This window comes from Tursiops truncatus, chromosome 14 (assembly GCF_011762595.2).
Source record: "Tursiops truncatus isolate mTurTru1 chromosome 14, mTurTru1.mat.Y, whole genome shotgun sequence".
NCBI classification, from domain to species: Eukaryota; Metazoa; Chordata; class Mammalia; order Artiodactyla; family Delphinidae; genus Tursiops; species Tursiops truncatus.
Genome location: NC_047047.1, coordinates 81007250 through 81129145, shown reverse-complemented (window position 1 = coordinate 81129145; position 121896 = coordinate 81007250). Strand labels below are relative to the sequence as shown.

Genomic DNA, 121896 nt, shown 5'->3' with positions numbered 1-121896 from the left:
ATTCTGAGATTTTAATCTTTCCCAGAAATCACTGAAAATACCATCCACGGAGAAGGATGCACTAAAGTTTCCTCCTTGACTCCAGAGAAAATGAATTCTTAGAGATTTGTTTTTTGTTTTTGTTTTTAAAACACTCACATGTTAATTTCTGGGGTTTCCCTCTCTTCCGAACAGCACGGATCATAAACTCACGCCGTGGTGCTAGATAGTAAGTCCAGGCGGTTAGGAAGGAGGTAAGGTGAGGTGGGCGTATCCTGCAGTGGAGAGTTTCCTTGGCAACCAAGGGCAAGCTCACGCCCACGTCAGCAGGAAGATCATTCCTCTGCCCAGGTGTGTGTTCCAAAACCTATGTGAACCTGTTGCGTCACTTTCCACAGGTCAGTTCTGTCTCTCGGTGGTTCCCCTTGAGACCCTGTTCCCTGTCACTGTCCGGGGATGGGGCGGAGGTGGAGAGACTCGAGGCGGCGGTGTCCGGGTGCCGAGTGCTTCGCCTACCCCGCTTCTCTCGGTCGTCCGCTCTGCTCCGTCATGGGGTTGGGGACCCCGTCCGATGCTCCCCAGAATCCCGCCGGGACCCAGCCCAGCCGCTCGGGGCTCGGGGATCTTGGCCAAGTCGCGAAGGGCTGGATCCCCCTGCCTCTCGCGTGGCACAGCGGCCGCAGGGGCCCGGCGGGCGCCCCCTGCCCGGCGGCGGCTGGAGGCGGGCGGCCCGGTATGCAAATGTCCAGCGGGGCGGCCGCCTCCGGCTCGGATAAAAGCTCGGGGCGGGGCGTCGCGCAGAAGCCGCTGCTTCTCCGGAGCCGGCCGTGCGCTCCGGCCCGGCGCCAGTCCGCCCCCAGCCCGCGAGGCCCGCGGGCTCCCGGTAAGGACGCGCGGCGGGTCGGGGGCCCGAGGCGGCGTGGGGAGAGGTCGCGCGTCGCAACCGGGGGCCCAGCTCGAGCCGCCCGCGTCGCTTTGGTCCCCGCTTTGCCTCGGCCCAGGGGCGCCGTCCAGGGCCGAGCCTTCTCCGTGGGAACCGGGGAACCGGCGTCTCTGCTGCGCCCTCCTAGGGGCCGGGCAGGTGGCATCCCCCCAGGTTCTGCGCAGGGCCAGTTTGTCCCCAGGCCATCAGCGGTCAAGTGTGAAAGGAGCTGCGTTCGGCGTGCGCAGTGTTGGGAGGGGCTAAGATTGTCTTGGAGGGGGTGAGACGGGGGCCAACAAGAAGAGCTTGCACGATGGGTCTCTGGCTATTATCCTGGTTTGTTCGTAGCCACCCGGAGACGTTTTGGGAGGCGATGGAAGGGAGAAACAGGCCGAGGGGAGAAAGGTGTGGGTGTGTACACGTTTGAATGAGCAGAGCTAATCGACTTTAGACGCTGGACAGAAACTCCCAGCCGGACCCAGCGCGTTACCCACCTCTGAAGAGTAGACACCTAGTCCTGTGGAAAAACGACTCTAATAGCCCCCTTACCTTCCCTCTCCCCTCCTTATTTTATAAAGAAAGGGGTTCTTCTGAAGTCCTTGTGAAGCTAGCTCCAATCTCAAGGTTGGTCAGTTAAGATCTGGGTTTGCCCAGCCTGCCCATTGTGGAAGCGCCTCCTTGTCTGGTTCCTGCCTCACCACCCCTTTAACCCCCCAATCCTACATCCCTGGAGATGCAGCGTGGAAGGGAGAGAAATAGTCCAGAAGGTGCCCAAGTCCAGCTTAGTGGCCCCCATTTTATGATGCCAGGAATGGGTTTTTCGCTGAAGTAGGAGGGACAGGAATCACACTCCCCCTCCTTCTCTCCTCAAAACCAGTCAGAACCACCCTGGGAAGGAGTGTCTTTGGCAGTCTTTACAAAGACCTGAGGGCTTTCCAAGTGGAGATAAGCTTTGGGCAGATGGCTGTCCTTGGAACTGTAGAATCTGAACTGGAAGGTCAAAGGGGGGAACGAAGGGGAAATGGGAAGAGTGGAGAGGATTAATTCAGAGGGAAGGGAGTGGTGAACAGGTAGAGGTATTTGACATTTCTCTCCTGTTTCTGTTTGTGTATGTTGCTGTGGTTCTGGTCAGTAACTGGATAAAAGAAGACTGGAAACATGTCCGAATTTTGGTTAATTTCTGCCCCTGGAGATAAGGAAAATTTACAAGCGCTGGAGAGGATGAATACAGTAACCTCCAAGTCAAACCTGTCTTATAACAGCAAATTCACGATTCCTGATTTTAAGGTAAAATACCCCAGGAGGAGGAAGGAGGTGACGGGCTGGGGTGGTGTGGGTGTCTTCTGGAAAGCCAAGGAGAAAACAACAGGACAATGGCACCAATGCTGAGGATCAGCCTGGCTGTGAAGCTGTACGGGGGGACTGGTCTGGATGGGACTTCACGAATAGCCCCAAATTAACTGTGATGCTTATGGACTTAGAGCTACAGGACAGAATGAGAGGGAGACAAGGGTGCGGCTAGCAGTGTCTTCAAAAAGTGGAAAGAGTGTCTTAAACACACTTGGGTCCTCATTGAGTTCTCAGATTCTTCCTGTTTTATCTTCAACATCTAAGAAGACCAACAATATACTTTAAATGTGCAGGCTTGGAGAGGTTCAACCTTTTTTTAAATTTTTGGCTGCAGCGAGCGGGGGCTACTCTTCATTGCGGTGCACGGGCTTCTCATTGCGGTGGCTTCTCTTGTTGCGGAGCACGGGCTGTAGGTGCGTGGGCTTCAGTAGTTGCGGCGCGTGGGCTCAGTAGTTGTGGCTTGAGGGCTTAGTTGCTCTGCGGCATGTGGGATCTTTGCAGACCAGGGATCGAACCCGTGTCTCCTGCACTGGCAGGCAGATAGATGCTTAACCACTGCGCCATCCCAGGAGAGGTTCATCGTTTTTTTTTAAATTAATTAATTAATTAATTTTTGGCTGCGTTGGGTCTTTGTTGCTGCACGCGGGCTTTCTTTAGTTGCGGCGAGTGGGGGCTACTCTTCATTGCAGTGCTCGGGCTTCTCATTGCAGTGGCTTCTCTTGTTGCAGAGCACAGGCTCTAGGCACACGGGCTTCAGTAGTTGTGGCTCACGGGCTCTAGAGCGCAGGCTCAGCAGTTGTGGTACATGGGCTTACTTGCTCCGTGGCATGTGGGATCTTCCTGGACCACGGCTAGAAGCAGTGTCCCCTGCATTGGCAGGTGGATTCTTAACCACTGCGCCACCAGGGAAGCCTAAGAGGTTCATCCTTGATTGTGTTGTTGAACTGGGAGCAGGGCAGGCAATCCAGCATCCCTCTGGTTCTGGTGGAGAGAGAAGGAAGGAGACTTAGTGACAACTGGGCAGATGGCAGAAAGAGATTTTATTTTATTTATTTACTTTTAAAATATTTATGTGGCTGCGCCGGATCTTAGTTGCAGCACGTGGGATCTTTAGTTGCAGCATGCGAACTCATAGTTGTGACATGCAGACTCTTAGCTGTGGCATGTGGGCTCTAGTTCCCTGACCAGGGATCGAACCCAGGCCCACTGCATTGGGAATGCGGAGTCTTAGCCACTGGAGCACCAGGGCAGTCCCAGAAAGAGATTTTAAAATGAAACAAACATGGAAGAGGAGGAAGATAAAGTGCAATCTTCTTACTTCCAAAAGAGTGGACTTCTGGCCACGCTTCCTCCTAGGGGAAGACGCCTAAGGCAGTCTCTCTGCCCTACAACTACGTCATGGATTCTGGAGGGATGGTGCTAAACGCCCAGAGGTGGCTAAACTGCCGCGTAATCCTTTTTCAAACCTCAGTTTGCCCCTCTGGGCTTTTCTGCATAGTTGTTAATGAGCTCCTACATTTGTTAGTGTTTACGGAGCAGTATGCTGGGGGCCAGGCTCTTTAAGCGCATCTTCCTGAATCTTCACAACTCCCACTTTATAGATCAGGATGGGCTGAGAAAGGAGACCGGGGTTGTGGAGCTGGTAAGTGGCAACACTGGGTTCTGAACCCACATCTTGCTGATTTTTCAAGCCTGCCATTGTTTGTCCAGGGTCAGATACTGTGAAGGTTAGTAAATTAAGCATCTTCTCATTGCTTACTACGTGGGAAGCGCTGTGCCAGGCCCGAGGGTACAAAGATGAAAAAAAGACATGACTTCTGCCAAAAGTTGCTTAAAATTAAGTTGTCTGAAAAGAAACAACACTTACTAGGAATATCCAGACTTCATAGTTCCCTGATTACTTTGCAGCATCTGACGGGTGATTGATGATGTGATAACAGACTTTTTCCTTCTGGTTCTGTGAGTAGACCTTTAAATACAGTTTTGGACACAGTAATAATTTCCACAAGAAACAGCTCGTCCTAAGTAATCTGTAAGGAAAAGGACTTTCATGGAGGGAGCGGGAGGAAAGGGTGCCCTTGCCCCAGAAAGATCATTGTTAGTAACAGCACAGAGGACCAGAGATAGGGATCGGCTGGACTGCCTTGGAGAAGAAAGGCTTTCAGAAATGATAACTTCCTTGACGTGCTTTCTGTCTCATTGCTTCCTTGGCTGTGGTGATTAATCCCCGGAAGAGCAGACTGCCATTCTTAGAGGAAAATAAGCTGAGGGTAGACCACGACACATAGTCACTCCTTTCTGTGGCAGAAATGACAGTTTATCCTGTTGGCCAAAAAAATAATGATAGTAATAATAATCATCATCCCAAATCCACTGGTTTCCCTTGAGAGCTCTTCTCAGTTTCCAGTTTCACCATTGACCAAGGACAACTGAGTCAAGACAGAAGAATTCCCTGTGCTATAGTTGAAACCCCGTGCCCCCCACCAGCTACAAAGCCTGAGCATCTAACTTCTCTCCCATCTTTCTAGGTGGGGACCTTGGATTCCCTTGTTGGCCTCTCTGATGAGTTGGGGAAAGTCGATATCTTTGCTGAAAGGTAAAATATTTCTTATTTACTACATACAAGTGAGAATTTGACATTGTTGTCAGAGGACACAGTGCTCTTGCTTTGCTGAGGCCATACTTGCCTAAACCCGGTCCTGGAAGTCACAGGAAGGGACAGGGCAGGTCTCCGTGAGGGGGCCAGGTCCAGAGCTGCACGTGGGGTCCCTTGCGTAGTTTTGTTTGCTGAGGCAGAGTTTTTTTAGGGGGCTGCCTTCAAAAGGAAGAGGGCTACGGCATAAGATACTAAAACACTTAGAAAAACAGTTGGTGCAGTTTTCCCCACAAGGCTTTTTAAGTTTTTTGTTTGGTTTTGTTTTTGTAGGAACATATGCACATAGTAAAAAAATTCAAGTACAAAGGAAAGCAAGTTATCCAGTGAAAATTGTTTTCTTCTCACCTATTTTTCAGTTTCCTGTCCCCTCATTTTTCCTCTTTCAAGGCAATGTTATTATAATTTTTAGGAGAGCCTTCCAGAGACAGCCTGTACATGTACAAATAAATATGAACATATTCTTAGAAATAATTTTATACAAATGATAGCATATATTCTGCACCTTGCTTTTTCCCCTTAATCACATTTCTTAGAGATAGTTTCATGTCAGTCCATAATAGCATTTAAAATTTTTTTTTATTTTATTTTTAATTTTTTAATCTTTTAAAAAAAACATTTAATTTATTTGGCTGCATTGGGTCTTCATTGCTGCATGCGGGCTTTCTCTAGTTGCGACGAGTGGGGGCTACTCTTTGTTGCCGTGCGTGGGCTTCTCATTGTGGTGGCTTCTCTTGTTGCAGAGCATGGGCTCTAGGCACGCGGGCTTCAGTAGTTGTGGCTCGTGGGCTGTAGAGCGCAGGCTCGGTAGTTGTAGCGCACGGACTTAGTTGCTCTGCGGCATATGGGATCTTCCCGGACCAGGGCTTGAACCCGTGTCCCCTGCATTGGCAGACAGATTCTTAACCACTGCGCCACCAGGGAGCCCGTGCATTTTTTTTAAACTGGCTGCATTACCTTGAATAAATGTTACCTAATTTATTTGAATATTCTTATTGATGGACATTTAAGTTTTCTAGTCTTTTGCTATTACAAACGATGCTGTAATGACTGTCCTTTTTTGTACTTCTTTGTGCCCATGTAGGAGTGGGATAATTAAAAGTTGAAATGCTGCATCAAGGAGTATTTGCGTGTAAACATCTACAGATATGTCCATATTGCCCCGCCATGAAGTTGTTCCTATGTGTACTCCCACCAAAAGTGTATGAGGATATTTTAGTCTTCAACTCATTTATTTAAAAAAATTATTACAAATCTGGTACATAAACATTGGGAAATATTTATAGATCATAGAAAAGCATAAAAAAGAAAATACAAATCATACGATACAAATCACTTGTAAATATGCCATCCGGAGATAACTGGATATGCTATATTTGTTTTATTTGCAGTATGTACGTCTAGCTTTTTCTATACATACGTATTATTTATGCATACATATGTTAATAAAGGTGACTTCATGTTACACATACTTTTTTTAAATAAATTTATTTATTTATTTTTGGCCACGTTGGGGCTTTGTTGCTGCGCACGGGCTTCCTCTAGTTGCGATGAGCAGGGGCTACTCTTAATTGTGGTGCGCGGGCTTGTCATTGCAGCGGAACACGGGCTCTAGGCGCGCAGGCTCAGTAGTTGTGGTGCACGGGCTTAGTTGCTCCACGGCATGTGGGATCTTCCCGGACCAGGGTTAGAACCCACGTCCCCTGCATTGGCAGGCGGATTCTCAAACACTGTGCCACCAGGGAAGTCCCCATGTTACACATATTTTGTAACTTGCTTTTCCCTTCATATCTTGTTCTTTGGATCTCACCGTTACCTCGTCCACTGTAATGTTATACCATATGGATTTGCCATAATTTACCTTTTAGGTAGATTTTAAATAATAATACTTCCTTGTCTTGGTGAAGATGAAACTTGTTTAACAAGTGTTTTCACTTGGTTTTAAGAAAAATACAGGTGAGATAGGTGAGGAAGGAGTCTTCAGGGGCCAAGGCATACACCTACCAATCTGCATGACCAGGGGAGACCAGAGTTTGCCTGACCCTAAATAGAGGGTTTCCTATTTGCAGGGCCTGTGGACATGTGCTTTTTACCTTCTCAGTGGAATGGTGATGTGCATGCTACTGCCTTCTCTGATGGATTTTTACGGAAATTGTATAGTGAGGAGTTCTAGTGATCATACTTTGAGGTTTCTAATCTGCAGCTTGGTGCCATGGGCTAGAAATTACGTTTTCTGTGTTCCAGTTGCTGTTCAGCCACCCATCGCCTAAGAATAAAAAGAATCCTTTGTTAGTAACGTTTTGCTCTATGTGGGATGTTGCACTAACCACACCAAGGCAAATCCTAATCACCAAGCAGTTTGTAGCTCACAGTCCTCGAGAAAGAAAACTAACCTTCACCTTTCTCATCTATGAAATGGGACAGTAGTGATCATCTCTGTGCTTCAGGGAACAATGAAGGGGAGTGAAATCATGTTGAATCAAGAATGAGCAAATCCCAGGAAGTGTTCTATGAAAAACTAACATCCAAGAAAAAGTGGCTTGATCCCTAAGTATCAGCTCCCTTCTTAGGCTGCTCTGCCCCCTGGGGAGGTGGGTCTAGCAGATACCGTGGAGGCCAGCCCACTGTCCTGGGCTGGAGATGCCTTTCCTCGGCAGCCCGGACACACCACAGGACGAGGCTACTACGCGGTGAGGTGCAGCAGTGTTGGCTTCAGGGAAGTGAATTGTTAAAAAAAAAAAGTGTGAATTGCTCTCAGGCCTGCTGCAGAAATGACAGCTAGTCAGCATTTTTATTTTTCTAGACCTTCCTTTGCTACCAATTTTCTTCCCTGGTGCAAGTCCTTAACCTCTTTCTTATTCACCAAAGCCCCCTCTACCTCTAATAAAATCCTGTGATCTTGGATTATTATCGCTCCCACTTTCCTTTTTTGTTTCTTTGTTTTTTTCACTAAGCGTTTGTGTTTTGTCCCGTAGCTATCGGTTGCACAAGTTACTCGTGTTTAAGAAAATGCGTGAGTAAGCCAAATTAAGGCTGTAATTGTGAAACAGATAACACCCGAATGAATTAAAGAGTTTTTTGGTTTTTTTTAAACAGGATGAGGTATGGAAGAATGAAAATCACTGTGCATTGTTTTATTATTTCCCTGTGGGTGTATATTCCCAAGAGCCTTCCTCTCAGGGGGAGAAGAAAAGCGGTGTGGTCTGGACACCCTGAAATTCTTATTTCTAGCATTTATCTAGTCTAGGGGTCAGATAACTTTTGTTTGGGGGTTAATGCTGGAGCTTGGGGTAAAATAATGGGATACACTCATAAAATACAGAGATCAGCTTCAGTTAAAACGACGCAGGTGTTATTGGATAAATAAACCCTAGCTGGGTATGTAACCCGGGCAGCATCAACCTGTCAGCACTGCTACTGGCCAGGAGAACAGAGAAGGATCAGCAGTTTTCAAGGTGTATTGTTTCCACATCCTTTTATTATTTATTTACTCGGTGCGCTAGAGTGTTTTTCCACGGAGCTGGAAGGCAGCTTTTGCTTACTGGAGCCTTCCTTTTGTTTTTGATTTATCCCCCCATGCTGTCTTTGGTAATTTACTCTGTATTTGCACTGTAATGAATGAACTTTTGAGAAACCAAATGATTTTACCTTTAAAAGATCCCTCCCTCCCTTTTTTTTTTCTCTTCTACGTTTGAGTCCTTCCCAGTATCTTAGCCTGTTTCGCAGTGCTGGTTAAAATATTACATTTCACTGGTGCTTCGGCTGTCAGAGGCACCTCATGAGTTTCTCTGGTACTTTGGTGACCGTCAGCTGCCCCGAGTGCATTACCTGGCTTGCGGAATGGCTGGTGGCTTTTCTTCAGCCACGTGGCTCCGTGAAGTTGACTGAGGGTTGGCTGATCAAAGATTCCATATCCGAGGGTGGCTGTCTGCTTAGTGATGCAAGTCTCAGGAAGTCGGTTCTTCTAAGGGCATTCTAAAGAGAAGCAAAAATATAATTAAAAAAAAATGACCCAAGCTTCTCTTCTCTGTCACTGCAAGAACATCAGGATGAGATTACCTGCATTGACGCAGTTTAGATTCACTGGAGAAATGTCAGTCGAATGCCTGTTTATGCTGTTGTGCTGTGAGTCCTCAGGGCTGCTTGGTAGTCCCACCGTGTGTGCGCTGACCTCCTGCTCTCTGGAATGACTAACTTTCCCGATGCCCCACTCGCCCCTGTTATCGCCTGCTAATCCTGTTCAGCTCCCCCAGACTCTCCTCTCACCCACACCCCCTGCCTGCAGACTTGCTGATTGACCCTCTCCTAGGACAACTGAGTGCACCCGCTTCTTCATAACACCCTCCATGGTGGCCTTGTACATTTTCTTGTGGGATCGTTTGATGACTGTCTGTCTTCCCAGCTAGACTGTAAGCTCCAGAAGACCAGCTGAATGAGTGAACGGAAGAAAGAATCCTGGAATATTCGAGCTGAACGGGTCCTTAGAGATCTAATCGAACTCCTTCATGTTCCAGATGAGGAAACATGCCCAGAGAGAAGTTCCTAGAAAGAGCTGGGTGGGCTGGGGGCAGTGGAGGGGGAATAGACCCTTGAACCAGATTCACTAATCCACCCATGTGTCCATCTGTGCCTACCCTTCCTCTCAGTGGCTCCCACCAGCGCCAACAGGAAGCTTAATAGTATTTTTTAATACAGACCTTGAAAGGTGTCTTACTTGTGTTTTATTCATTGCTCAGATAATTATTGTTGACACTTTAAAAAGGTAATATATTTACACATTAAAAAAAAATCAAATGGTATAAAAAGGTACAAAAAGAAAATTGAAAGTTCCACTTTCACCCCAGTCGCTCTCCCCATAGGTGGCCATTATTAGGATTTTGTGTGGTTCCTTCCCTGGTGAAAAAAGACAAAATGAAACACACACACACATGCACACGCACACGAACATTCACGATCCAACCCAATATTTACAAATTTTATTTCGAGATATCTACTTAGCACAAACAGATTTGCAAAGATCCTATTCATGATTCATTTCGGATTGCACTGAAATTAGTGGAGATTAACAGTCGTAAAACTTTGAGTGTTTCCATGAGCACAGTTCATCTTTCAATTGACTTAGTTCTTTTTCTTTGTTCCTCTGGTAGAGCTTTAATGGTCTATTCAGAAGGTCCTGCAAAATATCTTATTTTTTCCCCAAGTGTTACAGGTTTTATTTTGTTGCTATTGTAAATGAGATCTTTTCTTTAAATGCTTATTGTTTGTAAATAGGGATTTTTCACATTAACTTAATGACGTGACAACTTATGGAATTTCCTTGTTGTTTCTAATGATTTTTCAGCTTATTTTCTAAGGTTTTTAGGCATGTGATCATATTGTCTGTAAGTGACAGTTTTCCCTGCTTTTCTCTCATTTTGTTTTCTTGCTTAATTGCAGAGGGTAGTAGCCCAGAAAAATGTTTAATTCGTCAGTGATGGTAGTGGACATCGTATTCTCGTTCCTGCCTTTAATCTGGATAATTTTAGTGGCTCCATTAAATATCATTGAGCTCTTGTTTTTAAATATGCTATTATCATGCTAAGGAAGTATCTGTTTCTGTTTTACTAAGAGTTTATCTGGAATAAGTATTGTAATTTTTTTTCAAATTCCTTTTGTGGCATATAATGAATTGGTCCTATGTTTCTTTTTTTTCCCTTGACCTTAATATGGTATATTTATTAATAGATATCATAATTATTGAATCATCCTTGCATTCCAAGGAGAAACCCTACTTGGGATGTTGACCTCTGTTTGCTAATGTTGTAAGATTTTGCATCAGTAATCATGAATGACAATAATACTAACATCATAATGTTATCATAACATAGTGATAGTTAACATCTATTGAATGCCTACTCTGTGACAGCCCAGAGCTTTCAATAACTGGTGAAGCTAAAGTTGGAGGCCAGGGAGTCTGGCTGCAGAGTCCTCATGCTTTTTTTTCTTTGTGAATCTCATTCCTTTATTCTAGCTTAAGCTTTGTCTCCTGAAATGTAACCCTTTGTTTTTTTTTTTTAACATCTTTATTGGGTATCATTGCTTTACAATGGTGTGTTAGTTTCTGCCAGAGTCCTCATTCTTAACCACAGTATTAAAATTGGTCTATTGTGTGACAGCACACAATTAAAAAGCCATATTAGCGTAAGAAAAGTGGTGGCTTTGTAAGAAGAATTCCGGAAGTTTCCTTCTTTCTCCATTCTCTCTACACTGTTCAAAATGACATCAACTGACCACATGGGACTTCTAAGCACTTGAGATGTGGCTAGTTTGAATCGAGATGTGTGAAGTTTAAAATACCCATCAGATTTTGAAGAACCTGTATGTACAAAAAAAAAAGGATGTAGAATATCTCAATATATTTTTATGTTGGTTACCTGTTAAGATAATAATATTTGGGATATTGAGTTACTTACATAAAATATATGATTAAAATTAATTTAGTCGTTTTACTTTTTAAAATGAGGCTACTAGAAATTTTTATATTATACGTCTGGTTCAATTCTGTTTCTATTGCACAGCACTGGGCTAGAGCTCTGACAGTGCCTCTCAAACACACACGAGTCCCCTGGGGGTCTTGACAAAATGCAGAGTCTGACTCAGTGTGTCTGGGCTGAGCCTGGGATTCTGCATTTTCCCAGGCTCCCAGTGATACTGGGGCTGCGGCAGACCGCCCTTGGCATGGCATGGTCAAACAGGGGCTCTCAAAGTGTGTGAGTCAAGTCATCTGGAAGATTTGGTAAGACAGGTTCCTGGGCCCCCTCCAGAATTTCTGATGCAGCAGGTCTGACGTGAGGCTTGGGAACCTACATTTCTGCGAGTTCTCAGGCGATGCTGATACCGCTCCTTGTCCTGGCACCGTGATTGAGAACAGCTGCGTTATTTTATTTTAGTTTTTTCTTTTTAACATCTTAATTGGAGTATAATTGCTTTACAGTGGTGTGTTAGTTTCTGCTGTATAACAAAGTGAATCAGCCATATGCATACATACATCCCCATATCCCCTCCCTCTCGCGTCTCCCTCCCACCCTCCCTATCCCACCCCTCTAGGTGGTCACAGAGCACTGAGCTGAGAACAGCTGCTTTAGATGGTACTGGGATGATCCGTTTCTGGAAAGTTTAAAATATGTCATTGTGACATATTGGGGCTTCCTGCTGAATTTCCAGTATTCTCTCCGTTTTCTCTTTGGGAGAAGAGGTGTATGGATTTTGGTAAATTTCATTTTCCTAGAAAATAATCTATTACCATCAACTTTTCCAAGTTATTTGCATTGAGTTCGATATTGTTGTGAGTTTTATAATTGTCTCTGCTAATTTCTCATTTTGTGTGTGTGTGTGTGTGTGTGTGTGTGTGTGTGTGTGTTTGATTAGGCTACCCAGCAGTTTTACCTATATCACTCTTTAAGAGAAGCAGCCTTTTTTCTCAATATTTAAAAATCAATGTTACCCTTTTCTGATTTCTAATTTTCACATTTCTGCATTTATCTTAGTTTCCTTCCTCTTGTTTTGCTTGGGTTTATTTTCCTGCTCTTTTCTGTGAAACATAACTGAGTTACATGCTGCGTTCATTTATGTTCTTTTTTGTTTCATTCTGTAATGTTTAAGGCGATGGATTTTTCTCGGCATATTATGTAACTTTTGGAATTTTCATTATCATTTTTTTCTAGATGTTCTGCAAGTTTTTAAATGCTTTTTAAAATTTCTGGACTGTTGAGTTTTTTTGTTTCTGTTTTCGTTTTTCACTTCTAATTCCATTGCTTTGTCGTTAGAGAATAAAATAAGTGCTATTTCTACCTTTGGGAATTTGAAGTTTTCTTTGCTGCTTTTTCTAAGTGTTGCATGGGTGCCTGAGATGGGTGTGGTCTCTTGTTTTCATTGTATAGAGTTGATATATGTCTGTTGGACCCACAGTATCGATGATTTCCATATCTGCTGGGTCCATTTTCTAACCTTGATGCACTTTGCTGCTCTTACTGCTGGATCATAAAGGTCTGTGACAGTTATGACTCCACTGAGGGTTGCCCCTTGATGTTCTCTAGAGCCTCTTATATTGTTCCCTGTCTTGAGTCCACACCACCTGCCGGTTGTCACCTCCCTGTTTTGCTAGGGGCCATTCTTTGATTACCCGTTGTATACCAGGCACTGTATTAGGCGCCTTCCATTTCTCTATTTCCTCATGAGATCTTCACCACAGTCCCAGGAACTGGGTGAATATCCCCACGTTCTAGATGAGAACATTGATGTTCTCAGAGTTAAGTCACTGTGCAGGATCATTGCTGACGTGTGTCAGGCCTTCACTGGTCCCCCTGCTTCTCTCCCTTCCTGGCAGGTGGCGGGGTTAACTTCTTTCCCACCTGCCCTGCCTTTCATCCCCTCCTTCAAAGCCTGCTGGGATAATCTCTGCTTTGACAGCCCCCAACCAGCTCCCGCGGAAGTCCCACCTGCAGGGAAGGAGGGGGTGTTGATTTCTGTGCAGGAGGCCACGGGCCAGCGCCAGCCTCAGGCAACATTGTGAAACTCACAGAGTGATTCTTTGGAGGTTAAATTTAGTATCAGGCCCCTCCTTTTCATTTATTTATTTTCTTAATTTTTTGGCTTCGTCAGGTTTTGTGCCGGCCCGCAGGCTTCTCTCTAGCTGTGGTGTGCGGGTTTTCTCTTCTCTAGTTGAGGCGCACGAGCTCAGTAGTTGTGGTGCGCAGGCTTAGTTGCCTTGCGGCATGTGGGATCTTAGCTCCCTGACCAGGGGTCAAACCCGCGTCCCCTGAATTGGAAGGCCTATTCTCTACCACTGGACCGCCAGGGAAGTACCCCCTTCCATTTTAGACCTGGATCAGCTCCTGGGAGCCACGGCTCCACTGTTCTCCAGACCTCAGCCCAGTCCTGTCCACAAATCACTCTTCACGCCTTACATAGATGGCAGCCACTTAGACTTATTTTCAGAGGCTTAAGGGGCAGCTTTAAATGGTTCTTTTTTGGCACTGGCTTTATGTCCGAAGTTAATATCATTCTCAACCGACAGCTTATATGTTTCCATTCTCCTCTTATGTGGTCTTTCCCACCTCAGTCAAAGGCTCCCGGGGCCCAGGCACCGAGCAAACGGTCTGGGCCCCTCCTTCCTGACCCTCCACTTGAGACCCCAGTGAGGACCGAGCCCGGCGGCCTCCGCCTGCCAAACCTGTCCCGTTTCCGTCCACTCCCCTGCCTTCAACCAAACCACCTTCTTCTCATTCTGTATTTTTGCACCAAACTCCTGACCCAGGCCCGCCACCTGCCACCTCACCTTCGAAGGGGGGGCCCCCTGTCGTCATCCCATGTCAGTTGGAATGTCACCCCCTCCAGAGGCCTTCTGTGGGCTACCAGCCAGCCGAGCCCCTCTAGGTCACCCTATTTTAATTCTCTGCCTTCCACACACCACTGTGTAACACTCTCCTTGTTTGTCTTTGTGTGTCTCTTGTAGAATATATGCCCCAAGGAAACAGGGACGGTATTTCTGTGCGCGGCTCCTGGCTCAGAGTGTGTGCTGAATTAATATCTACCGGGTACACGTCCATCTCACAGTAGTGGGCCTCCTCTTCTAGCACCTGTACCATCTCCTGGGGAACGTAAAAGATTTACAGGTCCTGGGGCACCACCTCCAGGGATGCTGATTGGGTCCGGTTGGGGTAGGGCCTGGGAACCTGCATTTTAAAGGGGCCGCTGGGTGATCCTGAGGCAGGTGGGCTTCTGACTTTGAGGACCGGTGTTCGTAATGGCGCTTACACAGCTATTTAGCCCACTGGATCCTAACGTACTTCTAGGAAGTATGTCTTAAGGCCAGGGATTCTAAATTTATATTTAAAAACTTACAACAAAGTTTTTTGTTTTTGTGTGTGTGTGGTTTTTTTTTTTGTTTGTTTGTGAACAGGTAATATGTTCACATGCATCAAAGATAAAAACAATATAAAAGGCTCTACGTGAGAAGTTTCCCTTATGCTCTCCCCGTCCAGCTCCCTCCTCAGCCCCCACTTAGGAAGCTGCTTGTATGAATTGCTTGGATACATTTCTAGTCCTTCTTTATGCAAATACAGGCAAATTCCAGCATAGATTTTTATTTCTCCCCTTTTCAAATACAAAGTAGTAATCCACATGTTTAGCATCTTGCTTCTTTTTCACTTAACAGTATATCCTGGGAGATTTTTCCCGTCAGTACATAGAGAGCCTTCTCGGTTTTAAGCTACCTTGACTTCCACATGGGGGAGGTATCATAGTTTATTAACTAGCCCTAGAAGTGGACGCTTGCCTTATTTACTTTTATGGGGAAGGGGGTCATTACCAACAGTGCTGTAGGGTGTAATCTTGCTCCAGCATCATTCCCTTGCACATATAATTGTGCAGGTGTATCTGCAGGATGAATTCTCAGAAGCAAATTGTTGGATCCCCGGGTCACTGCTGTGGCCTCTCCCGTCGCGGAGCACAGGCACCGGACGCGCAGGCTCAGCGGCCATGGCTCACGGGTCCAGCCGCTCCGCCGCATGTGGGATCCTCCCTGACCAGGGCATGAACCCGTGTCCCCTGCATCGGCAGGCGGACTCTCAACCACTGCGCCACCAGGGAAGCCCTGCCTTTGTAATTTTAATGGATGTTGTCAGATTTCTCTGACCATTTTGCATTTCCACAAGCAATGAAATTAAGGGGTCCCCATTTTCCTACAATCTTTCTAATCAAGTATGCTGTCAAATTTGGGGGTTTTTATGAACCTGATAGGTAAGAAATGGTACCTCAGTGTAGTGTAGGCTTTTTTTTAAAAAATGGCTTTATTTAGACGTAAATGATGTACAACAAATGGCAAATTCTTAAAGTGTACATTTCGAATAATGAGTTTTGACATATATACATCAGTGAAACCATCACCAGTCAAGATAGAGCACATCTGTTACCCCCGAAAGCTCCTTGTGTCACCTCCTCAACAATGATCTGCTTTCTGTCACTGTACGAGTGTGCGCGTGCTTTAGAACTCTTTTTTAATATATATATAAATTTAATATATATATAAATTTATGTATTTATTTATTTTTGGCTGCGTTGGGTCTTTGTGGCTGCTTGCGGGCTTTCTCTAAGTTGTGTTGAGTGGGGGCTTCTCTTCATTGCGGTTCGCAGGCTTCTCATTGAGGTGGCTTCTCTTGTTGCGGGGCACGGGCTCTAGGCGTGTGGACTTCAGTAGTTGTGGCATGCGGGTTCAGTAGTTGTGGCTCGCGGGCTCTAGAGCGCTGGCCCAGTAGTTGTGCACGGGCTTAGTTGCTCTGCGGCATGTGTGATCTTCCCGGACCAGGGTTCGAACCCGTGTCCCCTGCATTGGCAGGCAGATTCTTAACCACTGCACCACCAGGGAAGTCCTAGTACTTTTATATAAATGGAATGATATAGTATGTACTCTATTTTTTTGGTTTGGTTTTTCCATTCTGTATCATTATTTGAGGTTTATCGATGTTGTAGTGTGTATATTAATTGTCTTTTTTTTTTTTTCTTTAACTGCCGAGTAGTATTCCATTTTATGGGTAAGCCACAATTTATTCACCCATTGGAGGACATTTAGATGGTTTCCAGTTTTGCACTATTTAAGTTGTTATGAATATCCATGTACCATTTCTGTATTGACATAGTTTTCATTTCTCTTGGGTAAATACCTATTCCTTGAGGCAGCTAGGCTCCTGGTACCCAAAGTGTGATTGCATACCTCCCCTTTGACCCTCAAACCTTTGCATTGCTTCCTGACCCTGTGGGATGGTAGTGGCTTAGATGAGGGCCAGATTAGGACCCTCTAAAGCATGGTGTCCCAGGGCGTGGCCCCCTTGCCATGGACTAAGCTTGATATTACAGCTGCATTGAGTACTACTATTTTGTAGACATAAGGGATACTGATTTTTTTTAAAAGAAATGCCCATTCTTTGAAAAGTTCACGTTCTGGGAGATGAGGCAGCAGAGTAAAGCAAACGTCTGGATCCTGTCGGTGGCACGTGAGTGAAGCAGGGAAGGCTGGGGACCGTGGTGGCTCTGAGGACCACTGGGCTGATTTCTTGCTTCGCACCCTAAGGCGCTTATCCACTAGCCAGCCGGGGTTTGCTGAGCGTCTGTGTGTTTTCTAGGAGGCACTATATGTTTGCTTGAGCTGATGACAGCTCAATTAATACATTTTCAGAGATCTGTTTGTTTAGTGGTGACCAGATGAGGAAACCAGCACTTTAGCAGCGTGATAATTTATATGATGGAGGGAGGGTCCTGGTGTAAGCCCCCTGAGGGCAACAACTGTGGTCTGTTTGTTCACCGCTGTTTCCCATAACATTGCCTGGTGCATAGCGGATACAGTATGTTCTTGCTGAGTGCGGGAGGCAACAATTTTTGTTTTTAAATGGTAGTTCCTTTTTTTTTTAAATTGGGGTACAGTTGATTTGCAATGTTGTGTTAGTTTCAGGTGTGCAGCAGAGGAAGCAACGTGTTGTGGGTGGAGGTGTTCTCCAACGCTCTCTTGTACAATATTTGTTAGGGTTGACTTGCCTTGAGGAGGGGGCGCTTGGGCTGTTATAAAGGGTGAGTAGCATCCAGGTAGCTTCAGAAGACTGGCCTGGGAAGAGCAAAGGAGGGGAAGAGGGTGGAGAAAGAGGAGGCCGACAGGGAGGGGTGTTCCTTGTAAACTCTGCTAAGGAGTTGGAACGTCAATATTTGAACTTCTTGAGTTGAAGCAATGCGATGGCATGCTAAGATGTGTATTTTTAGAGATCCCTCTGGCTGCCATGGGAGGGAGGGGCAGGAGGAGGCCAGATTGGGAGAGGCAAGGAAAGCACAGCGGAGGCTGTTGAAGGAAACCTGGACGAAGTTGGCATGACTGCCTAGGACAGCGACCCAGGGCAGGGCTTGGACAGATTTCTGGTAATTGTAAAATGTAGTGGTGGTGGGAAAAAAGGGGGTAGAGCCATGGAACTCTGGGGGAGGTGGCGACATCCAGCATAAATGACCAAACCAGTCCTTGACATTCTCCACGCTGGGCCTCCACCCTTGGAGCCAAGAAAAAGGCCGAGACATTCTTTTATAAAATTGAGATATAATTCCACACTGCAGCATTCCTCCCCTTAATGTAGAAACTTCACTCGTCTCTAGTATATTTACAGAGTAGCCCAGCCATTGCCACTACCTAATTCCAGAACGTCGCCATCATCCCCAAAGGGTGATTGGAACCCATTGCCGTCCCCTCCCAAGGAGCGTCAAGCTGTCCTAGAGGCCTAGTTTTTGTCCTGGTCAGCTCCCCAGGAGCTGTTGACCTCAGGCAAGTCCCCACCTCGCCTTGGTCCCTGAAGGCCCTTCCAGCTGTGACCCCATATGATGATTCTGGGTGGGCAAATTATGTTATGGTCATACTTCCATGGCTCTAAAGTAATGTTAAAGATATTTTAATGGCCGGGGTGGGGGGCTTGTTTCGTTTTATTTTTTAATGGTAATAAAACACAGATGATTCTACTATAATTAACACCCTAATTAGCATCTTAGCATAGATCCTTGTCTTCATTTTTGGTTACCTCCTAAAGTTGCACTTCCGAAAGTGAAATTACAGGTTCAAAGGATGTAGAAATATCTAAAGTTGCTTGTACGCGTTGCTAAATTGTTTTCCAACGAGGTTGCGAGAACGTGCTGTTTCATCAGACCCTCATTGATTCAGTGCCTTTAAAAAACGTCGTTCACGTCCCTGGCAAAATGAAAATGACGTATGATTGTGTGAATGTGGATTTCTTGGGTCACCAGCACGAGCAAGTACACTTTCGGGTGTTCCTGAGTCACCTGTCGTCCCATTTTGTGATCTGCCATTTCTGACCTTGACCCCTCCATCCCCTGGGAAGGCTGCGGGTGGTACCAGTCTGGTGGCACCCTTCACCTGTGAGCCCTGGGGCCCCTGCTGTTGGGCGTGGTGACCGGGCTGCTTGGTGGGTTGACTTTTGGCAAACTCTCCAGAACGTAGACAAATGTGTGCTGATGCTCAGGGTCTAACTGCCCGGTTACTCCTAAAAGAACCCAGAGCATTTCAGTATCACTTCAGAACAAGTAGCCTTCCTCTCCTCCACGTTCCACTAGGGGGCAAATTTTCTCTGGGGGTAGGTTGGCTTTTTTTTTTTTTTTTATTTTGGTGGTGGCATGTGGGATCTTAGTTCCCCAACCGGGGATCGAACCCGTGCCCCCTGCAGTGGAAGCGCAGAGTCCTAACCACTGGAGCGCCAGGGAAGTCCCGGCAGGTTGGCTTTTTGGAGAGGACCGAGAATTTCTATGCTGTGTTGTGGGCAAGTTGAGCTGCACAAAGCCAACCTGGCCAGAACCCGATCTGTTCTGCATGACGGTGGCAGGGGGCGGGGTGACTGAACTGAGTGGCATTCCTCCAAAGGTGGAAATATTTGTCTATTTCTGAAACCGAGTTTCTGAGAATCAAGGGCAGAATTCAAAGTAAGCTGTAAGTGGGGCCAGAATCCCCAGAGCAGGGACCTCCCAGAGACCTCACTGGATCTTGTTTTTCTAAAAAGAAAGTCACTGAATTGCTCTCCTCACATTTTCCTGATGACTTTGCTGCGGGACATGTCCCTTGGCCGAGGAGGAAGCAGAGAGACAAAGGAGCGGGTGAGGTGCCTAGGGGCTCCTGAGTCACCAGAGGAGCCGTGGGGAGCAGGCTGCCTACCTGTGTGGAAGCCTCTGGACCTCACTGCTCAGGGCCGCCGTGTGGCTGCAGAGGGAGACTGGGCCTGTGGTGGCACCTTTACCTTGACTCTGAGGCCAGTTAGCGCTGAGGGAGGGGCTTGGGGTTTGGGTCCCCCATAGCGGGGCACGTCAATCCCAGGTGCGCTGCCAGCAGCTGGTGTGGAGGATGGAGACTGACTTTAGAGGCAGGGGTACAGGACTGGTACTAGCTGATGCTGCGGCCACCAGCAAAGGGCCAGGGGCGGGGGGAGTTTCTTGGCCTCCCTGAATCTGTTTCCTCAGCTCCTGGGGGCTTCTCCTCTGTCCTGAGGATTGAGATGTATCTGTGCCAAGGGCCCTTCTGAGGACCGAGGGCAGCTCGCTAGATGGAGCCGCTGTTACCCTTGCTTAAGACCCTATGGAAACTCCCTCTTCCCTGCCTGTCACCTGTTGGCCCTCTCCCCCAGGCTTGGGGTCCTTTCAGAAAACCAGACCCACCTTAGTCTGCTCTGCCTGAATTACCCAGAAAACCCAGGGGAGGGGGGATGCCCTCTTTCATGTCCCATACACTTGCACTCAGGACCTCGGAACCTGACAGCCGTGCTCTCTTTATGAGAGAACTGGGTATAGGAGACCCAGCCCTTCCCACAGAGCAGGGCGAGAGGCGGGTGGGTACAGATCGCCCAGCCGAGGCGGAGCGCCCTGATGAAAGCGTGGCCCCCGGGGATGCTTTGCTGCGCACGGTTTGGCGTGGAGACACCATTTAGGAAGCACCTCCTCTGTGCTTGAGCCCTGGGGCAGGGGGACTCAGGTGAGTGGGGATCAGCCCACCTCCACCTAGTGCGGGGCAGGCTTTCTGCCCCGGCTACTCCTTCCCCCGACAGACCTGGGCCTGGAAAAGCCCTGAGGCCCTGCACGCCAGCCAGCCAGATGAGATTGCAGGAGGAGAGGCGGTAGACAGACAGATCTCAGAAACACCTGCCTAGCTGTGCTCTTAGCTCTTGAGCCCTCATATACCCCAAGGCGCAGCAGGGATTCTGGGCCCCCTTGGAGCCCAGGGTGCAGAAATCAGCAGTGCTCAAGGTGCCCCAGAAGATTAGTAGAAAGGGAGGACAGGGTGTTTCTGTCACATACTTGGCCACAGGCATCTCCGTCTTTCCTGACTCTTATCCCTGCCATTCCAGGTCTCTGGATTCTGCCTGCTTAGCTCCTGAAGGCCTCCTCCCTTCTCCGTTCCCTACCTGCCCCGCCTCCCGCCTGGGTGATGCCTCCCCCCCACCCCCATCTTACTCATTCTCCCCGTGGGGGCTCCCCAGATGACTGCCACGGTATCAGCAGTTAATTTGAAAGAAATCTTAATGGGCTGTGCCCAGGTAGATGCTTTTGACTTATTCCTTTATTAGCTTCTTGCTTTGTGTATTTGCAGGACCATTATTGGTCTTTTTATTATTAATACATAATCATGCTGTTTTTTTTAAGTCCAAATTCCACCTCTACAGCCCCTCTCCCCCAAGGACACCATTTCCGCAATTTATTGTGAACCTTTATAGACTTTTCTGTACATAATACAAGTTTGAGTGTTTATGTCTTTTGCTTTTTACAAAAATGTGGTCATAACTATAGATACTGTTTATTATTTGCTTTTTTTCCTTTTATTCTGTGATGTACAACCTTTCATGGCAGTCTGAGATACCTCCCTCATTGCTTTTTGTTTGTTAGTTTGTTTTTAGTTTTTTGGCCATGCGGCGTGGCATGCGGGATCTCAGTTCCCCAATCAGGGATCACACCCGCTCCCCCTGCAGTGGAAGTGCTGAGTCTTAATCAATGGACCGCCAGGGAAGTCCCTCTGCCTCATTGTTTTTTAGAGATTCCTTGGTGATCCGTTATATCAGCTGGGTCCCCTATTAATAACATTGAGATGACTTCCTGTCTTCTGCAATTACAGACCATGACACAGCCCACATCCTTGTGTAGACGTTTTTTTGCGCAGGAGCCAGCGTATCAGAAGGGCCAATTCCTAGAAGTAGAATTGCTGGGCAAAAATATCTGTGTGTTAAAAACGTTTGATCGATATTCTGAAAATACTCTCTTGTAAATCTGTTCATTTGACACGCTGTGTCAACGGGGCATGGGTATTCCCATTTCCTAGAGTACTTGCCAGTGCTGAAATTATAAATCTTTTTACTGTGCCCATCTGGTAAGTGAAAAATGCTTTATCCCAGCAAGTGAGGTTAAGCTTTTATCCTGATGTTTACGGGTGACTTTTTGTTGTTCTGCCAAGCATTTTACCAGGCCTCCTCACCATCAGTGTTGGCTGGTGATTTTGAGCCCTTTTCAGTGCTTGTTGGCCATTTGTATATCTCCTTTGGAGAAATGTCTGTTCAAGCCCTAGGCCCATTTTTGTTTGTTTTTTTTTGTTTGTTTGTTTGTTTGTTTGTTTTTGCGGTACGCCGGCCTCTCACTCCTGTGGCCTCTCCCGTTGTGGAGCACAGGCTCCTGACGCGCAGGCTCAGCGGCCATGGATCACGGGCCCAGCCGCTCCGCAGCATGTGGGATCTTCCCAGACCGGGGCACGAACCCGTGTCCCCTGCATCGGCAGGCGGACTCTCAACCACTGCGCCACCAGGGAAGCCCCCCTAGGCCCATTTTTGAATGAAGTTGTGTGTTTTTATGTTGTGATTTTTAGGGATTCTCTATATATTCTGAATATTAATCCCTTATCAGATGGTTTGCAATTTTTTTTCTCTCATGCTGTGAGATGCCTTTTTATCCTGTTGATAATGTTTTTGATGCACTGTTTAAAATTTTTCAAGTCCAACTTGTATTTTTTTTTCTTTTTTTGCCTGTGCTTTTGGTGTCATATTGAAGAAATCATTTCCTAGTCCAATATCATTAAGTTTTTGCCTTGTGATTTACTCCAAGCATTTTATGGTTTCAGGTCTTATATTTAGGTCTTTGATCCATTTTGAGTTAATTTTTATATATGGTGTTAGGTAAGGGGTTAAATTAACTTCATTCTTTTACAGTTTTCCCAGCACTGTTTGTTGAAATAATTGTCCTTTCCTCATTGAATGCTGTTGGCCCCTTTGTGAAAAATCATTTGATCATATATGTGAGAGTTTATTTCTGGGGTCTCTATTCTATTCCATTGGTCTATATGTATGTCTATGCTAGTACCACACTGTTTTGATTACTGTAGATTTGTAGTAAGTTTTGAAATCAAGAAATATAAGTCTTTCAGCTTTATCTTTATTTCTTCAAATATTCTCTCTGCTCCTTTCTCTTCTTTTTCTGGGACTACCACAATGCATATGTTGATCTACTTGATGGTGTCCCACAGGTTCCTTAGGTTCTGTTCACTTTTCTTCTATCTTTTTATTTCTGTTCCTCAGACTCAATAATTTCCAATGTCCTGTCCTCAATTCACCGAGTCTTTCTTCTTCCTGCTCAAATCTGCCTTTGAATTCCTCCAGTGAATTTTTTATTTCAGTTATTGTACTTTCCAGCTCCAGAATTTCTTTTAGGTTTCTCCTTAGGTTTTCTATCTCTTTATTGATATTTCCAGTTTGCTCATACTTTGTTTTCTTAACTTTCTCTGCATCTTCTTTTAGTTCTTTGAGCATCTTTAAGACAATTGTTTTAAAGTCTTTGTCTAGTAGATCTGCCATCAGATCTTTTTCAGGGATAGTTTATGTTGATATATGTCTTTCCTTTGAATGGGCCCTATTTTCCTGTTTCTTTGTATGTTTTGTGATTTCTTTTGTTGTTGTTGAGCCCTGGACATTTGAATCTAATAATGTGGTAACTCTGGAAATCAGATCCTCCACCTTCCCCAGGATTTGCTGGGTTTTGTTGTTTTTGCTTATTATTAAAAAAAAAAAATTATTGTTGTAGTTTGTCTCTGTGCCAAGGACCAGCCTGAGGCGTAAACTTAAAGTCCCCTTAAGTCTTTTCTGAGGCTTTCCCTGGACATGCACAGCCATTTTCTGATTTCCCCCATGTGCACAGTTGTTTTTGAATGTCCTAGTCTTAATGTCCGGCTCCCAAAAATGGGAAAAAAAGAGAAAAGAAGGGAGGAAAAATGGGCACTGGCCCTTTAAATCCCTTGGGAGTCACTACAGCTAGAGGGAGGGGGTTTCGCAACAATGTGGGGAGGTGGCAGCAATGGCTGCCCACCTCTTCGTCTGTGCCTCTGTGATCAGAAGTAGCAGTCAGAGCAGATTCTCCACTGTTTGGAGGACAGGGTCCTTTGCCCACCCTGGCTCCTGCAAACTGTATCAGCTGCTCCAGGAACACAGGGCTGCCTGCCATGGCTGGGGGTGGGGAGGGATGGCTGCTACTGTGCTAAGAGCTGAAACTGACCCAGATTGACTACAGTTTTATGGTTCAAGCTTCCACCCGACAGTTGCAAGCCTTCAATAGGCTCCAGAGCTCCAAAACAGTCACAGAACAGCAGACAGACTCTGCCAGTGCCACTGTTGTCTAGGTGGCAGACAGGCTCCTGGCGCTTCTGACTCCACCGTCGTCCTGGAATTCTCTCCCACTTATCACCGTCTTAACCATTCTTAAAATAGTTCGGTGGCATTAAGTACCTTCACATTGTTGCGCAACCGTCACTGCCATTCATTTTCAGAACTCTTTCATCTTGCAAAACTGAAACTCTGCTAACCCATTTTACACTACACTAACTCCTTATTCCCTCCTCCTCCCAGCTCCTGGAAACCATCATTTTACTTAAGGTTTCTATGAATTTGACTCTAGGTACCTCATTTAAGTGTAATTATACAGTGTTTCTTTTTTTATTTCACTTAACATAATGACCTCAAGGTTCATCCATGTTGTATCAGGCAGCAGAATTTCCTTCCTTTTTAAGGCTGCATCATTATTCCACTATATGGGTAATACCACATTTTGTTTATCGATTCATCCACCAACGGGCACTTGGATTGCTTCAGTCTTTTGGCTCTTGTAAATAATGCTGCTATGTTTATTTATTTTTATTCATTATTATTTATTTAATTATTATATTATTATTTATTTCATTTCTTTTGTTTTCTACTTACAAAAGTAACATTATGTCTTAATTCAAGCATGACATTACAGAAGTACATAGAAAGGGAAAAGTGCTGTTCTTGTACCCACAAAGGTAACCAGTGTTAACAGTTTGGTGTCTTTTCTTTCAGGATTCTCGTTTAGGTGTATACTGACATATAATTTTTTAAAGTGGGATTATAGGGCTTCCCTGGTGGCACAGTGGTTGAGAGTCCGCCTGCCGATGCAGGGGACACAGGTTCGTGACCCGGTCCGGGAGGATCCCGCATGCCGCGGGGCAGCTGGGCCCATGGGCCATGGCTGCTGAGCCTGCGCGTCTGGAGCCTGTGCTCCGCAACGGGAGAGGCCACAGCAGTGAGAGGCCCGCGTACCACAAGAAAAAAAAAAAAAAAAAAAAAGATGGTATCTGTTGGACTTCCCTGGCGGTCCAGTGGTTAAGACTCTGCACTTCCAATGCAGGGGGCACAGGTTCGATCCCTGGTAGGGAAACTAAGATCCCACATGCTGTGTGGCCAAAAAAAAACAAAGATAGTATCTTGTAAAAAAAAATTTTTTCTTTTCTTTGTTTTACCAGTTTTTAAAAATTGAATGTTATTTTACAATGTTGTGTTAGTTTCAGGTGTACAGCAAAGTGATTCAGTTTTATATATATACATATATGTATATTCTTTTTCAGATTCTTTTCCATTATAGGTTAATGTAATGGTGATTATAAGTTATTCAATAAGATATTGAATATAGTTCCCTGTGTTTTACAGTAGGTCCATGTTGTTTATCTATTTTATGTATAGTAGTAAGTGTATATTAATCCCAAATTCCTAATTTATCTCCCCCCCGCCCCGTTGTCCCCTTTGGTAACCGTAAGTTCATTTTCTATGTCTGAGAGTCGGTTTCTGTTTTGTAAATAAGTTCATTTGTATCATTTTTTTAGATTTCACATATAAGTCTTTCTCTCTCTGACTTACTTCACTTAATATGATAATCTCTAGGTCCATCCATGTTGCTGCAAAAGGCATTATTTCATTCTTTTTCATGGCTGAGTAATATTCCATTGTATATATGTACCACGTCTTCTTTATTCACTCATCTGTCGATGGACATTTGGGTTTGTTTCCATGTTTTGGCTATTATACACAGTGCTGCTATGAACATTGGGGTGAATGTATCTTTTCTAACTAGAGTTTTCTCTGGATATATGCCCAGGAGTGGGATTGCTAGATCATATGGTAACTCTATTTTTAGTTTTTTAAGGAACCTCCATACTGTTCTGCACAGTGGCTCTATCAATTTACATTCCCACCAACAGTGTGGGAGGGTTCCTTTTTCTCCACACCCTCTCCAGCATTTATTATTTGTAGACTTTTTCATGATGGTCATTCTGACCAGTGTGAGGTGATACCTCATTGTAGTTTTGATTTGCAATTTTCAAATAATTAGTGATATTGAGCATGTTTTCATGTGCCTGTTGGCCATCAAAACATTTTTTTTTATAAGGTAAAATGTACATACAGTGAAATGTGTACATCTTGTATGAACAGGTTGATGAATTTTGTTGGGTGCCTCAGTGTAACCAAACCCCAATCAAGGTTGCACACCATCTGCGATTTGCCTTTTTAATTAAAAATATGATTTCTGTATCTTCCCTTGTGGGTTAGTATAAGCTTTTGTGTTAGAGGAGGGAGCCAGAGTTTAGTTTAGACAAGCACTGAAGAGCATGGCTTTGGAGTCGTGTAGCTCTGGGCTCAACTTCTGCTCTGACACTTATAACTCACTGTAGGGGGACTTTTAGCTCTTTAAGTCTTAATTTTTTCATCTTCAGAGTGGGGATGTTACCTAGCTCAAAAGAGCGTCTCAAGAATTGAGTCCCCAAAACACCTAAGAGCCCTTACAAATCGATGTTTTTTTTAAAAAAAAAAAGATGAGAAACCAGTGAAAGATGTGAACACTCTATTACCAGAAGAAGACAGCCATCGGTAGAGTCTAATAAACCTATCAGAAGATGTCCAGCCTCATGGATGATCAAACAGATGCAAGTCGGAGCACCAGTGAGATAGAACTTTTCAGCTCTCAGATTGGCAGGGATTAAAAAGATCCGTAATCCATCACTTTAGGAGGCAGGCAGTCTCACCCACTGTTGGTGGGAGGGTACATTGGCTCTGTATACTTGGCGGATAATTTGGCCTTATCTGTTAGAACTGCAAGTGCTCACACCCTGTATTCCAGTAGTTACTCCTCTGCAATTTATCCTACATACGTGCCTGCACAAATGGGCAAAATATATGTTTTGCTGCAAAATCATTCAAAACGTAAACAGCCCAAATGTTCAATCGGGAGAATTAGTTATGATACAACCTTGTAATGAAATGCTATGCAGTCAATGAAAGGAATGAGGAAGCTCTACCGTGACGTGTAAAGGTTTTCACAATGAACTGTAAAGTGAAAAAAGTAAATTTAAAACAGCATCTAGACTCTTAGATTCCTTTCAATGAGAAAAATGTTCTGATTTTGTCATACCACAATTCACGGGTGACTGTAGTTAATGATCACAGTAAGTCAGGGAATTTTTGTTACGTGCGACAAGCAAGTTTTCCAGCAATTAAGCTTCGTCAGACCGTGCTATTCTGAGATGTTCCGCGGTGGTGTACACACCTAGGGGCAGGTGCGCCTCCATGCGTGTTATAGTTAAACATTTCTTGGAGGCTAGAATTGGGAACAGCAAAGAGTCATTAACAGAATGACGAGGGAGTTCTGCTTTTAGGTCGATTAGGAAGGAAGCATGTGTGTTATTTAGGTGCTATGACATTCGTTTATTCATTCAGCAAACATTTCCTGAACAGCTGCTGTGCTTCAGGCATTGCCATTAGGGCTGCAGTTACTACTTCCTTCATGTAAAGAAATTACTCAGAGGATATGGTAATAAGAGACAGCAATCTGCATGTGTCGCTATAATAATGGTAAAGAGGAGCCCTTGACAGCATTAGAAAGAAACTCTCTGAGAGCAGGGGCTGCTCTGTGCATAGCATCTAGGTTCACAGCGCTCTAATCAGTGCTTGGCACACAGTTGACTAATGTCTGGAATTTGCTAAATGAATGAGTGAATGAGCGAATGAATTTATAGGGTCAGGGTTCTAACAAATAACAGAAGACATGCTCCAATTAGGATGATCTGAGAAAGGTCTATTCATAAAGGAGCGTGTAGTTGTATGAGGGCTGTTGAGAAGCACAAGCAATGGTACAGGAACCCAGGTAGATGCAGAGAGGTTGCCACACCCCTAGGCTATAGGAGATGAGGGGAGATAGGTTACTGGAACTGGGAGGGAACCAGATTTGTACCCCCTACCCCTGCCCTCACCGTCTCCTATCGAATCTACTGGGGAGCCAGAGGGCAGAGAGCCCAGACGCCTCCGTCAGGCTGCCGAGAGCTCATCTGAAGGTACCTACCACAAGCTCCCGGGGGCCTGGTTCTTGACATGCATTGCACCAAACTCTGTGAGATGAGGAACATCACCCGCATTTTGCCAAGGAAGCAGAATGAGATTAGCTAGGTAACTTGCCCCGTTGTCATTAGTAAGATGCAGAACTGCTATCCTCAGAAATGCCAACACATTTGTGGAGATTTGAGCCCAGGTGGCCTAGAGCCTTGGGGTCCACAGACAAACTGGGTAGTTGGGAGGCAAATTACTCCTCTGGACCACAGTCTCCCATCTGTAAAATGGGATGATAATCATCACAAAAATTCTCGAATTTTTGTGATGATTCGATAACAGTGATAGAGGACTTGGTAAACAAAAGAGGACCTCAACTTAATATAAACTGTGGAAGTGTTAAGTATTTGGAAATATGCCAGAATTCAAAGCACGTGTTTGCTTTTGGGTGGGAGAGTGTGGTTGTTCATTTTTTAAAAAAATTAATTAAATAATTAATTATATTTATTCTTGGCTGCATTGGGTCTTTGTTGCTGTGCGCGGGCTTTCTCTAGTTGCGGCGAGCGGGGGCCACTGTTCATTGCAGTGCTCGGGCTTCTCATTGCGGTGACTTCTCTTGTTGCGGAGCATGGGCTCTAGGCACGCGGGCTTCAGTAGTTGTGGCACGTGGGCTCAGTAGTTGTGGCTCGCAGGCTCTAGAGCACAGGCTCAGTAGTTGTAGCGCATGGGCTCAGTAATTGTGGCGCATGGGCTCAGTTGCTCCGCGGCATGTGGGATCTTCCTGGACCAGGGCTCGAACCCGTGCCCCTGCATTGGCAGGCAGATTCCCAACCACTGCACCACCGGGAAAGCCCCTTCATTTTTTGTTAATTACTTTATACTTGTATTTTTCAGTTTATGGTCACGAACATACATAAGTTAGATGCGAAAACAAGTTGCTCTCCCTGCCTACTCTGTCATTTTTTCCTTCCCTCTCTCCGTCTTTCCCTCTCTCCCTCTCTTTCTTTAATCTGGGGCCTTTCAGTGCCCTCTGCCTCAGTTTTCTGTGTCGGGCCCTAGGCCCTTGGGCTCCACTCTGAGTGGCCACGTGGCCAGTGTCTGCATCAGCAGAAAACCGTGTTCTCCATTTGGAATTCAGTGACCTCATCCTCCTGCCTGCAAACACCTGCTCCCTCCTGGGAGCCAGGAGAATGAGTAGAGAGGGCCTGAGGCAAAGATGTAGATCATCAGAGCTTTTAGACTTTGATCCTGGTTGGCCTGCTGCCAGCTGGACTTCTAACTGATGGGCCTCCAGGAGTGGACACTCTTTGCCACCGGACACTCCTGCCTGATTAGTTCTATTAATATTTATAACAGTCCTGCAAAATGGGTATCATCCCATTTTACAGAGAAGAGAACTGAGGCTCAGAGAGATTAAATAAATTTGGCCAGAGTCATACCTTTGGCAGAGCCACAGTGAACTTGAGCCCTTCTGCCTCCAAGTCTCATACTTTCCTTTCCTTTCTCGTACTTTCTGGAGCCTTCAGTATGTTTTCTGAAGACTTAGAAAGTTTTAATTTTCTAATTATAAAAGCAATACTGCATTGGAATAGAAAATATGTAAAGTAGGAAGAGCATTTTCACATAGCTGCAGCCGTACTGTGTGTTTAAGTCTGTATCTTGTTTTCTTTCCACGTAACATTATAATGCACGCCTTGCTCCACGGTATTAGAAATCCCTTGTAAACCTATTTTCAGTGGCTGCTAATGACCCCTCAGCTGGGTATACCGTCCTTCACTTAAACAATCCGCTATTGTCAGACCTTCCAGTGGCTCCCAGTTTTTTGCTGTCAGCAACGTTACTGCGAAGAACATCTTTCTATTCAGAAAGCTTTTTCTGTTTGTCCTGTTTCCTCAAGATAGTTTCCCAGAAGTGGAAACACTGGTTTAAATACTGGTTAGCATTTTACGTCTCTTCATGCATGTTGCTGGGTTGTTCTCCCAAAGGGTGACTCTGGTCCTTTTCCTGCCAGCAGAGTGTGAGAGTATTCTGAGGGCAGTTCCCTGCTCTAACTGGCTTTTTGTTCTTTCCCCAAAGCCTCATAAAGAGAATGGCCCAGAGTGTGGTGGAAGTGATGGAGGATGCAAAGGGGAAGGTCCAGGAGAACCTCCTGGCCAATGGAGGTAGGTTCCTGAAGTGCGTTTATGACGGTGCTTTCCCAGCCCATTCTGGTCCATCAGTGGCCTCAGATATGACCACACAGTAGCGGCTGAAATGATGCAGGTACCACGGAGGCTCTAGACTGACACATCGGCACCGCTGTTTGGAAGACGTGCCCCTTTACAAGCTTATAATCCTGCTGTCTCATTTCTAAAGCATCTGGCATTTCTTACCTGTAGCTGAACTCCTCAGTGAAATTTGAAATGAAAATGGGTTCAATGAGGTTTAATGGTTGGTTGGCTCACCCACCTTGTCTATCAGCCCCCACTTTATCCCGCATGGAATATTCCGTCCCCACCCCCCAACCCATTTATCCCTTTCCCCAAATGAGGCTGAAAAATGCCTCCATTGCTGGGAATGCCTCAGACTGAATTCTTTAGTTGTGCCCAGTAGGCGGAGGAGAGATGGACCAAAAACACTTTGGGTAGCATGTTTGCCTTTGGCGTTCTGTCTCCCCTATGCAAACAGGATAAATCTTTAGATTCCAAGGATGTTTTGGTCCATGAATTAGTGTACAAACAATTTGAGTGCACTTAAAACGTGCAAGACAAAAGCTTTGAGGCTTTGGAAACCTTAGAATTAGGTGTTTCAGCATCTGTAGAGATAATTAGACCTATGACTCTATGCATAAGTATACTGAAAATGAGAACATATATTCTATATTTAATATTTATTTATATCATTTATTACATATAAATTAAAGTCTTTTCCCTTCGGCGAACATTTCTTTTTTGTGGCCGCCGTGTGGCATGTGGGGTCTTAACTCCCTGACCAGAGATCGAACTCGTGCCCCCTGCAGTGGAAGCGTGGAGTCCTAACCACTGAACCGCCGGGGAATTCCCTCCTGGGAACATTCGAAAGCTTTTTCTTTGCTTGTTTTAACTGATACATGGAAATGTTCGTACTCCCAAATCTGAACTTAGTTTTGTATGTTAATGCAGTCTAATAACTCCACCTTATTACGTTGCAGGTTTGAAGGAGAAAATGAAATGTTTAAAGAGTAGGTTGTGCGTTGTTTGTTGTGTGTGTGCTCAGTGTGCCACCTGCATGTCCCCCGGAAGGTGGAATCTCAGTCTGGTTGTAGGGATACAGTGATCAGGTGACGATGGATTTCTCAAGTGACAATCTCGTAGCGTGGTCACGATATCCATATAACACAGATAGCAACTGTTTTTTCCCTCCCCGCTCTTCCTTGCATCGCCCTTCCCTCGAGGGAGGCAAGGCATGCAGCACTGCATGCCTCCTGGCGTGGTGAATGCCTTGACCCTGGAGTTCAAGATCAACTTGGGCATCTTTTGGCTTGCGGTTCGCTTCTTGCCGTGATGGCTGTCCCTAGCGTCCTCCTGCCTGTTCTTGGGGGCTGGCTCATACAGGGAGCCCTCTTCTCTCAGGCCCCTCCTGGGAGAGTCCCTGTGCTTAAACAGGCCATTTCTGGTTTCCCTGTTCGAAGGTGTCATTTGCTTTGGTTTTTCTCCAGCCTGCTCAGACTGGTGGAATTGAAGCCAGCAGATCCTCTTAGGACAAATACAAATCTTTACAGATTAGAAGTCACCAAAATGCCTTCCCAAATGCAATCTGATAGTTACACTGAGATTTCTTGCCGAGGCTAATCAAAAAAAATTATTTTGTTCAATTGATGAACTGGTCTTACTTCCCAGCAGGTAACTCATAGGGCCCTAGACTGAAGCGCGACTTAGGGCCTAGAGCTACTTTTCTACATAAAAACCTGGTCCTGAGGATTCTAGGATTTGAGCTCACATTACGATAATGATCAAAATGCTTACATTCTATTCAAAATCCACGTCAATTAAAATTAGATGTTATTGTTACATCGTATCCATTCCCAGTCCAAATGGCACGACTCTAAGAGCCGCTGCTTCTCCTCTCAGGAGGTGGGAATTCAGCTTCATTTGTTCGTATGTGTTGCATTATCTCTAGGCCGCCTGGGAGTTGGGTGCCCACAACTTCCAGCTGGTCCCGTACCCCAGCCCTGTGCAAACAAAGGTCAAGGACGCTAGGGCAGAGCTCATGGCCGGCTGCTGAACATTGCTCATGCACGTGTAGTAAAGACTCTGAAAAGTACTGCAGTCAAGAGACCTTTGAGACAGCTTGTCTCAGGCTTTCCTGATATTATCTGGATGGGGAAGTATTTTTCTTCTGCAGAGCACCCAGGGAACTAGTGATTGAGAGAATTCACTGGAGAAACTCAGTGTTGCCCCCAGCAGGTGGGATTTTAATCTGATGTCCCTGAGGGTACACCCAAGTCTTCTGGGCTGTGTTTGCTGGAGGGCCAGCAGTACTGGCCTTGGGACAGTCAGGCTTGGTCCTTTGTGACCTTGGCAGGTCACCTCCCTGGGTCTTGGTTTTCTCACCTGTCAATGGACTTAATCTCTTTACGGCTCTTTGCTCTGCCCGGGCACCCTTTGTTTTTGTTGGTTCTCTGCCTCTCGCTGTACTTGGAGCGTGGAATGATTGCAGCAGAGGCTGAGCGCGCAGAGTCAGAACCATCTGAAGGCCCGTCTGGCTGCCCGGGCAGCAGACCGCCGCCTGTGTGGTCACAGGTCCTTCTTTCTGCCGCTGCCGGGAAGGCCTTGTTTTGGTTCTTAGATGACATCATTGTTGCTCAAGGGCAGCCGCCTGTGTACAGCGTGTTTTGATTCAAAGTGAGCCTGCCCGGGCCGTGGTCTGACCTCACAGGCCCTTGATCCAAGGCCCATACTGCTCCCTCGAGACCAGGCTTCCGGACTTCAGCTGGGGAGAGGGGAGGGGACGGGAGCCTGTCATTTCCGGGGCAGGCGGAGCGGAGGCTGAGGTCCTGGCAGCACAGGAGGGCCCAGGGCTGCCGCTTTCTAAGGCTGAGGGCGTCCTCAGGCAGAGGGGGCAAGGCCCTTGGATGCGTGAGCTGGGGCTGCGGGGAGGGGGCAGTGTTTGGAGCCGGGGCTGCGGGGAGGGGGCGGTGTCTGGAGCTGGAGCTGCGGGGAGGGGGCGGTGTCTGGAGCTGGAGCTGCGGGGAGGGGGCGGTGTCTGGAGCTGGAGCTGCGGGGAGGGGGCGGTGTCTGGAACTGGTGCTTTCCACCTGGAAGAGGAGGTGAAGAACTCACAGTCACGAACCAGAGGTTTCTGGAGGCTTCTGTCGGGAGACCTTCACCGTCTCCTCGTCTCACTTATCAGACACGCGTGCCTGGCCGTCGAGTACCAGGCAGTGTGCTGGGTGCCGGGCATCCAGCGATGACTGTCCTCCAGGAGCTCGCGGCCTGGGGACCAGACCCACAGTGCCTGACGTGCTGTGATGGAAACCCAGTACTTAGGAGCCTCCACGAGGACGGGGGCTGAGTCCTAAAGGAGTCACAGGCATTCTAGTAGAAAAGAGGGACGCGTTCTCTTTGGTTTGAGCGCCGTAAAAGCCTGGAGTTTGTGAAAATGCATGGACACGAGACCTTGTCTGAAATGTACCTCTTCTAAGCAACCTGGATAGTGTTAGTACAACAATCAGGGTTAATAGGCAGATTCTCATACGAAGCGCTTGCTCCCTGCTGGGCACTGTCACAGGCTCTGGGGACACAGAGATGATCACCTGCCCTCAAGGAGGCTGAAAGAGCAAGGGAAGCAAGGGTGATCGTGCAGCGTCGTTAGTGTGATGAGGCAGGCATCCTGGGCTCAGGCCAGCAGGGGGAGGGAGGGCCGGGCAGGCTTGCAGGAGTTGGTCTCCAGCCTGACGTTTAGGACAAGAGCAGCAGTGAGAGAGAGAGTGAGGAGTCGGGGGTGGCTTAGCTTGGGTGGTGGTGTGCCCAGGGGTCTGGGGTGGGCAGAGGCAGGAGTCTCTAGAGCACATACCTGCCTGGCACCTGCCTAGGGCGGGCTGTTCCCTGGCCTGTGTGGTGGGCGATGGCTCCCACCGGGCAGCATGTGACCGCATGGGAGGTGTGTGACCGTTGTGCTTGCCCAGGGCCTGGCCCACAGTAGGGTCCAGTAGCAGGATCGGGTGACTGCTGGCACACGAGGAGTCCTTTGCGACCGTCAGTTCTGCCTCTGACTGCGCCCCTGCCATCATGCAGACCTCAATGCAGCTCCTCCGAGGCCTGGATCCTTCCTACACAGTCATTTCCCTGCCCTAGTGTAGCAATCTCCAAATCCATGTTAATAACCAAATTAATACCAAAATCTGCATTAGCTCGGGCTGCCGTATCAAAATACTGCAGACCAGAGGCTTAATCCACAGATGTTTATGTCTCACAGCTCTGGAGGCTGGAAATTCAAGATCAAGGTGATGGCGGATGTGTTCCTGGTGAGAACCTGCTCCCTTCCCTGTATGTTCACACGGCCCTTGGACGTTACACGACTTACTCTGTGCCAGAGTTTCCTCATCTCTGAAATGGAGATAATAATAATATTGAACAGGGTTGAAGGGTAAATGAACTGAAGTAACTTATGCGTCCCGGCCACAGTAAAGCACCAGCCAGCGTCAGCTACTGGAATGGTCACCACCTGCGTCGTCATCCTGCTGACCTCCCTCCCACAGCCCACTTCCCTCCTCCAAGCCCCACTTCATTTCCATCTGCCGTGCGGGAACTTAACTGACCCGAATATCCGACTTAGCTCGTCCCAAGCGGAGCCCGTCTCCTCTCGCCTCTGCTCCATCCCAGGCTGCCGCCTCCCTGCTGCCTGGCCGAGTGAGCATCCCCTCCTTTCACCTAGTCACCCAACTTGGAAACCCAGGTGTACCCCGAGCCTCCTTCGTGCCCCAGGGGTAATTGTCCCTGCGTGCCGTTGTTGGCCCCCTGCGTCTACTCCCCGGGCATGGGCCCCTCTTAGCTTTCCCTTCTGTCTCCCTCACAGCCCCAGAGAAGGCTCCTCAGAGCACCAATGTCCTCCCCCTGGCTATGTCCTGACCTCTTGGTGACCTTTCCGCAGTGCTGTTGAGGTTGGAGTGACGCGTGTCCCACTCCTGGCATGTGCGAGGGGCTCAGGAGGTGGGCCTGGTGTCTGTATCGCCACAGGAGAAGGTGCAGATGTGACTTTCCTGACCCTGCCTGGCCTTCTTGTTCCCCCTCCATCCAGACGCCCCGCTCCATCAGCGTGACCCAGGGAGTCCTCACGCCCCCCGTGTGACGCTCACCAGTCCTCCTTCACCGGCCACGTGGCAAACTCTGTCCCATTCCGTCCCTGCGTGAATACGGGGTTCCCACGAAGCCCTTGGAGTGCCCCCCAGGACAGGAGGCAGGTGTGGGCTCTCCCCCTCCTGCCTCAGCCCCTGCCAGCCGTGTGTACACTGCTCACTGTGGTGTCGTGTTTGACTCATGTCCCGAGCAAACAGGGAGCACCTTGAAGGCGAGGGGTCTACGGTCTGCTGTCCCCAGCACAGTAGTGAGCTGGCCTTCAGTCGCGGTGACTGAATGTTGAGGGAGCGGTGACCAGTCCCTTTTCACCTGCGTGAAGGGCCGGCGTCCACATAACCTGGGGTGAGAACCCAGGTTAGCAAGGCCCATCTTGCTGGGGTTCATGGAATTCTGGGGGCCCCCGTGGCGCATCCTACACTGAAGGGGTAATGGACCGGGGTGTAGCCTGCAGCTGGCCCCCGGGTCGCATCCTTTCAATGTGCCTAGAGCTCACCTGAGGAGAGAGGGCCCTCGGGAGGTGTGCGGACACCCCTTCGCGCACCCACTTCTCAGGTCAGGAGGCTGAGGTGCAAAGAGGTTTGGTTACTAACACGCCCCAGGGCCCCCAGGCGCCGCTGCCTGACTTCCCAGCCCCTTCTTGCACCCGCGGCCGGTTAGAGACCATCACAGACACCCTGAGCACACAGGTTTAGGCTTGCTTTCGGAGAAGGTAAGAGAGAAAAGAAAATTTGAAAAAACACTGATTCGTTCCACTCACTATGCACTTTTATATAAAGAACATACCCTGACAAATGTACATCTGTACCAGGTGGTAAAAACCACCTTCACTAACTCCAGTATTTCGCTAATGTTGAAAATGCCTTTGTTGAAATAGACGCGTGTGAGGACCTGGCCCATGTCTAGCGCTGGCAGGGAGATGGTCATCTGCTGGGCAGGTGGCACCCATGGTGGCTGTGGGGTCTTGGGGGTTGGCTTGGGGCTCTCTGGGGTACCTTTGGGGTACCTCGAACTGACAACTCAGCTGGGAGTGTGGTCGAACCAACTGGAAAAGGCAGGGGATTCATCTGGTGCCGCAGAACATCTCCGACTTCGTGGCCACCCCCTGGGAGAGCAGGGCCTCCCACGCGCGGGGCTCTGGGGCAGCGTCTGAGTTGGAGCTTGGGCGCAGGAGCGCACCTCTACAGCATCCTGAGGGTGGGGCTACCCGTGGTCCTGGCTGATGCTTGGCCTGGCCCTCTGCTCCCGTGGGGAGCGTCTGCTCTCCCGGAGCGGGAGGGCGCCCTGAGTCTGTCCTTCCGTTTCTCTCATCGCTTCCTCGGTCTCAGTGGGGATGCTTGGCCTGCCTGCGTCTCAGGAGAGACGGGGAGTCCACTGTCCGGTGCAATGTGTTTCTGTTCTTCCAGCGGACTTAACGTCCTTTGTGACCCACTTCGAATGGGACATGGCCAAGTATCCTGCGAAGCAGCCGCTGGTGAGCATAGCAGACACTCTGGCAAAGGTAAGGGAAGGGCCTTCTCTTGGGGGACGTCACACTGCTGTGACCGGCGTCACTGACCATCTGGGGTGAAGCTACACGGCGTTTGCACCCTAGCGAAGCGAGGAGGGACGTTCCGGAGGCGGGAGGCTGGGTGGGCCCTCGCCCTGCCCAGTGGCCCTGGGTGGGGTCCCTTTCCGTCTGGCTCCCGCCAGCCCTGACTGGGCCCTGAGCTGTGGCCTTCCGTGCGCTGGGCAAGGTCAGACACCTTTGGGTTTCAGGGCAGCCCTGGAAACGGCTTGGTGACCACCTGTCCTCCCTACACCTCTTCCAAATCTGCCACTGGGCAGGGTGGCTTCGTCTTACAGGACACTGCCCTCGACGGGTGCTCTGAGCCCCTGGTGTTCTGACCCCAGACCCCGGCGCCTGTTCACTGCGCTCCCCTTTGAAAGGTGCTGATGGAGAAGTCAGTCCCACCCTGACTCTCCCGACCCCGACGGCCGTTGTTCACTTAACAAAAACCATCTGCTTCCGTGGAGAGTTTGGCTTAAGAGCCCTGACTCCTGGGAGGCATCTCCCGGGGTCCCACCCCTGGTGACAGTGGGGAGGCCGGTGGGTGCTGCCCCCATGATTGCACTGTCTCGATGAGCGGGGGGCCTCCAGCTTCTGCTGCGTTAATAAGAGCACCAAGGCGGAGCCCTCTGGGGACATCGCGGGTGTCTTGCAGCGTGTTGACTCCCGTTGATCTCCCTGAGGGTGGGCGCTGATGAAGCTTCTGAGGTTTAGCCTGATGGTTTATGGCCACTGTCCCTCCCCTCCCTCTAAGATGCACAGAGCCCCTAATATGTCATGTCTCCTGTGGCTGGGTGGCTGGGGAGCATCTCAGCCAGACCGGGAACAAAGCCTTCCTGTTGTCTCAGGGTGACAGAGGCGCCCAGGTGTGTCTGGGCGGCTCAGGTGAAGGCGATGTGCTGCTGGGACCCACCCCCTTGCAGTCCTGTGCATCTCCTGCTGGCGGGCTGGCGCCCGGCCTGTGTCTCTGGGAGCACGGGTGGGATCAGAAGGCTCTGGAATCTGGGTGCAGCTCATCGGGCCCCCTTTATATCAGAGGTCCCAGCCCCTCCTGGGGCGATTGGGCAATGATTCTGGAAGGCCCTTCGAGGAGGGGCTCCCAGAGCACCTGTGCCAGGTGTGGCATCCAGGAGGGTGTTGTGCACCTCCACCCCCAAGCTGGAAGCACACAGTAGTTTGTGGGACTGGCCGCTCCCCGCCCTGCTCTGGTGAGGCCAGACCGAGCTAGGCAGCATGGCCAGGGCTGTGCCAAACGTCCACTGGGGACAGCGCTCGCCGGCATGGCTGTCCCGGGGACGCAGGCAGTGAGGAGGGTTCCCAGAGTGCATCGGGGCATCAGCTGAGCGGGGGAGCAGAGCAGTTGTAGAGGACAGGACCTGGCTTCTCTCTAGTCCGGGGGACCCAAAGAGTGACTTTGGCAGGAAAGCAGGGTGGAGAGAAGGGCACTGGTTTGGAAAGCGCTCCCTGTGTGCCTGGAGCCATGCCGGGCTTTTACTTCCCACGTCACCCCTATGGGGTAGGTGTCGCCTTCCTCTGCTTTCAGATGGGGAAGCTGGCTGAGAGGTGGCGTGGCATCCCCCAGGACCTGCAGGTGTCGAAGTATTGCCCTGGGATGGGGATGCAGGCATCGGTTGGGCCGTATACCTTGCCCTGGGCTGGCTCCACTGCCAGGAATCAGCTTTCTGAGGCCGGCCAGACAGAGGCTGCGGGCATCGTCTCCCTCACCCCATCCCGCCCCAGGAGCACTCGAGCGCTGCCCTTAGCACGGCTCAGGCCTCTCCCCCGCATCGCGAGATCTAAATCTGTTAACTAGAGACGTCCTAGTCAGAGGAACTCCCTTCTCTGAAAGCGCCCAGTGTCTTCTAGGTGTCCGAACGGGTCTCCCCACCTGGGAGGCGCCCTGTGCTGACACTCTCAGGGCTGGGCCCCCGACCCTCCCAACAGCTGGAAACTGAGCCCACCTGCCTCCCCTAATGAAGGGGAGCGAGGATGGGGACCCAGCCCCTGGCTGTGTCCGTCTCCACGGGCTGGGTCATGGTGTAGTTCCAAAAAGGCTCCCAAATCTCACCGGCATAACATAGCAAACAGTTTCTATGCCTACCGCACACATGTCCACGGTGCTCGACGGGGACCTGCTCCCTCCAAACCGCTCGGGCAGCGGCCGCTGGCGTCTCCACCACCTGAAGCATCTCTGGGTGCTGTGCAGGGAGGTTCAGGGGGTCTCAAGGCTCTGCCTGGCGCACCTGCCCCTCGGTGGTGGGAAGTGCACGCCAGCCACATGCCAGAAGGGGCAGGACTGTGGGAGCGCTTGGCTCTGGACATGTTCTCGAAGCACCGCCTTGTGCCGGCCGCTCTGCCCAGAATCGCAGAGATCACCCAGACCCAGCCTGCCCTTGAGGGGCTCAGTCTATTGAAGAAAGGGCTCACCTTTCTGGATGACCTGCTCTGAGGACTGTAGCAGCTCATGGTAATTCCATGGCACTGAGCTCAGAGAGGTTCAGGAGCTGACACCATGTCACACAGCCAGAGCTGGAACTGGCATTCAAATTCGGGCCTGATGGGTTCCCAAGTCTTAGTTCGTCTCATTGTTTTGCGGGTTTCTAAACACTGCAGTTTTTCTGAAACTCTGTAGTTTTTCTTTGGCTTGTGGTAAAATCAGAAGAATAAAGACGATGCAGGATTTTTTGTTTGATTTTTTTTCCTTTAAAAAAGATACAAATGTATAAATCTTATTTTAAAAACCAAGATCTGTGGCTCGTAGCCATGTCAATTTCCTGGTTACGCTATTGTACTCTTGTTATGTGAGATGTTAGCAGTGGGTGAGACGGGTACATGGGACCTCTTTCCTGTGAATCGATAATCATTGCAATTTCCTGTGAATCGATAATCATTTCAAAGTAAAAAGGTTCTAAAAAGTGTAAAAAAAAATTATAAATCTTATTTTAAAAATCAAACAATCAAAATCGAAACATGAAAGCCCCCCCCCACATCACCCACACGTCCCCTCCCCTCCAACTGCCACTCCCTTTAATCTCCCTAAAGGTAACCAATGTTTACAAGTTTAAAGTGGATCCTCTCATCTATATTAAAAGTATATACATTTCAACTCAAAATGGCATATCCTACAGATTGCCTCCTTTTTCTGTGTAGTGATTCCCGAGACATTCCCGTAGCAGCAGTGGTGTGCTGCTCTGTTGTGTGTGTTGGTGCGATGTAATGTCCCCTCGCAGCCGAGGGCGGGCCACCAGGGAAGCGTCCCTGAATGTGTTTCCTCCGGGTGGGACCAGCCCTCAGGCACCGTGTCGCTGGCACAGTATTCCGTGGTGTGGGAGCCGTGCTTTGTCGGGCCCGTTCTGTGTTCGTGGACCCTGCTGTTAAAGCGGGAGCCAGAAAATCCCCACAGTTCCCACGGGCAAGAGGGGTTCGCCGCTGTCGCTGAGCCGCGGGCTTCAGCGACCTCGAGATACTGATTTGCAGTGATCGTCGTAACAGCTGCTGAGTTTTGAGCACTTCCGTTGAACTGGGCGTGGTGAGCATTTTTCTTTCACTGCTGTGGAAGAGTTATCACCCCGGCTGAGCAGGTGGGGCACCTGAGGCCAGGCATCTGGAGAGCTGAGCCTCATTTCCCTGCCCACCGCAGGAGGGGATCCCGGACGTGCTCCCGAAACTTCCAGAACAGGGGGATATCCCTAACGTCAGGCTGGTGACCTGCCTCCAAACTGAAAAGAGCCTTCCTACCTACACAGAACAGGAAGGGGCTGCCGTGGGGCACAGCTGAGCCTGGAGACCTGGGTGCTGGTCGGGGCTGGGCTACAGCGGGTCCCCCGAGAAGCCGGAATGGGGGTCAGCCCGAGCTGACCTCTAGCAGAGCCTGAGAGCACATGGAGTTGGGGCCCTGGGGGCCCTGAGAGCACGAGATGGGCTTGAAATCGGGACAAGACTCAGCTTGCTGAGTGAGCCTAGAAAAGCCATTAATCCCTTCCCTGCCTCCCGGGGTGAGCTCACTGTAGGGTCAAATGCTGGAAGGTCTGGGAGAGCAGAGGGGAGAAAAACGCAAGCCATCCCGGCAAACGGGCGGGGTGCAGCGTTTGCCTTAAGTACGCCAGGAGCAATTTGCGGCAATTGTGAAAAGTTCAGCCAACTCTTTAAACTCTTTAAACTCTTGCTTTTCCAAATAGCAACTGGCACAGATTGAGACGGACCTGAAGTCCCGCACGGCCGCCTACAACGCTCTGAAGACAAATCTGGAGAACCTGGAGAAGAAATCCACGTGAGTCTTCGGGGTCCCACGCTCCTTGCAGCCTCAGGGCCTGGCCAGGGCAGCGTCTAAGCCGGGCTCCTGCACGGGCCTTTCAGATCACTGGGTGAGCTGGGTGTCTGTGTCTGAGAGAGACAGCCAGCCAGCCAGATGGACAGACAGACACGGAGACACTCCTGCCTCTTCAGGAGTTACGTGCTGGGCAGGGAGGGCCAACAGTAACAGTGGTTGATTGAACATACACGGAGTGAAGGAGGGGAGGGTGAAGAGGGTCCGACAGTCTCCATCTCCCTCTGATGTTTCTCTTTTTCTTCTTCGGATCCATGTTTATTAAGTACCCACCATACTCAGGCCTTATGCTAGGCCCTAAAGATACAAAGCAGAATAAAATATCATTTCTGCACTTGGAGAGCTCACAGTTATTCACTCAACAAATATTTATGGAAAGTCTGCTTTGCGCAAGGGGTGCAGGTGTAAGATAAGGTCTTATAGATAAGACCGGACAGATAAGGTCTGATAGCGTAAGGAGTCCGGGACCCTAAGGGCCTTATCAGTGATGGCTGGTCGGCATGGGGAAGGGGGCGTGTGGATTCCAGGCGGGGCAGTCTGGAGAGCCCTGTGGGACGGCTTTTTACCTAAAGCTTCTGCCTTGACTAAGGGCTCGCGAACTCTTTCCTCGGGAAGCAACGTGCGCTTGGGTATTTAACCTCATGGCCTACGTGCTGATGCTACAGACCGTCCCAGTAGTTGTGTTCTGGCCCATTGGCTGATACAATAGCCTTGGTCCCTGTGCTAAAAATACCATGACCTTGATGAGACAGGTTCCACTGGACACACGTACAAAGCTATTTCAGGTGAATGTCCCCTGGCTGCTGGACCTGTAAGGTGTGTAAAGTGAAACGGAGCCCTCTTCTGGGCCTGTCTCTGCCCGGAGTGGCCCAGGTGGTGGCGTGAGCCGACCGCTGTGTTCCATTTGGGTAACATAAGCTGCCTGGCGCCAGCGATCCCCTCCCAACAGCCGGTGGCTTGCGCCGGGGCAGCGCAGCTGACCGAGGTGTTGGATTCAGCTCGGGTGACTGGTGATAGGACCTGGGGTCCCGCCAGGCACAGCAGTTCTGGGCGCCCAGACACACAGCCGGGGGACACTTAGCCCGGGCCCCCCCCCTCCCCAGGAAGCATCCTGAACCTTCCTGTCCCCTGCTGCCCCTGCTGTCCCAACACCTGCGTGTCGTGGGAGGGCTGGGGGTCTGGGCATCCCACAGGCCCAGGGATGCCTCTGTGTGCTTTTCTGCTGATCACAACCCCTTTGTCCCACGTGGATTCAGGGGAAACCTCTTCACTCGGACACTGAGCGATATTGTGAGCAAAGAAGACTTTGTGTTGGATTCTGAGTATCTGATCACACTTCTGGTCATTGTTCCCAAGTAAGTGGACCAGGAAGGTGAGTGGTTTGGGGTCTCCATCTGGGTTGGTGATCACAGAAGGACACTCGTCCTGCCCAACAGAGGTGAAGCGGGAGTCCCCAAGGTTAGATCCTAGAGCCCTAAATGGCAGCTGTGGGGTGGTCAGGGGAGCAGGTGACAGTGCTTGTGGCGGTAATAGTGACAGAAGCGGTCATTTCTCGGGCATCTGCTGTGTGCCCGATGCCACACGCAGGAGCTCGTTTCCCTCACAACACGCCTGGGGTCAGGCGGGGGCTGTTACTGTTCCCTTGTCCTGCTGCCGGAGAGGTCAGCTGGTTTGCCCACGCTCACACAGGACCAGGATCAGAGCCCCCAGCAGGAATCTCCTGAGTCCTTCTCACGGCCGCTCCATGGTGCCTGGGGCCTCATGGGGAGGCTAAGCCCCAGATGGGGCTGGGGACAGGGGTCCCACACGGCAGTGCCTCAGGGGATGTTTGGGGCTCTGTCTGGCCCCTGGCCCTGCTCCTCTCAGGCCCTCAGGGAAAGGGGCATGCAGCTTCCTGGACTCTTAAGACACTCCACAGTCTTTTCTGCAAAAAATCACTGAACGATTCTGTACTCTCACAGACCAAGCTATGTACAATGGCAAAAAACCTACGAATCCCTCTCGGACATGGTGGTCCCACGGTCGACGAAGTAAGTGAGACCTCAGCTTGGCCCCAGGGCCTGGGGTGTGGGGGGGGCGTGTGTGGGTGCTCCGGGGCACCTAGCCACCAAACATGCCCCAAGAGCACAAGTGCCTTCAGCCCTCCACACTTGTGCCTTCACAGCCACACACTCAGCCACATGCCAGACTCCCTCCCTCTTTCAGCATCCCGCTTCCTTGCCCCCTCCTCCGGGAAGCCCTCCCTGACTACATTCCGGCCCTCGGGGCATGCAGGGCCTGCACTGTGCTCTGCTCTGCATTCTCAGCTTGGCCTGGATTCTTCCCCACCTGAGGGTCAATCAAGAGCCTGGCTGTGATGGCCACAGAGCCCGAGCAGGGGAGAAAAAGAGTCTCGACGTGTGGCCTGCTGGGGTCAGAGCAGGAGCGGCCAGTGAGGGCTGGAAAAGTGACAGCAGAAGGGATAGAGGAACATATTTGAACCATGAATACCACACAGCTGGGAAAATCAACAGTTTAGCGTTACGGGCATGAGCAAGGATAAATCTCGCTCTGTGGTGTTAAGCGGAAAGCAAGTTGCAGAAGGGGACACACAGCACGAAGCCATTTATTTAAAATCTAAAAATGGACAAAACTAAACTGTATGTGACTTGGGTAATGCAGGTGCACGGAATTGTGGGTGTTTGAGGATGAGAAACGCCAAACTGAGCACAGCGGTGACCTAGGGGTGGGATTAGAATGAGGTTGGGGAGGGCATGTGGGGCTTCTATTGTACGAAAATGGTTTTATGTCCTAAGCTGGGCGGGGAATACGTGGGTGTGTATTCTCTGTGCCTTTTCCCATGCCTGAAATAGCTTGCACTTTAAATGGTTTCTCCATGAGTCTTGGGCAGCCCTGCCCACTCCCATCCCAGCCCAGAGGCCTCTGGCCTGGGGCGCCTGCTGGCTCTCCCAGGGTCACAAACTCACGGGAGAGAGCAGTCAGGAGCTAAACTGAAGGGTGCAGGGCTAGGACAGTCACAGCCTGAGGTCACCGGGGGAGGCTGGAGGAGGAGGGCGTACAGGCCGGCAGAGGAGCTGGCCCTCGACGCTGGCCTGCTTGGCAGGAGCGTTCACTGCTCTCCAATGCTGGCTCTCCATGGCCAAGTGCTGGGAACTCTGCCAGGAGAGGCTGCTTCAGGAGGTGGCTTGACTTCTCAGACCAGAACCCCCAGGCCCTCCATTGTCGGGGGGCACCTGAGAGTCTGCTGAGCTTACTCTGGAAAGGTTTCTGGAACCTGGGTCAGCCCCTATGGGTGTGGGCTCGGAGAAGCAGCAAAGGTGACCCAAGACCCTGCTTGGGCCCTAGGGCTCCCATGGTCAGGTCATCTGGCCAGCGGGACTCAAAGACACTCAGACCACGGGCCCCAGTGACCCCCACATTGAGGACAGCGACCGCAGTGGTCCTGCATCAGGGTGTGCCAGGGAGACCGTGTCTAATTAGAACATTGTGCCATTGGGCGTGGAATGCCCATGTGGGATGGTTTCCACCATCTGGAACCTTTTCCTCTGCTTCGTTACAACCACAGCGCGTGAGAGCTGGCGTGCCCCGCTCGGCGCAGTAGGTGACTAAGACCTGCGTGCAGCTTGTTCTCGGCCAGTTCATGACCTGGGGCCCACCCCAGATCCGAGCAGGTCTCCGGCGTTTGGGTCGCCCCTGGAGCCCTAGCCTGGAGGGTGAGAGAAGGAGAGGAGACGCCGGGAAGGCGCCGGCAGCTGACACCGCGCAGCCAGGAGTTAGGCGCTAGGAAGGGACGCCCTCGCTTTCTCCACCCTCGCTGCCGCCAGGGCCACCAGGCTCCCCCTGCAGCGACACCCCCCGCCGGGGAGAGGACAGGCTCCTTCCGGCCCAGCTCCGGGGCCTGGTGGTGAGTCCAGGGAACAAACGCTTCTCTCCCACAGGTTGATAGCTGAGGACAACGAGTGTGGCCTCTTCACCGTGACTCTGTTTCGAAAAGTGATTGACGATTTCAAAACCAAAGCCAAAGAGAATAAGTAAGGGCTGGCCTCGGTGGGTTTCTCCGGGTTTGGTTTGTCTCCACTGGAGGGGGCGGGGGGGGGTCTCTGCTCTGACTGGAAGCTTCTGAGCGGAAGCCTCTCCTTTGCTTGTTTTAAGGTTCACTGTCCGTGAATTTTACTATGATGAAAAAGAAATTAAAAGGGAAAGGGAAGAGATGACCAGACTGCTGTCGGATAGGAAGCAACAATACGTGAGTCTATGATACAGGCCCCGAAGATTTTCTTGAAGGCGTTGGCTGGTGCCCGCGCAGCGCACCCAAGGCCTGGAGCAGAAGGGCCCCGCCTAAGTCCCAACACCCACGCCAACATCCCTACTTGCCCGGTGCACACTCCTGGGGCTGCCAGACAGGGTCTGGGGGAGGGTGACAAGTATTGGTAACCTGGAGGTGACACGTGAGCCGTGAGCCCTGCTGTAGGAGATCTCACCGAGCCCGGCACTGCCCTCCGGGAAGGAACTCTTAGCTCCATTCTGCAGAGGAGGAAGTGAGGCTCTGAGAGGTGAACGGGCACTGGCCCTGGGAGAGGACCCCACCTGGCCGCCTGGGGTCGAGCGAGGCTATCAGGGCTCCGGGCAGGAGCGCCTGTGCTGAGAGTGGCAGGGCCGCCGCCTTGGAGAGTGCAGGTAGCTGCCACCCGAAGCCCTGGTCCGTGTGACGTCCAGGCGTGCTGTGACATCCCCATCACCGGCACCTGTATTTACCTCCCCAAGGCTTTTAGCAAAGAGTGGGTGCTTATCCTAGAGACTTCCAACCACAGCCACTCAGAACCTTCTCATGTGTGAGGGCAGCTGAGCTCAAGAGAGAGAAGAACAGATTTTCATTTTTGAAACGTGAATGGTGTAGCCTTGAGAAAGTCGCTCTGTAGAATGGGCACCTTCGGGACTCAGCATCCTTCAGCTCAGAGCGGGGCTGAGCCGGGGGGCATGTGTTCAGGTCCCCTGCCCTACAGTCCCCCCAGGGAGGGTTCTCAGAGAAACTTCCAGTTCAGCCTCTAGAGTAGAGAGGAAGGGAGGGGTGAGGAAAGTTGGTGTGTAAACACGAAGCTGTGAGTGTGTGTTTGGGTGAAGAGCCAGTGCCTCCCGTGGGGCTGTGCCTGTGCCCCGGGCCGCCTCCTGCCTCGGGCTGGGGGATTCTGTGCATCCCGCCTGACCTCTCTGGGTCCGTGGCCTTTGCACAGGGACTGCAGACACCTGGTCCCATCAGGAGTGAGAACCAGCCACGGGGCCCCGGAAATGGGGTCCCCAGAGCCCCACTGGATGGACCCATCCCCCTCTGAGGAGGAAATGGGAGCTGATCGTATAAAACCCTTCTGTCCCCGAGGAGAAAGGCACGCGCGCACACACGCACGCATACGTGTGTGGACACGTGTGTGCGCGCCGAGGGAACACACACTTCTTAGAGCCGTAGTCTGTCGGGCTTGGGCCAAGGCTCCCGGGCCCTTCCTGAGACTAAGGACTGAGCTGGAGCCCTAAGCCCCTGGCCTCGGACCCGACTCACCAGGCAGGAAAGATGCTCACCAGCAAGAGCTGAGATCCGAAGGGTTTCCTCCTCCACCTGAGCTCGCCCGGAACCCTAATATCCCGGGAAGGTTCCAGCCTTCTCTTTAGCTGAGCCCTTTCCCCGCTTGCTTTAGTCCTGGCCCGAGCCCCCCGCGGTGTCTCTGGAGGGAGCTAGGCGGTGGCACCTTTCACAGGTGGCCAGGGCGAGTCTTTGGCACCCACCTCCGCGCTGGCACAGACCCCCGGGTGATACACCCGAGCCCAGCGCCTGCGCCTCTGTCTCAGGTTGCTCACTGGCGTTTTTTCGTGTGGTGTAGACTTCCGCTCCCTGCTCCCCCCGGGAGCCCTGCCCGGTCTCCGTGGAGGGGAAGCGGAGCTCCGAAGGACAAACTAACTTGGAAACTTGAAGTTGCCTGCGAGGCTCTTGCCGGGCGCCAGCGAGCAGGGGTCAGCTGGGGTCAGCCCGACCCCGGCTTCTTAAGAATCTCTTTCCCCCTTTAGGCTTTTTGGAGGTGCGTAGGACCAGCATCCTGCGTCCGTCCTTTTGTTACCTAGGTCCTGGGTGTCAGTTCCCTTTGAGAGCACAGGGTGGGATTTTCCCGCTCTTTGCACCTGTCTGCAGAGGAGGTTGATAAAGGGTCGAATGCGTGCTAACAGCACGCCTGACCAGTTTTCTGCATGTAACGTGCTTAAGTGCATCCTGACGGCCAAGGAGGCTACTGTGCGCTGGACTTGGGAGAGACACCCTGACTCAGCCCAGACAGCCCGGAAGGCGGAGCTGGTCGCACAGACGGTCCAGGGAGGGGCAGCTCCTGGCCGAGGCCAGGCCGGGGGAGGGGCTGTGGGCTCTGCCCCTGGAATATGGAAGCCGAGGACTTGAACACCCCCCGCCCTGGAGGGGGAGTGCCAATGGCACCGGCACACCTCCAGTCCAACCAGCACGCAAGTGCCGAGGGTGGGCCGGCATGCCTGAGCCCACCTTCAGGTGCTTTTCAGGCCGTGAGAATGATTTCTGTTTGTTTGTGATGCATGTTTGCTGAAAGATTAATAAATCATTTCTGTGCCTTTAGCAAACTTCCTGTGTTGCTCTTAAAAAGGGATCATCCACCTTCCCGGACCACCAGGTTAAGGTAACCCCGCTAGGGAACCCTGATAGGCCCGCTGCGGGGCAGAACGACAGAGAGAGAGAGAGTGAGGGCGAGGGTGAGGTAAGCATCTCCCCGGGAGCCCTGGGGTTCCCCGGCTCGCATGTCCTTGCCCGCGCAGGCATCTTTGGAGAAAGCAAATCCTTGCGTTTCCTGTTATCTACTATGGCTTTTGAGGTCTTAAATTCAGGGATTCCAGAATCATGCCTTCCTCCTAATCTGCAGGGTCTCTTGAGAGCTGCCCCTCCCGCTCCCCCTCCCCCTCCCCCAGCAATGATTGGTGCTTGCTGGCCAGGGTGCCTTTGTCCTGGCTGGCGGTGGCTGGAGCTGGTGATGGGGCAGGTCCCGGCTGGGGGATGGTGGTCGGGCAGCTCAGCTCTCTTCCCCTGGGTGCCCGCCCCTGACCCACCCCTGACCTTTGTGGGCATCCGAGGAGGACCAGCCATGCCAGCATTAGCGACAGTGGCTGTGGCCACGTGCAGTGGGGCTGTGAGGAACCCCCTGGAAGTGGCGGCTGGTGGATGGTGCCGGGACTTGGAGTGGAGCCTTCGAGAAGGGGGGCTCCTCGGCGGCGCAGTGTCAGCCAGAAGCCTGCTGGCTGCCTTCTGAACGCCCCGAGGTCAGGGGCTGTCCGCCCCCCGCAGCCCGGTGGGTGATGGCCCCATGCGTGTGCTGGCTGGCAGGCCCACTGAGCTGCCCCAGCGCCAGGTGCCCTGGAGAACGTGGGCCTGGGCCTCACCCTGGCCTCGTCGGACCGCCTCGCTGCTCCTGCTGGCCCCTGGGCGTTTCTTCTCAGCTCGGGGCTTGCTCTGTCGAAACCCACGTCCTTTGTTGGCCGGGCGTTGGGTGGACTGGCCGGGAGGGGTCACCGCACTCCTGTCCCTGCAGGGCCCGCTGCTGCGATGGCTCAAGGTGAACTTCAGCGAAGCCTTTATTGCCTGGATCCACATCAAGGCCCTGAGAGTGTTTGTGGAGTCTGTGCTCAGGTGCGTGGACGAGACGCCCGCCCTGGGCTGTCCTGCGGTGGGCGGGCGGGCGTAGCCAGCTCCGGGGCCACCTGGGCTCTGCCACCCCTCTTCTGGCCCCTCCAGCCTCCTCTGGGACGCGCCCTGGCTTTCCTACACTCTTCCTCTGCAACTCCTGGCTCTTGGCAACAGGCTTAGGGTTTCCTCCGTCAAATAACCCTTCCCTCAGTCCTGAGGGCCCCTGCTGTCCGGTGCTCTGGCCCTTTCCTGCCGGTCATGGGGTTAGTGTCCTGCTGCGCCCACCCCCTCTGTGCAGCCCACCAGGGGCCAGGGGCTCCTGGAAGAAACACCAGCACCGACCGTCTCCATCCTTGAGCTTTGAGGCCTAACCCTCAAGGCCGCACAAAAAGTAAAACCCAAACCAAACCGAACCAACAACAGCTAAACTTACTTTACCTTTTTTTTTTTTAAACAAATGCAAACTAGGTTCACTGTTTTGTAGAAACTATAGGTAATCCCAAAGAGTGAAAGCAGCAAGAGGAAACACTGCTAACATGCTGGTGTACCAGCATCCTTCAGAGTTTTGGGGTTTGTTTCTTTAAATTTGCAGACATGCATAACTTCTTTTAACTTTTTATTTTATATTGGACTATAGCCGATTAACAGTGTTGTGATGATAGTTTCAGGTGCACAGCACAGGGACTCAGCCATACATATGCATGTATCCATTCTCCCCCAAACTCCCCTCCCAGCCAGGCTGCCACATAGCATCGAGCAGAGTTCCCTGTGCTCTACAGTAGGTCCCTGTTGGTTATCCCTTTAAGATATAGCAGTGTGGACATGTCAATCCCAAACTCCCTAACTGTCCGTTCCTCCCACCCTTCACCCCTGGTAACCACAAATTCATCCTCTAAGTCTGTGAGTCTGTTTCTGTTTTGTAAATAGGTTCATTTGTATCATTTCTTTTTAGATTCCGCAGATACGCATTATTTTTACAAAATTTTTACAAAACTGGGATCAAACAGGAAATATCTGTTGAAGCCTGCTTTCTCCTATGTTTGAACATATCCCGTGTCCTAAACTATGGGGGGGTCTCGGCAGCACTGCTCACGGCCGCTGCCCCCTTCTCCCAAAGCTTGGCCTGCTCTGGCCTGCAGGCTCCAGGGCCCCTCGGCCCCTCTGGGGTGGTGTTGCTGGGCCCCTTCCGCCAGGCTGACTGCCCTGCTCTCTCTTTCCTGCCCAGGCTTCCTAGGTCTCTGCTGCCGTGCACTTCCCGACCGGCTTCACTGGATTCCTGACTCATCTTCCCTCCCCGTCCCTTCCTCCTGATCTCCGTTTCTACCGGTGGCCTCAGGTCCTTCCTCAACCTTCAGGGCCCGCTTGGACACCTCCGCTGCCTCATCCTCACGTCCCCCCGCACCTCCCTGCACCTCACGCACCCCTGACAGCGCTCCATCGTGCCTTTGCTTTCTCTCCCGCCCAGCTGTTACTTGGGCCCCTGCGTTCAGTGCATCCTCCACGTGGCTGCCACTGTGGTTCTGTCCAAATACAGACCGGCTCTGATGGTGGTTCCTCATCCTCTGAACCATCTCAGACCCCTGTAATGGCAAGGATCGTGGCGCTGGGCTGAAGGGACACTCGAGATGACCCGGAGTGTTCCAGCCATCGACAGTGTAGACGGGCCCCAGTCTGTCCCTGCTCACCTTGAAACTCAGGGCTTCTTAGGCCCAGTGTGGCAAAGCCTGTCCATCCTTACAGGATGCCCGTTTTGCTCAAGTGAGAGGTCGAGAGGGAGGCCCCTAATATCTTGTTTAAGCTCAGTCAACTGAGTATATGCAAGAATAATTCCTTCCAAAACTATCAATGTATGACATTTTCAAAAACTGTACTTTTTATTTCTCCTGAATAGTTGTAATACATGAACACTGTAAAAAAAAAAATTCAAGTTCAGAAATATGTACTGTGGAAAGTATGTAAGTTCCTCGCAGCCCCACTGCCCATAGATCATCCCAGGTAATGGTTTCAAGACTCTTCTCATCCCCCAAATGTCATCACTTATACTTAACGTTCTGCAACTTGCTTTTTTCATCTGCTTTGCATTATAGTCTTATCAGTATGCATAGAGATACTCGCTCCTCCTTAATGGCTTTTTCATATTCCATCGTATGGAGAGAGCGTAAGCTAAGAAAATAGATGTTAAACCAACAAGTTGATTAGAGCAGATGGGTAAAGTTCGCCTGTTTCTTGACCCTCGGACCCCGCATAGGTCTTCTCCCCCGGTTCGCACTTGTTGCTGTGTCTTTCCTCAGAGCTGGTTCTGCCCTTTTTCCCTACCCTGAGAGCTGGAGGGGAGGGCTGGGGTGACTTGGCCTCACTGCCTGTCACCCAGCGCAGAGTCAGACAAAGAGGAGGTGCCCCACGTTTGTGGCCTGAATCAAATCAAAGAGAAGCGGACCAGTCCTCAGCTGAGGAAGTGCTGGTTCATTCTCAGGGTGAAGTGAATCGGGCTTAAATCACCCAAGGTGAGAATGGAAACGGGCCCTGGGTGAGTGGTGGGGCCATGGCGAGACTGGAGAAGCCGGTAGCTGGGTCATTAGTCTGGATCTTGGGAGAAGCTCTAGTGGGGAATGGATATTAGGGAGCACCAGTGACGATTGATGTGTGTGGATGGGTTCACCCACAGAGAGTCGCTTAGGGGAATGTACCAGCATTTAAGGAGTGGAAGCAAAGAAGCCTGTGTGATGTCAGAGGCCGGAGGAGGGAGAGATGGGTGAGTCAGGGATCAGAAGGGTAAGGCTTTAGCTGCCTCTGGGATGGGGCCGCTGGGAGGCCATTGGTGTGGGCAGCTCGAGTGTAGTGGCTGAACGCTTGGGTGACGTAGGACACTGGGTGCTCTCGGATGTGGGGCGAGAGCGGGAGGGAGTTGAGGGAATTTTTATTTTAAACAGGGCACGATGGTGCCATGTTTGTTTGTTTTATTTCTGGACATGTAGAATTTTTTTATTTTTTAACATCTTTATTGGAGTATAATTGCTTTACAATGGTGTGTTAGTTTCTGCTGTATAACAAACTGAATCAGTTACACATATACATATGTCCCATATCTCTTCCCTCTTGCATCTCCCTCCCTCCCACCCTCCCTACCCCACCCCTCTAGGTGGTCAGAAAGCACCGAGCTGATCTCCCTGTGCTATGCGGCTGCTTCCCACTAGCTATCTGTTTTACATTTGGTAGTGTATATATGTCCATGCTACTCTCTCACTTCGTCCCAGCCTACCCTTCCACCACCCGGTGTCCTCAGATCCATTCTCTACATCTGTGTCTTTATTCCTGTCCTGCCCCGAGGTTCTTCATAACCACTTTTTTTTTTTTTTAGATTCCATATATATGTGTTAGCATACGGTATTAGTTTTTCTCTTTCTGACTTACTTCACTCTGTAGGACAGACTCTAGGTCCACCCACCTCACTACAAATAACTCAAATTTCGTTTCTATGGCTGAGTAATACCCCATTGTATATATGTGCCACATCTTCCTTATCCGTTCATCTGTCGATGGACACTTGTTGCCTCCATGTCCTGGCTGTTGTAAATAGAGCTGCAGTCGTGCCATGTTAAAGGGGAGGGTGGCGGCTGCAGTATTCTCAGCACGGAGGGTGCAGGTGGAGGGCTCACCGCCAGGGGGCCCGGAGTAGAAGGAGGCTCCTCTACTGAGGCATCCAGGAGGGGGCAGCAGGGGGGCGGCCTGGAGGAGGCAGGAGCGGAGAGCTGACCTGCCGATCCTGGAAAGCAGGTTCTGAGCAGGATGGGGTGGTGTTCACTAAACTGACCTGGAGGGAGGGCTGGCAGGAACAGGTCTGGAAGGATCTGGAAGAATGTGCAAACCCTGAAACCAAGAGGGGAGTGGGCTGAGAAAGGGGTGCAGGGCGTGGAGGCTGGATGAGGGGCGAGGAGCATTCGTTCAGCCAGTGCTGATGGGGTGCCTGTTATCCGCCGTGCACTGGGGAGCCGTGAGTGAACAAGACGGATGCGGACCGCTGCCTGCAAGGAGCTCACAGGCTGGTCAGGGGAGGAGAGCTCAAAAGACGGGGTCCTTGTTCAGGAGGGTAATCTTCCAGAGCAGCCTGCTGATGAATCGGTGGGATGACCGGATTGGAGGGTGGTAGAGGCAGGTTCTGTGTCCCGGCAGCAGAGTGATGGTCTAGCAGCTGCACCTGGGAGCTGGAGTGCCATCTCCTGGCATACATGTTGCCTGGGCTGTAAGATTGGTGACCGTCGCCCTTTGAGAAGGCTGCAGACTTCCCTGTAGTAAGCGGGTAGAGCTGCGCTGGTGAGGTCGAGGGTGTGGGGTGGGTATCCAGGGCACTGGGAGCTCGGGGAGGAAGTTCAGGAGGGAAGGCAGGGCGAGGGTTACTGCACGTCCGGGTAATAGGGGCTCTCCAGAAGCACTACAACCCGGTCCTCAGCGTCATCTGGGTGACCGGAGCTTTGGTGACAAGGAACAAAGGAATGAGGGCGGTCCGCTGGGCCACCCTCTCACCCACGATCTAGCGCAGGTGTCCCCGCCATCCCTGCCAGCGTCTGCCGGCCTCCGTGGCCCTCACCTCTCGGGTTTGGCGGGGCCCCGCTCAGCCAGTGTTCTAAGGCAACGGGACTAGGTGCGTCTTATGCTTGGTTACAGTGAAGCAATTAACAAATGGCCCTTTCACGTATTTACTTCACCTTTCTGCAGATCCACCAGGAGACCTCAGGACTTGAGTGGACACTTTGCACCGTTAGCAGCCAGAAATGAGGACGGGAGAGCCAGGGGCTAGTTTATGGGCATTGACTGAGAAATTAAAACTAAGTAATACTAACAGGTCAGGCAGTAAAAGGGCATCTTAAGGCCAGCTTTCACATGCTGGGCTCCGGCATGAAGCAGCACAGGTGATAAGTATCGAACATCCAAGCCTTTGCTCACTGGTAGTATAGACATGTATTTTAAAAACATTGAGACTCACAAAATGCATGTTTCCTGTTTATGTAGTACTCAGTGTAAATATTTCAAGTGTTTTGAGATACCACCACACGAAGAGCTGCCAGCAGGTGGTTTCAGAGGTACTCATGCACACAAAGTCCATTTAAAGTCCTTTCTGTCCACCCAAAACTCAGCAAAAGGAATTCACAATCTCGATAAACCAGATTTGCGTGTGTGTGCGTGTGCTTTTTTCAGTGGAGAAAAGTATGTCAGCTAAGCTAGGTTTTAGACGAAGGCTTTGGAGTCAGAATATTTAGTCAAACAGCCTCCATTCAGCTTGACCCCTCACCACCTGATGATTACACACACCCCAGAGACCCCGTGGCTCTATAGTCAAAAAACTGTCACCATCAGAAGTGGGTGAGCATATTCTAGAGATCTTTCCACACACAAGGATCTAGCAATTAGTCTCACTTCTGACCGCAGACATTGCACTCGAGTTTTCTTTTCCTGAGCTATGCTGCCTCGTTTTTCATTCTTACTACAGTGTCAGGTTCATTTTACCCGTATCTGCAGTAACTCCTCTGCACTTTGAACAGGTATGGATTGCCAGTGAACTTCCAGGCGGTTCTCCTCCAGCCGCATAAGAAGTCATCCACCAAACGTTTAAGAGAGGTTCTGAACTCCGTCTTCAGACATCTGGATGAAGTTGGAGCCGCAAGTATATTGGATGTAGGTATATTTTTATCCAGAAAGAGCTGCCTTTCTACAGTAAGGTCAGCCTCTCCACATGGGAGGTACTTTCCAAAAGTGGTACCTGCCAGACTGTTAGGAAAATCTACACTTCACAAATGTGAAAGTTTAACAAGAGGCTGTGTGTGTGTTTGGGGTAGGGGGCGGACGGTGGGGCAGAAAATACAGTCAATGCCTAGAGAGCTTTCCTCAAACAGGAAAGTAAAACAAGAAACGAATTCATGCACTTAGAATGTGACCATGTCTTTTGCAGGCATCCGTGGAGATCCCTGGATTGCAACTCAGCAACCAAGACTACTTTCCTTACGTCTATTTCCACATCGACCTTGGTCTTCTTGACTAGAAAGATGAGCCGGCACCGCTAAACTTGCATATTTGTGCAAATTACCACAGACACTTCTTTCCTTTAGCCAGAGAAGAGTTTAAGTATCCTACAGAATTTAAATTTTTAGAGAAATATTGCTCACAAAAATTAGTTACAGTTGTATTTATTTTTTTTAAGTTACAATAAAGGAATGTTCTCAATCCTTTGAATTGTCTCTTCATTTACATTCTAACAGATTCAAAGCTTCACTTTTCTGAATGTTTTACATAAATGGGGACTTCCTATAAACTGCTAACCTGCCGCTTATTTCACGTCTTAAGGGACATTTTGTGAGGGTTTAATAATAGCGTATTAAAAACCGTGGGCTAACTGTATACCCTAGTAGTCGCTGGTGATGGCCCAAAGACAAAACAGTGGGGGTGGAATGCAGTTCTCACTTGACAAACCATTGTTTTTCATCCTTCTATATAAGCTCGCTTTACGTTTCACACTTACAGTTGAAACTCAGCCTTGCAGGACACATGTAAAATCTGTGTGGTGGCAGGCATCCAGACGGTGTCATGTGAACCACAGGTTTACAGGGAGGAGAGACATCAAGGTCATCCCTTCATAGTACTAATTTACTGAATTTAGGATGTGGACACTAATTTCATACATTTATTGGCATTGTCCAAAATAGTTTTATTCTTTAATGGAAAAAAGCAATTAATATTCAAAGGAAAGGATCACATTAAAAAACCTGGTATGTAAGAAACAGCCTCCAAGAACATTCAAGCAGCAGTCAGAGGGAGGGAAAAACGCTTAAACAGCCCATCAGTTTTCTTCAAAATATTATTTGACAGAAACAACCCAATTCACCGGCTGTGACAATTCACAGAATTTTTCACTGTTTTCTTGAGACGCAGAAGTTCACTGTTGCAGTGTTTTCAAATGACCAATCAGTGTTACTTCTTGGTTAAAAAGGCCACTGGTAGATCCATCTGATTGGAAAGAATGTTCCTTCACTGCTGGAAAATCCGCTCCCAAGAAAAGAAAACTCGAGTCTGTGCGGCACCTCTCATAACTCATCTTTCTCCAGGTCGTCGAGCTCCACGTCACTCAGGTCAATGTCGTCCTCCACGGGAAGCTGTAAAACGGAAAGCCACCATCAGGCCCTGCAGGGTCTACACGGAACCACAGACAGGGCGACCTGGAAGTCTGGCATCTCAGTTTACAGAGCACTGAACTTCCAGAGGGGCTCTGGTCACAAGTTTCTCCCCAGTCCAGCTCCTGCTTTTAAGTTTGCCTATTATTATATAGATAGAAAACTAACAGCTATTTAACTGGTCCTTTGGAGGGGGGTGGGCAGAAGTGTACCGGAATAAATGCTAATTTCAAAGCTACAATTTTGTACTTCTCTCAAAGTTAATGAATTCTAGCTTAAATGTTCACTTTACAGGTAACAGTCAGGAAAGCAACCTCGCTGAAATTGATCTCGGTGTCTCTGTCGCGAATATCCTATGCCACGTAGCACCGTGTAATACGGAGGATGGGATGAAGGGTCTTGCGACAAAGAACACCCCGAAAGGCCCGTGAGGGTGATTCTTCAGGTTATGCTCACGGCAAGGCTTAGGTGTGATGCAAAGGTCTGGTTTACAAGTAGCAAAGATGCACAGGGATCGGGAAAGTAAGGGGCTGGACCGAAGCCCCGACAGCGAGTCCTGCTCACACACAGCTCGGCCCCGGGACTCACCTCGCCGTCCTTGCCGTCCCAGGGCTCTCTGGTGCTGATGGCAGGGAAGACCCCACCTCCCACGGGGGCTGTAGATCCACGCCCAAAAGACAGCTCCCTTAGGGGAAAGTGAGCAGAGCACGGGGTTAACGACGGACTGCTGGTGCGGATGGAGAAACAACTTTTCAAAAGTAACGATTTCCCTACTCCCTGCTATGTCCGCACAGAGGCATTTCTCACCTCCCTCCCCGGAAAAGCACTTCATGAACAGTATTATCTTTTCAATCAGGGACAACAATGTAACCAGATGACAATATAATGACATTCCTGACTAAGGCCTTGGCAGTAGGTAAAGCCAGGTACTACCAATAATTAAAACAAAATAGCAAACATATCTTGCTAAAATACAACTTAAGTGTGTAAAAACGATCAAAGTTGACCCAGAACATGGTCTAGACCAACACTAACACTTGATTAACAAAATTCCACACTAACTTTAGAAAGGCTTTTTGAAAGATGGTACCTTAAAACTGAAATCCTTTTCTCAGATTTCTAACAGGAAGCAGAACCCACAGGCCCCCTCAATGATCTATAGGTGATGGTGGCAATTTTCACACATGTCAAGCTTTCAGACAGAAGAGTTGTACCACGAAACAGTGTGTTAGGTTTTGACTTTGGCAGGTATCGATAAACATTTCCCTGGAAGGATGTAGAGGCGATCACCAGACGGTGAGCAAGGCTGCTTTATAAAAGGCGCCCCCTTGGGCTTCCCTGGTGGCGCAGTGGTTGAGAGTCCGCCTGCTGATGCAGTGGACGCGGGTTCGTGCCCCGGTCCGGGAAGATCCCACATGCCGCGGAGCGGCTGGGCCCGTGAGCCATGGCCACTGAGCCTGCGTGTCTGGAGCCTGTGCTCTGCAACGGGAGAGGCCACAACAGTGAGAGGCCCGCGTATCGCAAAAAAAAAAAAAAAAAAAAAAAAAAAAAAAGGCGCCTCCAGATATCCTCAGTGAAGGGTGCTTAGAATTAGGAGTTCGGGATTAACATTTACACACCACTATATATAAAACAGATAAACAACAAGGTCCTACTGTAGAGCACAGGGAACTATACGCAATACCTTGTAATAACCTATAATGGAAAAAGAAATGGAAAAATACATATATAGATAAATATATGCATAACTGAATCACTTTGCTGTACACTTGAAACTAACACATTTGTAAATTAATTATACTTCGATTAAAAAAAAAGAATATGGGTAAAAGAAAAACAAACAGGACGTCAAGTTTCCTGTATGTGTCCGACAATAGTTACTGTGCACGGTAGGAAAACTGGGTAATTTTACCCGTCGCTTCTGGCTACTTCGCACACTTGACAACGTGTGTCAGCGGTTCCGGAATTGAGGGCAATTTTTGCCCCCAGCGGACATCCGGCAAATGTCTGAAGACATTTCTGATTGTCACAACTCAAAAATCACTGAGTGTGAGTGTGTGTGTGTGTGTGTGTGTGTGTGTGTGTGTACACTGCTGGCATCCGGGGGTAGAGGCCAGGGATGCTACTAAACATCCTATAATGCACAAGACAAACAACTACCCGGCCCAGAATGTTGAGAGTGCCCACGTTGAGCAACCTTGGTGTACACATGCCAGTTACATTCAGAAAACAGGATTATAAATATGTAAAAGCCCACTTTACCACCATTCCATGAACTGTGCTGTATGGGTAGGACAGAGGTATTCAGCGCAATAAGTCAGACCTGTGTCACACGCAGGCTACTACATCCGCCAGAATGGCTCAATTTACTAGGGAAAGGCACAGGACAATCCAGGCTCTGGTTTATGTGGGAAACACAAACCCGTGTATATAATAAAAAGTCAGCAGTTCTGCTTCTTACTAGTTGTGTCCTTAATCAGGTTATTTATTATCTCCCGACATCAGCCTCTAGGTTCCTACTTAATAATGTCAGCGGCAAAAGCAAACAGACTAGAGGAAAGATGTCAAACCTTCAAAAAGGAACAAAACCTTGAGGGCAGAGAGTTCAATCATCATTTAAAAAATAACAAAAAAGGTTTTTTAATTGCTCAATTACGCACTTGCCCTCTGGCTCCATCTTCCTTTTAGGCTAAATGCTAACAGATCTCTCTTCTAACTAAGAAAGCCTGGAGAAGCATGGCCACTGCCTTCAAACTGAATGGCCACGAACGCATATACCGGCTTGGCCAGAAAGTTCGCTTGACATCTTACAGAAAAACGTGAACGAACTTTCTGGCCAAGCCAATATATGACTCAGGCCCTTTTTCACTTCTGGGGGCGTAAAGTACAATTATATACTTGCCTTTTCTGGCTGCTACTCCAATAGAATACAACATGACTTTTTTTTTTGGCCACACCATGCAGCGTGCAGGATCTCAGTTCCCCAACCAGGGACTGAACCCAGGCCATAGTGACAGCCCGGAATCTCAACCACTAGGCCACCAGGGAACTCCCATAACATGACATTCTTAAGGAAAGATGCAGAAACCACTAATGTCACCTTGGGTTGACCACAGTGTTCAATTGCTGCCCCTACATTTATAAATTGTTAGTTTAGCTTCACTGTTACCATTAACTTCTATGGGCTGTTTGACGACCTGCATATACGCACTGATGGTTTTTGTCCTTGGTTTTCCAATAGCCACGCAGAACGTGGCAGGTGTGTGGTTTTTCAAGTACGTACGCTGGTGCCTCTCGCCACCAAGCAGATGTATCCGCCAGCTCTCTGCCAGGCCCCACCCCGGCCAGCTGGAAGCAGTCTCCTCACTAGTGACATGCTCCGTACAAGTTCAGTCTCCTTAGAAAAGAAGACTCACATGTGGCTAGAAACAAGCATACTGCCACGTTTTGTTTCCTTCCTATTCATTACCGCAGACTTTTCTCCACTGGTAATCTGAGGTTTTCTGTTAACTCCAAGACACAAAGTTTGAGAACCAGTGACCTGTATGATCTCAAGCAAAAGTAACTGTCTCAAGTTTACAACATGCTGTTGTTCCTGGAAGCATTTACCTCCTCTGTACTTTACGTGAGTCCAGAGGCTTAGTCTCAAGGTTACTTACTACTCTCCTATACTCAGAGCTCTAAGGTTTTCTAGATTGGAATTCGCTGTTGAAAAAGGATGAAGCACACTTACGAGTAGTCTTCCTGCCAATGTCCCTGAGGGTAGGGATGCCTTTCCTAACTGAAACTGTTCCAGAGACAAGAAGTCAATCGTTCATTCATAAATATTTACAAGAGCTTATTACCAGCCAGGCTCTACAGTGGCGACTAGGGGTAAGTTTTGTGTAAAAGATTCAAACTCTGTGGACCTCACAGTTAATAGGGAAGAGGCATTAATCAAATCACCACAAATCTAAGAAAAGTATGGGTTAACATTCTGTATTTGCCTAAATGAAGACTAAGTCAGTTTTAGGATGAGCTGAACAACAGGGCAGCTTAGCGAGCTCTGTAAGTTGGTTTTGAGTCTGAGAACCTATCATATTGTTTGCACGTTTTGGAGTCACTTCAGTTAGTGCACTCATTTTCAAATAACTACATTCTAAATCCAATGCCCAGGGGTGGAAACTCTATCACCTGAAGCCAGGGGTACAAAGCAGCCTAGAGCGGGAGTGGGTGAGACGGGACTGCTTGTAGCCCATATGAGACCTTTATGAGAATGAGGACAAGCCCAATGCCAAGTGCACAGAATGGCGAGGTGGCCCGAGAGGAGGAATGTGCTAGTATGACTCACTAAGTAGAAGACTTCCACCGCACAGGAAGACGCCTCCAAAGCTCTAATTTATAAACGCTAATTCTCTGAAATGTGAAACACAAAACTATTCCATTTATTGCCTGGTCTCTATACATCTAGTTTGGAACCAACTACCACAATAGAACCGAACAAAGAGACAAAACAAAGACAACTCAAAGAAGCAAGGACTTACCTGAGAAACTCATTAATGCCTTGCTCACTGAACGATCCCTTCAGAAGAGCAAATTTCATCTTGCGTGCGTTAATAGCCGCCATGGCGGGGTACCCAAACCCTCCGATCCCCAGCGCATTCTCAAGCTCAGGCTGGGCTCCGGCTTCCGTCCACAGCCACCTAGAAAAGCAGGTTGGTTTTAGGGCAAAGATCCCCTTTGAGTTAGTCAGAACCTGACTAACAATTAAAGAGCAAAAGATTACACATCTTTTGAATGAAATAGGTGAAAAAATAAATGAAAAATTCAAGATTAGTTTTTAAAATAATGTGTTCTAGATGTGCTCTGAAGTAACTACAGTTCCTCTCCTATGTTCCCTAGACCCTAACCCCGGAAGTCCCCCAAACGGACTGGTCTATCTCTAGGACTGTTTTTCCCCTCAGTCCCCAAAATACTGTCCAACAAACCTGATGAATTTTCTCTGTCACCTGAAATCCTACCAACATCGTTTGGGTTATTAAGCACGTTCTTCAGCAGCGTAACAACTTCTTTTTAAAAGTTAAGGATATGCCATTGTTTAATACATACAAACATGCTCAACCACATCTCTGCCCTTGGGGCTTCCCGGGCTGTCCGGTCCCTGGTCGGGGTAACATCCCGCATGCCCCACAGAGAGGCCACAAGAAAAAAAAGGAGAAAACGCTAAAAAAAAACCTCTTCCCTCCACTCATACAAGGGAGAAGAATAAGGAACTTGGGCACGCAGCCTTCTGCAGGCACACAGTAAACACCTGCTGGACTAACGGAGGCGGTGTGAGGCCACTGTGAGAGGGACAGCAGGGACACGTGGTGCCTGGGACAGCAGTGGATAAGGACGACATGGAGCAAAAAGATTATTAATACAATGGAAACAGAGACAAGCTTTGTTTTAAACATTTGCCTGCGTCCGGCCCTCACTCAGAAGAGGGTACACACCTCTGCTTCTGCTTTCTTTATCTAGCCTTCGAGGCTCTGCTAGAATTGAACTCTGTCACTAATGGCGTTTTTCCCTGCTAGCCTAGAACCAACCGCCATCAGAACACGATTCCTCTAAGAAAAAGTGCGCTGGGGTACAAATAAGTGTGTTATAAATAAGAGGCCTGCATGACTTCATTTCCTCCTAGGTGGTCAGTGTTTTTATATCCTAAATAGAAAAACATGCCAAAGTGAGCCCAGGAGCAGAGCCTACAGAAAACACAGAGGGAGCCGCTTTCGCGCAGCGCTGCACTCTTCCACCCGGACGACACTGAGACAGTTCGATAACTTACCCCCATATTTTCTTTTTGTATTTGTCTGCCAACTTCAGAAGAACTTCCAAGTAAGAATTTCTGCCTGCAGCTCCTGATGTAAATGGACAAAAAAATTTTAAGGTAAAAATAAAGGAATGGGTAAAATTAATCTGTCAATTAAGCGTTCTCAGAGCGAGGAACACAGCACAACGAATGGAAAGCGGCGCGCCATACCCGTGTCTAGAATATGCGGCAGCACAGCCACGACACAGAGCTGGTACTCCTCGCACGCCTTCCTGGCGATGTCCTCGCTGAGGATCTGCGGGGCGCAGAAGACAGGGTGTTGGAAGGCCACGTGACACAAAGCCCAGAGGTAAGCTGGCGTGAGCACCGTCACTCTCGTTACGCGCAAAGCAACTCAAGAGCTAGATAAGCCTCTTCCCAAGTAACACTTCTGTGTGCGTTACAGAAACACCACGAGACGTTCTGTGAAGACTTCTGCTTTTATCCCTCAGCCATCTATCCGCGGTGGTGCTGAGGCATTTGTATACACACACGGATGGTCAGAATACCTGCGCGTAGCCTGGCTACGACATTTAGTCGTTTGGACAGATAAAAAAGACACATTTACACGTATCATACATTCACATGAATTTGAGGCTCTCTGTGCCTGTGTCCCCATATTTAAAATGGAGATTAAAAACAGTATCTACCTCTAAGTGTTCAGAGGAGAATTAAATGAGAAAAGTCCACACAGACGCACCAGAACCGTGCTTGTCACATGGTCAGGTGCTCAATGGATGTTAGCTATTGTTTTGAGAGCGATACATGAAAGAATGGATTCGTTCTATCTTTAAGACGCTAAGGTACACTTCTGCTCACAGTGCGATTATTTTGGCACTAAAACTTATGAAGGGCAGCCATTTTCAGACAAGTTTTCCCCATCTGAAAGTACAAAAACACTCTAAAGAGAGAATTTTAAAAGAGAAGAGAAAGAGCTTACTGGAAAAGACAGCAAGCTATTACTGCTTTAATATCCTCTATCATCAGCCCGGAAAAGCTTCCCTTACTACAAGTGATTGAAGAGGTTTAATCACCTCAAGGAGCTCAGGAGGCGGAGCGTTATCAGAAAACAAATCAAGGGCCCGGGAAACGATGTCGGATCTCGTCCGTCCCCCATCATAATCCACAGGAGACTCGCCTTTCTGAAATATCTTGATTGTAGGAAATCCCCTAATCTATTAAAAAATATCAGAGTACAAATCAAATTACCATTTCATAAGAAATAAGATCTTTATGGTTTCTAAAACTACCTTATAGGTAATTTAATGTAACAAAAATATTCCCTAGCCTGCATCGATGTGTAAGGGACAGCACACAGAGGTCTGTTAATCAGGGGGTTTTAACAGTCTCACTGCCAGGCTTAGCCGAATCTTATTCAAACCCTGGATATATACTTAACACAGTCTATGTGCTCTAGAACAAATAAACCAATTTCAAAAGCTGTACGAATAACCCGCGAAAGCTCGGGCTCACATTAAACACATAGGCAGTGCGATACTGAAAACAAAACAAACAAAACTAAAAAGCCCCCAACAGTCTTGAGTGCCAGATTCACTTGTTACAACAGTAAAACGATTTAATTTCGTCATTACAAAACGGCTAGCCTCCCCCCTCCCACGTCCTAGAAAGCCCAGGAGTACTAGATGGTGTAGCAGGTGAAAACACAGGGCACCTCACAAAGACATCAGCCTCGGAAGCACACGCACCTCGTATCGGCTGGCTAGAACCTGGTTAACGGTGGCGTCCACAGCTGCGAGCTTCACTTTTCCTTTCGTTTGCTCTTTTACCTCTGTAGCTGCCGCAGCCCATTCTGGCTCTAGACTGTAGAAAAATACCTGCGCTTTAACAGTGTATTTTAACTGTAAGCACAAATACTTTAACTGGTGTGTGCATTTCTGCCCAATCCGGTTAAATCACACTTGGGAAACACTCTGTGTGTAGCTTTACGAAAGGCACGATGCCCCCTTCACATTCACTTCCTGGTCCTTCGTCCACCACGCCCCCCAACTCTGGATGCCGGCTCCCTGTTAATCACTGAAAATATGACGAGAGGAAACACTCGGCCCTAATGCCGATGTTTAACATTCATTCAGAGCCGGAGCTTTTGGGGAGGAGATCCTGGAGGTTACCTATGACCTGGTTCAGCTCTTTCAAAGTGAGCCACGTGGACAGACTAAAAAGCACCTGACTTAAAAAAGCACCTGGTACAAAGCACTTACTTTTTGCAGTGTCCACACCAAGGAGCATAGAACTCAACCATCCAAACATCTTCACTGTCAAGAACACTCTTATCAAAGGTGTCGTCCGTCAGCTCAATCACGTCCTTCTTACTTGAACTGTCACTTCTACCCTGTCATTTGTGACATTAAACCTTAAGTTACAACTTGGCCAAAACGAACACTAATCCTATTCTAAATATATGTATAACAATAATCATTTCTACAACTTAAAAGTTTTGAGTTCTTCTTTCAACTGAAAACTATTTTACTCAGATTGGGGACATTCCTTAATATTATTCTTTTTACTTGGCAAACAGTATTTACTTTCAAACAATTAGCAGTACACTCAGTGTAATAAGGAACGTGTATCTGAACTCCACCCCCCCTTCTATCTTCATTAAGAGAAACCTCAGCATGGCTCAAAGAACCACCTTAATAACACCATTCTAATTCAGAACAGCGCTGGTTCATCCCAGGACATCCAGTTAGTACCTCTTCATAAAGTCCCTACCATTTAAGAAAGCTAAAAATAACATTTCATCCTTTTATCTTTTCAAGGAGTTTTCTTCAGTACTAAACCCACGAAGCAGTCAGGATCGATACAGTGCTTTCCGCTGCCTGGGCCAAAAGCCATGGGGGTAGGAAAGACAACTGTGCTCATTAAATGTCTAAGTCTGAAATAAAAGGCAAAATCATGAAATCTCTGGTGAGCTCTGAGTCTGTCTAAAGAAGCTAGTCTCACTGGCCTCCTAAGAGAGTGAAGGGCTGTGTGTACACACGCAGGCAGACCTTGGAGATACTGCGGGTTCGGTTCCAGGCCACTGCAATAAAGTGAGCATCGCAATAAAGCAACTCACATGAATGCTTTGGTTTCCTGGTGCACATAAAGGTTATGTCTACACTATGCTGTAGTCTAGTAAGTGTGCACTAGCATTATATCTAAAAGACAATGACCATACAGTAATTAGAAAATACTTCAGTGCTGAAAAATGCTAACCCTTATCTGAGCCTTCAGCAAATCATAATCTTCTTGTAATAGTAACACCAAAGATCACCGATCAAGATCACCATAAATATAATGAAAAACTCTGAAACATTGCCAGAATCTCCAAAATGCGACACAGTGAGCAAATGCTGCTGCAAAAATGGCACCAAGAGGCTTGCTCGACACAAGGCCGCCACAGACCTTCACTCTGTAAAAAGTGCAACACGACGAGGTGTGCCTGTGTGTACCAGGAAGAATTCAATGCCTTTTCGCAAGAACATAACTACGCCACATTTCACACACAGGAATCTGTAATACCAATCCAGAGAACAGGAATCTTCTTCCTTGTCCATTTATGTAAAGATGCCCAGGGATTTCAGCCCGACTGCCACAGACACGGGCCAGGAGGTCATCCAAATTTCATCCACGTTTGCCCAAAGCTGACCTGGAGGAGAGCTGGTCTCCCTCTCTCCACTTTGGAACTACAAACGCCATGGAAGCCAGATTCCCACTCCCACGGCCTGGGGCTCTTTCTCCCACTGTAGGCCAAGCTCTTGTCCTTCGGCCCTGGGCCAAGGAAGCCATCTCGGGCCGTGGTTCCCGGCCTGCGGCTGTGGCGGACGCCCTAGGACTGGCTATGGCGACAGTGATTCTGAGGGGCCACGCGAGTAGGCTGGGTGTCTGACTCCCTTTTGGAGGGAATCAACCTCCTATTACTTTTTAACCGAAAGTCCACCAATTTAAAATATTTTAAGAAGTAATTATCTTCTACGCAGAGTTTACAGTCAGGCTTAAAGATCACGCCACATTAAAAACTGACATTATACACAGCCTTACTTGCTTTCCAGAACTATATCCACCACTCCTGCCTCCAAGGCGGCCCTTTACGAGCTGGCGCAGAGCACCGAGAGCAGCGTCTACGATGGCTTCACCAGTTCTGCCACCTACGGGAAGACAACGGGCCATCAGGTGAGCGGGGGCGGGCGGGCTGGGAGCCTACATCGGACGCTACCTGAAGACTTGAACCTTTACATACCTGTCAGCTTCATCTGATGTTCAAACAGACCTAACACCACGTGTATCTTTAAGACAGCCAGTTTCTTCCAGAATGTATTTCCTGCTAGACTTTATGCTGGGAAAAACTAAATCCTCTTCTTCAGTGTTAGGTTATTAGTGTGAACGAGGACATTCTGTTCACCCATAAATACCATCTACTATTGAGAAGAGTTCACAAATGTTTACTGAATGTATAACACGTACACAGATGAAAAAGAAGGTTATCTAGTTCAGAGAGCAGGGGAAATTTCTAAACACAAAGTACCAAATGAGGCAAATGGAAAAACTATTTCTGAGATAATAACAAGTAGGATACGAGGGGTCCGAAGCTAAGAAACTGGAAAGCAATCCACTGTTTTCTACCTTGCTTAAAACACTTATTTTGGGCTTTTAGGTTCTGTAGCTGAACTTACTCCTAATATAGGAAGTAACAAGCCCCGTATTAAAGATAGTGACAATAGCCTTTGGAAGTTTACCAAAAACTATGTGCTCAAGAAGTTAGGGGACTATTAACTGACTCAGAAGAATATGGATAATATATGCCTTGAGACTATCTTCAGAGTTTAAAGGCAAAACTAACAAAATCTTTTTAGAAAGTTTCTTCTTTCTTCTCCTTTCTTAAAAATAGAGTTTTCTAATCAAACTGCCCAGGAAGAGATTAAAAACTTCTGAGAACGCTTCAGACTTGACATTAGAAAGAAAATACACAACAGCAGCATTCGGAGTGTGTTCAGATCATCCTGCACTGCATCCTGGCTGAGATTACCAAGTATGTCACTTCCTGAGACAGAAAGGCAAGACCTCAACATAAAAACAGCCTTCTGCTCCTTATCTACTGCAGACACCTCCACCTTCTGAACCAGTGCCCCTTCCACCACCAATCTCCACCTGGAAATATACCAAATCAAGAAAAACACTAGGGGGACTTCCCTGGTGGCACAGTGGTTAAGAATCTACCTGCCAATGCAGGGGACACGGGTTTGATCTCTGGTCCAGGAAGATCCCACATGCCATGGAGCAACTAAGCCCATGCGCCGCAACTACTGAGCCTGTGCTCTAAAGCCCACGTGGCACACTACTACTGAGCCCACGTGGCACAACTACTGAAGCCCGCACGCCTAGAGTCCGTGCTCCGTAACAAGAGAAGCCACCGCAATGAGAAGCCTGTGCACTGCAACAAAGAGTAGCCCCCGCTCGCTGCAACTAGAGAAAGCCTGCGCACAGCAACGAAGACCCAACGCAGCCAAATAATTTTTTTTAAAGTGAAAATATAAAAAAAAAAAAAGAGAAAAAAAAAGAAATACACTAGGGAAAAAGACAGAGAGGGTTTTCTCACTCTAGACCAAGGGTGAGCAAACTGTTCCTGCAAAAGACCAAACAGTAATTATTTTCATCTTTGCAGGCCATACTGCTGCAGCTACTCAATTCTGCTGTTTTAGTGTGAAAGTAGGCATAGACCATATGAATGAACAAGCGTGACTGTGTTTTGAAAAACTTCATTTACAAAAACAAGCAGCAGGACAAACGCTAACCCCTGCTCTAAACATTCCATTTTTACAAGTTAGCAAAATGAACAAATTATATTCCAAAGCAGGAAAGCAGGTGGTTAGTCAGAAAAATGAAACTGATCATTTTATGGAACTTTAGAGCTGGGGAGTCTAGGAGAAATGATGTGTCTAAGGCCTCATCCCCAAGTATTTTGACCCCCATCTTGGTGAGGTACCAACCACACCGACACTTACCAAGTTACATGCTTTACATGTACTATTTCAGTGAAACTTCCAGTAGCCTAAAACAGGTTTTCACATCCCCATTTTACAAACAAGAAGCAGATCCAGAGAGATAAGGTATTCTGTTTAGCCAGCAGTTAAACCCAGGCCAGGCTGTCTTCAAAGCTCACGCTATGGTTTCTCTGCTCCCTTCACATTCCCTTTTCTGAGAATGTTTTCTCAATCCGCTGGATACAATGCAGGACACCAAGTGCAGATAAGACAACAGTCACTTTGTTTTTATCGTGATGCTGATTCTCCCCGCCTCCAACCCTGAAAACTTGTTCCTCTCACATAAAGCAAAACCTAAGATTTTAGACTCTAAGTTTAGTCACTTACATGCCCCTTGTAACAAAATCTTTTTTAAAAAAAGATCAAATGAGCCATAATTTAAACTTTAAATACATTACGCCCAATACTTTTATTGGACCCTGGGTATGGCTCAACTTAGCAATTCTGTCTTAAATATGATGCTTGTGACATCTTAAATAACAGGCGATTCTGTAAAAGAACAGGGAATCTGAGCCAAGATCCTCTGCCCACTTGCCTCAGTGACTCACAGCAGATACAACTGACCACTGTCTATAAAATGAAGAACTTGTGGGACTTCTTTATTATCAATAGTTTAAAAGACTAAATAATAGCTTTAATATTCAGATACTATACATGTCTACAAGGTATAAAGATTCATGGGCAAAATACTCCATAGTAATAGCAATAGTTTAAACTGACTTCCAAATTACAGGACTCTTCTTTTTCCACGCTGATATGCTAGACCCGCCCCACAGTGAAGGGACGAGCAATCAGAGCAAGAAAACACTTGCAGATCTTTTCAAATATTAAGTAATTAAAGAAACTTATTAAATATTAACTAACTATAAAATATTCAGTAACTAGTATTTTTTAAAAACTGTAATGAAAAAGAGGGAAGCACGAAACATCATTACTCTCCCATTGCTAAGCCTGTGGGCCTAACCTAGTATAAACAGTAATAAAAAAACTTTTACCTGTTTGACACATATTAAGTCTTTAGAGCAACCCAGAAGAGGTAGGAATTACTCTATACCATTTGACAGATAAGGAAATTCAGGCACGAAGAGGGTGAGAAACTTGCAGGTAGCAGGGCCAACAGGTTATAGAGTCCCAGGTTCCCTATTTTCTACCTACCTGCTCAAATTAAAATTCCAACCAATGGAATGAAGTAATTAGGAAAAGTCCTTACCCTGATAATCTTCTGGTTGGTTTTTATTAGATCCAAAAATCTTAATGGTAGGAAATCCCTGAACGCCATATTGACCTCCCAGGGACTGATGTTTATCTGCGTCAACTGCACCAACTTTTACAACATCCTGTGGAAACATAAAAGAAATATCTATTTTTCTTTCAACCAGAGCAGATTCCACAAGAACCCATCATCTGATGATGCAGACTCAGAGACAAGATAGTAAAGGTTCCATTCGCCAACAGAATCAATGAGAACTTTAGCCTGGGAATCCATTCCTAAATGGAAAGCTGGGCAACATGCAAGTCAGCTGTGAGGAAACTGTGCGGCTCCCAGAACTAGCTCGGCGAAGCATAATCACGCCATTCAACTGGGCAGCAGAATTAACAGAAGCAGACAAGAGAAAAATCAGAATGTACAGTACCCCTTTGCTCCCTACATAATTTTGGCACCAGAACAAGAGTATTGGGCTTCAATATGCAAATTAACTTCCTATTGTACATTAAGTCCATTTGCTTAATTAAACTTATTTTAACATACACAGGTGAATGTGGACATCTCAGAAACTCACTTTTAATGCAGTTGCTACTTTCTTCCATTCTGGTGTTAACCTTTGGCAGTGGCCACACCTTTCAGGGGATGAAAACACAAAGAAGGCAACAGTTAAGTCCTTGATTCCCAATTCAAGAAACGTTCACCAACAGTCTACTGAGTGACATGCCCTGAGGGTGGGGACCTGCAGGGAGAAGAGCACTAAAAACCATGATCGGTGACCTGAAGGAACTCACTGTCCTGATTCTACTATGATCCTCTTTCATATCATCATAAAAAAGCTTCCAAATTACTGCTGAGTTAAAGTGTATTTAAAGAGTTTAAACAAACACTATCATTCATAACTCTCTCCCTGAGTGGAAACTTTAGTGTTTATCTGGTCAAATGTGCCTCATGTGCGGTCCCAGTTGTATGGCTTAGCAAAGTGCAGGTTCTTGGGCCCCAAGAAACCAGAGTTCCTAGAGAAGGGGTTCAGGAACCTGTATTTTAATAAGTTCTACTAGTGACTCTTAAATCTGTTAAGCTTTGATAGTCCCTGATCTAGTCCAAACTGTTCATTTTATAGATGAGGCAACTGTTTTAGAGTCTAGATCTCCAGTGCCTAAATCTCAACATTCTTTGGCTCCCACAAGCAGCTTGTAGAGGTAAAAATGCACATGTAGTCCCCATTTAGTACGGCTAACAAGTGAAAAGCACTTGATACCGCAAGGTGGTGATAAAAGAACACGAATGAGTGACAGTCACATGAACACAAGGAAAAATAATCTTAATCTTTTAGGTACCAGTACTTGCAAAGAATTATCATGAAATATAACACACATAGAAAACTGCTTTTAAACATTATATATACAGAAATCTGTTATGTTTAAATCAGTCATCGAGGTTATAGGTAGCTGTATTATTTTCATCACTGTATAATACCCATTGTATGAAGACAGCATAGCTAGTTTATCTATATAGGTGACTTTTTCCTTTTTTAAACAAAGTATATTTTCTTCTAATTAAGTCTCTAAGGAGCTAATGAGCCAATGCCACGTGCCAGCACCACGATGAGCACTCTTCATACAGGATTTCATTTAATCAGCACAACCACCCTGCAAGCAGGCTTTGTCATTTTCATTTTACAGATGATGAAACAGAGCCTGAGAAGTTAAGAAACCCTCCCAATACCACCCAGTGACAAAGCTGCCTGACAGGTTTTCCTGGCTCCAGATCCCACATTCTTAATCACTATATAACATCACCTTTCATAGGGGCTTAAGTTTAATCCAATATTTTATTTTATTTATTTATTTTTGGCTGCATTGGTCTTCATTGCTGTGCACGGGCTTTCTCTAGTTGCGGCGAGTGGGGGCTGCTCTTCGTTGTGGTGCACCGGCTTCTCACCGCGCAGCCTCTCTTGCTGCGGAGCACAGGCTCCACGCGTGCAGGCTTCAGTAGCTGTGGCGCACGGGCTTAGTTGCTCCACAGCATGTGGGATCTTCCCAGACCAGGGCTCGAACCCGTGTCACCTGTGTTGGCAAGTGGATTCTTAACCACTGCGCCACCAGGGAAGTCCAATCCAATATTTTAAAAGTCAGGATCTTTCAGCAAAACGTCCTGAAATGCTGATCCTACATACTACATATACAGTATGTTTTGCTATTTAGGTGAGCTACTTAGAAGTCCACAAGTCAAAATTTTACAGGACTTTGTGCCTCTTTAATTTCAATTTATTCTAATGAAATAAGGACTCAAATCGGAGATTGTCAGAGTATATACCCCCTTCAATTCCAATGTAAAGCAATGTAAAGACAGATCAAAATGCCACAAATATAAATATAGCAGCACACCCTGTAACTCAAGGGTTCTTCAACTGGGGTCTAAGAATCCCCAAAGGACTGGTGGATAAAAATTGAGGGGCTCTGTGAACTTTGATGGGGAAAGAAAAAATCCTGTATTTTCATTAACCTGTAATTGAAATTTAGGATTTCCTTCAGTTATAAACATTAACAACATATCATAGTTGGTTAGTACTTGTGACTGTCACAAATAAAAATCAGAGCTATTTTCTTATCACCACTACAGTTGTTGCAGGTATCTTTAAACATCATTTATGTTCATCACTGTTTCAGTATTATGGTAGCTAGCTGTTAGATGTTGGTATTTACGTTCCAGTAAATAAGTAGTACATAATCATATCAAGATTTATTTTGCTATTTTAATAATGTTATTCCAACATTTTAGGTTTCCTTTGTGATCCTATAGCCTTTATTTTATACATGTGTATTTGTTGGTTTTTTGTTTTGTTTCCGTTAAAGGTTTTAACTACATAAATAATACTGCATTTTGACTGCACAGATGACCCTTGAATAACATGGGGGTTAGAAGTGCTGACCCTCTGCAGTGGAAAATCTGCATGTAACTTTACAGTCAGCCCTCTGTATCCATGGATTCAACTAACAGTGGATTGTGTAACACTGCAGTACAAATTTGTTGGAAAAAAAAGAAAAATCCACATGTAAGTGGACTTGGCGCAGTTCACACCTGTGCTGCTCAAGGGTCAGCTGTATGAAACTGGGCACTATTAATTTCAATGGTAATTACAAGTTTGTTCCCCTCCCCCCGCCCCAGAAACAGATGTAAGGCAAGAGAAGAGCTTTTAAATCAAACCAAATTTTCTAATTACATATTTTTGGAAGCAACCCTCTTCAAGAAACAAAATGGAGTCAACCACTGGTCCTTCCCTTTCCTTTGCCCGATATTCTCTCTGCATAAAGTCAATTTCCCGGGCTTCCCTGGTGGCACAGTGGTTGAGAGTCCGCCTGCCGATGCAGGGGACACGGGTTCGTGCCCTGGTCCGGGAAGTTCCCACATGCCGCGGAGCGGCTGGGCCCGTGAGCCATGGCCGCTGAGCCTGCATGTCCGGAGCCTGCGCTCCGCAACGGGAGAGGCCACAACAGTGAGAGGCCCGCGAACCGCAAAAAAAAAAAAAAAAAAAAAAAAAAATTCAATTTCCCTTCCATCTTCACCCCACTTACCTCATCATAAAGATGTATCTTCCTAAAATTATACGGGTTTTTTCCTTCCTTCTTTCTTGCAACTATTAGCTACTTCCACCATTTTTTTTGTCATTGGCTCAATCTCTGCACCCTTTAACAGACTCAATCAACAGTTTCCCTCTCCTCTACCTCTTTTATTTATTTATATTTTGCCATTATGAGATCTATTCTTATTAGTATTACATGGATGTGTCCTCTACCTCTTAATCAGTAAACTAGGTAAACGAGACGGCTGAATAAAATTACATTTTTATGTAGTATTTTTCTTAATTTTATAAAGTACCATAAATAACTGACAACTATTTTATAATACTTACCATGGAGCATAGAATTCTACAAGCCACAAACTATCACTCTGAATAACTTCTCGGTTGAAGTTTGACGGAGTTAATTCGATTACATCATCACTAGACGAATACAGACCATTAACTGCTATAAAGAGGGTACAGCTCATCAGACCTGGAGTAACAACAAAAAGCACACCATCAACATCAGGGTTCATGCTGACAGGAAATGTGGGCCACCAAAGTCCTTTTCAACTGACCAAGGCCCTTTACAGAGGACAGCCTGGGTCAGCTCTCTCCTAACCCCCTTCTCCCCAACTCCCACCCCCAGCCTGGCTGCTGCTGTAGCCCCTGGAATTTGAGTCCCCCCGGTGCAGTGCTGAACAAGGGAACAGACAGCCCACACCCTCATCTCTTGAGCTGCCTTGGGACCAGATTTAAATACTCTTCTTAGTGCTTTTCCTACACTAACACCTTCATTCTGTACAACAACACTCCATGAGGCAGTACTATCATCACCGTTTCATGGGCAAGGGCACTGGAAAATGGGGAAGTTACATCTAGCTCTGTGACCCTGGATAATCCACATGGTATTTGTTGTGTTATTCAGTTGCAGTATTAGCACGCTATCTTTATTAAAGCTTATTGATGGGAAAAATAATTATTTGCCTCCCCTACTAGACTGTGACTCTCTTAAGGGCAATGATTGTTTAAATATTTTTCTTTCTACTAACACTATCCATGGCACATCATCAGGCGCTCACAGTGTTGCAGGATGAGCTCCCAAAGAATGTTCATGTGAACAGTGTTATAAAGGAAGGACAGAGAGTCTGTATCATTAATAGCATAGTTTAGCCACACTGTGGACCAAGTGTATTTTTGTTGCTACTCTGGGAACTTACATGCAGATTATAACAATTACATAGAAAAACAAGTTCTGAATATTTAAAAAATCCAAGTTTTCTGAATTGGTAATGTCAGAATTTTACCTCCTTTAAATTTGTCTGTGTATGTATACACAGACACACAACATAAATTATATATGTTATATATGAAATTTTATAAAATATATAATTTGCTTTCTAACTGCATTGTCTAGTATCTCCAGAATAATGCTAAATAACAGAACGTTTTTTACTTTAATAGGTATATTTTCCCATTTGCTAGCTTTTGGGTTGAAACAGATAAACTTCATGATATTAAAGAAATTTCTATTACTTTCTTTTCAACATCTATGAAGATGACCATATAGTTTCCTTCTTTTAATCTCTTGATGCAAAGAATTATAAGAGACTCACCTGTCTTCTAAGAAAGCATGTGTGTATATGCCATCTTAGTCACAGTTTCACATGCTTACTTTGTAAACAGAATTTGGAAGATTTCAAATGGAACTTTTTGAACAACCCAATGGTAAACTTCTTCTGGAATAAGTGTATACTGGTGTTAATTGTTCTACTGCTAAATCCTCCACCTTATACTTACAAGGCACTTTGAATTTGTAAATCACTTTCAAACGCATTGGATCCACTTGATTTTTCACAGCACTACTAACGAGAACGTGGCAATCGTCCCTATTTTGTAAATAAGGAAACAAGGGCAGATAGAGAGCAAGTGGCCCGTCTGTGGTCACACATATAACTGGGAGAGCAGCTCCCTGACTTCTACTTCCAAGCTCTACCCATTAAACCATGTTGTCTTTTTAGTGTTCAAGATAAAAATGTTCAGTATGCCATGGGCATGAATAACAATGACACTGTTTGAGAACACTGCATTTGAATGATAGACATGACTAGTATTGCAGGAACTTAACTGTGGACTTTCCTAAGGGTGATGTGAAGCCACTAAAGGGTTACCATGCAGGGGGTAGGATCAGACTTGCTTTCTATAGAGTATTCTGGCTGCAGTGTGGACAGTGGATGGAGAATTATCAGGAGAGCGGTTTCACATAAACCAGGGGAAAGACGGAATGAGCAACAGTAACAAAGGCTACTGGGAGGTGAAATAGGAACGACTGCAAACTGTCCACTGGATATAATGACAGAGAGGTCACTGGGGTCCCGGGCAGTTGAGGTACAGTAGTGAAAGTAAGCAGCAGTCAGGCTGCACAGGGCTGGAGAGAGCAGGAGGGGACAAGCTGTGAAAATCACACAATAACTCTTTAAACAAGTTTCTTAGAAAGAGCAGGAGACAGTAAGAAAATGGGGGATAGAAGGAAGCTTTCTTTTTAAAGATGGGAGTGAGCTGAGCACAAAGTGAAGAAATATGTGGAGGGAGAGGCTAAAGTACAGGGAATAATGTAACAAAATGCCTGAATTAGGAGGCTGGGAGGGAACCCAGAGTCAGAGACGGGGGTAGCTTGCAACCGAATGACCTCGTCTTCCATCTCAAGAGGTGGGAAAGGGTGTGGATGGAGGTCAAGCCAAACAAAGCGAGGCTCCCTTGCTAACTGCTGTGCAACATGGCAGCCGCTGGCCACACGTGGCTGCCCCAAACTGAGGTGTGCTGTAGGTGTAAACAGCACACCAAATCGCAAAGACTTGGTAGGGGAAAAAAGTAAATTATCTCATTAATATTTCTGATATTGATTTCCTCTTGAGGTGATATTTTAGATATACTGGATAAATAAATATATATTAAAATTAATCGCACCTACTTCTTTTTGTCTTTTTAAATGTGGCTACCAGAAAATATAACATTACATACAAACTTGGCACTATATTTCTATTGGATGGTGCTGCTGGGAAGATTACAGAGTTTGACATATTTAATAAAGCAAGTAAATCAAGAACCTAAGCAGAGACAGTCCTAGATCTGAGTAAGCGTGAGAGGAAGTCTGGTCTTAGGAAATCCTCTATGGAGATTTACTACGTTTAAAGACGTTTATCTTCTTTAAAAAAAAAATCCGTAGGAGTTATTAGTTTTTCAATATACTGAGCTCCTTGTGAAAGTTTCAAAAATGAGAAAAGCCAAAAAAAGAAAAACTATCAACAGTCCCACCAGAATGAACTATTAATATTTTGGTGGGTACTCTTAACTAACACATCTACACTATACAGAGGCCTAAAAATTTATATAAATGTGATCTTACTACATACATTCCCTTCTGTAACCTTTTTTCACTCAAAATAAGTTACATTTTCTACATAAGTAATTATGGATTACCCATTACCCCCCATGTAACCATTTTTAATGGCTGTATCATGTTCCTAATCCACTACTGACATAATTTGATGGTCTCCATTTTTCTCTATTAACAGGCCAATACTAAAAATTCTAATACTTCTTCCCTCCTCAAATAGATATGATTTCTTTAAGAGAAAATCTTACAAGGGGAATGGGGTATGGCTGACATTCTGATATATGTATCTGTCCAAGTACCCTCCAAAAACTGCCGTCTTAACTAAGAATAACACTCACACAGCGCTGTGTACCAGTAGCTCATCTACTCTATGTGGTGAGTATCATCACGCCCATTTTTAGCACAGGACATGGAGCAGAAAAGGTAACTTGCCTAAGGCCACATAATTAGAAACAGCACCTTGCTATGCAACCCCAAATTTTAACCAAAGGGCTGGAGCCTACAGAAGCATAACCCCAGGAGGGGCATTCTATGGCCCGTGGCAGGAGAATTACCTTCTTTCCCTCCTCATGCCAATCAGGGACAGCAATAAACAATGTACCTCCTCCTCATGCTGTGTCAAGCAGGCCGCAGTCATCAAAGGATGAACCATGACTGTTTACCTCAGGAATGGGCCTCCCTGCTGTACAAAGATGGTCATGCCTAATGACACTCAGTAGGACATGAACTTGAGCTTTTTTCCCCCCCTAGTAAGGGGGCTGGACTTTTCTTATCTATAAAGTGGCCTGGTTCTCACAGGAGCATTCCCTCCTCATAAACGGCTGTCAGTGGAAATGTCTTGATGAAGGTTCAAGACCTAAGTTCCTCAGAAGGCAGTAAGACCTAGTAGGGTTACAAGGAAATCAAACATGCTACTCAGAAAAGCATTAGAAGAGGTACAAATTCCAACAGCTGAAAAGTAGTCAGCAACTACCCCCACAAAACCCCTCAGCCCACTTAAGATGATAAAAAGTAGGTCAAGGCTGACCAATACCGTTCTCTTTCTAAAACTCACATGGCCATTCCACTCGCTGATAACCAGCACCGACGGGAAACCGGAACACCCGAGGGTCTAGAATCTATGTGAGCAGATGAGCTTGCCATCTGTGGCCTCCCATGATTCCTCCAGGGTAGTAAAGGATGTTATAAATCCACGTCACTAACATCTCTGTCCCACACCTGCCAGCAAGAGTACATGGTCCCAAAGCACTCATCCAGAAACCGAGAGGGCGCCCCAAAGGCTGACTACATTTATAATAATGAATTAACTGTAAGAATCCTACAGTCTTCCACAGCCCTGTCTGAAGTCACTCGCAGGCAACTGTACAGAAACTAAGTTCTTTCCCCCTCATCTATTCTCTCTACGGTAATATGGCAAATGTTTCTAATACGGCAAATATTTCGATCTTGTTTACTCTCTTTAGACATATAAATTCCTTAATCCTGAGAACAACCCTATGCAGTACTAGCCCAGAGTGGTTAAGTAACTAGTTCCCAGCCACACAGCTAGTAGATGCGGGGGTGACGGAGAGGTGGGACTCAAGCCCTGCTACCTGGATCCACAGTGTTCAGGTATCCACTGTCAGAGCACCTTGGCTGGGACCAAGGGGAGCCCAGGAAGGAACGGGATCCTCAACCACACTACTGTAGTCTCTAAAACTGACATTTACGTAAGTCCAGAAAGTCTGGGTTCAATTTGGTTGTTAGAAGTGCAACCACATTTAAAGTGCTCTTGCATCGTAAGACCCGCTTTAGGAAGGATTTATTTCAGGACCGGGTTTTGATAGTTCAGGTTTTTTACAAGTGGGAATTCCATAAAACAGGTGGTGAGGACAACTTTCAGTGTGAGAAGCCCGTGACTCTCCCGCACACACTCGAGGCCCAGAACAAGGTCCCCCTGCTAGGTGGCCCCCCAGTACCCAACCTCGGCCAGGGATCAGCCATAGCCGGTCTCTGGGCTCAAAGGCAGCTCCCGGCCTTCGCTCACACCCGGCCCGCCCAACGCCGCCCCTTCACCGGAGCCCGGCACCGGCCACTCGGCCCCACGCTCGGAGCTGTCCCAGGCGCCCTGGGTTCGAGCCCGGTCGCGGGGCTCCCGCCTCCGGCCGCGCTCGCGCACACGCTCCTCCCGGATGGGAGGAAGTCGCCCCCGCCAAGGGCGCCCTCATCTCCCCACGCGCCCCGCACTTTTCTGCCCGAGGGCCCGCGCAGGGGGCTCCGGCCAAGAGCAGCCCCAGTCCCCGGAGCTCCCCCACCGCCCCAGGGGCTTCCCCTACTGCGTCCTCCGCGTGGGCCGGGCCACCGACCCTCCCCGCCAGCGCGGGCCCGGCCAAGGCCACGCACCCGCTCGCTCCCCCGTCCGCGGCCCGCCACGGGGGTTCCCGGTCTCCCAGGCTGCCCCTCCACCCGCCCCGGACGAAGAGGCCTGCGCCTACCAAGCACCAGGCGAGCCATGCCGAGGTCCGGGGCCACCGCGTAGTCCAGCCACCGCCTCGTCCAGCCACCGCCTCCCCTCCGCCGTGCCGCGCCCCCGCCGCCTCACGTCCAGTCCTCGGCCCGCGAGGCAAACGCGGGGCGGTGCGGCAGGGGAGGGCCGGAAGACGTCACCAAGCCGTGGCCGCGGCTTATTGGTCCCGACAGACTTCTCTCATTTGCATAGCCAATGGGAGGCAGCCGGGTAGAGGTTACCGGTTTGGGTTTTGAGGGGGCGGGGCGAGCGACGGAAGGAGGGACTAGCTGGGGGCGGGGCAGGCCAGCCCCTCCATCCCGCGTGTCCCTCACGTACGTACGGTGGCTCCTGGGCTCTCCGTCCTTTTCTCTCCAGGAGTACAGTACTTGGTTTGCCTCTCTGATCCTTAGGATTCTCTTTTCCCACTTGTTTCCAACGAGACCGTTTCCAACCCTCATTCATCCCTTGTTCCCCCCCACCCCCGACCCTTATCCTCTTTGTCTCTAGGGAGGATAAGTTTCTTTGGGCCCTCAGTACATCTACGACCTTATCAAATGACATATTAGTTTTTCCTGTGCCCGAACGAGTATTCAGTCATAAAACACTTGCTAAACACATACTGTATATAACATAATTCAACAAGTATTTATTTTGTTGAATTACTTTAAAAGTTCCCACGACCAGGGCACAAGACTGCAAAGCTTTTCACAGACAGGCACTCAGTTCTCTGTAGAAACCCTGTGGGGCTTAAGCTTCAGAGCTCCTAACTTACAGGGTTTACTTCCTCACCCGAGAGGGGCCCTAGCAATGAGTTCACACGGTCATGTGTTTTGCAAAATATGCAAAAATGAAATATTTTAAGCACAGCAGGCTAAGACTTCAATATCTTTCCACTGTGATTTCCTCTCTGACATTTAGAGCAGACTCGAGCATTTTCTTTTTGTATTACTAACGGTTTATTTCTCTGTAGTGCTTAATGCATAAAACAGCTCTGATTCTGGCCAAAGCATTTATGGGGTCTGGGAGTAGTGGAGACTGGTAGGGCTTCCTGGAGGAAGCGGCACTAGAGCTGAGTCTGGAAGGAGGAGAAAGTCATTCAAGGCACAGAGAGCAAAGGGAGCAAAGGGAGTGAAGAGGGCACAGTGGGGTGAACTGGCACCATGAAAAGGAAGCTGGCAACAAAAGCCAGATGAAGGGGTGATGCTGGGGGCTGTGTGACATTAAGATCATATATAGACTGAGCGATGTAGATGCCTGAGTTTTCTTTTTTTAATAAATTATTTATTTTAGGCTGCATTGGGTCTTCATCGCTGCGCGCGGGCTTCTCATTGCAGTGGCTTCTCTTGTTGCGGAGCACGGGCTCTAGGTGCGCAGGCTTCAGTAGTTGTGGCACATGGGCTCAGTAGTTGTGGCTCGCGAGCTCTAGAGCACAGGCATAGTAGTTGTGGTGCACGGGCTTAGTTGCTCCGCGGCATGTGGGATCTTCCCGAACCAGGGCTCGAACCCATGTCCCCTGCATTGGCAGGCAGATTCTTAACCACTGCACCACCAGGGAAGCCCAATTCCTGATTTTTGATTCTGTAAGATGTCTTTGGGTTTATTGATGCTACTATAAAATCTAGGCTTTGGTGTGTTGGGGTAAATTTTAGGGAAAACCTTAAAATCTCAGTGGCTTTTACCATAATGGTTTGTTTCTTGCTTTCATTAGGGAGCAGATTTCCATCTGGGTCCTCCCATCTTACAAAGAAACTGTCTTCTAAAAATGCACTTTCAGGGCTTCCCTGGTGGCGCAGTGGTTGAGAGTCCACCTGCTGATGCAGGGGACACGGGTTCGTGCCCCGGTCCGGGAGGATCCCCATGCCGCAGAGTGGTTGGGCCCGTGAGCCATGGCCGCTGAGCCTGTGCATCCGGAGCCTGCCCGCATACCGCAAAAAATAATAATAATAATAAAAATAAAATAAAAATGCACTTTCAACATGGAAAATATTGCTCCCAAGGGGGCACAATTGGTTCTTGGGGCAGAAGGATGAGAAAATCTTAGATATTACAAGGGCCACAGTACATAAACAGATAAACAGTATATCTATGTGTTTCAAACTTCATAGGAGAGAAGAAATTAGGAGAAGAGACATCTAAAAGTCTCCTTAGGGGGGTGATAATGCAAAACAAAGTGCAGAAACACTGTTCTAGAACAGGGCTGCCCAACAGAAATATAATGTGAGAAACGACCACACACAGAATTTAAAAAATTTCTAGTAACCACATTGAAAAAGTAAAAACAAAGAGATTAATTTTAATAATATAATTTAACCCCAAATATCCCAAACATTATCATTTCAACATGTAATCATACAAAAATGATTAATGAGCTATTTACATTCTTTTTTTCATACTAAGTCTTTGAAACTCAGTGTATATTTTACGCTTACACCACATCTAATGTTAGATGGGCCATATTTCAAGTGATTGACAGCCACATGCAACTATTGGACAGCACAGTTCTAGAACCTCCTTGGAGTCCTTGATTGGCTCCTCTGCATCCAACTGACCAAAGAGCAAAGAGAGAACGAGGAGGATTGCACAGGTACTTTTGGCCAGGCCTGGTAGCATCCTTCCACTCACATTCCATTGGCTGGAAGCCAGCCATGTGACCCCAAAGTAACTACAAAGGAGTATGGGAAATAGTCTTCTGTGTCGGAGAAGGTGGACTGGTTAGGATCAAGACAATCTCCGTAGTAGTCTACCCTCTGACCTCCGTGTATCCACTTTACTCTTCCTCCACACGTGAAACATGCTTAGTCCCTCCCCAAGGAGGAGGAGCGTCCATCACTGCACCCAGCTCAGAGTCCTGGGTGTCTGGGTGAGGTGTTGATCCCCTGTGTCAGGATGTGAGTCCTCATGGTGTAGAGCTCATGGACTAGAAAGAAGAGGATCCTCCCCACCCTGAAACTCCCAATGAATGTTGTTGGGACAGGACAGGATAATCGTAATAAATGTTCCCTTTCAGAAAGGAGAATAGGAGACACACAGAAGTCCCTGGTTCAGGGCAATTCTGAAATCCTAATGGGTGGACACTGTAAGGCTCCCACACTGGAGAAAGGTGGTTCCTCGATTAGGTTCCAGTTCTGCTCTCTGGGAGGAACTCTGGCCCCCTCCATCCTCAGAGGCTTCCCCTGGTGATTAGTCTTCTACTCACCTCTGAAGGGGGAGGTAGGAAGCCTGATCTCCTAGGGGGCTGCCCAGCCTTCAAAGCCTGCCTCTTGCCTGTGGAAGATTCGGAGTCCAAGGACTCTTTTGTTTGTGTTTGTGCCTTTTGTTTTGCTTTAAGTAAACTTTTTATTAAAATATAACCTTGTGGGCTTCCCTGGTGGTGCAGTGGTTGAGAGTCTGCCTACTGATGCAGGGGACACGGGTTCGTGCCCCAGTCCGGGAAGATCCCACATGCCGCGGAGCAGCTGGGCCCGGGAGCCATGGTCACTGAGCCTGCGCATCTGGAGGCTGTGCTCTGCAACGGGAGAGGCCACAACAGTGGGAGGCCCGCATACCACAAACACACACACACACACACACACACACACACACACACACACACACACACACACATATATATATATATATATATATATATATATATATATATATATATATATAAAACCTTGTTATGGACTGAATTGTGTCTTCCCCAAATCCATGATGTCAAAGCCTTAATCTCCAAATGACTAAATTTGGAGATAGGGTCTTTAGAGAGGTAATACAGGTTAAGTGAGGTCATAGGGGCAGGGCTCTAACCCGATAGGACTGACCTTCTCATAAGAAGAGGAAGAGGGGCTTCCCTGGTGGCGCAGTGGTTGAGAGTCCGCCTGCCGATGCAGGGGACACGGGTTCGTGCCCTGGTCCGGGAAGATCCCACGTGCCGCGGAGCGGCTGGGCCCGTGAGCCATGGCCGCTGAGCCTGCGCGTCCGGAGCCTGTGCTCCGCAGCGGGAGAGGCCACAACAGTGAGAGGCCCGCGTACCGCAAAAAAAAAGAGAAGAGGAAGAGATACCAGAGATGCATACAAGGCCAAGTGAGGACACAGTGAGAAGGCGGCCGTCTACAAGCCAAGGAGAGAGGCCTCAGGAGAAAGCAACCCTGCCAGCACCTTGATCTTGGACTTCCAGTGTCCAGAACTGTGAGACAAAAAACATCTGTTGTTTAAGCCTCGCAGTCTGTGTTACTCTGAGCAGGCTCATACAAACATACGCTAAAAAAGAGCACAAATCTTTAAAGGTAAGAGTTCCTTGACATTTTTGTAAAGCAAACATCCCATGTAATCAGCACCCCAGAAAAACCCCTAACACCCCCTTCAAAAGGTAACTAATACCATGAATTATCATCATAGATTAGTTTTGTCTGTTTTGGCACTTTGTTTTTGTTTTGTTTTTTTTTTTGTGGTACGCGGGCCTCTCACTGTTGTGGTCTCTCCCATTGCGGAGCACAGGCTCCGGACTCGCAGGCTCAGTGGCCATGGCTCACAGGCCCAGCAACTCCGCGGCATGTGGGATCTTCCCGGACCGGGGCACGAACCCGTGTCCCCTGCATCAGCAGGCGGACCCTCAACCACTGCGCCACCAGGAAAGCCCTGTTTTGGCACTTTATACAAGTGTGATCAATCAGTATGTACTATTTTGTGTCTGGCTTCTTTCATCTAGCGCTATGTTGGTACGTTTCATCCATGGCATGGCTGGTTGTACCCCGTTGTTTTCTGTTGTTTTTTTGGCCGTGTCTTGCGGCTTGCAGGATCTTAGTTTCCCAACCAGGGATTGAACCCGGGCCGTAGCAGTGAAAGTGCCGAGTCCTAACCACTGGACCGCCAGGAAATTCCCTTGTTGTACCCCATTGTATAAACAGCCCACGGTGTACGTGTTCTTCTGATGGACGCTTGGGTTGTTTCCACATCATGTCGGCAGGTTGACACAGTGAGGTATTTAAAAGACCAGACACACGTTTCCCTGTCAATGCCCCAAGGTATTTTCAAGGTGTTCCTGAGTGTATGACTGTATTACAGTTTAAATCTCAGCTCCAACAATATATCTCACAACACAAACTGTTTAGTAGGCCTGGGGTCACTTAATAAGTACTACTCAGGACCGAAGAGAATTGTGGTAAATTAAGACAAAAAGAGTCAGCTAGTCTATGGCGTGAGGTATGTTGCTGCTTCCCTCAGCTATGCACTGAAGGCCAAGTGTGGGAATATAGAGAACACTGGTTCAGCCATCAAAAGGTAGGTTTATCAGTACACTTTGCTATCATCTAGAACATTCTGGCTCTTCTTTTTTTTTTTAATTAATTAATTAATTAATTTTTGGCTGTGTTGGGTCTCTGTTGCTGCACGCGGGCTTTCTCTAGTTGCGGCGAGCGGGGGCTACTCTTCGTTGTGGTGTGTGGGCTTCTCACTGTGGTGGCTTCTCTTGTTGTGGAGCACGGGCTCTAGGCACACGGGCTTCAGTAGTTGTGGCTCAGGGGATCTAGAGCGCAGGCTCAGCAGTTGTGGCGCATGGGCTTAGTTGTTCTGAGGCATGTGGGATCTTCCCGGACCAGGGCTCAATCCCATGTCCCCTTCTTTGGCAGGTGGATTCTCCACCACTGCACCACCAGGGAAGTCTCTCTGGCTCTTCTTAGGGCTTTGAATCTAAAAGCTAAAGTACAAAGAAGGCTTTGGTTACAGGTGTAAACAAAGGAAAATTCACTGTTCACTCACTCTTTCACTCATTCCTTCCTTCACTCATTCATTCGACAAATATTTACTGAATATCCCCTTATTTCAGGCACGGTGGTAGGTCCTGGGGATATTAACATGATGAAGAGATGCTCCCTGCCCGAAGGAGCTCACAGTCCAATGAGGGAGGCAGGTTAATAAAAAGCTACAGTGAAGGTACATACAAGGTATATACAGTAAGTCCTCTGGGATCATGGAATAAGCCAGCAATCTGCTCTGCTTGAGGGAGTCTGATGTGGAAGAGTGTTTCTGGTGTGGCAAGGAGATGTTCCAGGCGAGGGCAGGTTCATGACCAAAGGCACAGAAGTGGAGAAGTGCATGGTGTGTGGAGAAACCTGACCAGCCCTCCGTTGCAGGTTGACTGGGACCAGTCTCAACAGCTACACTTTTATCAACACTGTGAGTTTTAAGAACAAGAGATTAAAGCATTTTACATAACTAAATTTCTCGAATTCTAGAACTTTGAGCCCACATTCTGTGTGGCTCTTTGGGCGCTCAGCAAATAAGCATGGAGCATTCAGCGTTGGGTGACCAAGATTGGAGACAATTTCAAAAAGTCCTGCCGACTTTGGCTGGAGGCTGAGCTGATCAAACACCAGCCCTGGGCCACCGTTCCCGGAAAAGACAGAAAGGACAGCAATAATATTGTTGAAGTACCGCAGGCTCCTCTCCTTGTTCTATCCTCAAAGGCTTGATCACCAACCAGAAAAGAAAAAAACAGATGATTTAAAGAGCAAGGGAGGACTGTCCAGAAACCCTGATTTTTGTCTAGGACAGTAAGCAGAATTAATAACTCAAATTCCCACCATGCTTCATATAGTCAATAATAATTATTATAATAATAAATAAGTAATAGGTTATAACTTTGTATGCACTAGCTCCAGAATTTTTTAAAGCAGGGGTAGTGATGTTGATGAATAAACTGGACATTTCTTTTCCTTTCATTTCCTTATAATTTCCAGCCCCGCACACTCAGTTATTGTCATTATTGCTTGTCTGCCCTTGTCCGTCAATCCCAAGTTCCTGTAGCACCTTTTCCATCCTTAAAGGAGAGGAGAGGAAGGCCCTCAATCAGTTTACAGTTCTATCTGTAGTATATGAGAGTGCTCGCTACAACTTATTTCTAAAGTTCTCAAAGGAATATATTTCCAAGCGTCAGAATTTCTGATACTGACCACAGTTGGGTAGACATTTAAGGACTGAGAAAGAAATTTTAAAATAACTTTTTATTTGGAAAAAACTTCAAACTCACAGACAAGTTGCAAGAATAAAAATAGGGGCTTCCCTGGTGGCGCAGTGGTTAAGAATCCACCTGCCAATGCAGGGGACACGGGTTCAAGCCCTGGTCCGGGAAGATCCCACGTGCCGTGGAGCAACTAAGCCCATGCACCGCAACTACTGAGCCTGCGCTCTAGAGCCCACAAGCCACAACTACTGAGCCCGCATGCCTCAGCTACTGGAGCCCGCGCCCCTAGAGCCTGTGCTCCGCAACAAGAGAAGCCACCGCAATAAGAAACCCGTGCACCACAATGAAGAGTAGCCCCTGCTCACCACAACTAGAGAAAGCCCACATGCACAACGAAGACCCAACGCAGCCAAAAATTAAAAATAAATGAAATAAATAAATTTAAAAATACATATATAAAAAGAATAAAAATAGTACAAAGTTTCCCGTATACCCTTTTCTCAAAGTCACCTGTTATTAACCTTTTATCCAATTTGCTTTATAAGTTGTTCTCTTTGTATGTGTGCGTTGTGTGTATGTGTGGTTATTCTCTTACACAGCCATATAACTGATGTCAAGTTCAGTCAATTTAACATCGATACAATACTTCATCTAAGGTATCATTTTGTTAGTTGGCCCATTAATGTCTTTTTTTTTAAAAAAATCACACACCCTGCCCCCATGGGATCCAGTCTAAGGTCAGGTGTTTAATTAAGTTGTGATGTGTCTTGAACCTTTTTTTAAAAAAATTAATTAGTTAATTATTTTTTTGGCTGCATTGGGTCTTTGTTGCTGCACGTGGGCTTTCTCTAGTTGCGGCGAGTGGGGGCTACTCTTCGTTACAGTGCGTGGGCTTCTCACTGTGGTGGCTTCTCTTGTTGCGGAGCACGGGCTCTAGGCACCTGGGCTTCAGTAGTTGTGGCACGCGGGCTCAGTAGTTGTGGCTCATGGGGTCTAGAGCGCAGGCTCAGTAGTTCTGGCACACGGGCTTAGTTGCTCTGTGGCATGTGGGATCTTCCCGGACCAGGGCTTGAACCCGTGTCCCCTGCACTGGCAGGCGGATTCTTAACCACTGCACCACCAGGGAAGTCCTTCTTGAGCCTCTTTTAATCTGGAGTATTTCCACGATTTTAATTTGCCTTGTATGGCATTGATGTTTTGAAAGGATACAGTCCTCTGACCCACTTTATTTTGATACAACCTTCCCCATTTGGGCTGATCTGTTGTTTTCTTGTGATTAGATTCAAGCTGCATTCTTGGCAGGGTGACTGTGTCAGTGACTGAGGTTTTTCTCTGTGAATTCTTCTTCTTGTCCCATTCATTTCGCTCCCCAAGATCACAGGGGGTGAGGTTTTACGTCACAGAATCGGATATCATAGAGTTGAGGGAGGTTCCAGCAGATACTGAATTCAACCTTTAACTTTATGGGGGCAGGGGTGGAAGTGACCAACAGGGAGAGAGGTCATGTGATCCGCCCAAGGACATTTCTGCACACGTGCTTGGCACGTTACAGGCTTTCAGGATATGTGCTCATTTGGCTTAGTTAACGGCAGATCGAAGACTAGAACCCAAGTCCCTTGAGTCCCGGATTCATGCTCTTTCCCCTGTATCTTGCTGCCTGTCCTTAGACTTCTTTGCCTTTCCAGCCCTTCACGCTGGGAGTGCCCTGCTGATGCTCCTGAGGGGTAGAACTCACGTATGCAAACGCACGTCACGCAACTCCAGGCCGCTGGGCCTCACTCTGCCTTTCCCTCCCACTCAGGAAGCCCATGTGGTTTTTCTCGAGGGACAGTGATGCCATTAAGAGGCTAATCTGGTTACTCTCTACATAAAATAGTAAACGGTTTGCAGACATGTGTACTTTATTATTAGCAACAAGTCACTTGCTTCACCCTTAACAGCTGATGGTGACACGGTTATGATAGAATGGATAGAGTTATGGCGGCAAACCTCCTCCATTTGGGTCCAAGGGTCTCCAGGCACTAATTCCGAGTTCTAGACATCCTCGTCATCCTTCTGGATCGGAGCAAAGAACTCTCCTCAAGCACCAGCGTTGAGGGTGACTCTTGTTTCAGAGTCACTCTTGGTAGAGACCGCTAGTTTAGCACCAAAATCTGTCCTCTTCTCCCTTCATCATAATAGAATTGTAGCTGGGTATGTGGCTGCCCAGCTGCCCTGTACTTGTCTAAGCCCTTGCCGATGGAATGAAAGAGGAGGTGATGTCCCAGCGACTTAGCCTGGCACTCTCTTCCCTCTTCCCCAGCTGCTCCTTAGCCGTGGGGCACCTCAACTTCCACCACGCAGACCACCGCAGTGCCCTTGGGGTGAGGAACAGTGATGGGAAGGAACATGAGTCCAGAAGGACTGTGAAGGTCAGTGCCCCACGGATGCTATTTTAGAGACAAAGGAGACCCTATAGCTCTAGGCCACTGTATTTTGAAATAATTCGTCACACAGTTTAGTTTTGCTTTGACTAATGTACGAATGGAGAGGACTGGGGCAGACCCCTCCAGGGTACACTGGCTTCTCCCTAGGGATGCTCCTGTCTGAATTTCTCATTCATTCTTTTTTAAAAATTGTTATTTATTTATGTATTTATTTATTTAAAATTATTTATTTATTTTTGGTTATGTTGGGGCTTTTCATTGCGGTGGCTTCTCTTTGTTGCCGAGCATAGGCTCTAGGCACGCGGGCTTCAGTAGTTGTGGCACGCGGGCTTAGTAGTTGTGGCGCACGGGCTTAGTTGCTCCGTAGCATGAGGGATCTTCCCGGATCAGGGCTTGAACCCGTGTTCCCTGCATCGGCAGGCGGATTCTTAACCACTGCGCCCCCAGGGAAGTCCCTTTCATTTATTCTGAGGCTCAGAATATAGCAGAGCAGCGTCTTGTTCTCAGTAAGGAAAAGTGGGGAGAGGCTTTTTAAAAATTGCAGTAAAATATACACAACATAAAATTAACCATTTTAACCACTTTTAGGTGTGTGGCTCAATGGTACTAGGTACAGTCACATTGTTGGGCCATCACCTCCATCCGTCTCTGGAACTTTTTCATCTTCCTAACCTGAAAGTCTGTGCCCATTAAATAGTAACCGCATTCCCCTCTCCTCCAGCCCTTGGCAACCACCTTCTATTTTGCCCCAGAATCTGATTACTCTAGGCACCTCATGTAAGTGGGACCACACGTACATTTGTTCTTTTCTGTCTGGCTTATTTCACTTAACATAACATCCTCAAGATCCACCCATATTATAGCCTCTATTGCAATTTCTGTCCTTTTCAAGGCTGAGTAGTATTCCATCGCATGTACAGACCACAGTTCGCTTATCCTTTCATCCATCTGTGGGCGCTGGAGATGCTCACGCCTTTGGGCTATTGTGAATCAGAGGCAGGCTCTCACTCGGGGAGTTTCCTCTGCATATCGGGTGCAATGGCCATGGCGGTTGGACACTTATGGGGTTTCTCCCTGACAGGGGTCGGGCCAGAGAAGCAGCTTAGGCTGAAAAGTGAGAGAGAAGAGGAGGCGAGGTGCAGAAACGGGGAAACCATTAGTGAACGTTCACTATATGTAGGCAGCGTGCCCGGCATTCACATACGTGAACCTGTAAAAGCTGGTTAATCAACAAAAGGACGCAGTGCTGAAGAACCCAGTCCCCTAAAGGCACGGATCATCAGAAGCTTCGCTGTTCTGAGATCCATACAGCAAGTACGGAACAGCTCTGTCTCGCCTGGAAGGTCTGAGTCATTGTGACGGTGAGAAGTCGCCTCTATTTCCAGCCCAGGGCTTTCTGGGCGCAATTGAACACATTTGTCTCAACTTCGTGGTTTCTAAGGAAAGAGGACCCTGAGTCCACTCTGTAGCTCTGGTCGGACGGTGATCCTTTTATACAAAATTCTCTTTGGCTTTGAGCCTATTGATACGCTGCTTCGCTTAAGTTTTACCTAAACTCTACTCTTCTCCAAAATCATATAGCAATCTTACTTCTCCCTTTGATGAGCGTTTCCCCCGTTTCTCTGCAGTCCCTCCTGCCCCCAGCCCACATCATACGGCAGGAAGCTACCGAGCCTAACTTTGTCGCCGCTGGTTTGTTCCTGGTGATGGGATACATCACATATTTTGTTCCATTTAATCCTCATGCAAACCTTGCAGGTTGGAAATCACTATTCTCATTTTGCCGGAGGCCGGTTCTTTGCACGGCGGCAGCCAGGGTGGCTCGGGGGCTAGGAGCTGGAAGCACCTGCAGCCTCACTCAATGTCTGGACCTTGACCCTGGCTGTTGGCTGGGACCTCCACCGGGGCTCTTGCCCAGAACACCTACAGGTGCCTCTCCCTGTGTCTTTTCGCATGGGCTAGTTGGGGGTTCCTTTCTGGTCTGGAAGCTGGGTTCAAGAGTGAGCATCCTAAGAGTTAGGAAGAGGAAGCTGCCAGTTTAAGGCCTGGACCAGGAAACTGACATTAGTTGAGCAGTCATAGGGCCCAGATTCAAGGGGAGGGGACTAGACCCATCTCTGAGTGAGAAGAGTGGCAAAGCGTTTCAGGGCCATGTTCTAAAAAGGTCTTCAGACATTTATTTTATTCAGAGTTGGAAATTTATTCACAGATTGGAATGCCCTTTTCTCACTTTTTTGTTGATGAAATACTGCCCATCCTTCACAGCCTTGATGAAATCTGCCTACTCCCCGCCCCCCTCCTTTCCTCTTAGCTGGAAGTATCAGCGCATCCCCAACTCACTTCGCCTTGCTCCCTCCGTCTCTACCGTTGCCCCGTAAGAAGTGGAGGGCAAGATTTAGTCAATCAACTATCAGCCCTCATGGGGCTGGACAGAGTACCCCTTGCAAGGCAAGTCTCCAATAAATGAGTGCTGGATAAATACATGATACCTGGGGAGCAGCAGCAGAGAGAAGAGAAAGAGGCATCGGGAAGGCCAGGTCCTCAGTTCCCCTGAGGGGAGGCCTCTGGCTGCGCACCTGGGTATCACCTCCTACTCAGCAATATCTGAACTGATGTTAAGCAAACACCCAGAAAGCAGAAGCCTTTCTTGAGAAGTCAGTGCTGTCCCTCTGCAGCATTGTAAGTGTTTCTGTGGCTGTGAGGATCCCAGCTAAGGGCAATAATCAGTGATTTTCATCCTAGTTCAGCAAACAGGGATAACTGGGCGTATTCTCCTTATCTGCGAGTCTTTCCTCTAAGGAGGCCTTTCATAGCCCGGCAATAGCTCCACCCTCTATGGCCTGTAGCAAGTCAAACAGGAGGCTTGGATATCGACCCAGTGGCATTTGGTTAATGTTCTGGCCTGGCTTTACCTTCCTAAACAATTTGTGGGGCTTCTAGGCAAAGCTAAAACCGAAAAACAGGGTGGTCACTTCAGAGTTTGAGCCTTAGTTATTAGGTATTGCTGTTCTAGCAAGTCTCAGGAGAGCTTCCTGAGGACAGAGACAAGGGCCCTCCCTTTCTGAATCTCCCCAAATCTCCCTGATCTCCAGCTGGATCTCTGGTATCGGTCATGGACTGTTTGTATGCCCTGCTTCCGGGGGCTGACCTTAGAATACTCCAGGGTCTTTGGTTAGCCTGCTCTAATCTGGGGTGGGATTAGCAGGTACTGGTTCCCCCACCCCCAGCAGATATCACTGAGGCTCCGTCTCCCTTCCCCGTTTGCACAGGACACAGGAGGCGTCCCCGTACATCCAGACGGCACCCTGGGAGGAGAGGGGACAGGCGAAATGCCACGTGTACACGCGGTCACTGCCGGGGAGGGCGATGCTGGGCATGGCCCAGCCTTGCTCTGTTTCTCCCCTGATTCTTATGGGGACCTCTGAGAACTGGGGGCACAAGCATGCTCCTGGGAGACACCTCCTTCAGGGAGGAGCACAAAGGGGAAATGACCTCCCGCTCTGGCTTGGCGGGTCAGGCAGTGTCCCCCCAGCACCGGCGGCTCCCTGGGGAAATTCTCAGGGAGAATTCTCAGCACTCTGCTGTTATAATAGGACAGCTCCATTCAAACCAACAGGTTGGTGTGATCTGGGGACATCTGATTGTATCACCTCCCCAACAAGCTGGCTCTTCCTCAAGAATTCGGTCTTCAGAGGCCGGGTCATCAGAGAGAGAAACTGGGGGGTTCATCCTGGACGCCTCCCTCCCCTGTCCTGGGCCTGGGTCCCCAGGCCGTTCCCATTACTGGGCTGACCTCAGCAGGTCTCAGAATTCCCTGAAGCCTCTCATCTGACTGAACCAAATCTCTCCAGGTCTTCTGGGTCCCGTGATACCCAGGGCCCTGTCCTGTGGAGACCCTCCTCGGGGCGGTCCCCAGGACCCCTGGCTCCTGAAGCCTCTGGAATGTCCACATTTCACATCCCTGCTCCCTTTCCTGGTTGAGCAGTTTGGCCCCTTCCTGTTTCTTCAAGCTCTCATTCCGCCACCTCCCCTGCCTGATACTCTGCCATTGACACCAAGGGCATTGACTCTCTGCTCTCCAAACCAAAGGTCCTGTGGTTACCAGGATCTGCCCTCATCAGCAGGCAGGGCATCATAAACCACTTTACTCCTTTCGCAGAATCTATCGCCAAATCCTGCCAAACCTGAAACCTCAGCAGCATCTCTCCTCTCCATCCACACAGATCCTGGCCCAGCTCAGGTTCCAGCATCTCAGGCCTGAACTATTACAAGTGCCTCCTTGCTTCACCTCCTTCTGGTTCTCTTCCATTCCATCCTTCCCCAGAACTTTCCAGAGCTTTCCAGAGACTTCCAGAGGTTGAGAGAGGCCCAGGCCCCTTCCTTATTTTATTCTTGGACACATTAAACCCAAAGACTAGTCAAAGCAGGGTTATAAGGTTATGATGGATTTTACATGTTTACTTTTAAGAGAATCAATGCTTTAAATTTAAAAAATGTAATGCTATCCAGGAGGGCTCGTCACAAGATAATTTGTAGAATTAAAAAAAGTTAATACGATCTAGTCCATCCCAAGTGGTGTGACTTGATGACGCAAGTCCAAAGCAGTTTAATGAATGTTTCACTTTTTCTACCTGCCAGCGCATCCTCGTGACTAAATGGTGAACCTCACTTGGAGGTAACCTCGAAAGCCTGACTGTGGATTCCTTTGAGACTTAGAGGCCGGGTGAAACGGTGACACAAATCGAACTTCAGTGGCCCAGTAGCTACACTATCAAGTCCAAATGCCTTCACCTGCCGCCTGTCTACGGCGCCCCAGTATAATTAGAAGGATCACCAGGTGGCGCTAAGCGCCCGTGCTGTGTGGTGTCGTCCATGCCCTCCTTTGCAGGCCAAGGGAGCACATCCTAAGAGACTAGATTATTCCAGATTGTTTTCTGGAAGGAGAATTCATGAGTTTACTCTGAAATCCCAAATCCAGCCCAGGGAGGCAAAGACATTTGTGAATGATACCTAAATTCAGTTAAATGGAGAAAACACTCCAAGGAAGTAGCCTCAGTTTAGAGCCACTTCACAGAGCAGACTAGAACTCAGGTGCAGTCTCCAGTGTTACCTCGGCCGATTTTTCAAGAGGTAAATGGATGGGCTGGTGTGGCCTCCTCCAGGCATGAACCGCTTAGGGCAGCCCTTCGGGAGAGCATCTCATTTCTCCCCAGCTAACCTCTCAGCCCCCTTCTTCTGGTCACTAAGGACCCTGTCCTGCACAGGCGCCAACCAGCCTCTCCCTGACCCTGAGCCACGAGGTGGTCTTTCCCACCTGTTAAACTCGGAGGGCCCTTGGGGAAGCGCGGGGACCTCCACTCTGCTTCAAGCCCCTGCTGAAAGAATCCCTCGACCAATGTCTTTCTTTCTGGGATTCCTTTCACTTACAGTTCGCTTGGGTTAGTTTCAACTTAATACTTAGAGCCAGAGATGAATTTACTGCAGTAGGAGGGGTACAAGGAGGGGACAGAGAGGCTTCGAGTTGATTGGCTCTGTGACCCCCCTCTGCCCCCCCCCCCAGCCTCCCCTTGACCCTTGTGGCTGGGGCCACAGCTCTGCCCAGTTCCAGGGGCCCCGTTTATATTATAGTCTATGTAAAGGGTACGCTCTTAACTGGTGGAAACCCCTGGCCTGGTTGATCTGCAAGGGCTCTCCCACCACTGCAGAGTCACTCGGAGTGCTGAGAATATGCTGCACCAGTCACGCTGCCTGGGGAGAAGGTGACCAATTCCTTCTGGACTGAAAGCCTCTTCTGGCAGCGTGGCCATAGTCTCTCACTTCCAGCTGCAAATACAGTGTTTTATGTGGCAGCCCTGTACACAGGGCAGGGCTAGATCCCTGCCAGCCCTCTTCATAGCCTGGACAGGCTGTGTCACCAGGTGCTGACCAGGTTCAATAAGCAGCCTTGGGAGCACACCTGAGGCTGCAGCCCACCTAGCCCATCCCCAGTGGTCAGGCCAGCTTCACAGGAGGGGTGGATGTCAGTTTGGCCTCCAGACCCAATCTGGTCCGGGCTGGTTCCTGCCTGAGGGAGTTTCAGGGTCTCCGCCCCTCCTACCACCCACTTTCTCCCCCCCACTCCCCTTCTCCACACAGCTGCCACCACCTTGTCCCTCTTTGGGATTCCTGGGATCAGGATGTCCGGGAGGCAGTTTCTCAAGGCTTCTTTGCTGCAATTTCTCCACGCTTGCATGCATCCCACCACACTTGGGGTTTTCAATCAGTCCTGCAGGTGCGTAAATAAATGTCACAGACAAAGGCAAAGGCCCTGGGACCTCACGAGCCCTTGGAGGACTCATCCCCTGGCTTCTGTCAAGTAAATGGTGACTGCAGTCTGCTCAGAACTTTCCTGAGCCCCTTCTCAGAAGGTTCCCGAATGCCCGTGTACTTAGCACAGACCCCTTGAATTGTGACGCAACCTTCTCGCAGTGACGGAGGTCTGGAGCTCCTGCAGGGTAAGGCCGTGACTCAGGCCCATGAGCATTCCCCGGGGAAAGTGCTGACGCACAGCAGGCTCTCCAGGATAATAAGTGGATAAAGAAATCAAGGCTGGAAAGGTTACACCATGTCCTCAGGGCTAGAAGCTACAAAGTGTCTCGGAGCGGAAGTCTGGGTACCAGGATCCTGGAGCGGCTGCCCGCATCTGGTTATCAGAAGCCGCCGGCGCTCGTGGTAGAGAATGTTCCTTTCTCCCAGCCCTCGTCAGTGCTTCTCTGTATTTCTCTTATCTTTTGATGATGCCACAGAGACCCAGAATTCTAAAATAAATTCCTCATCCTCCTGCAACCTCCAAATGTCTGAAGAAGATCTAAACCCGGCATTATGAATTTTCTCAATTCATAATTTATGTTGCGGAATCCCAAGAGCTTACACAGTAAGCGCGATGCAGAGCGGAAGAAAAATCCCCAATGCATTTTAATTTTTTTTTCTGGCGGCAGCAGCTGCATGATTTCAAAAGGAGGCAGCAATTCCATTTCCATTCGGGCTCCATTTCTGAGCAGAGATTAAAAAGGTAAAAATCTCAAGCTGGATCAAACGGAAGCTCTGATTCTATGTGGGCCACAGGTGCTGCCCGCAGCTGTGTGCTTTGGAGAGAAAAAAAACTCTCAGTGGAAAGAGAACATTCCAGAACCTTCTAGATTTGTACGCCTCCTCCTCTGAGAGGCTTCCCTCCCTCCTGGGGGTCTGGGCACAGACTTCTGGCAGGCATCACCCTGTGGTACTGCCCCAGGCATCCGCTGGCCCCTGGCCCCTCCGGACTGGGGCTCTGAAGGATGTGCTCTCCTTGGGCCTGGACGGTCCAGGTGCTCAGTGAACAGGTTTTGACTGGATGAAGGACCAGGGCTCCGGTGGCCTAGGGGAGTCTGCCGGGTCCTTCGTTTTATAAACACAGAGAGGTAGGCTCTTCCCTTCCCTTTGGACATTGTGCGGCCGGCACACAGTGGCCGCTCAGAAAACGTTTGTCGAATGAATTGATTTTATAGCATGTGTTTATGAAATTAACAATACTTCTGTGTTTCTCCAGCACGTATTCTGGGTCAGCCGCCACTTCACATTTTACCTGCAGGCCTGAGGTCCTGCGGACCTCACAAGCAGTCTGTGAGCCGAGACGCGTTATTTTTCTTTTAGACGTGACAAGGCAAGAGAGGTTCAGGGTCACAGGGCTGGAAGGTGAGGGCGGCGCGCGGCACACGCAAGACCGTCAGCCCGTGTTCCTGACCTTACAGGCCCGCAGTGAATCAATGCGACTCCACGTTCCCACCCATCACCTTCTGGGCTTCCTTCCTGGGCTTGTTTCTTGCAGCCCCGCGTACTCCGCGCTCTCGATGCCCGCGGCTCAGGCCGGGACGAAAGCGGCGGGAGGGGAGCCGCGCGGCCGGCGTCGCCCAGCAGGTGGCGCTGCGGACTGGCGTGGGGGCAGCGCCGCGGCCCGGGAGGCCGGGAGGCTGGCGGGGAACAGGAAGTAGGGCTCCTAAGTGCGTTTGAATCCCTTTCTGGGGGAGCGAAATCAAGCCATTGTTTTCGTGAACAAAACATTTTGTTTTGGACTAAGACTAAACAAAGTTTGACTTGGACCCGGGAGGACACTGGTGCAGAGTGCTGGCCTGGATTGCACCCTCGAGCGTCACCTTTCCTCGGGACCGTAGCCTCAGCCCTCAAGTTAAGTAAGGGCTGCAGCCTTGCCTGGAAGCCGTAAAGCGCTGTTCCAGCCCGAGATGATCCTGTTAACCGAGGTGAGGGAAATGCGTCACTTGATCCTCGGCCTGTTTCCCCCTGTTTTGGCTGGTTCTCTGTGACAGAACTTCTTAGAGTTCTGCATGAAGTGACAGTGGCCATTGGTCAGTGTGGACAGTGACAGCAGTAGCTGAAACAAAATCTTGCTTCCTGCCTTACCTGGTCTAATTCTCGCACAGAGGGAGGGCAAAATCAGGAAGCAGCATCTCAAATTTGGCATTTGGAAAGAGAGGCGACACCCCCATCTTATAAGTAATATATATTTTTTAAATAAGTAAATGTATTTATTTATTTTTGGCTGCGTTGGGTCTTCGTTGCTGCGCACAGGCTTTCTCTAGTTGCGGCGAGCGGGGGCTACTCTTCGTTGCGGTGCGTGGGCTTCTCATTGCGGTGGCTTCTCTCGTTGCGGAGCACGGGCTCTAGGCGCACGGGCTTCAGTAGTTGTGGCACGCGGGCTCAGTAGTTGTGGCTCATGGGCTCCAGAGCGCGGGCTCAGTAGTTGTGGCGCAAGGGCTTAGCTGCTCCACGGCATGTGGGATCTTCCCGGACCAGGGCTTGAACCCGTGTCCCCTGCATTGGCCGGCGGATTCTTAGCTCTGCGCCACCAGGGAAGCCCTTGTAAGTAATATGGACACTTGTAAGCATGACTTTTCCTCATGAAGGGAACAGAACAGGGTGTCCCTCTCTGGTCCTGTTTACCTCAGAGGTGAGACTGACTGGAGAGACCCACAGTGGGCAGAGGGGACCTCAGGGGCTGGCTCTGCTCTCTAGCCTGCACACTTGGGGGCTGAGAACAGAAACCCACAAGCAGGTGTTAACGGGCTGAATTATGTCCCCCGCCACCACCCTGCCAAATTCATGGGTTGAAGTCCTAACCCCCAGCACATCAGAATGTGACCTTATCAGGAAGTAGCATCATTGCAGATGTAATTAGTTAAGATGAGGTCATCCTGGAGGAGGCGAGCCCCTAATTCAGTATGACTGGTGTCCTTATAAAGAGGGACCCTCAGAAGCAGCCAACCCTGCCAACACTTTGATCTTGGATTTTTAGCTCCAGAAGCGCAAGGCCATCAACCTCTGTTGTTTCAGTCCCTCAGTCCGCGGTGCTTTGTTACAGCGGCCCCAGGAACTAACACCCCGGAGAGCCGTCTGCTGGATGTGTCCACCCTGGAGGTAAGGAGACCCTCCTCACTGCTGGCCTCACCTTGCTCTCGGGGCTGGAAGAGGAAGGCCTGTCTCTTTAAAAAACTTTCAATCTAGGACCGTAGCACCCGGATGAGAAGTTAGCCTAGACTCAGGAGGAGTCCCCAGATTCCTGAACCCGAACCTTCTGTGTGTGGGGATGGAGAAATCGGCTTCTTTTACTATAGAAGCAACTTCTGAGGCCCTAAAACCCAAACCCTCATCTTAGAGGTAAAGGATGCTCAGGGCACCCTCAATCCACACCCCTCCTCCTCTCTCTACCCCTCGCCCGCACCTCAGCACCACCTGGGGCCAAGCCCGGGTTCCCCTTCCCTCCAGGCCTTTATATCACCACATCCAGCACAGTCAACCACACTGAATTCAACAGGCCACTCTGAAGAGGACCAGCGGCTCTGCCCCGGGGAGTGGAGACCCTGGCTGGAGGGTCAGCTTTCTGTCCCACAAACCGGAATCCCCTCCAGGGGGACTGGGGCAGGCGCTGTGGACCCTCTGGGGTGGGGGTGACGCGGCCACTCTCACCAGCGTTTGGGTCATCCTGTATCCCAGGGACTCAAATTAGAGCCTGAAAGAAGGACACATTTACCCAGCCCAGCTGAAGACACACCTCCATCTGCTGCCTTCAGGGAGGTAAAGTTACATCTTTTTTGGTACCCAAATACCTTAGCTCTTCCTCGCACCAAGAACTCATTAAACCATTAAACTCATTGATATATCTGTTTGACAAATTAAAATTACTTTGGTCACTAATGGAATGGAAGTGGGCAGCTAGCCGTCTTTTTCTGAGGGTCTCTCTCCTAGCGAGCAGATATCAGCTAAGCCTCCTGCAGTTCACTTCCAGATGGTCACACTCCTTTAAGGCTGTCTCGTCCTACAGCTGCAGCTGTGGGCACTGTCTTGACATCAGGCCTGCAGCGTCCTTGTCTAGGATAGAACTGGGGCTTTGGGGCTCTGAGATTTTAAACAAATTATTTTTAGGCTTTTAAAAAATTAAGATATAGTTCACATGACATAAAATCTACCTTTTAAAAGTGTCCAACTCAGTGTTTTCTGGTTTTGTTTTTTTAATATTCACAAGGTTGTACAGCTCTCACCACTGTCTAATTCCAGCACATTTTCTCAGTATTGTGCCTTTTTATTCCCACTTGTGTTCTATGGGGATTAAAAAAAGAAAGAAACGGCTTACTCTATGTAACAAGGAAGGGACGTGTGTCTTGCGCAGAAGCCCTCGGTGTAGCAGGCAGGGCCAGGGAAACCCACCTGGAACTAACTAGCCCTCCAGGCCCTGATGCTCCACGCACAGAGGGAGGATAGCATCTCTCTGAGGCTCTGTTTCCCCATCTTTAAAAATTAGTAAAGGTTAATAATGATATGTCCCCCTTACAACAAGGAAACCCTGCCTCTCTTAAACAATAGAACACTGAAGCTGCCTGGGTTTGGTGCTGAGAAGGAGAATCTTCTGGAAGCAGCCTGGTTAAGGCCCTGGCTCTGCCCCTTGCTTCCGTTCTTACTGTCACCGCTCTCCCACCCCCTCTCCTATTCCATTAGCTGTGCCACCAGCACACTGCCCCCTCCCCCATGCTGGGTACAACCCCCTCTCCAGGACTGACATTCTCATAAAGACTTACTAGATATCCAAGGAGCGCAGCAGAGAGGAGAACAGAGTGTATATTATTTATTTGTGCCCTGCTTAGCTCCCCAAAGTGTGTAAAGATAATTCAATATGACAAGATTTTTAAAACGTGGGTAATCGGAGAGAAATAAAACGAGGAGAGGAAAAAAAAGATGAAGCCAGGGTGAGGTTGGGAAAGAAAGCACAGATGAAGATTTAAGGAATGCTTGGAAGTGTCTTACAAATATAGACTCGTTTAGCCCTCATGACAACCTGGTGAGGCAGGTACTATTATTATCCCTATCTTACAGGCACGGAAGCCCAGGCACAGGGAGGTTACGTAACTTGCGCAAGGACTCCCAGCTACCGGGTATCGGACCTGGGGTTTGAACCGGCAGCCTGGTGGGCAAGTTCGTGCAGCCCCTGCTGCTTCCTGATGTCACAGGCGTGCACAGGTGTGGGCAGAGCTGCCCAAGCTGGAGCAGGACAAACAAGGAATATCTTTGAAGTCTTGCATTTTGTCTCAGAAATCATGTGCATTCTGCGTTTTATTTCATCCTATTTCTATATCTGTGCAAAGGGATGTTTAGAATTAGACTTTTATTCTGTCTGAGTTTCACCTGAGACCCTGAAGGATGCTGACCGAAGGCAAGAGGTCAGTGGACCGTCTTTGCCGGGGGCCCAGACCTGCTCTACCGGCACGGGCGTCATCACCTCTAGGGGTTTGGAAGGGTAGAGACTGTACAGGGGCTTCTCTGGAGAGCTAAGGGGACCACTTGGATAGACTGGCATGGATCTCAGGAACAGAGGGACCCAGGGATGACATCTGAGACCCTCTAGAAACTTCTCGAGGTGAGAGGCACGTTAGCAAAGACGGTGGTTAGCGTTGGGAGCTGGTGCTCATTCATTCACGTGGTCATTCTACAGATGTTTATGGAGGTCCCAGCGTGCGCACACAGGTTCTGGGTGCCAGGGAGGCAGCTGAGAACCAACAGGTTGCCCTGCCCACCTTGTGTTCCAGGAATGGGGTTGTGAGAAGCAAGGGGCTGAGGGGTTCTGACTGGACAGCTGGGAGGCCGCTGGGCTGTGGCCTCGATCCCTCCCCTACACAGGCCCTAAAGATGATGATCCAGCAGCACCGCTGATGGCAGCCCACGCTGTGCCAGGCACTTTGCGTATTGTACCACTAATCCTTACGCGCCAGGAAGGTAGGGATTAAAACCCCCATTTCACAGAGGAAAGATAGAGGCTCAGAAAGTTCGTGTGAAAGCGGGTGCCGAGGTCCACACGGAGGCTCTTTTGCCCAGAACTGGCCATTCTCCCACCACCTGGATGTGCTTCTCTCGAGCTCCCAAAGTGGAGAAGGGAGGAATGGAATCTCCTTGGGATCCATGTCTGCTGGGATGTGACACACATGCCAAGCCTCCAGGCAAGACAGCTCCATTTGGAAACCTCTCAGGTTTCCTACAGGAGGCTGATCTGGGTGGAGCCCCCCAACCGAGGAAGCAGGCTCCAGGCAATTTGCTTTAATCATTTGTGGGTTTTTATCTTGTGAACAGTTCCCAGGAGTTTAAGCAAATGCTAATTCCATCAAGATTGTTCTCTTAATGATTATGTTGGTTTGTATTAGAAAACAGCTTAATTGGCAGTAAATTTATCACAGTTGGAACACTGCAAGATTGTAGGTGATCTCTCCACTGGGTACATTTCCCTCAAAGCAGGGTCTCCTGACCCGACCCAGATGGAGAATATACACTTATTTCCAGGAGGAGATCTATGACTGTCCAAGGACACAGAGGTGACACATTGGGAAGCAAAGCCCTCGCCACAACCGACTGTCCGTCTTCTCTGTACCTGAAAGTGCTGCTTCTCAGAAACCAGCACCTGTACTTGGAGAACCTTCTAGTTTCTGGCCTTGCTTCTGGACAGGCCTGTGTGGAAGTTCTTCTTGGCAGGATGGCCCTTGTCCACCTGGAAGTCACACAGGGTCACTAAAGGTCCCTAAAGCAGAATATGACCTCAGTCAGCTGCAGGTCTGACCATACGGCGTTTTCCAGGACACAAAGGAGAGAGGACAAAGGTGCTGAGTTTTAAGAAGGAAACAGAAAATGCAAAATTTCTTTTAGGTTATTGTTATTTGTAAAAGTCTGATTTTTGAAAACATTGGGTGAGTAACCACAGTATTCTTCAGACTCCAGTCCTAATAAACTCTAAAATGTCAGTAGTCAGTCATCAGCTATTTATTGAGCACCTACTACGTGCTGGGCACATACTTGGTGCTGGAGACAGTAGGCAAGGACAAAGCCAGAGTCCTCGTCCCAGGGGTTTACATTTTACAGACACAGAACAAACAAATACAGTGATCTTAGGTACAGATATATGTGGGAAAGGTTATCAGATGAGGCCATGTGGCAGAGGGTGACCAGGAGGACAGTCCAGCTGCTCAGAAAGGGCCTCTCCTTGGAGCAGATGCTGAGCAGAGGCCTGAACAACCAGGAGGCAGCGGGCGAGTGTCTTGGGGAGTGACAGCAGGCCCAGCCGAAGGAGCAGCACAGCTAAGACCCTGAGATGGGGATGGCGTTGGCAGGTTCGAGGCCTAAAACTAGGTCAGTGGGCTTGGCGCATGGTGAGTGAGCAGGGGGCTGTAGGTATAGAATGAGTGAGGGCAGCAAGCCAGGGCAGAACATGGATTTCATCCTGGCTAAGAAGCCTCTGGAGGGTTGTAAGCAACAAAGTGACATGGTCTTGTGTGCTGCCTTCTGAATGGGGTTGCAGGCGGGTGAGCGCAGAGGCAGTGAGCAGCTCAGGGTGCTGGAGGGGTAGAGATGAGAGGCACGGTGACTTGAGTGAGTCAGGAAGCAGAGACCACAGCAGTAATTTGCACGGGGGAAATGTCATAAAAAGAATGATCAGCTAGCAAAAGGAGGTGTTATCGGCTGGATCGTATCTCCCCCCAGAAGATGTGTTGAAGCCGAAATCTATGGTACTTGTGAGTCTGACCTTATTTGGAAATAGGGTCTTTGCAGATGTAATCAAGTTAAGATGAGGTCATTAGGATGGACCCTAATCCAATATGGCTCGTGTCCTTATAGGAAGAGGGAAATTTGGACGGAGATGCGCAGGAGAACGCCATCTGACGACAGAGGCCGCGACTGGAGTGATGCAGCTGTAAGGCAAGGGATGCGCAGGATGGCTGGCGACACCAGAAGCCGAGACAGGTGTGGCGCGGCTGCTCCCGTAGAGCCTCCAGAAGGGGTGAGCCCTGGTGGACACCTTGCTTTTGGACTTCTAGTCTCCAGAACCGTGAGAGAATACATTTCTGTGGTTTAAAGCCACCAGTTGTTTATGGCAGCCCTAGGACACTAATCCACGTGGTTCACCACTAAAAGGGCAAAAGAGTCCTCGAGGACACACACACACAGGAATAGCAGGTGCGGGGAGCCGCTGCCCCCGCGGGGGCCGACGGGAAGTAGACAAGGAAGGGACTGTGGACTTGGAGTCCCCAGGATGGGACTCAGACCTTTAGGAGAGGGCGTGACCCCTGCAGGAACAAAAAACCTGCCAGAATGGGGGCCAGAGCGGTCTCCAGGGCCAAGCTGTTGGGCTGGGAGAGCAGGCTGGAGCTTGTCCTCGAAAGTGAAAGCGGCTTGCTGGGTGGTGGTGAGGTTTGCCGGAGAAGGAATGCCTCCACGACTGCAGCACACCAGTCCTCCTGGCGGCCTGGGAGCCGGGAGAGAAGCCCTTTCCCCTGCGCGGCCTTGCAGTGTCCCTCCAGCGCCCTCTAGGGACAGAGCCTAACCTTGCACCAGCTGGCCAGGGGAAATGTTTCCAGGGTCCAGCTCCCGTATCCCCAAGGCGGGCAAACAGGGTGAATTTGGAGCTGAGAGATAATAAAGTGACAACTGACACAGTTAGGGACCAGAAGCATGGTGGGCTGTGTGAGGGGTAAGAGTGTGTCTCCCGCACAGCTTTTCAAAGTTCTGTGATGTTGCAAGGCTGCATTGAAAAAGTATTGTGAGGGCTTCCCTGGTGGCACAGTGGTTGAGAGTCTGCCTGCCGATGCAGGGGACACGGGTTCGTGCCCCGGTCCGGGAGGATCCCACATGCCGCGGAGCGGCGGGGCCCGTGAGCCATGGCGGCTGGGCCTGCGCGTCCGGAGCCTGTGCTCCACAACGGGAGAGGCCACAGCGGTGAGAGGCCCGCGTACCGCAAAAAAAAAAAAAAAAAAAGTTAAAAAGTATTGTGAGAGGGATGAAACCCAGTACTACTTAACTGTGTAATCTGTGCCACCCCGTTGTCATCCGTATTCTTAATCTACACGGTTATCATCACCCGTGCTGCACAGGTAAGTAAGTAAGAGGTTCAGAGACGTTAAGTACCACGTTTGAAGTCACGCTGCGAGTAAGGGGTATTCATCTGCTTCTTGTGTTCCTTCTAGCGCATCCCTCACGAGGTCTGGAATCCCTGCTGGATTCTGCTCCCAGAGCTCAGTGCTCGCCCTCGCTTTGTCCTTCTTTGACCACTTAGCCATCTGCTGACCACGTGGGTCCTGGCCATGGAAACACTGCCTTCTGTAGCCCCAGGCCCCAGGGGTGCCCTGGCCTCAGAAGCGCCAGTGTTAGAACGCGGCCTTGATCAGGTCTGTGAAAGCCTGTGACCCTGTGCACACAGGCTATGTAAGAGCAGATATCTCATCGCTGATCTGGTTTTCAATTGACTCTCTCAACTACCACTTAAAAATCTTTCCGCCTTCTAAAAATGGCAGGTTTTCTCTTTTGAAGAGAAAACCTCTGACACCCCTGAGCACCTCTTCCTGCAGAATGCCTTCTCCTTTGGGTTCTTGATAGCAGGCACGAGTGAGGACAAGCTTGCCCGATGCGGACAGGACCTGGCTACATGCCAGCTCGGGTCAGTTGTCCTGTCTTCCGGGCAGGAAGATGATCTTCCTAGACGGAGTCAGAGTTCCATGGGGAGAGCCTGTGAGCATGGTAGGACAGCTCCAGTAACTTCTTTCTGAGTCCTGAGTGAGGGGGGCTGGATTTCTCTAGGTGAGCTCTGAGAGTGCTTCCACATCCTGTATCAGCTCATGTGTTGCCAACATTTATTGTCCCTCCTATGTGCCAGGCACTGTAGGAAGGCCTTTCATGAATTAGTACTATTATTATTTTGGCTGCACAACACGGCATGTGGGATCTTAGTTCCCCCGCCAGGTATCGGACCTGTGACCCCTGCAGTGAAAGCTCTGAATCCTAACCACTAAGCCACCAGGGAACTCCCTGAATTATTTCATCTTTAACTCTGTGAAGTAGGCACCCTTGTTGTCCCCATTTTACAGATGAGGAAACTGAGGCTCAAATATGTTCATGGGCCACTCAGCAGTACTGTGGGGAGACTCCATTCTAGCAGTTGCTGGCTGTCTGTTGTTTGATGCTTGTTCACCTCATGACAGGCTCCCCTTTTCTTCTGGGTCTTTCCCTGGGGGGGGGGGTCTGGCCTGGTGTTGTTAGTGTGCTCTCTTGCTTATGTGTCCTTCCTGCTCATCCCCAGAAGGGCTTGAGACAGTGTACCCAGATACAAACGGGATGAAGAGTGGATACATTAAAAAATCTGGGCGAAGAAAAATAGGTGAAGTAGATAGAGAATGCCCACAGGAAAGTTAATGTGTGTACATTCAGTTAGTCAGGGCAGAGATTCCTAAGAGCATGAAAACAGAGAAACTCGATCAATGCCCGCAGGAAAGTTAATGTGTGTACATTCAGTTAGTCAGGGCAGAGATTCCTAAGAGCGAAAACAGAGAAACTCGATCAATTAACATGTTTACTACACCAGGTGAAATAAACCAGCTAGCACTACATGCATCCACAGTCACAGATCTCAAAAAAAAATTGGAGGTTGAGTGGAAAAACAGATGAAGAAAGGAAAACTCAGGGAGCTGAAGTAACTGGTCCAAGGATGTACAGCTAAGTGGCAGACTCCTGATTCAAACCAAGTGTTTCTGACTCTGGAGCTGGGCTGGAAGTCAGTGCTTTACCGTTTTCTTCGATTTCAAACAGGACACAGTTCCAGCCCTCAAGAATAGCAGAGAAATCAGGAATGTAAGAGCTTCATGCTGTGCTGGAGGCTTCGGCCTCTGTGTGGCTTTCAGAACAGTGCAGTGACAGGAGGCAATGCCTGGGGCCAGAGTCTGGAGGGCCGGGTGGCTGGCTGTGCCTGGGGCTGGGTGGGGACCTAGGTTTCCCCAGTAGAGGGTACAAAGGGGGCTAAAAATACCTTGTGTGCAGGGGAGCAGTAAGCCGTTCAGTAAACAGTTTCTGGAGTTTAAAAAGCTATCCGGGGTGGGGGTGGGGGGCTTCCCTGGTGGCGCGGTGGTTGAGAGTCCACCTGCCGATGCAGGGGACACGGGTTCGTGCCCTGGTCTGGGAAGATCCCACATGCTGCGGAGCGGCTGGGCCCGTGAGCCATGGCCACTGAGCCTGTGCGTCCGGAGCCTGTGCTCTGCAACGGGAGAGGCCACAACAGTGAGAGGCCCGCAAAAACAAACAAACAAAACAAAACAAAAAAAAGCTATCCAGGGGCCGCGGCGGATGGGGTTGGGGAGATGGGCCAGATGAGGAAGATGTGCAACTCCAGTTATGGAGGGTAGACTATATCTTTAGTGTCACTGATGGAGAAAGGATATAATGTGTCAACCACTCAGGACACTTTTGGGAGTGAAAAGGTGCTAAAAATACCTCACAGATGTTACTTACTCTATGACAGGTATCGACTGTGACCGTCCCAGATACCCAGCATGCAAGACGGGTTGAACGTATTTTTATTTGAAAAGGTTAAAAACATGGTCAGTGTAAAGAATTTTTTTTTTTTTTTTGCGGTACACGGGCCTCTCACTGTTGTGGCCTCTCCCGTTGCAGAACACAGGCTCCGGACGCGCAGGTTCAGCGGCCATGGCTCACGGGCCCAGCCGCTCCGCGGCATGTGGGATCTTCCCGGACCGGGGCACGAACCCGTGTCCCCTGCATCGGCAGACGGACTCTCAACCACTGCGCCACCAGGGAGGCCCCAGCATAAGGAATTTTTGACGGTGCAAAAAGTATGTAGTGACAAGTCTCCCCTGGCCTTTATCCCCGAGTCTTCATCTCAAAAGCAATCACTGTCCCTTTTTGGTGTTTTACTCCAGACAGAATCCAAATGTAAGCGTGTATATGGATATACCCACTTTGAGCACAGTGGTAGCACATGATACAACACTGTTCTGCTCTTTGCATTGTGAGTCATCCTGTATTAGTACATATAGAGCTGCCATGGTCTTTCTGTTGCCTATAAAATGTTCCATGGGTCCAGCATGCTGTACTCAACATTTACCCTAGGAATGGGCATTGAGGTTGTTTCCAGTGTCTCGCTATTACGAACAAGGCTGCAATTAATATCCTCATACATAGGAATGTGCGCGGAGCATGAATTCCCTGAAGTGGGATTGCTAAGTCAAAGGGCATTTGCATTAAAATTTTTGACAAATATTGCCAAATAGTCCTGCACTGGAAGGGAATTCATTCTACGCACAAATTCCTGTTCGTGAGTCTATTCGTTACGGCAGGAATGCACTGAGTCTTGGATGACTGGGCGAGGTAGGTTATCCAGGTAGAGGCAAGGAGAGTGACTAGGTGAATTTTGCAACAGTCCAGGAGAGAGATGTGAGGGTCTGAGGTAAGGCAGTCACAGTGGGGGTGATTTGGAGAAATACATGAAGTTGTCGTGCCCAGGTGATAGAGATGTGTTTTTTTCTTTTTGGTGGGGGGATGACTTTCACTTCCCTACCTTGGGTAACTGAAGGAGAAAGGTGACCTTACTCACTGAGATGGGGGATGCAATCTCCTGGGAAGGTGAGGGAGGTTGCTTTGGGGCAGCCAAGGACGTCCTGGTGGAGACGTCAGAAGGAAGGTGGACACGTGGGCCTGAGGCTGGGGAAAAGCTCGGGGAGAAGCCCCAGTAGATGTGGGAGGTGAGGCCTGTGCTTATGGGGCGGCCTGGACCAGTGTACCTGGGGAGACCGCATCAGAGGGAAGAAGCCAGCCGGGGGCCTGGGTTGCAGTTTGCAGGAGGCCCTCCATCTCGGGCGCAGACCCTGCACTCCTGACAATTGCTGCCTGGGCCTCATCCCCTCACCCTATTCCGGCCGTGGTGGAGGAGCTTGGGAATCAGCCATATTTAAGGGGCAGGCTGCAGGGGAGGGGCACAGGGGAAGGAGCAAAGAGGCCCAAGGAATGTTCCAGAGGCCACAGAGATAAATACCCAAGTTCGTGGGCCACAGGTCTGGCAAGGGAGGTACTAGAAAGTGTCCATTAGAGAGACCGATTAGGAGGTCACGGGCACCCTTAGCAGAGCCATTTTAATGAAGTGACAGGGGCTGGGATTCTATGAAACAATAATAGAAAGTCAGGGTGTTTACTCACTGGTCGTAACCTAGCAACAGCGTGTTCTCAACAGGGATAAGTGTTCTAGAAAGTGAGACCACATTACACAAGAACACGATGTTCTAGAATGTCTGCATGGGTTTGTCAGCCAATTTCCTACTTAGAGGTACTTAGAGATTGGTAAAAATTACCCCAACTTTCCTCTAAATTTCCAGGTAGTGGATGACAGGCACGTATTAGGCTATCACAGGCTAATAGAACTTAAGTGCTTTGCCAGGGTCACCTCCCTGAATGCGAAGTTAACCTGAGGGGGGGAACAGGATAGGAGCAGGGTCCCAGCAGGGAAATGAGCTGCGAGTTGGACTCTGTCACCTAGGGAGTTAAACGTCACTAAGTGTTCTTAAGAATCCTCTGTGGGACTCTAAGCTCTCCTGAGACACTGGCGGTGCCCTTCTGTCCCTCCCGCTGTGGATCCTCCTGCAGCAGTGGGGGCTGATGCGACCCCAAACTCAGTTTCAGCAGCTTTTACTGATGAGCAGAAAATGGGGGAGGGGTATTAGACCTCCAAGGCTGCCATTCCCCTGCGGGTGCTCCCTCTGGGCACCTCGCACGCCTCAGGGAGAGCACTTAGCCCACCCGATGTCTGATATTTGTTCTAGTAACACCATCTCCCAATAGACAGACAGTGAGCTGGTCTCCGAGGCAGGGCTGGGCGCAGGCGTTTGTTCGTGGAGTTCCCTTCTATGGGTAAGTACCGAGGGCTGCTGTGTGCCAGGCTCAGGAGATGCCAGGATGAGTAAGGTCTGGCCCCCACCCCTGAGGTCCAGCTGAGTGGAGGAGATAAACTAGTAAACATGTTCCTTGGAGGAAATGCAACAAACTAGAGGGAAGAAACCAGAATGAGGGGCACCTAATCCAGCACTAGGCAATCCCCGGAGACTTCCTGGAGGCGGCGATGCCTGAACTGGGTCATGTAGCATGAGAAGGAGTCAGCCTGGTGGGACTTGTAGAAAGATGTTTCCGACCACTGAAGCAGCCTCTGCAGAACACGCAGGTGTGGGCTGGCGTGGCGTGTCATGGGGCACCTACAAGTACAGTGTTTCTGCAATGCCGGGACCCAAAGTCTAGGAAGGTAGTGTCTCTGGCCTTGTGCCTGGCACGGGGTGGACCTAGCAATTGCTGTCGAACAAAGAACAACATGACGGGGACAAGGTCTTTCTTTAGGCAAGAGAGAGGGGGCGTTTCCTGGGCAAATCAGGGTGAATTGCCATGTTATCATCCTGTCGCTGGCAGTCCCCTTGTCCCTCATGGTTACAGAAGGCAGCCTCTGAGCCTGGGTGTGCGATGAGACCATTGATGGAGGTGGAGTAGCTCAGCCCTTGCGGGCCCGGAGAACTTTAAGGAAGTGTTGCCACTGTTCCTGCAGATCCTTGAGGATGGATGTCAGGGCCCCCCCTCTGGTTCTCTTAAGTATCATATAAAATAATTTAAAATGGCCTCAGGTGGGGTCCAACTCAGGTCCTTTCTCCCTAGTTCTTTTGTTCTTGTGCCTTTGGTTTGTCCCGAGGGATGTGGAAGGACTGGCCACCGTGCTTACTGAAAGCACTTGGTCATCGAGGCCCTTGCTGACTGCATCCCACCTGCCCTGTTTATGAGCGCCTGGGGACACATTTTCCCCAGGAAAAGCCACCTTCTGACTGGCTGGCTCGATTTTACCATTTTGGATGTGGTAACGTTTTTTATGATGAAGTTAGCAATAGTTATTTTGAATTCTTAAAAATACAAAGTGCAAAGGATAATAGCTCTCACATTTCTGACACCCTAAAGGAACAGATATTCAACTTCAGACATTTTCGTTTGCTTGTTTTATTGAAATAAAACACTGCAGGTAATATTTGAAGCCCCTTCTGTTTCCCTTCTCAGTCCTGTCCCCTTCAGCTCTCCTGAGAGGCGACTGTTGTCATGTATTCGGCATGCATCCATGCCATGATTTCATAATTTGTCCTGCATGCTTCCGTAAGCAATAGGCAGCATCACAGAATGTATTTAGATATTTTATTGTTCTCTTGTTGACAATGTTTCGAACTTGCTTTTCTACTCAACCTTCTGTATTTTTGAGATCTGTAAATGCAGATGCATATAGGACTAGTTGTTTTATTTTACCTGGTATAGTAAACATGTTAACTGATCGGGTCTCAATTTCTGCTCTTAGGAATCTTTGTCCTGATTTTGTAACTGAAGGGGACAGGACTGGGAAGGGAAACAGAATACGTATCAGAATATGTAACTGAATACGTACCCATTAACTTTCCTTCAGACATTATCTTCTTTTTTTTCCTTATTATTTATTTTTATTTATTTGTTTATTTTTTGACTGCATTGGGTCTTTGTTACTGTGCGCGGGCTTTCTCTAGTTGCGGCGAGTGGGGGCTACTCTTCATCGCGGTGCACAGGCTTCTCATTGCGGTGGCTTCTCTTGTTGCGGAGCACGGGCTCTAGGCACATGGGCTTCAGTAGTTGTGGCTCGCGGGCTCAGTAGTTGTGGCTCGTGGACTCTAGAGCACGGGCTCAGTAGTTGTGGCGCACGGGCTTAGTTGCTCCACGGCATGTGGGATCTTCCCGGACCAGGGCTCAAACCCGTGTCCCTTGCACTGGCAGACGGATTTGTAACCACTGTGCCACCAGGGATGTCCCAGGCATTATCTTTCCACTTTACTAGTGTTTTTCATTGCCCAGATTTTTAAAAAATCGAGTTTTGTTTTTAGAGCAGTTTTAGGTTCAAAGCAGAACTGAGAGGAGGGTACAGAGATTTGTCATACACCCCCTGCCCCACACATGCACAGCCTCCCCTCTATCAGCCTCCCACCGCAGAGGGTACATTTGTTACAAATGATGAACACACGTCACACACCTCATCACCCAGAGTCCATAGTTTACAGTTTACTCTTGCTGTTGTGGATCCTGTGAATTTTAACAAATGAATAATGACGTGTCTCTAACATTACAGCATCATACAGCATAGTTTTCACTACCCTAAAAATCCGCTGTTCTTGCTTATCCCTCCCTGCCCCCGAGCCCTAGCAACCTCTTATCTTTTTACTGTCTCCATAGTTTGGGTTTCTCCAGGATGTCGTATATGTAGTTGGAACCATGCAATATGTAGCCTTCTCAGATTGGCTTCTTTCACTTAGTAACATGCATTTAAGTTTCTGCCACGTCTGTTTATGGCTTCATGGCTAATTTCTTTTTAGTGCTGAATAATTTCCCACTGCCTGGATATCCCCCAGCTTGTCCATTGACCCACTGAAGGATATTGGTTGCTTTCAACTTTTGGCAATTATGAGTAAAGCTGCTATAAACATCCATGTGCAGGTTCTAGTGTGGGGATGTTTCCAACTCATCTGGGTAAATACCAAGGACTGTGATTGCTGGATGATACGGTAAGAATATATTTAGTTTGTAAGAAACTGACCAACTGTTATCCAACACCCTGATTTTTAAAGGTATCCACTTTCCATCTCGTTCATATCGTGGAAAGTGATCTCAGATCCTTTTTGGGAGGAGGCAAGGAAGAAACACAACAAGCAAGCACGTAAACACACAACTGGCTCCTGTCCAGGCTTGGCAGGTGGGGACTCGGGCCAGACCTCTGAGAGACAGGAACTAAAAGAGAAAGCAAGGCCTGTTTTGAGGTGAGCATGCATCAGAGACAGACTGCCGGAAGCCTGCTCCAGTCAGCAGACTCCTAGAGGGTGCCTACCTGTGCCCTGAGGATACAGAGAAGAAAGGATGCTCTGAGCTGCCCACCGTCGACAAGAGTGTTCCATGCATCGTCCGTCAGCTGCTCTGTGCCCCAAATCCCAGGCTCCACGTACACCAGCAGCGGACTTGGGCAGCATCTTGCTGCTGGCCGGGAGGGTGCCTTGCGTTTACACGTTCCTTGTCAGGGCGCTCTGGGTCTGTCCCAGTTTTGGGTATCGTTGCTTGAATTCAGAGGCTCGAGGGAGCACTGACTGCCTCCCTCAGTTGATGGGAATCCTGCTTCCTAGGACTACCGTAGCCCTTCCATCCCTGCCTTTTTCCAAGTCCTCCAAGCCAGCCCCCTCGGACCAGTCAAAGGGCTCCTGGGAAATGGCCCTGAAGCACCGGCTGGTTCCCCTCTCCTGCCAACTTGCTCTTACAATGCTCCACTCTTTCTGCAGCCCCATCTCGGCCCAGCCCAAACCCTGATTCTCGAGTGACTGTCCTAGGACACCGTAGTCCCGCCCCCAGGCTGCTATCCAGACATCTTTTTGCACCGTTTGCTCCCAGCCTAACTGTCCCCTAGTTCCCTCACCAGAGGGCGCTCTCCTTGACACCTAGCTGCTGACTGAGCAGAATCTCAAGGCAGGGGCCGCAGCTCACTCATTAGAAGGTGATGCATTGAAATTATGGCAGAATATAAATATTCAGCCTGTTTTCATAGGAAACAAAAAAATCTTATCTTTTCTGTGCTAGAAGAATGGGATGTAATTATCCCCTGCCTTATAGCACAGTCAGGATATTAGCTCTCCCTGTCGTGGAAGGAGGAAGAACCAATATTTCAGTTGCACCACTAAGATGTACTGTGAAAAAGCAAGATTTTGGGGTGTGGGCAGCGGTCGTGGTATGGTAAGGCTGGTGGGGTGCTAGAGGAGGTTGAGGGAGGCCTGGTGGTGAGAGCAGGTGGCCAGAGGGCTTGGAGATGGACCCTCGAAGCCTGGATGCTGGTCTCAGGAAGTCGCCCAGGAATGGACAGGCAGTGAGTGGGCCCAGTGAAGCCCCAGGCGAGGGGCCTGTGGCCTGCTAGGTGCCTCTGGCTGTGTGACAACCTTCCTGCTGCACCTGGGCCTCCGGGCAGCCCCTCCTACTGGAGCCAGAAGCTCTTCAGGCCTTGAGCCCCGAGCTGCTCTCTGGGCGGGAGGCCAGGCTGGCTCCATCCGATGACCGAGTCAGCCCTCCCGAGACCCGAGGCCTCCTGCGTCTGCCAGTGCGCCTGCGTACGTGCTTCCCCGAGCAAGCCCGAGTGCCCTGATCTGGGCACCCCCCGCCCTCCACGACCCACAACACATCCAAGCCCAGAATTCTGCTGCTGGGCCCAGCTCACCTTCACGCGCACAGGTGAGGCCTCAGCAGGCTCACCCACTTGCCCGACTGGGGTCACGGCGCCAACGATGAGGACCTGGGATGTAAGCTAAAGTTTCTGATTCTCAGGGAAGCATAAAGACCAAAGGTTGAGGGCAACTTGTTGGTAGCTTCTGGGATGCTCTGGGGCTTTCACTTAGCATGGTTCTCATCTGCGCGCGGGATGAGGCCGATTCTGGAGAACCAAGACAAAAGATCTGCAATTCTACTTTAAACGAGAAACTAAAACGCTTTAAGTTCTGTGAAGATGTTCGAAATCGTAATATTAATTAAAATATCGGGGGTTACCGTGAGCCAGCTATGGTTTTAGGCACATTGGAGGCGTTACTCATTTTATCCTCAAAACTGCTTTATGAGACAGGTGTGGAGAGAGGGCCGGCGTGCGGTTGGTCTCTTCCTTAAAGAGCGACACCTCTGGACACATGGCTTGAGGCGCAGGGTGCCCAGGAAATGTCCCTGCCAGGGACACTGCAGCTTCCTAGCGATGCTCAAATTATAGCGAGAGTAGAGTCTTGTCTCAATGGAGATAACTGGATGAAATCTTTAAAAAAATCATAATAAAATATGCATAACATAAAATTTACCATTGTAACCACTTTAAGTGGACAGTTCAGTAGCATTAAGTACATTCTTGCGCCACCACCATCACTGCCACCAGAACTTTTTCATCATCCCAAACTGAAAAAATAACTCCCCATTTCCTCTCTCCTCTGGCAACCATGTTATAACATGTGCTGGAATTTCCTTCCTTTTTTTTTTTTAGTTATCTTTTTCGTAATTGAAATATAGTTGATTTACAGTATTGCATTAGTTTCAGGTGTGTAGCAAAGTGATTCCGTTATATATTTTTTTCAGATTATTTTCCATTATAAGTTATTACACGATATTGAATATAGTTCCCTATACTACACTGTAAATCCTTGTTGCTTATGTATTTTATGTGGTTTGTGTCTGTTAATCCCATATTCCTAATTTATCCCTCCTTTCCTTCCTTTTTAAGTCTGAATAATATTCCTTTGTTTGTATATACCGTGTTTTGTTTATTCATTCATCTGTCAGTAGACACTGGGGTTGCTTCCACCTTTTGGCTGCTGTGAGCAATGCTGCTATGACGATGGGTGTACAAGTATCTGTTCAAGTCCTGGCTTCCAGTTCTTTTGGGTTTATACCCATTTGCTGGGTCAAATGGTGATTCTGTGATTAACTTTTTGAGGAACCGCTGTACCGTTTTCCATAGCAGCTGCCCCATTTCCATCAGCAAGCATTCCAATTTCTTCATAACCTCCTCAACTTTTGTTATTTTCTGTCTTTTCCCCCTTCGTAATAGCCATCCTGATGAGTATGCAGTGGTACCTCATCGTGGTTTCGATTTACATTTCCTTAATGACTAATGGTGTTCAGCCTCTTCTCCTGTGCTCATTGGCCGTTTGTGTTATATTCTTTGGCGAAATGTCTCCTCAAGTTCTTTGCCCTTCCTCTTCTTTAAAAAAAAATGTTTTCTTATTCTTACAGGTGGTTTTTGCCAAGTCTTCCTTTATCTTAGGTATTTTGATTATTATGCTCTTTAAAATTTTTTGTCGTCCTCTTCCAATCATTCTGCTTCAGGGGGTAAATGATGTTTCTTTGGCCGTCTTTATTTCAGAATGGCTGTCCTTCTCAGGAACCTGGCTACTTTGGCCTTGGTGGGTTCAGGACCCCATAGGAATGTCAAAGGCCAGGCCTGTGTCGATCCCAGAGTCTAATGGGAGGGGAGGGATGGAGCTCAAGGGATCAGGGTCTGCCACCACAAATCTGCCATGTTGACATAGGAATTATTTTGAGCTGAAGGCATTTGAGTTCCTGAAATCCCTTATCTGCCTGAAAGCAGAGTCTCCAAAGAGAACTCAATTGTCATAAACCCCTCCGGAGTCTGCACCACCCATCCAGACATTGTCACAAACGGCCATATCTCCGTCTATTCCCCGAAAGGCCCATTTATCTTTCCAAAAAGTCATTTGCCTTTCCCAAAATGTCCTTTCTCCCCATCCCTTTCCGCTACTAAATTAGATGAAGAGACCCCAAATTCTAACCCCCTTTGAGTTCTCCACTTCTGGGTACTCCCATGTGTATGCGTGACGCACAGCTAATAAATTTTCCTCTTTGTCAACCTGTCCAGTTCAAAGCTGGAGACCCTAGGAGGAGAGAAGGAAAAAGAATTCTCCTTTGCCTATAGAACCCAGGGTGTGGAGGTCCAGATCCCACAGAATCACTTCCATTTTTTGTTTCCCTCCCTGAAGCTCTGGTCGGGGTTGTATCTCTGAACCTCAGCAGCCTTGGAAGGAGCCAGTCCCCTCGGGCCCCCGTGCTGTGGGTGCTTGGGGTGCTGCCTGAGGTCGGGGATCTGTCCTCACCTGTTTTCTCATATCTTCACCCCAGCGAGGATCACGTACTGCTCGGCTTACCTCACAGAGACTAGGGGCAGGGGCCTGGCCTGATGGGCCCACGATGACTGTTCTAAGGATGGCAGAATGGCGGCCAGAGCGGAACTTAAAAGTGCCCTAACCTTCCCTCTCACTGCCATCTCTGGGGGTCTTCCAGCACCCCAGCGCCAGCCCCACTCCAACCAGTAAGAACAGAGGTCTACCCATACCAGGCCTGGACTGCCCCTCCTGCCTACACTAATAGGACCCTGTGCTATTTCTCTGTCTTCACTAACTTTATTTTTCCAGGTAATTGCTTGGTTGTTCTTATAGAAATTTCCAGAAAGACTATCAACTTTTCGATGGAAAACATCAGAAGCCTGTTTGTGCCCTCAGATTCGTTGAACCCTTGGCCTCAGAATCAGAGTCATGGCCCCTGCGTGGTCCTGGTCAAGCTTTCCCCATTCGGAAGACCCGCGTGAAACCAGCTTCCAATTCTCAGTTAGTGTTGCCGGTGTCCTGCCCGCTCCGAGACGCTGCCAGACCTCTGGGGGGTGATGCTCCCCGTGGCCGTGGTGGGCGAAGCCCGGTCATCTCAGCAGGTCGTGTGGGTGATGTGTGGGAGGCACCTTTGATGCCAGGCATTGCTTACGCCGTTCTTTGGTTTTCGGAACCTTCTGACCTCGTGGTTCTTGGTGTTTGCTCCTCTGACCCGTGCTTCTCTTGCTTTGTAATTTCTTCAGGTCGATGTTAGGGGAGGGGGCACCAGGCAGTGACAGTTTGCCATCTGGACAGGAATTTCCTTCCAACTGCATCAAATCAGAGGCATCACAGGGAGCTCACACTGTTACTTGGTAGATTGTCCAGGACAGCAGGCTGGTGTCTGAGGCTGCACCCTGCCAGTTTCTAGGCTTGTGTAATCAAAACCGCCACTTCCATTTTATATTTTCCCATGACTGACCCTGAAATCCAGCTAATCCTGACAGGCATTTCAGTTTCAATCAGGAGGGAAATCTGTTAATCACGTGACTAAAACACAATGGTGATCTAATGATGGAGTAATAATGCCAGCTTCATTATTCCTGCTCTTTGCAACCCTTTTAAAAATATAAAGTCTGTAGGCAGTGAATAATTATATACCTCTAGATGTTTTGGTGGTTTAAAAATGGCTTATTTTCTAATTCTGGGTCTCTGGTTAGTGTAATGGGCATTTTTATTTATATGCAGTCAGAAAGCCAAGTATTTACAAAAATTAAATATGGTATTGAAGCCATGGCTGTTTCAGCTGTAATTACTGACTGTGAGAGCACTGGTGATCCCACTCCTGCTGAGGCTCCTGTCTTAGCTAACTTGCCCCTGAAACTGGGGCAAAGACAGTGGGGGAAAAGGTCATACTCAGGACTTGAAGCCAGGCGGACCCGAGTTCAGGTCCTGGCTGTGTCCCCCACTTGGTGTGATGCAGATCAAGGTTGTGACCTTACTTATCCTTGGTTTCCTCAGATGTAAAGAAAACATTTGTAGCTCATAAGGTTTTCAGCAGGAACCTTGCTGTTATTGTTTTGTTATTGCTGCTTTGAGAGACAAGATGGTTCACTGGAGACTGGGGACAAATATTAGAACTTCCATTTGTATTTATATTTCATCCTTTTCTGACATTCTATTTTCTTTTTTTTAATTTAATTTAATTTTTTTTATACAGCAGGTTCTTATTAGTTATCTGTTTTATACATACTAGTGCATATATGTCAATCCCAACTTCCCAATCATCCCACCACCTGCACCCCCATTCTATTTTCAGTTTACTTGTTACAGTGTACATAATGTGGTACTTTAGTCTTATTCACTACTTAACAATCTGTAAAAGATAAAAGTGCATTTATTGAGGATGCATACTCTAGACATTTTACTGGTGGGTGGCACATTAAAAAAATTGGGAGATCACTGCTCTGGACTGTCTGAGCCCTCTGGTCATTCTGTTTTGAGTTGCAAATTAATTCTCGGAAATCCTTTCTTATCATCCCAATCAACATCTCAAGAGCTTGGGTGTTAGCAGTTGGGAGATCAGGAGGTTGGAGCTTCTGGGTCTGAGAAGCTGAGACCTAGCCTCTCTACTCTCATGACCTTCCTGTCACACGTGTGCAGTCCTAAGGGCCAGCCCGACGCCCTCAGTGAGATCTCTGACATTCTTTGAGGTCTCTGCTTCTAGTTCTGGCAGAACCTACATCTAACTTAGCCGTTTCTTCATCCTTTATTATAAAGAGCAGGACGTTTCGTGGTTGAAAGTGCCTTCCAGTCTTTCTTTCCCTTGTAACCCTTGACCTCTCAGCCTCAGCTTCTGCATCTTTCAAGTGATATTGGGCTGGCCAAAAAGTCCGTTTGGGCTTTTCCCGAGTAACTGTCTTGCCTGCCTCAATGGGCTGTTGTAAAGAATAAAAAAGAGCTGGTATCATGTCAAACTGAATCTACAGGACACCAAAGACAAGAAGACATTAAAGGCAACAAGAGGAGAGTCAGATGCTTTCAAAGGAACGACAATTTATACTAAGAGATTTCTTCTCTTTCTCCTCCTTTTCTTTCTCCTCCTCCTTCCTTTTGTGGATGGTGGAAAAGCTTATTCTATTGAGAACTCACCGGCTCTGCCCTGTTTAGATAATCCCCCAATCTCGTTGGCCAGTTCCAGTGCCGCCTTCTCTCCATCAGGCCAGGTGAGGGCACGGCCTCGGCCACACCAGCATCAGAGAGCCTCTTCACAGCTCATCTGATCTGATACTTGTCGGCCTTGACGTCCATGGAGAACACCGGTGTGCAGCTGTTCTCCATCTTCATGGCGGACTCTGTGGCCGGGGAAACCTGATGACAGCATATGGGTCAAGCTGATTATTCAGGGTGCATTTTTTTCAGGGTACTTGGATACCTCAGAGTTGCAGTGTCTTGGGCTGCCCGAATGTGGGTGACATGGAACAAGTTCTCCTTCATTCCTCTCATCATTTTTTGTTGTTGGTGGTGACTATGCGCACCTTTTCTGTATTACTTTCTTGGCTTTGTTTTGACTTCCTTTTCTGGAGGTGTAGGGGGTTTCATTTTTCGCTCTCAGTACTATTTGTAAAAATGCAGTACAGCTAACTTCTTAATAGCAACAGTGGAAGCCAGAAGAGAGTGTACTTTCAAAGGGCACTATATATCTGTAATACATAACTGGGAAATATAACTGGAAATCTAGAGTGTTATATACAGAAACATTATTCTACAAGAATAAGGGTAAAATACAGACATTTCAAGACAAAAATGGAGAGCTTATCACAAACACGATCTCACTAAAGGAAATTCTAAAAGCAGTAGAACAAAATAGAAGTAGAACAAATATACTAGAAGTAGAACAAATATACTAGAAAGTAGAACAAATATACTAGAAAACTTAGCAAATGAATTATAAGGTTTTTTTGTTTGGAAGGAAGATACAATTATTATCGTCAGGTTTTATTAAGTATGCATTTTTTAGTGTAATAGATTTTTTGTTTGTTTTTCTTTTTTTGATTATTCTTATTAAAGTATAGTTGATGTACAATATTATATAAGTAGCAGGTATACAATATAATCTAATTGCAGGCAAAATAGAGGTTAAGGAATTACTGGAGATAAAGAGGATTATTGCATATTAATAAAAGAATTCATCAGAAAGATATTATAACTCTAAACTTGTATTTACCTAGTAATATCGCCTTAAAATATATAAAGCAAAAGTTGGTTTAAGAAAAGAACTATAAGAGGAAGTTGACGAATCTACCATCAAATTGGAAGATTTAACTATACCTCTCTCATTAACTGATAGGGAAAGCAGATAAAAAATTCAGTTTGTACATAGAAAATTTGAAAAAAATACATTTAGAAAGCTTGATGTAATATATATATCAATATATAGAAAATTGCATCCAATGGATAAATGACATTATTTTCTTTTAGCTTTTTAAAAAAGGTTTATACTGTGGAAAATTTTTTAAATGTACGGAAGTGGAGAAAATAGCTTATTAAACTCTCATGTGCATATCACCAGCTTAAATGATTTATGAACTCATGACCGGTCCTGGTCATCCATCCCCACCCACTCCTCTATCCTGGATTATTTTTGAAGCAAATCCCAGACAGCTTACAATTTTACCCATAAGTACTTCAGTATGTATCTTTAAAAGATAGAGACAGTCTAAAAATAATACCATTATTACACTTAAAAACTGATGTTAACAATGAATCCTTATTATGTAGTAGTCAGAGTTCAAATTTCTCCAATTCTCATACATATAGTTTGTTCGACTCACACTGTGATTTGTTAATGTGTCTCTTGGGTCTCTTGTAATCTATAGATACATCTCTGTGGTTTCTTATTTTTCCTTGCAATTTATTTATTTATTTATTTATTTTTTGTGGCACACGGGCCTCTCACTGTTGTGGCCTCTCCCATTGCGGAGCACAGGCTCCGGACGTGCAGGCTCAGCGGCCATGGCTCACGGGCCCAGCCGCTCCGCGGCACGTGGGATCTTCCCGGACCGGGGCACGAACCCGTGTCCCCTGCATTGGCAGGCGGACTCTCAACCACTGCGCCAGCAGTGAAGCCCGCAATTTATTTGTCGAACAAACTGGTTTGTTTGTTGTGGATTTTGCCTACTGCATGCCCGTGGTGTTTAACATGTTCTTCTATACTCTGTTTTTCCTGTAAATTATTAATTGCTTGATCAGTTTTAGACTGAATTTTTTTAGGCAAGGCTACTTCATAGGGTATTCTTTTTTTTTTTAAGTTTTTATATTTTGTTTGTTTATTGTTTTCTTTTTCATTTTTTTTTTCACTCATAGGGTATTCTTGTACTCTTCAATTAAGAGGCACATAATGACTGGCTCTTTATTTTGGGGGGATGTCAGTAGCTATTGGTGATCATTACTTATATCCATTAATCCGTTAGGAATTGTGAAATGGTGATAGTTTAATTCTATAATTCCCTCAATTATCAGCTAGAATACGGGGGTAAAAATAACCTTGTCCTCAACAACCAGGCATACAGTTTGTAGAGGAAAGGCAGGATAAAGTCAAATGCACTTTAATACTCCAACAGTCTATTAAAGAGAATGATATTAAAAATAGCACTTAGAGTATAAATAATAATAAGTGCATAGAAATAAATTTAAAAGTATGTAATGCCAAGGTTGAGAAAATGATATAATTTTTACTAAAAAGTATTAAAAAAGAAATGGGAATATGTATCATGTTTATTGATACAAAATAGTCAAAATCATATAGATGTTAATTTTTTGTGAATTAACCTACACATTCAATTCTATGCTACTCAAAGCCCCAGCCATTTTGAGTGTGTGTATGTGTGTGTGTGTGTGTGTGGACCTTGACAAGTTGATTCCAGAATATATACAGAAGAGCAATTGGCCAAGTATCGGTAAAATACCCCAGAAGAACAAGGTGGGGACTGGCCTTACGGCGTAACAGTACTTATACAAAGTTGTAGTAATTAAGATGATGTGGCATTGGCACAGGGATATAGAAGTAAACCAATGGAGCAAAATGCAGGCCCAGAAACAGATGTGCATTGAAACTTGATTTATGACGAAACAAGGCAGTGTAGATTAGTGGGGGAAACGTACATTTCATTAACGGTGCCCAGCAAAAAATAGCAAAAAGAATAAAACTGAAATGGGATCCTTTGTCACACCATTTACAAAAATCAATTCCAGGCAGATTAAAGACCTAGCTTTGAAAGTCAGAATTATAAAATTTTAAGAAGATAATATGGTATTTATCTTTATGACCTGAAGTGAAGTAACAAGATACAAGATACAGAAAAGTACAGTAAGTCCCCTACATACGAACCTTCAAGTAGAGAACTTTCCAAGATGTGAACATGCTACCACCCAGACATCACTGGATCGTTTTTTCAAGAGGGTGGGTAGAATCGAATCCAGCAAGGAACCAGAACCTGTGCCGTCAGCGTCAGGCGTGAGTGACATTGCGGCTTGCCCTCCATCCCCTATTGCTGACGATCCTTCAGCTCTACCATCGCCCACCTCCTCTCCCTCCTCCAGTCAGTAACTCTTCTTGCCTGTTCACTCGATGCCAGCCCCTGGATGCCAGCTGTTGTGCTGTACTGCTATACTTTCCAAGGTACTGTACTGTGAGATTAAAAATATTTTCTTTATTTTTTGTGTTTGGTTTTATGTATTATTTGTGTGAGAAGTATTATAAACCTATTACAGTATGGTACTATATAGCTGATTGTGTTAGTTTGGTACCGAGGCTAACTTTGTTGGACTTATGAACAAACTGAACTTATGAGTGCACTCTTGGAACAGAACTTGTTTGTATGTAGGGGACTTAATGTACAGATCATAAAGGTAAAGATGGACAAATCGGATAACATTAAAAATAAAAAATTTTGTTCATTAAAGAGATTTGAAGAGAATTCACGAATCTGTCCATTTCTGGTGGGAATGTAAATTGGCACAAGTACTTTGGAAAACAAGTTGGCATTACCTAGCAAAGCTAAAGATGCCTATACCTTAAGACCCAGCGGAGTCATCCTCCTAGGTACACGTTCTAGAGTAAATCTTAACGAGAATGCTCATGGGGGCTTCCCTGGTGGCACAGTGGTTAAGAGTCTGCCTGCAGATGCAGCGGGCGCGGGTTCGTGTCCCGGTCCGGGAATATCCCACATGCCGCGGAGCGGCTGGGCCCATGAGCCATGGCCGCTGAGCATGCGCGTCTGGAGCCTGTGCTCCGCAACGGGAGAGGCCACAACAGTGAGAGGCCCGC

General features: G+C 48.2%; 2 protein-coding genes and 1 long non-coding RNA gene across 7 annotated transcripts; 2 read left to right on the top strand and 1 right to left on the bottom strand.

Moving 5' to 3' along the window:
- Positions 1-769: 769 nt before the first annotated feature.
- ATP6V1C2 (ATPase H+ transporting V1 subunit C2) lies at positions 770-55196 on the top strand. 4 transcript variants are annotated; one of them, XM_033838009.2, is made up of 14 exons: positions 770-862; positions 2034-2188; positions 4780-4847; positions 30182-30267; positions 36825-36919; positions 41146-41237; positions 42551-42649; positions 43256-43324; positions 45233-45325; positions 45447-45540; positions 47918-48055; positions 48881-48978; positions 54513-54645; positions 54920-55196. In XM_033838009.2, the coding sequence occupies exons 2-14, from the start codon at positions 2060-2062 to the stop codon at positions 55007-55009; spliced, it is 1284 nt and encodes a 427-aa protein (XP_033693900.1). In that variant the 5' UTR covers positions 770-862; positions 2034-2059; the 3' UTR covers positions 55010-55196. The 4 variants fall into 4 exon arrangements, 2 of the variants coding, with proteins under 2 accessions (XP_033693900.1, XP_033693901.1); XM_033838010.2 differs by lacking the exon at positions 47918-48055 and having other exon boundaries at positions 777-862; XR_004521680.2 differs by lacking the exon at positions 54920-55196 and having other exon boundaries at positions 47918-48978; positions 54513-54562.
- Positions 55197-55647: 451 nt separating this feature from the next.
- PDIA6 (protein disulfide isomerase family A member 6) lies at positions 55648-78800 on the bottom strand. 2 transcript variants are annotated; one of them, XM_033838012.2, is made up of 14 exons: positions 77227-77249; positions 74576-74664; positions 73127-73268; positions 69788-69845; positions 69217-69343; positions 66007-66113; positions 64185-64315; positions 63672-63786; positions 63000-63140; positions 62137-62221; positions 61942-62014; positions 60659-60817; positions 56724-56820; positions 55648-56117 (listed from the first exon to the last, which is right to left on the bottom strand). In XM_033838012.2, the coding sequence occupies exons 1-14, from the start codon at positions 77232-77234 to the stop codon at positions 56049-56051; spliced, it is 1401 nt and encodes a 466-aa protein (XP_033693903.2). In that variant the 5' UTR covers positions 77235-77249; the 3' UTR covers positions 55648-56048. The 2 variants fall into 2 exon arrangements, with proteins under 2 accessions (XP_033693903.2, XP_004310311.1); XM_004310263.4 differs by lacking the exons at positions 74576-74664; positions 77227-77249 and adding an exon at positions 78647-78800.
- Positions 78801-96033: 17233 nt separating this feature from the next.
- LOC141276412 (uncharacterized) lies at positions 96034-103225 on the top strand. Its single transcript, XR_012325913.1, has 3 exons — positions 96034-96302; positions 97355-97476; positions 102208-103225. It is a non-coding gene; the product is annotated as an uncharacterized lncRNA (long non-coding RNA).
- Positions 103226-121896: the final 18671 nt, after the last annotated feature.

Coding starts and splice junctions, on each gene's coding strand:
- PDIA6 (XM_033838012.2), bottom strand. Junction 62,222..62,999: donor CGCCTCCTGAGCTCCTTGAG/GTGATTAAACCT, acceptor TGCGCCCCGCAG/ATCCTCAGCGAGGACATCGC. Junction 62,015..62,136: donor GCCGCATATTCTAGACACGG/GTATGGCGCGCC, acceptor CATTTACATCAG/GAGCTGCAGGCAGAAATTCT.
- ATP6V1C2 (XM_033838009.2), top strand. CDS start 2,060: ATGTCCGAATTTTGGTTAATTTCTGCCCCTGGAGATAAGGAAAATTTA. Junction 42,650..43,255: donor CTTCTGGTCATTGTTCCCAA/GTAAGTGGACCA, acceptor GTACTCTCACAG/ACCAAGCTATGTACAATGGC. Junction 45,326..45,446: donor ACCAAAGCCAAAGAGAATAA/GTAAGGGCTGGC, acceptor GCTTGTTTTAAG/GTTCACTGTCCGTGAATTTT.